The 144179-nt window shown below is 44.8% G+C and overlaps 1 protein-coding gene across 1 annotated transcript; it reads left to right on the top strand.

Moving 5' to 3' along the window:
- Positions 1-45430: 45430 nt before the first annotated feature.
- Positions 45431-112098, top strand: TMEM64 (transmembrane protein 64). Its single transcript, XM_029591632.1, has 3 exons — positions 45431-46795; positions 103164-103319; positions 107305-112098. The coding sequence occupies exons 1-3, from the start codon at positions 46154-46156 to the stop codon at positions 107494-107496; spliced, it is 990 nt and encodes a 329-aa protein (XP_029447492.1). The 5' UTR covers positions 45431-46153; the 3' UTR covers positions 107497-112098.
- Positions 112099-144179: the final 32081 nt, after the last annotated feature.

The raw sequence follows: 144179 nt of genomic DNA, 5'->3' as shown, positions 1-144179 counted from the left end.
TACTGTTACGTTTAGGCAGTGGTCCGGTGTTGTGAACACCACCTTCAGGAGTGACTCCAGGTGGAGAGAGACAGGGATAGCTGGAAGGTCTCTGATGAATGACTGGGAAGGAATATGATGCAGGCAGGAGTGAAATGTAACTGGGCGATGGCTGTGACATGTGGAGCAGAGTACTGGCTGGGAACAAGTCAAAGTCCAGGCAGGGTCAAGGCAGGCAGCAGGCAAGCCAAGGTCAAAATCCAGGCAGAGTCAGGGCAGGCAACAAAGTCAAAGTCCAGGCAAGGTCAAGGTAGGCAAACTCAGGAGTCCACAACCAGGCAGCCACACAAGAACCTTATTGCAAGGCAGAAAACCCGAAGGCCACACACACACACAGCAAGGCAGAAAGCCCGAAGGCCACACACACACAGCAAGGCAGAGGGCCCGAAGGCCGCACACACACAGCAAGGCAGAAAGCCCGAAGGCCACACACACACAGCAAGGCAGAGGGCCCGAAGGCCACACACACACAGCAAGGCAGAAAGCCCGAAGGCCGCACACACACAGCAAGGCAGAGGGCCCGAAGGCCACACACACACAGCAAGGCAGAAAGCCCAAAGGCCACACACACACACACACACAGCAAGGCAGAGGGCCCGAAGGCCACACACACACACACACAGCAAGGCAGAGGGCCCGAAGGCCACACACACACACAGCAAGGCAGAGGGCCCGAAGGCCACACACACACACAGCAAGGCAGAGGGCCCGAAGGCCACACACACACACACAGCAAGGCAGAAAGCCCGAAGGCCACACACACACACAGCAAGGCAGAAAGCCCGAAGGCCACACACACACAGCAAGGCAGAGGGCCCGAAGGCCACACACACACAGCAAGTCAGAAAGCCCGAAGGCCACACACACACACACAGCAAGGCAGAGGGCCCGAAGGCCACACACGCACAGCAAGGCAGAGGGCCCGAAGGCCACACACACACACAGCAAGGCAGAAAGCCCGAAGGCCACACACACACACACAGCAAGGCAGAGGGCCCGAAGGCCACACACACACAGCAAGGCAGAGGGCCCGAAGGCCACACACACACAGCAAGGCAGAGGGCCCGAAGGCCACACACGCACAGCAAGGCAGAAAGCCCGAAGGCCACACACACACACAGCAAGGCAGAAAGCCCGAAGGCCACACACACACACAGAGCAAGGCAGAGGGCCCGAAGGCCACACACACACAGCAAGGCAGAGGGCCCGAAGGCCACACACACACAGCAAGGCAGAAAGCCCGAAGGCCACACACACACAGCAAGGCAGAGGGCCCGAAGGCCACACACACACAGCAAGGCAGAAAGCCCGAAGGCCACACACACACAGCAAGGCAGAGGGCCCGAAGGCCACACACACACAGCAAGGCAGAGGGCCCGAAGGCCACACACACACAGCAAGGCAGAAAGCCCGAAGGCCACACACACACAGCAAGGCAGAAAGCCCGAAGGCCGCACACACACAGCAAGGCAGAAAGCCCGAAGGCCGCACACACACAGCAAGGCAGAAAGCCCGAAGGCCACACACACACAGCAAGGCAGAAAGCCCGAAGGCCACACACACACAGCAAGGCAGAAAGCCCGAAGGCCGCACACACCCAGCAAGGCAGAGGGCCCGAAGGCCACACACACACAACAGCAAGGCAGAGGGCCCAAAGGCCACACACACACGACAGCAAGCCAGAAAGCCCAAAGGCCACACACACACACAACAGCAAGGCAGAAAGCCCGAAGGCCACACACACACAACAGCAAGGCAGAGGGCCCGAAGGCCACACACACACAACAGCAAGGCAGAAAGCCCGAAGGCCACACACGCACAGCAAGGCAAAAGGCCCGAAGGCCACACACACACGCACAGCAAGGCAGAGGGCCCGAAGGCCACACACGCACAGCAAGGCAGAAAGCCCGAAGGCCACACACGCACAGGAAGGCAAAAGGCCCGAAGGCCACACACACACGCACAGCAAGGCAAAGGGCCCGAAGGCCACACACACACACACAGCAAGGCAGAAGGCCCGAAGGCCACACACACACACACAGCAAGGCAAAAGGCCCGAAGGCCACACACACACACACACACAGCAAGGCAGAAGGCCCGAAGGCCACACACACACACACAGCAAGGCAGAAGGCCCGAAGGCCACACACACACACACAGCAAGGCAAAAGGCCCGAAGGCCACACACACACACACAGCAAGGCAGAAGGCCCGAAGGCCACACACGCACAGCAAGGCAAAAGGCCCGAAGGCCACACACACACACACACAGCAAGGCAGAAAGCCCGAAGGCCACACACGCACAGCAAGGCAGAAGCCCGAAGGCCACACACGCACAGCAAGGCAGAAAGCCCGAAGGCCACACACACACACACAGCAAGGCAGAGGGTCCGAAGGCCACACATACACACACAGCAAGGCAGAGGGCCCGAAGGCCACACATACACACACAGCAAGGCAGAAGCCCAAAGGCCAGATAGCAAGGCAGACGCCCGAAGGCAAGGAGGCTAGAGCAGGGAGCCCAACGAGCTCGATGCCGAAGCACTGGAGTCTAGGGTAGGCAGGGCTATAAAGGAATATCCAGGACATAGAGCAGATGGATTGGGCCAGCCAGGAGAGCCTGCTCTTGAAGGACCCCTGGTGGTGAGGTGGTTGCACAGCAGCCATAGCCGTAACACTTCTCCTCTACCATCAACTTCCACCTGTGCTTTCCACCTGGCTTGAATAGACTTCCTGAGTTGGTGTGTCATGCTTCCTCTTTTGCCTTATTCAAATCCAGTCTAAAAACCCACCTTTGAGGCTGTTTTTAAATCTTAACCCTTGATTATCCCGCTTACAGCCTTATTGATGTTAACTATTTTCTTAATAATTGAAATTAACAAACTCTCTTTTGCCCTCTATGTTTGTTTTGATTACATTTTAAGATCTAGTGCACAGGGACAGTCTTCTATACATTTTGTAAAGCCTTGTATATGTTAAAGTAGCATTAAAGAAGAACTAAGAAGTAGTAGTAGTAGTAGAATACGCATGAGCTAAATTTGCATCTACTGCCTCCATTATATGCAAAGCTCTCATGCATATTCATTTTGGATATCCTGAAACCTGACTTGCTAGCTGTGGGTCCTAAGACCCAATTTCAAAGTACCTGGTTTGGAGGATTGGTTTTTAAGTTTTCACTGAGTTTGTTAGAAATGTTGGCTTTAGAAATATATTTATGAATTGTTTTGGTAATTTCTTCTGAATTTATAAAATCTGATTTAGATAAGAGTAATGTTTGCAACTGACCATGATTTTTTTCATAGCTGGACTTGTTTATCTTAACCTTGCAGTGTAAGCTTATATGAATACATACCATACACTACCAGTTCTAGGCAAGACCTTTCGATTGGAATAACTTAATATATTTGTGACGGGCTTTCCAGCGCTCATCAAGTTACTGAAAGACTAGCCAAGGGATGATGAAGGAATGCACAGGTAAACTGCAGATCAGCTTACATCAGCATTTGTTTTCAAAGCTATTAAAGATGTTAAGTAAAAGAATAAAGTGTGAGAGAAAGAGGAATGTAATGAACCCGAGACTCCTTTCAGCAAATATTTTAGTCTATTTGTTTAGAAATTTTAAAGACTTTAAGGAGGGGTAGGAAAGATGAGGAAGATAAAGAAATCCTAACAAGAAGACATTGTTCAGTATGAAAAAAAATAACCTTTTAAATTCAAGTTAATATATTATATGACAACAAACATTAAAAAGTACAGTGTAGTGTATAATTAATTAATGTGATTAACTACCATTTATGAAAGACAATACATATTCTCTTTTTTGTACCCAGTAGTTCCTCCTTTCTCCTCTTTCTTCCAATTCAATTGGAATCAGTGCTGGTTTTCTGGCACCTTGAGCCTTCATTCACAACTGCCCAGGGATTTTCTTCCTATTTTAATAGACCCCCTCACTGTACCTTTTCTGGTCATTGCGGCAACAGTCCTGAAGCTGGAGGGGTGGGGGCGGTCATACGCCAGGATTAAAAACCCCAATAAGGGATATAGAAGGATACTAAGAGAGCGGAGAATTTAGGACATTGCGGTTGAGAGGTTGTAATAATTGCTAAAGTGGACCAGAGCAGAAAGATTCCAAATTACTCCTGTCAGCTGATAGGCAGGTTGTTAATACAAACAAAAAACATACTCTGAAATGTCTGTATACAAATGCTAGAAGTCTAAAAATAAAATGGGTGTACAGCACTGGATGAGGAAGATATAATTGGCATCTCAGAGACCAGCCTGAAGCAGGATTACCACTGGGACACTGATACCAGAGAAAACATATCAAAATGATAGAAATTATCAAATTGGTGGAAGGGGGGCATTATATATTAAAGAGGGCATCGAGTAAAACAGGATAAAAGTTCTGCAGGAAAACAAAATGCAATGTTGAATCTTTATGAATATAAATTCCAGGTAAAAAAGGAAATAAAAAGTAATTGGGGTTTATTAACGTCCACCTGGCCAGAATGAACAGACAATGAAATGCTAAAATAAATTAGGGAAGCTAACAAAATCAGCAGCACAGTAATAATGGGCAATTTCAATTACCCCAGAATTGACTGGATAAATGTCACATTTGGTCATGCTACACTTAATAACTGGACACTAAAGAAATCTATTTGCAACAGAATTTAACTTTCAGAAGTGTGACTATGATAAAATGAGGAAAATGGTTAGGAAAAACATCTTATATGAGCAGCTGCAAAAGTTAGAGTTTACATCAGGCATGGACATTGTATTTTTAAATAATCTTGGAAGCCCAGACCAGATGTATTTCTCGCATTAGAAAAGTAGAAGGAAGGCTAAATGACTGCTGGCATGGTTAATGTGAGGTGAGAGAAGCTATAATAGCTAAAAGGGCATCTTTCAAGAGATGGAAAAGGGATTCAAATTAAGAAAATAGGAAACAGCATAAGCACTGGCAAGTTAGATGCAAAGCATTGATAAGGGAGGCAAAGAGAATTTGAACAGAAGCTTGCCATGGAAGTAAAAACTCTTTAAAACTTTTTCAGGTACATTTGAAGTAAAAACCCTGAGAAGGAGTCAATTGGACCATTAGATGATCAAGGGGTAAAAGGCTCACTTAGGGATGACAAAGCTATAGCAGAGAGACTAAGGGGTAAATTTTAAAACCAGCCCAACGTGCCTGGTGACATTAAGGAGCTTCATTGGAAGCATACACTGTCAATGCAGCTGAAATGCAACCATGCTGTTCTGCCCCGGGCCTCCCTAGGCATGCGTGTGTACAGCGTGCCGACACTTAAGGGCCCGGGGGAAAGACTACCAGTGCTCACTGATGATGTCACATGGCTGGGTATTGAAACCCAGCCACGCTACCAGCAGATTGCCTCAGCAACAGGTTCTCCTGTTTAGCACTGAGTGTTGCTTCTCGTTGTTCTGTGCTTTGCCATCTTGTTTCCTTGCTGTGCCTTACTGTTTCCTTGTCTGCTTCTTCATTGCCCTGCCTTGACTGGCCCTGCCTTGGTTGGCTGATTTATGTCTTGTCCCAGGACCTTATCGTGCCCTGCCTGTTTGTCTCTGCCTGACTCCTGGCATTGTTCTTTGCCTCAGACCTGACTACTCTTTTGCCTACCGCCTTGAACTGACCTGTGCTACGGACATCAACTACTCCTTTGGACTTCTGCCTGCCCCAAAGTTAGCCTGGAGTGGCACCATGCCTACTCGCTGCCAGCCCTAACCTTTGCCCTATGCTGATTCCATCTGACTGCTCCTTACAGACACTCACCTAAGCCCTGCTGGCCCCTAGAATCTAAGAGTTCAACATGCAGGGAACGGGGTTAGTCTAGGTGAAGTCCCAGCTCCAATCCCAGTGAGGTCGTGTCCACCAGCTGTTGCTGTAGGTCTAGAGAGTTCACCTGCTAGGCTGTGTCAACTATTCCAGAGCCCAAGAACTCACCTCTGTAACAATCCAAGTAAGTTTTAGCTGGATAATGACCTTCCTGGCTAAAACTTATCTGGTCAGTGGGGTGAGGGAGGAGGTATATATTTAAGTCCCAAACTTAGTTGGTCAAACCCTTTTGAGTACTGACCTCCAAGTGTGCCTACTGATTGCTTTAGATAATTTTTGATACGTAAAGTGACTCACTGGGATTCATTACCAGTAGTTTCCTTAGTTTAACTCCTTTAGCTAGGGACAGAGAAGTGGAGATTGTGGGGAGACACCATTTGTTACAGTCCCTCCGCCTTTGAGGGTGTTGGGATGGCCATCCCTTTGTTAGGTTATAAAAACTGATCTCTACTGAGACACTGGAGGCAGTGTTTGAGTTACTTTTTTTTTTTTTTTTATAAATGTATAGCCCATTTATCTTAAATACTAAGTGGGTTGTGGAGTTAGGTAGAAGTGCAAGAATGCTTTCCTGATTTGGATTTTTGGCTTACTCTGAGGACTCAAGAAATACTTGTTTGGTGTCCCTGAGCAAAGTTGGGAAGCTGCCCTTCCAGTCTACTCACTGGCTGGTTGGCCTTGTTTCCAGGGTTGACTTGGTTTTTTGCATTTTTCTTAGTAAGAAGCCCATGAGACCCCTGGATGCTGGCCAGAGAGAAGCCACTGGGAAAATTTTCCCTAGGAGGCCAAGGATAGGGAAGACCTGACCTTTTACAACCTCCTTGGGACAGAGGAATTGTGGTGACCCACTGCAGAGACCTTTTGGTGTTTATATCAGTTTTGGGAAAGGATTTTTTTTTATTTAGAAGAGCCGGAAGGAAGATTTCTTCTGCCCCTTCCTTCCATGAAGAAAGGAACTTCAAGAGCTGGGTGTTCCAGTGTGAATCCCTTCCATCATGAGATTCATAGAGAGTGAGAAAGATCGAGAGAGACATTGGAGAACTGTGAGTAAGACCAATTTGCGACCTATTGAGGACACCCAACTGGAGTCTTTGGAACGCTCTCTACAGAGAGTATCATCCAATTTTTGCAGCTTTGGAGGGGTTTTCCTGCACAAACAGGATTACCCTGCCCACTTGGGAACCTCCTTTCTTCCATGCCCTGGACTGGAGGGTGAGTGTTTCCCCTGCCCTGGTAGTAAGAGATCCTTGCGCAGATAGAGGAAGGACTGTAAACAGGAAGAGACCTGTAAGGACTGTTTTGAACTGTGCCATTACTTCGTTTCATTCACCTTCAGTAAAGTATTGCTTTTGGACACGCATTGGCTCCGTGTGTTATTGGCACTGATATCAGTCACAGCAGTAGAAGAAATTACACCTTTCCCAGGGAAAAGAGTTAGCAAGGAATCCCACTCATCCAGGACCTTGAATTCCTTCCCCCCATCAACAAAGGACTCAAGCCCTGGGGAAAGACTTCGTGAGAGCTAGTGCGGAGAGATCCAACCCCAAGAAGTACAAGTTCTTATGGCCCCTGTGGAATATAGGAGCCACCCCAAGCAAGGGATACACACAAGAGTTAGCAAGCAGATACTCTAAAGCAGTGGTTTCTCAGCCAGTGTGTCACGCTTTCTCATCTCCCGCTAGCCCAGGTGCTCTTCCCTCCCCCAGAAGGTGTGAGAACTCTTCCTCCACCCTGGCTTGAAAACACTAACGCTCCTAGGCAGAACTTGGCAACAGCATTAGTGGAAGCACTTGGGGGGGGGGGGGGGGGTGTCAATAATGACACAGCCTCTCCTTCCTACCTCCGTGGCCTGGAAGAGGAAGTGGTGTGTGGTGGGCCCCACATGGGAAGAAAGAGGCCATACCGCCATCAGAAATACAAATAGCATCAGCCCCGGGTCCAATTAGCAGGAAGAGCACATGAGCCCAAACCAAGAATCAGTCAGAGGTTAGAGCAGCGGGATAGGAATCTTCTTTCTTGGGGATACAGAAGAGAAGGGGGCTGCTGCCGCAGCCACTTGTGCTTCTGGGGGAAGAGAGGGGAAAGTAACTGAGAGTGTGTGCGCGCGCACACGAGTAGGTGAGAGGGAGAGAGTGAGGGGGGATGCTAGGCTGGGGGGGGGGGGGGGGCGGGGAAGGCACCTCAATGTAATCTGGTTTGAAGTGCCTGAAGAAAGGAAAATAAATCAAATAAAGAGAAAATGAACAGGAGACTTTAGAAAAGGAGTCAGATGATAAACGAGAGGAAAACAGAAAAAAAAAAAAAAAGACTGGGACCAGCATAACTAAAAAAAAAATAAGATCTCCAGCCAAAAAAAAAACAAAACCTCCTAAACATTATTTTCCGTTTAGTGATTGGAACATGCCAGCTTTGGTAAGGAACATCTCTGATATCTTTGTACTTTGCCCAGCACAGGAGGAAATGCATTTTTGTTTGTGTTTCTCCAGCACTGTGCTGCATTACAGTTTAGCTTCTGAGAGTTCTCGTTTCATATTTTGTGGTCACTTATTCTGCATTTAGTGAGTTTGTCTGTTCTGTGGATGTGACAGAGAAGAGGGAGTCTGCTAGCCTGTAGTTTCTGTGTAGGGATCTATAGCAGTCCAGCTTGTTCTGTTTTCCTCACAGGAGGCACAGTGGCATTCTAAGCCCAAAGCAATATGTGCGCTGCTGCCTTTTCATAGCTGGGGCTGTTGAAGTGTGAGTCCTGGGACGTCAGTGTCGGTTTGGTATGGCAGGATTACTACATATGTGCCGAGTGATTTTTCCCAGTGTTTTGTATTTCGAAACGTGCCTGGCAATGGAGGGAGCTTGACAGCAGAATTTTAATCTATATTTTTGATGGTGAATTGTGAGGGGAAATGTCCTAGCTCTGCTCTGTATAGACTCTAGTCTTCATGCCCATACAGAAGAACTGGTTAAATGATGCTATCAAATAATGTTAATGGTAGTTTTACCGAGTGGTTGAAGCTGACCAGAGGTTTCTTTGCACAAAAGACCCTTGGGATTTTTCTTGCACTGTCATTTAAATCCAATTTAGTAAGTGAAGATTAATACTTTGTGGAAAATAAAAAGACTAATTTCAATAGTAGCTTGTAAAGAAAATGCTGTTAAGAATACTTTCTTTCCCTTGTGTCATTTTAACAATAATAATAATAATAATAATAATATTTTTGGCTCTTTTTGGTTTTTTAAATTTATTTATTTATTTATTTATTTATTTATTTATTTAGGGTTTTTCTATACCGGCATTTGCGATTGGAATCGCATCATGCCGGTTTACAATTAACTAGGGGTGCAAAAGGAGATATAAATAAGAACATTAACAGGTGCTGAGAGAAATAGTTGCATTTACACACATAACTCCTTTGAAAATGACCTCCTTTCTTATAAGTCGCTTTCTTAGTGTTAATGGCTGTCTCCACTCATTTTCATTTTGAAAGCCTAGATTTTAAGCCTGCAGTTTTCCCTCCATCCTTTCAGTGAAACAGGTGGACATGGTCTAGGACATTTATTAAATTATCCTCAGTCTCTGTGATACAGGCATTTAAGTCTGAGATTTTTACTTTTCACAACAATGATTCACCTTGGGTTTGTTCTAGTTGCAAACCAACACCAAAAAGAAACACCTTAAAACACTCTCCTTATGTTCCTCTCAAGTTTAATTTTGAATTTATCCATAACCTCCAGTGCAGCTCAGATGCAATTCATAACAATTTTTATTGTCAAAAACATCTAGTGAACACCAGATCAATTCCCGATATATTTTCCCTATCACTTTTCAAAACACATAAATGCTTTCAGTGTTTGACTTGGAAAGTACAGCAAAGTAACTGCTATTTGAATAGTTACAGGTCTCTTTCCTTAATACATTTTCTCTATCACTTTTCAGTTACTCATCAAATAGGACCTTTGTCTTTTAACTAAGAGGAAGAGTACACTACTTAAAAAAAACAAACAAACATAGAAAAAGAGTTGGCTACTCCAGCTTTCCCTTTCAATTAAGACAGTAGTTACTCTCTTTAAAAAAAAAAATAAATAAATCTTGACTTGGGTAGGCAACTCTGTTTTAACATAATAGCTGTCCAAGTTACAATCACATAGAACTCTAACCGTCACACTTGCAGCAGTGCCTTAAAAAAATAAGAAAACACATAAAATGCAGCCCCCCACAATTTCCTCTCTTCCTGTATACAGATGTCTCACAGGGACCTATGCCTACTGAAACCCTTCCCTGGCCTATGCTTCATTTTCTAAGTTCCCCAGTAACTAATAGGCTCCAATCCCTAACTGCTATTCAAAAGGAAGAGGGCTTAACTTTAGCAATGAAGCTGCTACCCTGTTTCCCCGAAAATAAGACATCCCCAGAAAATAAGACCTAGTAGAGGTTTTGCTGAATTGCTAATATAAGACTTCCCCCGAAAGTAAGACCTAGCAAAGTTTTTATTTGGGAGCATGCCAGTCGCACAGAACACCAGAGCATGCAGCTGTGATTTTTTTACCCTGCAGGATTCACAGTTGTCATCACAAACCAGCATAACCAGACAACTATTCAGAATATAATAAATGTTCATTTTTTTGTTCAACAATATATGTGAATTCTTCTTAATGGAAAAATAAGACATCCCCTGAAAATAAGGCCTAGTGCATCTTTGGTAGCAAAAATTAATATACGACACTGTCTTATTTTCGGGGAAACAGGGTATATAGCTAGTTCTGATTCCTCTCTCTCAGAGGCTTCTTCCATTATTAATCTGGAGAGATTCTCAGATGTGCTAGTACTTCTGTTCTTCCAGCTCCCACACCCTCCTCTTTGCTATCTGAACCATTCCTCTTAATGAGCTGAGAGCCAATTACTATAATTCTGATGAGTCACCATGGCTCAGCTGTTCCTTGTTCTGCCTCTTTCAACCCTAACTGCAAGGGAGTATGAGCAATGTAGTTCCCATAGCAGCCATCTTAGGCCTGGATTTATCAAAATGCACTAAATATCGCCTGCGATAGAAAAAGGGGCATGTTTTATGGTAATAGGCACTTTATCACAATAATACCTATGAGATAACTTTTTCACACTTTCAGATAAGTGCCAGAATGTGGTATTTCCTACATACAACGAGAGAGAGAGAGGGAGAGAGAGCGCATATCCATAATGCCCTCACACTAGATAGGTATTTATATCTCTAGTAACCTAGCAACCTAGCTTGATGGACTCTCTACCTGATAAAATCAAGCTAGGTTGAGAGAACATTGTACAAATCTCAGCTTTGGGTGAGTGTCCTCACTCCGAGGGTCATCAAATCTGTTCGTATGTCTCCCTTTGAATGTCAAAGTGACCCCTAACCCCTACACTAATACCTAAACCTCACCTCGAGTTACTAGGTGGGCCTTCCATAGGGATATAAATATCTAATGTGAGGGCATTATGGCTAGTCTCTCTCTCTCTCTCTCTCTCTCTCTCTCTCTCTCTCTCTCTCTTTCTTTCTTTAGATCTCTGGGAGCTTGAAAGCTATCCATGTGTTAAATGCCATCACTTTGGCTTCCTAGGCCCAAGGAGCGGTTCTCCCTCCTTTCCTGACTACTCTTACGCTTCGTCCTTGGTTTTGGTATTGGCTTCCGACCCGGCTTCGTGTTCCGACTACAGTTTCCATTCCTGGCTTGATATTGTCTTCTGACTCCCGACCCAGCTCTGTCCCACGACTCCGTCTTCTGCTTTCATCCCTGGCTTTGGTTTGGATCTCCGGCTTCGCTCTTGGACTCCGACTTCGGCTTCTTCATCACCTCAGGTATCCGGTACTTGCTGGCCCAGAGGATTCTCCTAAGTCCAGGCGGCACGGGCTCCTCCCTGGGGAGCCGTGGGCTTCCGAGGGTGAAGACTCTCCAGCTACCTGGGCCCAGCCGTCCTTCGTCTATCTCTTCAGCCGCCGTCCGGATCCTTGGTCGCATAGGATCCCACCTAAGTCCAAGAGGTCTGAGTCCCTATGGGGCTCCTCCTAGGGGGACATCGGACTTCCAGTGGTGAAGCCTCTTCTGTGCCGCCTTCCGGCTGTGACACTTGCTGTGGTCCTCCACAGCATACCATCCACCGTCCCAGCTGGCCCAAGGGTCCATGATCGCAACAGTTTGCAAGGCCATGGACCCGGCGGATCTTGCCGGCTTGAAAGCCATCCTTGGGATCACACAGAGACTGCAACAGCAGCAAACTTGCCTCGAGTCCCTGATGACCACCGTGCAGGGACTAGCCGATCACGTTGGGGGAGCCACTGCTTCCAATCCTCCGGTACCTGGAGCGGAGACCAATATCGGGCCCGCGGCGCCCATACAGATGCCTGCACCCTCAAGGTATTCAGGAGACGCAAAGCTTTGCCGAGGGTTCTTGAACCAGTGCTATATTCGCTTTAATCTGCTTCCAGCTCAATTCCTGATGGACCGGGTCAAGACGAGCTATATTATTTCTCTCTTGGACAGGAGACCCTTGGTGTGGGCCTCCAACCTGGGGGAGCGTCAGGATCCCCACCTTGCCAATCTGGTACAGTTCGTTACCGCCTTTCGGCGGGTATTCGATGAGTCCTCCCGTAAACCTACGGCTGCATCGGAACTGCTCCAGTTTTGTCAGGGAAATCGGTCTTTGGCTGAACAAGCGTGGATTTTGAGACTCTTGCTGCCGAACTGAACTGGGGAAGCGACAGCCTGCACAGCATCTTTCTGGAAAGTCTCTCTCCAAGGCTTCAAGACGAACTGGCGGCCAGAGATCTCCCGAATGACTTGAACGATCTCATTGATCTTTCGGGCCACGTGGACTGCCATATCCAATGCCGGTTCCAAGAGAGGAGGCCTGCTCATAGACCCAGGAGCACCGGAAACGCACCTTCCCGAAGCGGGTACTCTCCTTCTGCCTCTCCAGGGCCTTCAGATCCCGAACCCATGCAGGTGGGCCGGGGGCCTATCTCTCAGGAAGAAAGGAGAAGATGTTGGTCCCTGGGCCTGTGCCTGTATTGCGCAGGCAAGGGCCATTTCCTTGCCCACTGTAGCGAGCGTCCGGGAAACGCTCGGACCTAGGGACAGTCGGGGAGCTAACCCTAGGTCACACCACTTCTGCCTCCCCGTGCACCATCCTGGTGACCTTACTCCTTCCCGAAGGAGAGTTTGAGACGCTAGCCCTGATTGACTCTGGAGCCGGGGGAAACTTCATTCTCAAGGACTTGGCCCAGTAACTCCGGATTGCGGTTCAGCCCCAACGACCCCATCTCCATGTGTCCCCTATTCAGGGGAGACTTTCCCCAGGGATCATCGATACTTGTTACAGGCCTCTCATGCTACGCACTGGTATTTTGCATGTAGAAGAGATTTCATTCCTCATCTTGGAGAGGTCTATGCACCCGGTCATCCTGGGACTACCCTGGCTGCGGAAGCACTCGCCTGTAATTGCTTGGGATTCCCTCCAGGTGGCATCCTGGGGTCCCTCGTGCTTCGACTCCTGTTTGGCCGCTGTCCCACAGCCACCAGAACCTCTGATGACGACTTCCTTGGCACTGCCTCCTCACTACCAGGACTACCGCAATGACTTTTGTAAAGAAAAAGCTGAGATCCTCCCGGAGCATCACCCCTTTGACTGTGCGATCAACTTGCTCCCCGGTACCACACCGCCACGAGGGCGGGTATACCCACTGTCCCTTCCCGAGACTCAGGCCATGTCCACATACATCCGAGAGAACCTGGACAGAGGGTTCATTCGACCATCCAACTCTCCGGCTGGAGCAGGGTTCTTCTTCGTAGTGAAGAAGGACGGGTCCCTCCAACCTTGCATAGACTACCATGGCCTGAACAGCATTACCCGGCAGGACCAGTACCCATTGCCCTTGATCCTGGAGCTTCTGGACAGACTACAGGGGACCAAGGTGTTCACCAAGTTGGATCTGCGTGGGGCATATAATCTTGTGAGGATTCGGCCAGAAGATGAATGGAAGACTGCTTTCAACACAAGGGATAGCCACTACGAATACCAGGTCATGCCCTTTGGTCTCTGCAATGCCCCGGCAGTGTTTCAGAACCTCATGAACGAGGTTCTACGAGAGATGTTACATACCTCGGTAATCGTGTACCTAGATGACGTGCTTATATACTCCCAGGATCTGCAGACACACCGCCAGGATGTCCGTCGAGTATTACAGAAGCTACGAGATAACCAGCTTTACGCCAAGTTCGAGAAATGCTTATTTGAACAGGAATCCCTGCCCTTCCTTGGGTACATCGTATCCTCCACGGGATTCCATATGAACCCAGAGAAGGTCGCTGCCATTAAGAATTGGCCTCAGCCTGTGGGGATCAAGGCGCTCCAGTGGTTCCTCGGGTTTGCCAATTTCTACCGGCAGTTTATTCCACACTATTCCCAGATGGTGGCACCGCTGACGGCCCTCACCAGGAAGGGGGCAGATGCCAAGAACTGGCCGGCGACAGCCATATGAGCATTTCAGGAACTGAAGGAGGCATTTCTCCAGGTCACATGCCTCCGGCACCTGGATCCTCAACGACAGTTCGTCATGGAAGCGGCCAGGCAGCAGGGAACGCCGTCACTTCGGCCACCTAGGCCCGAGGAGCGGCCCTCCACGGCGTTCTCCCTGCGAGGGAGACACCAACGTAATTCCATGGCTGGCCCCACCCCCTAGGTGCGCCCGCGCGCCAGGGCTGCAGATTTAAAGGGGCCAGCGCGGGAAACGTGGACAGCTCCTCTGCTGACGTCAGACGCTGCCGGGCTATTTTAACCCGGCAGCTGCAGCAATACCTTGCCTTGCAACGGGATTCCTCAGTTTATCTGAGTCTCCAGTTGCTGCTCCAGATTCTGGATCGTCTCTTGTGTCCCGTGTCTTCTGGCTTCGACCCTGCTGCATTTCCTGACTACTCTTCGGCCTCCGTCCTTGGTTTTGGTATTGACGTCTGACTTCTGGCTTCCGAACCAGCTTCGTGTTCCGACTACGACTCCAACTTCCGTTCCTGGCTTGGTATTGTCTTCTGACCTCTGGCTCCTGATCCAGCTCCGTCCCACGACTCCATCTTCTGCTTTCATCCCTGGCTTTGGTTTGGATCTCTGACTTCTGGCTTCCCGGCTTCACTCTTGGACTCAGACTTCGACTTCTTCATCACCTCAGGTACCCAGTACTTGCTGGCCCAGAGGATTCTCCTAAGTCCCAGTGGCTCGGGCTCTCACAGGCTCCTCCTGGGGGAGCTGCAGGCTTCCGAGGGTGAAGACTCTCCAGCTACCTGGGCCCAGCCATCCTTCGTCCATCTCTTCAGCCGCCGTCCGTATCCTTGTTCGCATAGGATCCCACCTAAGTCCAAGAGGTCTGGGTCCCTACGGGCTCCTCCTGGGGGGACCTCGGACTTCCAGTGGTGAAGCCTCTTCTGTGCTGCCTCCCGGCTGTGACACTTGCTGTGGTCCTCCACAGCATACCATCCACCGTCCCAGCCGGCCCAAGGGCCCACGACCGTAAAACACAGGTGCTAACATAAATTGTACTACATCATCACAATGATATTAGCTGGAACCATTTTGAAAAATGGGTGCAGTGAATGCAGAGGGAGTGAGTAGGGGATTGTACTTGCTCCATTGGACCCCAGGGATACCACAGTAAGCCTTGCTGTAGGGTTTGAGGGATGAGAGTACTTGATCCAGGGATTTTTTTGTACCAATTGGTGGAAGGGGGAACGCAACAAAAGACCTTGGAATCTGGATTGACAGCGACCTCAACCTAAAAAAGAACAGCGCCATGAAAACGAAAGAAGGCTTTCTGAAACTCCACCTCCTGAAACACTTGAAACCACTTATCTACCAGCAAGATTTCCGCACAGTTCTGCAATCTCTAATCTTCAACAGCCTTGACTATTGCAACTCCCTGATGATCGGCCTCCCAAAATCCACCATAAAGCCACTCCAAATGCTGCAAAACGCCGCCGCAAGAATTCTCACTGGCAAGAAAAAATCAGATCATATCACTCCCGCCCTGAAAAGCCTACACTGGCTTCCCATAGCACAAAGGATTGAATTTAAAACACTAACAACTGTCCACAACTCAATCTACATTGCAGCCAACCCCGCCCTAATTGCATGATTCACCTTCACAAAGCACAACGGGCCACCAGAACAGAAGGCAAAATGACCCTAGACATACCTTCCCCCAGCATAGCCAAACTAACAGCCACGAGGAACAGAGCATTTTCCGTCGCAGGACCCAAATTATGGAACACCCTTCCCCATTACTTAAGATCACTCAATGACAGTAAATCTTTCAAAAAAGAACTCAAAACCTGGTATTTCAACCTTACCTTCCGCGACGGAGTCGGCTAAGCCTTCCACATCCCTCTTCCCACTCTTCCCCCCTCCCTTTCTTCTACCACCCCCCTCCCTAACTAATACCCGCACACCTCCACCTACTTCCCCCGTCCTACCCTCCCCCAACCCCTCCCTGACCTCCCACCCCTCCCGTCTCCCTACCACCCCTATGGCATCCCATCCTCCTTCACCCCCCCCTCCCGCCCTCTCCTCCTTGTCACTTGTTCTTCAATTTTTGCTACACAGCCCTCTATCCAGCCCGCCTCAGCTGATTCCCCCTGGCCCCCCCCCCCCACCCTAACTCAGCTCCCTGCTAGAGTGCCCCAGTGACTGTTTTAGTCACCAATCTGTTTACCAAGTTATTTAAGTTGTATAAGATGTTATATTTGTATTTGTATAAGTTACCAATTGGTCACCACTATGTATAAGTTGTTTATCCTGTAAACCGGAGTGAAGGCATCCCGCTATACTTCGGTATAAAAAAGCCTCGAAATAAAATAAATAAATAGATTACAGGGATATTTTGTACTGGCTTGATGAGGGGGTTGGGGAGGAACAGTAGACATGGGACGTTTTTCTGTGATGTGAGGTGGAAAGACTTTGGTCAGGACATGAGTTCTTTAAAAAATGGGTATAAAATGTACCTATTTGCTAATAGGACACACTACTAGCAAATAGGTGAACTGTTTACCAAAAACGAATGCCACAAATAAAAACTGGAAATGACCAGGAATCCCCAAAGTAAACAAATCAGGCTCCCTCCCAAAAACAAATGAAATAAAAAATTTTGATTAAGCACATCCCTATTAGACACTTTGGAAGGCACAAGTTACATGGGGTGTTATACAATATCCCTCCCTCCTTTTGCAATGTCTGTCCTTACTCCAATTAACACTAATATTTATATGAGCTAATATTCTTTCCCTCATTCTACCAATGAAACCTCTTTTTATGCACCAAAGCATACTATTAGCTTTCCCAACTAGTTTGTCATACCAGTTACTTTGAGATCACAGAGATGATGACTCCTAGGTCTTTTTCTGGTTTGGAAACTTTATTTTATTTATGTATTTATTTATTTATTTGATTTATATTCTGCTTTTTCAGTAGGGATGTGCAGCCAAAAATTTTTCATTGAATTTGTGATACGTATTCGTCGGGGGTCATTTCCGTTGCATTTGGACGTATGGCGCTCCGATAAGTTGATATGTGAATTCGTTTTCCGGTTCCCATTAAAGTCAATGGGGGAAGGATTTACAGCCTATTTTTGGCTGCAGAATTGGGGTTTTATTATCAATTTTGATGAAACTTCTGGGGAGCAATCATCACAACAATAAAAGAGCTCCAAGGTACTTAGACTGTGGCAAAGTGGCACCAAAGTGGCATGAATAGCCTAAGGCACTGCAAAGGGGTACCAGAAGTGGCAAGAGTGCAGCGAGAGTGTCAAAAATACACCACAGCTTCAATAGAGAGCACCGATAATAACAGATGCATGAACCCTCGAAGGCAGCATGACAGGCAAAGCGGCAAAACAAGTGGCATTGACATCCTACAGCACAATGAAGGGGGAACATAGCAAGCAGAAAGACTAGCACCAACACACTGAGGAACCATGATAGTGGCAATAACACCATAAGGATTTCAGTGAGTCATCTGGTGATTGGCAGCAAGGCAGAGTGGCAGAAAGTTGATAGGGGCAAGACAGGCTGGCCGAGCCGAGGTAGTCAGTTCCCTGTGGTTTGATAAGGGAAAGACAAGGAGGCAAGACAAGACGAGGCTCAGCATGTGGTGGGACTGTCAACTGTGCATACTGTGCACCCGACCCGTCTTGAAACAGGGACCAGGGAGTCTAACATGAGTGCTAGGACCTGAAACATGATGAACTATGCCTGGGTAGAATGGAGCATCTGTGGGTGCCGATTTTGATGGTAGTAGCAAATATTCAAACAAGAGCCCCGGGGAGAGTTCCCTTTCCTATGAGCAGGAAAGGGCTCCCTAGAATGGGTTCACCCCTAGAGTGCAGTGTTTCCATTGGCATCCAGTGAGCTCTCGCTGGTCTTTTAAAATCCGGTGGATGTAGCTGATATACAAATGAGAGTTTTCAAGGCCGAGACAGAGGAGGGTGAATGTGAACAGCGGTTCAACATGGGTCAGAGGGTAGAAACAGGCAGGCTACACCCGGGGAGAGTTCCCTTTCCTTTGCGCAGGAAAGGGCTCCCTAGAATGGGTTCGCCCCTAAAGTGGGGGGTTTCCATTGGGGTCCAGTGGGCTCTCACTGGTCTTTTAAAATCAGTCTGGCTGCACCCGGGATTTCCAGGGACTGTAGTGTGAGAATATCCTTGACAAAAGACAGGTAGGCCGGAAAGCAGTCAGAGTACTGCTTGACATAGAAAGAGGCTGATTTCAAAATGGAACAGTGGTTCAACATGGGTCAGAGGGTAGAAACAGGCAGGCTACACCCGGGGAGAGTTCCCTTTCCTATGAGCAGGAAAGGGCTCCCTAGAATGGGTTCGCCCATAAACAGCGGTTCAACATGGGACAGAGGGCAGATACAGGCAGGCTACACACGGGACCCTGAGGGACTTTAGTGTGAGAATATCTTTGACAAAAGACAGGTAGGCCAGAAAGCAGAGAGTACTGCTTGGCATACAAAGAGGCTGATTTAAAAATGGAACATGGCTCAGAGGGTAGATACAGGCAGGCTACACCCATGGAGAGTTCCCTTTCCTTTGCGCAGGAAAGAGCTCCCTAGAATGGATTCACCCCTAAAGTGGGGGGTTTCCATTAGGGTCCAGTGGGCTCTCGCTGGTCTTTTAAAATCAGGCTGGCTGCACCCAGAATTCCCAGGGACTGTAGTGTGAGAATATCCTTGACAAAAGACAGGGAGGCTAGAAAGCAGTAAGAGTATTGCTTGGCATAGAAAGAGGCTGATTTCAAAATGGAAGAAATGACCGGAGGTAAAACACTAATAAAAAGGACATCATCAAGTGAAGTAAAATCCCAAATGCCAGCTGTTGTGTTAGTAGAAACAGAGGCTTTGAAGAACTTTACTATTCCGAAGCTAAGAAGAAGTACTAATAAAGTGTGCTTGGCACCTAGCAACACAGATAGAAAAGAGTACATACAGATGAATTTTACTTTAGAAGAATCAAGATTTGATATTAGCTATCATCTGCACTCTTCCTGGCATTTTGGTGATATGAAACTTGAATAAACATACTACAATTGTCAAGGCCGAGGCGGAGGAGGTTACCATGTGAACAAACAGCGGTTCAACATGGGTCAGAGGGTAGACAGATATAGGCTGGCTACACCCAGGGAGAGTTCCCTTTCCTATGAGCAGGAAAGGGCTTCCTTGGAATGGGTTGGCCCCTAGAGTGGAGCACGAGCCTTCAAAGCGTGGCGACATGGAGCAGGGTGCCATGTGAACAGCGGTTAAACATGGGTCAATAGGTCCTAAGAGATAGGCTGCAACACCGAGGAGAGTTCCCTTTCCTAAGAGCAGGAAAGGGCTTCCTTGGAATGGGTTGGCCCCTAGAGTGGAGCACGAGCCTTCAAAGCATGGCGACATGGAGCAGGGTGCCATGTGAACAACGGTTAAACATGGGTCAACAGGTCCTAAGGGATAGGCTGCAACATCAGGGAGAGTTCCCTTTCCTAAGAGCAGGAAAGGGCTTCCTTGGAATGGGTTGGCCCCTAGAGTGGAGCACGAGCCTTCAAAGCGTGGCGACATGGAGCAGGGTGCCATGTGAACAGCGGTTAAACGTGGGTCAACAGGTCTTAAGAGATAGGCTGCAACATCGGGGAGAGTTCCCTTTCCTAAGAGCAGGAAAGGGCTCCTTGGAATAACTAGGCAACTAGACTGTATAATGGTACAAATTGTTAGGATTTAATCATTTGCAAACAGATCATGACTTCATAAGCAAGACGGAAGACGTTGTCTTCTCTGCCCTGAAACTAAAGAAAACTCTTTGTTTTATTTAAGGATAGATGCTGTGAAGGAGTACTAGTTTTAATTGCCAGAGACTGAGGTTTCCCTTTGCAACGAGGGTTCAGCCGTTAGGACTGAACATAAGGCCTGGACAAACAAGCATAGCATTCCAGGACAAAGGTGAAACACTTGTAGGAACATAAGGCCTTGACGTATAGGAACAGCAATCGAGGTCAAACACTTGTAGGAATTACAGGAAGACCTTGTGAGACTGGAAAAATGTGCATCAAAATGCAGATGAAATTTAATGTGGATAAGTGCAAGGTGATGCATATAGGGAAAAATAACCCATGCTATAGTTACACAATGTTAGGTTCCATATTAGGTGCTACAACCCAAGAAAGAGATCTAGGCATCATAGTGGATAACACAATGAAATCGTCGGTTCAGTGTGCTGCGTCAGTCAAATAAGCAAACAGGATGTTGGGAATTATTAGAAAGGGAATGGTGAATAAAACGGAAAATCTCATAATGCCTCTGTATCGCTTCATGGTGAGAACGTACCTTGAATACTGTGTACAAGTCTGGTCGCCACATCTCAAAAAAGATATAATTGCAATGCAGAAGGTACAGAAAAGGGCTACCTAAATGATAATGGAACAGCTTCCCTTTGAGGAAAGACTAAAGAGGTTAGGACTTTTCAGCTTGGAGTGGAGATGGCTGAGGGGGGATATGATAGAGGTGTTTAAAATCATGAGATGTCTAGAACGGGTAGATGTGACTCAGTTATTTACTCTTTCGGATATTAGAAAGACTAGGGGGCACTGCACGAAGCTAGCATGTGACACATTTAAAACTAATCGGAGAAAGTTTTTTTACTCAACGCACAATTAAACTCTGGAATTTGTTGCCAGAGGGTGCAGTTAGTATAGCTATGTTTAAAAAAGGATTGGATAAGTTCTTGGAGGAGAAGTCCATTATCTGCTATTAATTAAGTTGACTTAGAAAATAGCCACTGCTATTACTAGCTACGGTAACAGGGAATAGACTTAGGTTCTTATGGCCTGGATTGGCCACTGTTGGAAACAGGATGCTGGGCTTGATGGATCCTTGGTCTGACCCAGTATGGCATGTTCTTATATTCTTAGGAACATAGGGCCTGGACGGACAGGCAAAGCAGTCGAGGACAGAGGTCAATCCCAGCTAGGGATATAAGGCCTGGACAGTTGACGGTCAGGCACAGCGTTTGAGGTCAGGTACATGTGCTGCAGTGCTTATATTATCTGCAGCATAGGAGGCAGTTGGAGCTGCTGCAAGGCTTTGAATTGCTTTTATTCATCTTGCCATTCAGAGGGAAAATTTGGAAACCCAAGCAAAGGCAAGTTTACTTTCAAAAACACTAGCATTTCCATCATCTCTGGTGCCAGCCTTGAGCGGTGAGGGCTCATGATATCCCCTGTCATTGAAATGACACGTTCACTGGGCACACTGGTTGGTGGACATGACAGATATCACTGAGCCACTTTGGCTAGGTGTGGCCAGACAGTGGACTTGTGTGCCCAATATGCCAGCGGATCTGTCTGCATGTTCTCTATCATCTCTGAGAGATACCGTGTCACTGACTCCTGTGCTGGTGTCTCCTTTGCTTGGGCGGGCTGAGAGTCACTCATGCCAGCTGCTTTCTCTCTCACCAGTTGCACAAAAGGTGCATCTGTATGGGCAACATGCCTTGGGCGTTCTGACGTGGAGGAGGAGGTACTATCTGTCACTGACACAATGTTACTCCTGCTTGGGCTAGCAGCACAACTCTCTGAAGTGCCCGCTGTTTCCACCTCTGCTTCAAGCCTAATCTGTCTCTGCCTATGGTGCTCCTGTTCACGGACTTTTGCTAACAACAGGTCCTTCACCAATATGAGACAATTGGACTGTAGGGCCAGTTTCCATTTCACACGGGGACCACAGACTGTGGCGAGCATGTATGTGTTCTGTTCTGTTAAAGGCCTTAATCTCTCTTCCATCTGCTGCTGCAAAACGTCCAGACAATGCAGCACCTCAACTGTCATTCCCTTTTCCTGTTTAAAGGCCTCCAAATGTTCATCCAGGAGATGAACTATAGGGATGATGTCAGCCAAGGTGGCACTTCTGGAACTCAGCTCCTCCGTGACATCCTTGAAGGGCTGCAGGATTTTAACCAGTTGACTCATGACTAACCAATCATGATGCCCTAGGGGATTCTGCACACCTATGTCCATTGTACCAGAAAGTTCATGAAGGGGTGTCTGCAGCTCCACTAACCTCTCCAGCATCATAAAGGTGGAATTCCATCGGGTGGCAATGTCTTGAATGAGACGCTTGTGAGGCATCTGCAAATCAGTCTGCTTTTTCGCAGAACCTGCCCCGCCTTCACACTTCTGTGGAAGTGCGCTGCTATGTTCCTGCACTTCTGTATTAACCTATGCAGGTATTCATTCTCTTTGTCATTGGAATCCAACCCCAGAGCTGATTTCACTACCAGGTGCAGAGTGTGTGCAAATCATCGGATGTTCTTAAAGCGCCCGTCGTTTATTGCCTTAACCATGTTTGCACCATTGTCTGTGACAAAGAACCCTGCCTGAGTTTCCTGTCTCGCTGGTGTAGTTGCCAGCCCTCCAGCATCTCTCTGATGCATGCTAGAATATTGGCTGCGGTATGGGCCTGGTCCGTCAGGTGGGTGTGCAGTAAAGCCCACCTCCACCCTGATTCTTCTTCAGTAATAGAGCTGCTGACTGCCCCTGCCTCAGCCATATCCCACCAGTGTGCTGTCAGAGACAGGTAAGAGTCTGCAGCATTCATGGCGGTCCAGATATCGCAGGTGAAATGCACTCTTCTCTCTGCCTTACCTAGCAGCGCTTGCATGCGACTGCGACACTGCTTGTACAGGCTGGGGATGACCTTTCTACTAAATGTGGTTCTAGAGGGGACTTTGTAATTTGGAACTACGACCTTCAGAAAACACTTGAAACCCACATTCTCTACTAACTGCAAGGGCTGGTCATCAAGGGCAATCATTTCCCCAATGTTCCTGGTTACAACTTTTGAGGCTGCCTGCCTTCTACCCCGGGATAGCATTACTGCACTCCACCCCATTTCCTCCATGGTGGATTGTCTCTTCTGCCACATGTCAGGGGGTTGCTGGCCTGCCACCTGACTGCTAGAAGGGGATGAGGGCATGGGCTGACTCTGCTGCTTTTCTACCACTGCATGCTGCTTGGAAGGGGTCCCCCGACTGGTACTGCCACCATCCCCAGATGGCAGTAATCTTGTTGGGTGTTGCCTCTTCATATGATGGTTCATGCCAGAATTAGATAGATGTCCCATTTGCTTGCCTCTGCTAATAGCCCTGGCACAGTAATTACACAGAGCATAACGCGGGTCTTCCGTCACTTTAAAGTGTCTCCAGATCGCAGATGTCTTTCGTGATCCTCCCCTCTCTAAAGCCTTGGGGGTGGAAGCTACCACTGCAGCTGAGGTAGTGGGTGCACCGTGAGAAGCAATGCCAGGGGGGGGGGGGGGGGGGGGCCTCAGTCACCCTCTGTGACTCCTCTTCCTCCTGCTCCTTATCACTTTTATCTCTCCCCTGCTGCTAAGACAGGACTAACTGATCCTACTGAAGATTCTTCACCTATTACTTCTTCCATTTCTGATGAGAATCCCACACAAGAAGATTCTTCATCTGAATCAGAAGCAAACAGTGACTGCACTACCTTGTCAACGCTAAGTGTTAGTCGAGACTTCTGTCCCCCTGCTGCTTTTGGGTGTCTACATTTTGTCTGGCATGACTCTGCCTCCCCTTCCCTCACCTCCAAAACTACAGGGCCAGAAACATGTGGTGGCAATGGCGATGCATCATGGTCAGATTTCATTTTTTTCGACATGGAACTGCCAGCCCCTACAAAGAGTTTAGATTGCGACAGGTGCCTTTTTAGCTGTACTGGTGGTGTTGAACTAGTGTCTTTGAGGTGCCTCCTCTGCCAGTCCCAGTCACTCGACTACGTCTCTCTTTCCCTGACATTATAGATTTAATGTCACTGAGTAGTACCACTGCCCACTATCACGGTGCCTGGCTGTGCACTAATGTGTGTGGTGTGCACACAGACGTTGCTTGCTTCTAAGCACAAAAGAGGCACACTCCCTGGGCACTTGACTGCACAGACCCACTCAATAATAAGGTTCAGTCTGTTAAAAATACCCACTGCCCACTGTCATGGTGCCTGGCTGACACTAATGTGTGTGGCGTGCACACAGAAGCTGCTTGCTTGTAAGCACAAAAGAGGCAGACTCTCTGGGCACTTGACTGCACAGACCCACCCAATAGTTGGGTTCAGTCTGTTAAAAATACCCACTGCCCACTGTCATGGTGCCTGGCTGTGCACTAATGTGTGTGACGTGCACACAGAAGCTGCTTGCTTGTAAGCACAAAAGAGGCAGACTCCCTGGGCACTTGACTGCACAGACCCACCCAATAGTTAGGTTCAGTCTGTTAAAAATACCCACTGCCCACTGTCACGGTGCCTGGCTGTGCACTAATGTGTGTGGCGTGCACACAGAAGCTGCTTGCTTGTAAGCACAAAAGAGGCAGACTCCCTGGGCACTTGACTGCACAGATCCACCCAACAGTTGGGTTCAGTCTGTTAAACTAACCACTGAAGCCCAGTGCACAGAGAGACTAAGGGGGTCATTTTCCAAGGAGTTACCGCAGGAGGTAAGTGTGCAAATCGCGCTAACAGCCGTTAACGCGATTTTTAAATTTTGTATTCAGGGGGCGGAGTATATGTAAAGTTATCGTGTGCTGCGAAACGCGATACGTTGTGCTTGTTTGAGAGAACATTGCCCAAATCTCATCTTGGAGTCAGTTTCCTCACTCCGAAGGCCATCAAATCTTCACAAGAGACCACTGTTCTGTTCGTACGTCTCATGTTGAATGTGAAAGTGGCCCCAACCCCCTACACTCATACCTAATCCCCACCTCGAGTTACTAGGGAGTAGACATTATAGCAAGTCTCTCTCTCTCTCTCTCTCTCTCTCTCCCTCTCTCCCTCTCTCTCTCTCTCATAAAAAAAAGCTGGAATTTTTTTATTAAAATAATATATCTCTCCCAGCCAGCCACAACACCCTAATGGTGGTGAGTGGCTGGCTGCGTCTCTCCTCAGTGAGATCACCTAAATAAACAGCTTGAAAGAAACAGGACTAGCTGGCCCTGGCACTGCAGCAAACTAAAGAATAATTAGCTTTTTCTTTCCTTAACTAGCCTATCTCTCAGTGCAGTCTCCTCTTACACCCAGCCCACCTCCCCAGAGCATCGCTGGAAATAAAATGAGTGGCTCCTCGTGCTGATGTTTATATAGTGCTGGCTCATCAGTAAAATCGACAGAGAGCACTGAATGACAGCGCGATTGGCTGCATTCAGTGCATGTCACAAAATTTCAGCGCGGATACGCTGCATTTCGGTATCCATGCCGACCTGTCCGACCCTTTCCTGTGAGTCATTGTGACTCACAGGAAAGGGTCAGACAGGTTGGTATGGATACCGGAATGTAGGGCATGGGCGCTGCCATTTTGTGAAAATCATAGGTAGCTAATAGCTAATGGGGCGAAGAAAAGCGCGTGCCGTGGGGCGCACCAAATTAAATGGATAATAAGTTAAATATGTGGGGAGTCGCGATGCGTTTCACCTCTCCACGTATTTAACGGATATGACAAGATACATTGCGGATCGCCAATATGGCGAAAACGAATGCACACCCCTATTTTTCAGGCACTTCAAAGCAGACTACATTCAGATACTGTATGTATTTCCCTGTTTAAGGGGCTCATTCACTAAGCTGAATTAGGCCATTTACTGTATGAAAAATGCTGTTTGTTTGCACAATAAATGGCCTAACCTGGGGATAATGTGAGATATTTCAAATATCTCACATTATTTAAGCCCTAGAACAGCACATATTTAAATGAACTCATTAATACCCCAAACTAAGTGCATGAACAATGTGACTTGCCAAAACTTTTGCAAACAGCGTTATTTGATTTGAAGTTAGCTACAGCTGAAGAGTTGTAGTTGACTTCCCCCGGGAGCCATGGGATTTTAAAGCATGCCTCAAGCTTCCTGGGGCTCTGTTTTAAAGGGGCCGACTGCCCCTCCCTGAAGGTCATCAAACAACCCAGGAGTCTACATAGAACCCCTGTCCCACCGCTGTCCTTGGATCCATTAGCAAGAATCTCCTAGAAGTCCCAACAGTACGAGTCGCCAGATTAAACATCACAAGAGAAAGGGCGTTTTCCATAGCAGGGCCCATATTATGGAATCCCCTCCCAAACATCCTAAGGCAAATCTCGGACGTAAAAGAATTTAAAAAATCTCTAAAAATCCATTTGTTCAAAGAAGCATTCGCAGGTATGAGCCAATAACTTAATTTACAGTTCAACATCAGAAATTACTTATACATTAGATATTTCTTTTTTAGGTTTTTCATATTCTTTGATTTTTCTGGCTGGTTCTTGATTTTTAAGTAAGGGAATATAGATTGTAGTATTATACAAGTATAGGGGTAGATTTTCAGAGCCCTGCTCGCCTAAATCCGCCCAAAACCGGGCGGATTTAGGCGAGCAGGGCCCTGCGCGCCGGGAAGCCTATTTTACATAGGCCTCCCGGCGCGCGCAGAGCCCCGGGACTCGCGTATGTCCCGGGGTTCTCGGAGGGGGGCGTGTCGGGGGCGTGTCGGGGGGCGGGCCCGGTCGTCGCGGCGTTCCGGGGGCGTGTCGGCAGCGTTTTGGGGGCGGGTACGGGGCGTGGCTACGGCCCGGGGGCGTGGCCGCGCCCTCCGTACCCGCCCCCAGGTCGCGGCCCGGCGCGCAGGAGTCCCGCTCGCGCGCGGGGATTTACGCCTCCCTCCGGGAGGCGTAAATCCCCCGACAAAGGTAGGATGGGGGTTTAGACAGGGCCGGGCGGGTGGGTTAGGTAGGGGAAGGGAGGGGAAGGTGAGGGGAGGGCAAAGGAAAGTTCCCTTCTAGGCCGCTCCGATTTCAGAGCGGCCTAGAAGGGAACGAGGGTAGGCTGCGCGGCTCGGCGCGCGCAGGCTATACAAAATCGATAGCCTTGCGCGCGCCGATCCAGGATTTTAGCCGATACGCGCGACTACGCGCGTATCTACTAAAATCCAGCGTACTTTTGTTTGCGCCTGGAGCGCAAACAAAAGTAGGCTATTCGCGCTCGTCTGAAAATCTACCCCATAGGGAATAAATATACAAATTGTATTTCCCTCCCACTGATTTTATTTTATTTGTGTTTTATTTATATTTTATTTTATATGTTATTTTATATTCTATGTTATTTTATTCCAGTTCTACTATAGTATATTTAATATTATTTTCTGATTGATTTTATTTTTGAAATTATTGTAAACCATTTTGGTCAATCCTGTATTGTTAAAGACGGTACAGAAATGGCTTAAATAAATATAATAAATAAATACAAATAAACTTTTTATGATCAGTGCAAGCCTTGCCACCTAAATCTTCCCCTTAACTAAAAACATCTGATACCCAGAAGCCAGAATGCTGAGACTCCACCACCACTCTAGTCCATGCCTCAAATCCTCCCACATGCAGAAAATGATCCTAGGTGGTCCAGTGGAACCTCCTCCACATATCTGGGCCCCTTCCTTACCAACAAAAGTCACCCTGGTGGTCTATTGGAATTCCTACCCCCCCCCCCCCCCCATATTCCATCCTTGCTTTTCAAAATCTCCCTGGTGGCTCAGGGGGGCTTGGAGTGCCCCCTAGGCTCCAAGCTTAGTGGCTGCCATTTTCCAAAATGGCATCATCAGGCCTTTGCCCCATCACATGGTGGGACAAAGGCGGGCCGTGCAATTTTGGAAAATGGTAGTTGCCAGGCCCAGAGCCTGGGAGGAAGGGGTCTACTAGACCATCAGGGATCATTTTGTGTGTGTAGGGGTTAGGTCCAAGAGGTAGAGGTCCCAGCCTCCTGGCCTTGGGGGCTGATTTCTTTTAGTGAAAGAAAATAGTTGGGGGTTTTGGGATGGGGCTTGCACCAGTCTTAAAAAGTAGATTGTTTTTTTAATGTACCTACAGAGGTCACCTATAACGGTGGCCATTGGAGCTAAATAAAACCCCTGGGGAGTTGCACTACTCTCAAAGGGGGTGTCTACTCTGGGCCGTTGGCCCTTTAAGTGATGGTGCCCTATAGTCCCTGGGCCACCATTGCACATTGTTTGGGGGGTTTTAGTTCCTGTAGTATTTTTCCCCATGGGAAAGTATCATGGGCCGCAGTATTTTCCCACCAGAAAAATACTGTGGGGTCACAAAGCGGCAGTCACAAACCATAGGAGTTACCAAACTGCAGTTTGGTAACTCCTATGGTATTTTTCCTTGTGGCTTAGTGAATGAGCCCCCAAATTTGCTCTTCTAGTTGTTTATTTATGTATGTAAAAGATTTTGTATACCGTTGTTCGAAAATACATCACAATGGTTTACATAGGATAACATAAAAACATGGGGTATACATCAACGTTTATAAAATCTTACACTAGGTAGGAAGGGATACAGGTATCTAAAAGAGATACAAACATAAGACAACTTTTGGTCTTGATATTATTGACCTTTCTCTAGATTGTCTAAATAAGCTTGTTCCAAAATTTAAATTTTTTAAACTCAGTTTCGAGTCTTAGTTCAGCAGATATAGTATTCCAAAAACTGGGTCCTGCAATAGAGATGATTCTCTCATGCACTAACGTGAGATGGGATTTGAGGGGATTTGAAGTAATCCTTTGTTTGCCGATCTCAGTGTTCTGTGTGGGGTGTGTAATCGGATTGAGAAGTTCAACCAGTCGTTTTTTTGCCCATAGATTGCTTTATGAAGGATGCAGCAAGTTTTGTAATATATTCTGTGTGTGATCAGGAGCCAATGTAAGTTTATCAAAATGGGTGTAATATGATCACGTTTCTTGCAGTTTGTTAGAACTCTGGTCGCAGAATTCTGGAGTACTTGCAGCGGATGTAGGATGGTTTGTGGAAGACCCAAAAGTAGGGAATTACAGTAGTCTAATGAGGAGAAAATTAAAGCTTGTAGCACTGAGTGAAAATCATTTGCATTAAGCAAAGGTTTTAGTCGTCTAAGAACCAACAGTTTGTAATAGCCTTCTCTTAGTTTAGTAGAGATATGTTTTTTAAAGTTTAATTGACAGTCAATAATTATCCCTAAATCTCTGACTGAGTCTGCAAGAGTTAACTTGACGTTGTTTGGCAAGTTAAGAGTATTATTAGTAATATTTTTTTGTTTTCTATCCAGTAAAATGATCTCTGTTTTTTCCATATTTAGAGCAAGTTTCATATGGGAAAGAAGTTGTTTAATAGCAGTCAAGTAGATGGTGATTAGTTTGAAAGTCTGCTCTAAAGTATCTGAAATGGGGACGAGTATCTAAATGTCGTCAGCATATATGTAAAAGTTCAGACTGAGGCCGGCTAGAAGATGAGACTGGGAGAAAGTAAATATTAAATAAGGTTACCGATAACGGAGAGCCTTGGGGTACACCGGTCTTGAGCTCAACCTTATCAGAGAGCAGATTGCCTATCTTGACTTGAAAAGACCTCAGTTGAAGGAAGGAGGTAAACAAACTGATTGTATTGTTTGTTAATCCAATTTTTTTCAGTCTTGTTAATAGAATATCATTTATTTATTTTGATTTCTTATATACCAACGTTCCTGTATGGAATACAGATCACATGATTCACTGTGTCAAAAGTGGCCGACAGGTCAAGTAGTACAAGTACATATTTTTGATCTGTGTCAAAACCTTTTAGCACGGTGTCAGTCAATGAGATCAACAGAGTTTCAGTATTAAGGTGTTGGCGAAAGCCAAATTGATTTGAGTAAAGTATATTGTTTGATTCGAGATGTTCCACCAGTTGTTTATGGACAACTTTTTCAGTTATTTTTGATAGGAATGAGAGATTTGATATCGGTCTGTAATTACTTAATATGTCCGGGTTTAAATTGGGTTTCTTTAGGATGGGTTTAATGATAGCAGATTTCAAAATATCTGGAAAATGGCATTCAGTTAAAGAGAGATTTATAATCTGTGTTATTATTGGGGCTATCAAGTGTGCAATTGGTTTTAGTACAACCATAGTGATGGAATCTAAGGGGTGGTTGGCTGGATTTAATTTTTTAATTATGGTTTCAATTTCTAAGGAGGAAACCTCCTCAAAGGACGGTGATTCGGGTATCTCTTTCTTTATCATTTTTATTTCTTGTATCTGAGTGTTCGGAATCGAGTTGACAAGGTTGTCTACTTTATTCTTGAAGAATGACGCTACTTCATTACATTTCGATTCTGTCAACTAGTTTGTTTCTGTATTCGGGGATTTTGTTAGATTCTTAAATAAGGTAAAAAGCATTCTGGGATTGTGATTGTAACTGTGGATTTTATGTTTAAAGTAATCCTTTTTTGTTTCGTTGAGGTTTTTATATTTGTTAAGCTGTGATCTATATATACCTAAAGTTTGTGTGTTTTTATTTTTTCTCCAATTTTTCTCAAGTTTCCTAAGTTGTGTTTTTGCTTTTTTCATATTGCTGTTATACCATGGTTGGGATATTCTACTATTTTTTAAAATTTTGGTTTTTAATGGATTAATTTGTTCAGCGATAGTTTCGGACATCTTGTGCCATGAAGTGGTTGCAGCCTGGCAGTCAATTAGATCTATATTCTTTTCAAGTTCATATGTTAAGCTTTTGGTGTTATGTGTGGGACAGTATATAATGATTTGTTCTGGTTGCTTCTTGGCACCGTTCTTTAATTTACCTTGGAATTTGCAAGTTATTAGGTAATAGTCTGACCAGGGCACTAGTATTTGAGAGGTTTCACAGGATTCTAAATTCTTTACGTTTGTTAGCACTAAATCTAAAGTGTGGCCTGCTCTATGTATAGGTCCTTGAATTATCTGACTATGTCCTAAACTCAATAGAGATTCAGTGAAAGTAAAATAGGTAGTACTTAAAGGCTCATCATCTATATGTATGTTAAAGTCTCCTAAAATGATGGAAAGCTTGTCAGGTTTTTAATGATATTGTCAATAGTTCGATTAAAGGAAAAATATTGTGATCAAGTAGTCCAGGCGGGCAATAAACTAAACATATTTGAAGAGATGTAGTTTCGAATAGGATAACTTTGTATGGTTCATCAATAACCGTTGGGACCAATTTCAAATTCAATTCGTTCTTCACTATTAACATAAGACTGCCACCTTTTTGTTTCGTTCTGGAGACAGAGAAGGTGGTATAAATATCATTGGAGAGCTGATTAACTATTACTGAGTCGTGGGGTTTAAGCCAGGTCTCAGCAATGGCTATTAAGTCCAGTTTTTTGTCAGACAGGTGGTCAGAAATGATGTTTTCTTGGTTAATGCTTGAATGTTAATTAGAAAAAAGGTGAGGAGAAACAGATTATTGCATTTCGAGTTATCCATGGCAGTAATGGGAGTTAAGAAACGTTCATTTCTAGCTCTGAAGTTCTTTTATATATTCTTATTTATTGTTCCCTTTCAATATGGGGCGGATTTTAAAAGGGCCGCGTGCACAGGGCCCTCGCGTGCCGGCGCGCCTATTTTGCATAGGCCGCCAGCGCGCGTAAAGCCCCAGGACGCGCGTAAGTCCCGGGGCTTTCGAAAAGGGGCGGGAGGGGTGTGTCCGGGGGCGTGCCGCGGCGTTTCGGGGGCGTGTCCGGGGGCGTGGCGCCGGCCCGGGGATGTGGTCGAGGCCTCCGGACCAGCCCCCGGGACCGGAGGACGGAGCGGGGCTGCCGGCGACGCGCGCAAAGTTACGCCGAAAGCAGGCGCAACTTTGCCGACAAAGGTAAGGGGTGGGTTTAGATAGGGCCGGGGGGGGGGGGGGTGGGTTAGGTAGGGGAAGGGAGGGGAAGGTGGGGGGAGGGCGAAGAAAAGTTCCCTCCGAGGCCGCTCCGAAATCGGAGCAGCCTCGGAGGGAACAGGCAGGCCGCGCTGGGCTCGGCGCGCGCAGGTTGCACAAATGTGCACCCCGTTGCGCGCGCCGACCCCAGATTTTATAAGATACGCGCGTATCTTATAAAATCCAGCGTACTTTTGTTTGCGCCTGCTGCGCGAACAAAAGTACGCGCTCGCGTATTTTTTAAAAATCTGCCCCTATGTATTTAACCCTAGAACTTTTGTAATTCAAATACACAAATTGGCATTTTTTTTAAATATAATTGCCAAACCCTTGACCATTCTTCCAAATGGACTATTTTTGTGTCTTTATTTATTTTATTTTATTTAGTGCTTTTTTATACCGGCATTCATGATACAATCATATCATGTCGGTTTACAAGGAACCGGGGTACAATAACCTTAAACATTAACATAGCGAAGAGAGGCAAACGTTACAATGAAACAGGGGTAATGGAACTGGGGGAAGAAGAAGATAAAGCAGAAAGTAACTCAATGACAATAACAATTATTTACAGTGTGCTGAATGTTCAGTAATGATAGCTATGTGCAGTCCCTCAGTTTTTTTCATATTGTCTATGTGACTTTCTCTCTCTCTCTCTCTCTTTTGTGTTTCTTACAAAATTTCTCTCAATCAAGCCTCTTTTTTTAACTTCCTACTTATTTTCATTCTCTCCGTAGTCTCTGTTTTCCCCAAGATACAGTCCCTTCATTAGCCTCTCTTCTTCCCTGGCCCAAACCTTTTTCCTCTCTCAAGACCTTCTTTTAATCCATTTCCCTCTCTTACCCAAGTCTATCTGTGTCTTATCTCACCCCTAGCCTGAAGGTTGCAGCTTGTGTACATGTGATGATGAAACACAGTAAGCAAATATAATCTCATCCCAAGAACAATGTAGATCTAGTCTCTGATAGCTGAGCAGATAACTGCAGACTAAATTGCATCTATTTTTAGCTTACAATTAATATAGAATAATGCTGCTGGGAAAAGAGAAGGTTGGCTGCTTGAGCTCCATTGATTCCCAGTATCTTACTGGGTTCAGTTCAAGGCTTTTACTTGGGTCCATAGAGCTCTTCATAATGTAGCACCTTCTCTTCTAAAAGAGCTGATTATTCTGTATGCCACTAAGATGTATTTTAGGTTCTCCCAAAAGATACTCCTTGCACTGTCTTCATTGAAAGCTGACTTGAAGGAATAAGGAGGAAAGCATTTTTTAAAATCTGGACCAATACTTTAGGACCATTTGCCTAAACAGTTTAGGATTCTGGAAAATTATTTAGTGTTGAGAAAAATTATAAAAACTTTATTTTATAAAATGGCCTTTCAGTAAACTTTTCCTGGACTATATTTTCTTGGGATGAAGCTGTATGCAGCCTAAATTTATCTGTTGGTTGGATTATGTCTATATTGATCTAAATTTAATAGGTCATGATTTAACTGAGTTGTAGGTTGATTCACAACATTTGCTATTTTTGTTTAGGTATTTTTTTTTGTTTTGTATGTGGGTTGATTCTTTCTATGTATTATAATTTTATGTTAAATTTTTGTAACATAGTCTGAGCAATATTTGTTGTGAAAAACTGAGATAAAAAAATGAAATAAACACAATTAGAGTGAAGCCAGATTATTTACTAACTTGAGTGATGAGATCAGCCTGTGAACAATGGCACATACCCTTATCTAGCAGCAGGCAACATACCTCTGAGATGTCGCAATGAAGAATGATTGACATGTGAAATCAAAAGAGGATCTGAGTACCTTGCCCAGGATCTGTGGGGGTGGGGAAAAGGGAAGCCAGCAGATGGGAGAATATATGGAGCAAGTATCATATAGAAGTCCATATTCAAAAGCATTTAGCCAGACAACTGAGATGTTATCCAGCTAAATGAAAATTTGGGCACTTATCTGGCTAAATTCTAGCTGGATAATAAGTTAGCCGATTAGAATTTAGTTGGATAAGTTAGGGCCATTTCGGGGTGTAACTAGGAGGAGTTGAGTTAGCCGGATAAGTTATGATAACTTATCTAGCTAACTCTGGCTGGTCTGTAGGCTGTCCTAAATTTAGCTAGATAAACTTATCCAGCTAACTTTGATAATTTGGCATATTCAGTGGCGCAGCTGCGTCACTGAATATACAACACTAGTTGGCTGGATATGTTTATCTGGCTAACTAGCCGAGCCGCACAGTAACTGAATATAGACCTCGGAATTATTACGCAAACTTTGCTTTCCTTTAGCATGCTCAGAAGGAAAACGGCCGAGGGATTCAGTCTGGCCTGGTATAAATTTTATACTTTGTCGCTGTATGTTGGTATCTAGATATAAGGTGGTTGTGCCTAAGAATATATATACTACAGAGGGTTTTATAGAAAAGTAACTGGATTTGGTAATGGTCCTTCTCTGTGTGCCTCACCAACACTAGGGAAAGAACCTTTGCTGGATCAGTCCCAACATTAAAGAACTCTTTTCTGCCATACATCAGACTTGCCTCCGATCTCCTATTCCTTAGGAGACTAGTGAAAACCTGGCTTTCTGAGGCCATGTTTGCTAATAACAAGTAATTTGAACTATAAAAATCGACATATACAACCTTTCTACTCTTTTGCACTATTCTGACTTATCCAAAATATCCATTGCTATACACAAGGATCCCTAACTGGCTAAAACACTCTTTACGCCAGCTATGGTACTTCATAAGTAATATAATGCATTATATATACTGCTTTTAACTAAGAACTAATTCTTACCAATACCATATTGAATGCTGGAAAATGTTCTGTATTTTGTACTACCCACACTGTAACACTAATCTCTACCTTATTTTATTCCTGCCATTGTTTAAGTAATCAGACTGTTGTTATGTAATTCACTTTGAACTCTCCAGCTGGAAAAGCATGTCATAAATAATGTTGATAATGATGTTAATATTTGGTAACAGTGTCTCTCTCCACTCTCTCACAAACTTAAACTTGCCCCTTAGTTTTTCTTCCCCTGCCCAAGCTAGCATCTCTCTTCCCCAACTAACTCTCCCCAGAGCTGACTGCCTCTAGCCAATACCCACAAGACCAGTGTTGGGCTCAGTATAGTTACACAGCAGAGACAGCGGACCTGTTTTGACAGCTCCAAAATTGCAAACTTCAAGTAATAAAGCAGCCGCCTCCCTACCTCTGATCCACTTTCTTCCAAGCCAGCTATTATGCCTCCATCCACATTCCCTTCTCCCTATTGACTTCATCCAGCATACTGCAGTTTGACTTTTTAATCCCTCTTTACCCCTCCTCTTTCACATCACCCATATTTGTAAAAGGTACAGATTAAGAGTATTACTGACAAAGGCTTTTCTTCCATTTTGTGTCTATGGGGAAAACGTTTGGTGAATCAGGCCCTAAGTGTCAAACATTCGCTGAGCCAATTAATTAGCACAGAAAACAAAACAGCAGGCCTGCCTCTTGAAACTTAAAAAAATGTTCAAATCTTTGTTTGTGGTTTGCCTTATCCTCTGTCTTGTTTTTCCTTCTATCTTTGGTCTTCTCTGAGTTCTATCTTATTTATTGGGCGGGTAAGAAATTACTGTGAGCCTGGGGTTCTCATCCAAAGTGAGGACAACAGTTCTCAGCTGGGTCGAGGGCCAAGGGCAGATATTCTGCAGGGCCAAACTGGGTGCAGGACACACACACACAGGCACTTCCGAAAGGCCACTGTCCACATCAAAGAATGTGCTCCAAATGAAAATATAGTTTATTAGAAGTAATTTCAGTTAAAGTAGATAAAGTATAACTTGCAACTTCACAGCAAATCCAGTCAGTCTTTGCTCTCTTCTGCCGTCATTTCTATGTTTCTATGTTTCTATGTCTTCCAGAAAGCCACAAACAAATTATGTTACACTCTATATACACCACTCTTTAGCCTATACAAGACCACACTGTCCCTACTCTCTTGATAAACACAGTAGATCTCAATATACTCATTTTAACTCTTTGATGGCTTCAATCTACACACTTCTCCTTGTTGTAGGAGAAAACAGGAGACTTTCCACCCTGTTTCCAGGTGCCAACCAGGCACAGGTATTTTCTTTTCTGGTCTCAAATGGTCTCTTCAGAGTTTCTTTTCTTTAATGTACTTTTTACTCTTAGATCCAACATCCAGTTGCTTCGTTGCGACACTATTGAAATATCTCTGCTAACTCTCTCCTCTATTACCTGGTACCCCGGGAGAGGGTCCCAGATATTGTCTCCTCTTGGCTTGGTGACTCTAGGGGAGCCCCTCCCTTGCTCTAAACAGGGTATTATACCCTTTCCCAAAAACCAGCCCTTAGGGGCTGAACCAGTCTGTCAGTCAAAGTGTTACCATACACTCCCTCTGATTGTTAGATGACTTCATACTTTCTGGAACCTTTCCCCTTTCATCATACCTCTATCAATATCCCTTAGGAGGAAACAAATTCCTGCCATTATACGCTCTGCCATCTTCTCTGTGGCACACAGAGGCCACACTGGACAGGGTACAAAAGACCCTCATAAAAGAAAAATAACAGACAGGTCCATTGTAGTACCTTTCTAAAAAAAAAAACTGCAATTACATAGATGCATTCTTTTTCATCAACTCAGTGCCCAGACACTTAAACAAACATTAGCAATTTTAACATCTTCCTAAAAGAGCTCAAAAAGGTTTGAACCCTCAGCTCATCTGGTAAAGAATTACAGCTGTTAGACCTGCAAACACCAGTGTGCTGTTTTTAAGGAAGGGATAGATTTTTTTCCTCCGAGATCTTACATTTTTATAAGGAGTCTTAACATTAAGTGATTTACAGGGCTTAATTTGTGGGGAACGCTGTTCCACTGCTTCTTTTCAGACATAAGAGGCAGAGCAGCAGGTGTGTTCTGCTCGGGAGCTCCCCCTTCAGGCTGTCTGTAGGGAAGAGGATAGAGGGTGAACTGGAATAGACAGTGCAGAAAACAGCCAATCTAATCCCCAATCCAGGTCTTTCCCTCCTGTTCCCCCTTCCCTCCTCTTCTACAGGAAAGAGTAAGAGAAGAGGTGATACAGAAGCAGATGCTGCAGAGCAGAAAACAGACACAAAAAGAGGTTGAATTAGCACAAGTCTGGAACTTATGTGCAATAGTGCCAGTCAACAAGGCTTCAACATTGGGCTTGATAAGCTCTTGATAAGCATTTCCACTCAGGGCCATCGGTGCCATCTTTATGAGTGGCAGCCGATGGCCCGAGGACGGGAGATCGCTCCCGGGACCACCACTGGACCACCAGGTAATTTTAAAATGTTTTTGGGGGATCGGGAGGGGGGGGGGGGGGGGAAGCTAAGGGGTCATTTTTAAAGGGTCGGGTGGGTTGTTTTTTTTTATCGGGCCATCGGCGCCATTTTTGAGTGGCAGCCAAAATGGCGCCGATGGCCCAAGAGCGGGAGATTGGTCCCCGCGCCCCCACTGGACCACCAGATACTCGTAAAAAGTTTTGGGGGGGTTCGGGAGGGTGGGGGAAGGTAAGGGGTCAATTTTAAAGGGTCAGGCCTCACTAAAAAAAAATTAACAATGTGAATCGGAACCGATTCCGATTCACATCTCCACCGATCAGATTTTTTCCTCCCTCCAGCCGAACCCGATCATTAAGACAATCGGGCACACGATTCACATCCCTAGTAGGCACAGAGGGATCCCGGCAAGGAGTCTTTGCATGTCTGCATACCATGGTAGTCTTGGCCAATCCGGGGCCACTAGTAGAACTAGTCCCCTGTGATGTTCTATCTTGCGAATGACCCTGCCCAGTAGTGGCCATGGGGGAAGTCGTACAGTAAGTCTTCCTCTGGCAAGTCTGGACGAGAGCAACTCCTTGGGATTGCGGCTCTCGTCTGCGGCTGAAGAATCTGGAGACTTGGGCACTGAGACGGGTGGCCAGTAGGTCCATGGCTGGGAGACCCCAGCGATTTACAATCAGTTGGAAGGCTGTGGTCAACATCGTCCTTTTCCCCGGGTCCAGGCTCTATCCTGAGGAAGTATGCTGAGACGTTGTCTTTTCCTGCGATGTGGGAGGCCAGGATCCCTTGTAGGTTTATGCCATGAGAGGGTCTATCTCCAGAGACACATACTGGCTCTTGGCTCCTCTCTGGCGGTTGATGTAAGCAACCGTTGTCGCGTTGTCCGACATTACTCGAATTGCTTTGCCTCGGAGTCTGTGGCTGAATTGCAGGCATGCTAATCTGACTGCCCGAGCTTCCAGGCGGTTTATGTTCCATTCCGCCTCTTCCTTGTTCCATTGTCCCTGGGCTGCCAGTTGCTGAGATTGGGCTCCCCACCCACGCAGGCTCACATCCGAGGTGGACAAGATCCAGTTCGGTGGGGATAGGCTTACTCCTCTGCTTAGGTGGTCTTCCTGTAGCCACCTCTGGAGCTGAGAACGTCCCTCTGCTGGTAGTTGGAGGCGAATTGAGTAGTCCTGGGACAGTAGGTTCCATCATGACAGTAAGGAGCGCTGGAGTGGTCGCATATGGGCCCTTGCCCAAGGGATGACTTCCAGGGTTGGTGCCATGAGGCCGAGGACTTGAAGATAGTCCCATACCTTGGGGCGTGCATTGGCCATCAGTCGTCGTAATTGTTCCATCAGTTTCCTTCTCTTCGGGGGAGGGAGGAAGACTTTGTTCTGTTTGGTGTTGAAACGGGCCCCCAGGTATTCTAGCGACTGAGCGCGCTGAAGACTGCTCACGACCCAACCGAGTTTCTGCAGTAGGCTCTTGACTCTGCTGGTCACCTGCCGGTTCTCTTCCAAAGACTTTGCCCTGATTAGCCAATCGTCCAAGTAAAGGTGTACCAAGATCCTTCCTTCCTCAGTGTTGTCGCCACGACCACCATGATTTTGGTGAAGGTTCTGGGGGCAGTTGCTAGGCTGAAAGGTAATGCTCGGAACTAGTAATGGTGACCCAGTATCGCAAAGCACAGGAAGCGCTGGTAATTCTGATGGACTGGGATGTGAAGGTAGGCTTCGGAAAGGTTCAGGGAGGTTAGAAACTCTCCCGGTTGTACTGCCATTCTTACAGAGCGAAGAGTTTACATGCGGAAGTGTAGAACCCACAGATGATGGTTGACGTTCTTGAGATCCAATATGGGCCAGAAAGATCCTTCTTTCTTGGGGACGATAAAATAGATGGAATAGCGCCCCATATTTTGTTGGGGGCGTGGGAACCGGTGTTATTGCCTTTAGACTGAGTAGTCTTGTTAGAGAGGTTTCTACTGCCAGTCTCTTGGAATGGGAGTGGCAGGGTGACATCATAAATTTGTCTTGAAGGATGCTGCGAAACTCCAGAGAGTAACCTTCTCGAATGATGTTTAGAACCCATTTGTCCAACGTTCTCTTAACCCATCTTTGGTAGAAGAGGGCAAGTCGATCCTCTATATCCTCATCCTGTGGATGGGCCGACCCATTCTCATTGTGGAGCACGGCTGGAGCCTGCTCCCGGGCCTGCTCCCCTCTTGGTCTGTCTGTTCTGAAAGGGCTGGGATCTTCCGGAGGGACGAGGTGCCTGGAACTGCGAGATCCTGTAGGGTCTAAAGTGCTGCGATCCTCTGCCCCTGGTTCTTTTGGGGGAGGGACGCTGAGATCTTTTACTCTTATCTTCCGGTAGCCAAGGCACTAGGGATTCGTCCCATTTGCTGGCTAACTTCGCCAGTTCGCTTCTGAACAAGAGAGATCCTTTAAAAGGCATTCTTGTGAGATTTGCTTTAGATGTCGCATCTGCAGACCAATTCCGTAGCCATAGTTGTCGTCTGGCTGCCACTACCAAGGCGACGCCCGTGGCTGAGGTGTGCACCAGGTCTGAGCTTGCGTCCGTGAGGAAAGCTGCTGCAGGCTCCATCGTCTCACCGGTATACGTTCTGGAGTTATTTGCCTCGAGAGAGAGGAGGAGGAACGTGCCACCAGTGCGCAGCAGGAAGCAATCTGCAGTGACTCTGCTGTTGCATCGAAGGCCTGCTTAAGGATGGATTCCAATCGTCTGTCCTGAGTGTCCTTCAATGCAGCCCCTCCCTCAATGGGAATCGTTGTTCACTTTTAGACGGCACAAACCATAGCATCCACTTTCAGGAAACGCAGGCGTTCCTTGGTCACTGATTCTAGAGGGTATAGGGCTTCAAGGCCCGACCCCTTTAAAACTGGCCTCTGGGGCATCCCATTCCAGGTCAATCAGTTCCTGGATGGCTTCCATCATTGGAAAGTAGCATGAGGCCTTACGAAAGGACACCAAGATGGGGTTCTTCTTTGGTTCCGCCATAGGGTCCATGCCAGGAATACCCAGCGTCTTCAGAGTCTGGGAAACAAGGGCTGGTAATTCGTCCTTGTGGAAGAAACGAAGCATGGTTCGGTATGGTTCCATTCCTGGAGGTATTTCTCCTTCTTCCAGGGAGTCCCTGTTAGGGAAGTTCTTGGTTATGCGAGGCATGTCTCGAGGCATCTGAGCCGGGCTGGGAGGATCTTGTGCTTCTGGCAGGGGTTGAGCCTGCGGCACAGCTGGAGCTGATTGTGTCTGACTGAAGGCTTTCAGCCCTTGGAAATATTCCAACCAGGAGAAGGTCACTGGGTCCATGTTAACCCCAGGGGCAGTCGGAGTAGGGGCCCCTGAGGTGCCCTCCTGTGGGGAAGCCATCTCGGAGATGCATAGGTCCGGGGAGCTATTGTCAGTAGTTCCGGAACCATCTCCCAACAGTAAGAGGCCAGCCTTTGGTTCCCCCTGGGCTTCTTCGCAATGTTGACACAGGCAGGACTCCAATTCAGGCTGTGCGGCTCTTATGTGGCCTTCTGGCTTTCTTGTGTGCCGGTGCCATTGTCTCTTTGTGTTTGCACGTGTGCAGTTGTAAACGCGGCTGTGCGGGAAGATATGCGCCCGGCCGCTGAGTTGTGTGCGCGGGGTGCGCTCAATTGTGCACGTCTTAGTTGTGCGCACCGCTGAGCACGTAGCTATGCACGCAGTTATGTGCGTGTCTGTACTCGATGCACGCAAGTTAGGTGCATCGGCTGTCCAGCCTGTCCCGCGCGTACCGCCGGTCGAGAAGGGAAGATGGCACCTCCCGAGGGTCTCCACATGTGTAGACCCTTGCACCGGATCGGGGCCTAGCCCAACCAAGGCTGCTCAACCCGATCGATTTTCCCTTCTAACCTTGCCGGGGATGGTTTCGGAATGGCAATCCGAGCCTCGGAGACCGGAGACCTGAATTTAAAGATTTTTTCTTATCTGGTCACCCAGGAGAGCGGGGTTCGATCTTTCTTAAGGTAAATTTTGTTTCTTCTTCTGTAATTCTTAACACTATTCTAGTGTGTGGAATAGTGTCCACATCTGCTAAGAGACGGAGAGATACTGAAGAGCTGAGGTTACTGCTGGGGTATATCTAGAGTGACGTCACATTTGAAATCTGACCCCGTTTCCCATCTGCTAGCAGAAGAGCACAATACCCATTGGTCCTGAGTCCATCTGGCTACATGCTAGGAAAGGTGTTATTTCATTTCATTGTCCTATGTGCCAATCTCATGCTGTAGACTTTTATACTTAATATCGGTTAATTATTTTTACTCAGTTTACTAATATTGTTTAGAGCAGTGGTTCTCAACCTTTTTTTGGCCGGGACACACCTGACAGATGGTTCTCACATGTGTGACACACTGAACATGTGACTATCACGGGGCTAAATGTAAACATGCACTCTGCATCCACAGGAATCCCCTCAACCCCCAGCAATGAGTGCAGAGCAGATCTAGGCCTAGGGCATTACCTGGTACAACTCCCCATACAAAAAAGATATTCTGGTTCTGATGACATCCCAGTAAAAGCAAAACAAACTTCTTTTACTACCAGGCACAATAGCCTTCCTTTTGCAAAGACAGTAATTTACCACTAATGCATATCCTATTGAGAAAACACAACAAATAAGATTGATACAAATGCCTACATGCTAGTAAAATACCTCATCTCAGTCACACATCCTTTACCAAGTATAGAAAACCCACAAATTATAAATATGGAGACAGAAACTGGAATAGAAAACCAAAAAAGCCACTCTGCATGCAGTGCGAACCTGAAGAAATAGAAAGAGAAATATAGTACCTAACAGACTCTCAGGATTTGCAATAATGCACACAAACTAACCCGCACAAAGTTACACCTGTATTATGGAACACACTCAAACAGTAACAACCCTATCTAAGAAATACAACTATTAAACCAGGCCCTAAACACTAATACATTTCCTATTGGAAAAACAGAATAAGCCAAGCTGCTATAGAGCCCCACACAGAAATAATTGTAAAGCTATACTAAAAATGTTACAAAACAGCTGCTGAACAGAATAATATCCAACAATTAAAAACTCGTAAAAATTATTAAAACATGTCCAAATATCAATAAAATATTTCAAAACAGCAGACATCGCATAATACCCAATAATTAAAATGGCAATCAAGAAAAATAAATTTAAAAAGCCACCTTACTTATCTTCTCCAGCAACTCTCTTACTTCTTTCCCTTCCAGGCCAATAGCACTCACCAGAAGCAGCAAGGGCTGCTGAAGCTCTGTCCTCACAGTCCTCTTCCTTAGCGCCCACAACTAGTCAATTACACCACACACACACATACAGTTAGACCCCACGACCAGTCTCAGTCTCTCTCACTCCACATCACCTCCCTGACCAGTCTCTCTCTCAATCACACTCATGATCTCAATCACACACAAATGCTCTCGCACCCATTCACACCAGCTCTCATCCTGGCTTCCATTCACACCCATAAGCTCTCACCAAAGCACCCATTCACAGCAGCTCTCACCCTGGCACCCATTCACACCCACCCACACAAGCTCTCACCCAGGCACCCACACACACAAGCTGTCACCCATGTATCCATTCACACCCACAGACACAAGAGCTCACTTAGGCACCCATTCACACCCACAAACACAAGCTCTCACCCAGGCGCCCATTCACACCCTCAGACACAAGCTCTCACCTAGGTTTCCATTCACACCCACAAGCTCTCACCCAAGTACTCATTCACACCAGCTCTCACCCATGCATCTATTCACACCCACACACACAAGCACTCACCCAAGCACCCATTTACAAACAAAGGACTATTAAAGATCCCTCCCTCACGATCCAAACAACTCACCTTAACGCAAAAAAGAGCAATTTCACTTGGAAGCCCCAAACTCTGGAACACCCTCCCAATAGATCTCAGAATACAAGACAACTTAAAAACTTTCAAAAAAGAACTGAAAACTTGGTTGTTTACCAAAGCCTACCAACTCACCCACTGACTCAAAACTCTGTTCTCTTCCTTTAACACCAGGAAAACAGATGGAATCAAGAATCTTATGATTAGTACTCATTTCTGTAATATGTTTTGATTAATCTTCAAACCTAGTTCATAAAATGATATCTACTTTGTTAACAACCATAACAACCATAGGTACATTGCTAAACATCGTAACTTTGTAAACTGTTGTGATGGCGAAACCGAACAACGGTATATAAAACTTGATAAATAAAATAAATAAATAATTTTACATCAGCTCTCACCCAGGCTTCCATTGACACCCACACACACACACAAGCTCTCATCCAGGTACCCATTCACACCCTCAGACACAAGCTCTCACCCAGGCTTCCATTCACACCCACACACAAGCCTGGATGGCTTCCATCACACCCATTCACACCAGCTTTCACCCAGGCACTCATTCACACCCACAGACACAAGCTCTCACCCAAGCACCCATTCACACTCTCAGACACAAGCTTTCACCCAAGCACCCATTCACACCAGCTCTCACCCAGGCTTCCATTCACACCCACACACATACAAGCTCTCATCCAAGCACCCATTCACACCCCCAGACACCAGCCCTCACCCAGGCACTCATTCACACAGACACACCAGCTCTCACCCAGGCACTCATTCACACACAGACACACCAGCTCTCACCAAAAACTTCTTCCTTCACTGCAGGGATGGCCTCCAGCAGCGGCGGACTCACGATGTCGGACCGGCCCGGGTATTTGCCACCCAGGCCGGCCCAGGACACGTCACGTGGTCTGCCGAGCGCGGCTCTGACACGGCCGTGCACGGCAGACCACGTGACTGGAGTGATGGCCCACCGAGGGATGCCTGATCCCCCGATAGGCCAATCCGCCCCTGGGCTCTAGTTCCGCCACGGCTTTACTCCGATGGGCCTTCTTTTTTCGCCACCACGGGTATGGGCTCCTGTGGTGACCTCAGTCGGGTTTCCTCTTCGCCGTCACTTGGATGGGCTCCCTTGGTGGTCTCGGTCTGGGTTGGGTTTCCTCTTCGCCGCCATGGGAATAGGCTCCCGTGGCAGCCTTGCTTCGTCAGAGTTCGAAACTGCAATTCTTCCCATCTGACCCCCGGGCTAGGTGATGCCTGCCTCACTGGCCAATCAAAGGCTTCCTCCCTTCTTCCTACTCCCACTGGCAGGTAGAAGGCTTCCCATTGAGCAGTGGGGGAAGGAAGAAAGGAGGCTTCCAATTGGCCCGCGGTGGCTGGAAAAAGGGAGAAGGAAAGTACAATGGGGCAGTGGGACACGGGGAGATGCGACACACCTGCCAGTGTTTGGCAACACACTGGAGGTCTGATAGTGCTATTGTCAGTTTGCTAGCTTTTATGTTAGATTGTAGACTTTTCTAAACAGCCATGTTTACAGTTCTCATTTGAAACTCTTTCTATGTTATCAATCATATTGACTCTGGGAGAGAGTTCCATAATGCATAATTCTCCTCAGTGCCTCCTTTTTACCGTGGCAGCTTATTTAAATGTTAAATCGGGAGCCCGGGAGAAGTGGATCGGCACACATTAAGAGGGCGAGTGCTCAATCATGAACACCTGTTTAATGCGCGCTGATATTGCATCGGCCTCTTTGTGAAGGGTAAAAGAAAATAAAATGCCCAGGTCCACTTCTATATCTGCCAGACCTCACTTAAAAAATTCTGAAACCCGGTTACATTGCTGTTAACATAGCTTACAACAAAGTCCCCACATCTGGTCTTGGAAGGCACAGCCACAGACAAAACTGATTTTCAGGATTTCCTCAATGTATGTACATGAGGTACATTTGCATGCACCGGAGACAGGGTATGCAAATAGACCTCATGCCGTTGGGACCGCTGGATTAGTGCACAAGTTTCTTAAAGACTAAGGATGAGGGTTTCAACTCGAACTACTAACAGCTCTTTCCGTTTTCGCTTGTCGTCCCAGTTTCGGCTGAAGGGCGGCAGCCGAGCACCTCGCCGTTTCGGGGAACACGGTGCCCTCCCATTCTTCCTTCCCCGCCCCCCCGAGCACGAGCGGCGCCGGAAGGCGCATGCGCGGTGCAGGTCACCGGGTGGCTGTGAGTGTGTGTGAGCGCCTGCGCGGCAGTCACCGCTAGCCGGGAGTCTTTTCCTGGCTCGCAGCAGCGGGTTTTCTTCTTCGGTAACGCTTCCTACGGAATTAGTTGTTTGGTCTGCGGGTCTCGGCTCGGAAGCCAAATCACCTCTTGCTGGCGGTCCTCCGTCCGCTTAAGCCGCCTTCTTACTACCGGTCCTCTGCTTCCCTCGCCGAGCCAGCTGTTGAAAAAGCCACTCCGAAGAGGAGCCGCGGTCCCCCTCGCAACACCGGGTCCGGAGGAGGAGGAGGTGGCAACTAACACCCCCCCCCCCCACCACCACCGGACGTGCCACGGACAGAACGCGCCCAGAGCGGGCACCACCATCCCTTTTGGACCGCTCTCCCCTCTTCAGTACGACCGGCCGAGACGCGACGATGAGCGGCCGCTACTCGGAGCCGTGCCCGATTCCCGCCCCGCAGCGCTGAGCTGGCCGGTGTGTGTCGGGGGCCGATGCTGCTGCGCTGGCCGCCGGCAGCGGGTGGCGTGGCCCGCTAAGACTCTGCGGCGGCGGCTTCTTCCCCCCGGGGGCGATGGTGGCCGCGCTGTGGCAGCTCCTCAGCAAGGTCCTGCCCCCCTGGGCCTGGCAAGGGTGGTCGGCGCTGAGCCGCCGGTCGCAGAGAACCGAGAGTTGCGACGCTGCTGCTGCAGGAGGAGGAGGGGGGCTCGAGCTCGGCGGCGGCGGCGGCTACGAGCTGGAACTGGAGCTGCCGGAGGGGCCGCGGCGCTGCTGCTGGTGCCGGAGCTTCGTGCTGCTCTGCCTCCTCACCGCGCTCTGCTTCGCCTCGCTGGCCCTGGTGCGCCAGTACCTGAAGGACCTGCTGCTCTGGGTGGAGAGCCTGGACAGCCTGGCGGGCCTCCTGCTCTTCATCGTGGGCTTCATCCTGGTCTCCTTCCCCTGCGGCTGGGGCTACATCGTGCTCAACGTGGCCGCCGGCTACCTGTACGGCTTCGTGCTGGGCATCGGGCTGGTGGTGGTGGGCGTGCTGATCGGCACCTTTCTCGCCCACCTCGCCTGCCGGCGGCTGCTCACCCGCTGGGTGCTGGCCCAAATCGAGAGCAGCCAGAAGCTGGGCGCCATTATCAGGGTGGTAGAGGGGGCGAGCGGGCTGAAAGTGGTGGCGCTGGCCCGGCTCACCCCCATCCCTTTTGGTCTTCAAAACGCTGTGTTTTCGGTGAGTTGTTCTAAGTTTATCTTGATTAGGTGTAAGCTCTACCGAGTAGGCACTGCAACTTGCGTGTGTTTGTACAGTGCTGTGTATCTCTAGTAGAGGGTTAGAAATAAGCAGTAGTAGCAGGATAACCCCTGGGAAGAGGCTTCTGTTCTTGAGTGAGTGTGCAACTCAAACAGAATTTATGCAATATAGCGTGCCAATCAAGACCTTGGGTAGAGAAGATACATTTATCAGGTTAACAGGTATTGATATCGCAAGCTGACAGAGCTAAGGTCTTTTCCTTGTGCAATCGGAAATTGCTTGTAGATCTTGTTTTACCCAGCAGTATATTGGAACAAACGCATTTGAGTTTTTATGGCTTTGCTTTGACAAAACTTTGCCACCACGCAGATAGCCTTCAGACTTTGGAAACGAGTATGGTTCGTAAGCATTTTGTACTGTTACACGTTTTATGAATCGTTCACAGGTTTTTTCATCCATTCCCATACAGGTCGTGCATTTTACTTTTGCCTTTTCGTATATTGTAAATCCATTTACCTATGTGCATACATTTCTTTGACGTGCAGTCTGTATCTCTTATTTAACAACTCATTTTTTTTTTTTTGCTCTTCCTATTGCATCAGAATTCTGGATCTTGATACATATTGAGTTGTTTCCTATGATCAGCGTATTGGGAAAGGTTGGAGATCCCATGGTCATTGTGAATTTTTTGTAGCCTATTATTGACATGTAAAACAATCTTACACATTCTTTCATGGCTTAAGCTATATTTTACCTGTTTTAGTTAAATTCTATACAAAGACTAAAGGATTTAATATTTAAATACTGTATGCAACATGTGAAGGTTTGTTTTACTTCTGTATGTCTAAAAGCAGTACTTCAACTATTATGAAAGTTTCAATTAATGCACACGTGAGCTCATAACATTCATACCTTTGTGATATGTTCCTCTCATGCTTTATCTTGACCTAAAGCGGGGAAATTGTAAACAGATGACCTGCTTCTTGATCTCTTGTTTACAACTAAATGTAAGATCTGAGTCATGGGCTGGTTTCACCTTTCAACCTTTTGACTGGGGGGAGGCTTGGAAGGTGGTTACCACCCCAGCATCACAAAATGACCATGGCTAAAGCAGGAGGATTAAACTACCTATTGAAAAAAAAATTTCATACCTTCATCACAAGTATAAGGATTTTTTCTAGAGAGGGTAGAAGTTGCATTGGTTCCTTTTTCTTAGTTGACTCAGTTCTGTTAGGGTGGTTTGATGTATAGCGCCTTTGAACTATTTACTGAAAAGCTAATTAATCAAAACTTGTAGATCTGTAGTAAATCTTGCTGATCATTATATCATTGGGGGTTTAACATAAGGTTGCACTGGAAGGCAATAATGACTTGGGGGCTGATGTAATAAGCCCTGCAGTAAGACCCTGTCCTGACACTTCACACAGTTTCTAAATGCTGGTGCTAAAAGAATTTATCTCCTGAAACAGCAAATAGTATGCTAATATATTGGGAGTTAAAATGTGCTCACAAGTTCAAGTTTTAAATGTGCACTCAGCACAGGCTGATCACACACTTAATTTGGGAGTCTCTGGGTTATTTATTTAGTTCTTAAATTCCTTTTTTAGCTACTTCAAAGTAGATTACATTCAGATACTGTAGGACAGTGGTTCTCAACCTTTTTTCTATCATGACACACCTGACATGATGCTCACTTGCATGATACATTGCACACTACATTTAACAGCTATACAAAAAAAAAAAAATCCTAGATATCTTATTGTTGAAAATGATGCAGGAGAAAGATAACACATTCTTTAATTTCAATAACTGCTTATAAAATATTTTTTTCACTAAAAAATGTAATCTGTTTACTGCATCAATGAGAAATCCGGGACTGATATGCATATGCAACACACAGTTTTTTGATACAGACAAACTCTCATGCATTTTACTGTCAACTTCAGAAAGTTCTGACCTCTTATGGAGTTTATACAGAGCAGAGGTAGGAAATATCCCCTTTCAACACACCATGCAAAAAATATTTTCAAATTCTGATGTCCCCTCAGTAATAGTACTTCAAAATCCCTTCCCTGCCAGCCACTTTGTGAAATAACATGAAAACCTGCTAAAAAGCTATTTAGAAATTATATAGCATACCAGCCATATCATGAGTACTAGCACCCTGGACTTAAACAGCAACAACCTTACCTATGAGAAAGCAAGAATGCAAATAAACGGGCCGATACAGTACAGTTAGCCCAGGTTTGGCAGCACGTTTTTGACGCGCTAGCTTTACCCCTTATACAGTAAGGGGTAATAGCGGGTCGAAAACGCGCAGCCAACCCCCCAAAACTAATAGCGCCCGCAACATGCAAATGCATGTGGATGGCCCTATTAGTTATTCCCGCGTGATCCAGAAAGTAAAATGTGCAGTGAAGCTGCACATTTTTACTTTCAAAAATTAACGCCTGCCGGCGCCGGGGAAATGTACAGATAAGCAGAATAAACTGCTTTTCTGTACACCCTCCGACTTATCTAGCGATATTAAGTCGAGGCCTCAATTTAAAAAAATTAAAAAATTTAAAATCTGCCCACGGGTCGGAAGACGGACGCTCAGTTATACTGGCGTCCGTTTTCCGAACCCGTGGCTGTCAGCAGGTTTGAGAACTGTGGGCAAAATTGAGCGTCGGCTGTCAAACTCGCTGACAGCCGCCGCTCCTGTCAAAAAAGAGATGCTAGGGACGCACTAGTGTCCCTAGTACCTCTTTTTACCGTGGGTCCTCATTTGCTTACTAAATCGCACGCACAGGAGAGTGGGCGCTCGCCTCGGAGCGCCCACTCTCCCACGGGTTTTACTGTATCGGCCTGATAAAACACAGTACACTTACTATTGGAAAAGAAAAAGCCAGACTGATCTAGATTTCTAAACAGAATCTGCATTCTAGTTAACAGAATCCTTCACCTTTGTCAAACATGCAGAATGATCTATGATTTTACATCGGATGTAAGAATGTCTGTATATAAAAATTAAAAATAAATAAAATAAATCTAGTACAGAATAAGACATTCATTTTTTCTCTGTAATGTAACTCCAAGAAGCGGGGGGAGGTGCGGAGGATGCCGGGGCAGGATACAGCAGGCTTGCAACATTTCTGGCTTGGATTGGTGGTGGCAGTGATTGCCAGGGTTGAGGGAAAAGCAGCATCAGGGAGCGGTGATGAGGAATTTTAAGTACCAGGTTCCTACTCTGCACTCTCCTGAAGCAACAAGCACATGTGGCTGTTATAGAAAGCATAGGCTTGCTTTGTTAAATTTTTGGTGATGCACCTTCTGGCCCTTGCTGACACAGCAGTGTGTCCCGACACACTGGTTGAGAACCGCTGCTGTTGGACATGATTTATGTGTGTGCATAAGACTTATTTACACATTTTTTTGTGCTCATAAAATGCCATAGTGCATTTTGCATTGACATGCTAGTTTGCTCAGTGGGAGGTTAAAAACCAGTGCTGGATCCTCTCTTCTGGCAGCTCAGCTGCTCTGGCGAGTGCTGAGATTTGCCCCCCCCCCCCCCCCCCCCCCCCCCCCTTTCTGGCACACAGATAAACACCTGGGAGCAAGATCTTCTCAGGCTTGTCCTTGCTGCTTGCCTTCTGCTACTTTGCCTATAACTGTCAAGATTTACAGGTTTTCTCTCTCTTAAACCTCTGAACAGTGAGTGCACCCATTGGCAATGTTGACAGCCTGGTCCTACTGGTTTGACTGCCCCCCCCCCCTCAAATCTGCTTCTCATGTCCCTCCCCCCTCAAAAAATGTTTTAGATAGCTAGTTTGGATGAATATATTTAGTCTGGGGGTGGCCACGGCAGGATCTCTTAAAAGGACAGCTCTGTTATTGCCGCTACCAGTCCTACACCTGCCCATGTGATAGTGGAGCTCAGGAAGAGCTAACGATCTACTCCTGGGGGAATTCTGTGTAAAAAAAAAATTAAAATTCTGTGCCCAAAACATTTTAAATTCTGCATATTGGTCAAAATAACACAGTATACATGACAGTCTTTAAGTAATTAATACAGAAAAAAAGACTACTTAAAGAGAATTTTTTAAATATTTTGAGCAAAATTTCCCTCGATGTTCACAGTAAGAGTGTCCCTTCCACACTTTCTCCCCCCACCTCTAGGCTCAACCCCTTCCGTTCTATCTCCACTCCCAGAGGTTGACCTCTCTCTCAGTACTGCCCCTGATACAGGCTCCCGTTGTTGGTTCTCTCTCTTGCGCACATACACACACCCTCATACAGGCTTTCTCTCTCTCACGCACATATCCCCTCATATGGGATCCCTCTCTTGCATATACACCTACACAGGCTCCCTTTCACACATACACCCTGATATAGGCTACCTATAACTCACATGCCTTCACATACACATCAGCTCCCAGTCGCTGACACCCACACTCCTTCACAATCTCCTCACATAGGCTCACTCTCTGGCATCCTCACACACGCTCTCTCTCACACGCACCCGCATCCCTCACTCACTTTCGCCGAGGTCTTCATCCTTGCCATTTTCTGTGCAGAATTTGGCAGTTTTACATAGAGGGAATTCTGCACTGTGCTGTAACGCAGAATTCCCCCAGGACTAATGATCTCCCCAGGCTTTGTCCTGCAGCTCTTAGCCCAAACGTGCAGGTGCCGGGATTCCTAATCACTCTCCAGAGTCCCAGAGAACATTGCTTCTCCTCTGACAAGCATAAAGCTCTGAATTACCCATATTCTTGATACTCTGTTCACAGTAGTAGTTATCGCCTGCAATGGTGAGAACTGTGCTGGAATAAGTTATATTTTCTTGGCATAGGGAATGTTTCTCCTGGTCTGAGGTGGAGTAAAATTTCCAGCGTCAGTTGTAATCTGTTGGGCAGAAAAAAAGTTTGGTGCAGGGACCTCTAGTCAGTATTTTATGTGCAGAAAAAGCATATTTTTCATACATGAAACCATACAAAACAAAATCTTCCTTCAATAGCATGGAATTTCCTGCAAGGGCGTTAAATGCACAATTGTGCATACATTTATTTGTAAGCAAAACATCTTGCTGTATTGGCAGTACAGTTTGCAGAAACAAATGTGCGCACAAGCGAGGGTGAAAATGTGTTCTGCTGGGCACACTTTATTGCATCGGCCTCTGTTTGCAATAGGACATTTATGAAGACAAGTTTTTCAAAGGGATTTAGCTGAGTAGATTGTGCCGATTTAAAAATTGTTCCCTTCTCCTTCCCCCAATCCTCAAATATACACGCTAAAAGGACATGCGAACTCTGAGTTCACATACTTCTATCCAGAATAAAAACACATTCCCAGAGGATGAGACAGGAAAGCAATGCATGTATAATGCCTTATAAAAATATTTACACTCTTGAATGTTTTTACCATTCTGCTGTCTAAAGCAGTGTTTCTCAACCTTTTTCTCCATTATGTCACACCTGACAGACCACGCTCACATGTGACACACTGCTCATTACAATTCACGGCAGAAATAAAATAAATAAATAAAGGCCCAGTATTTTTATTGTTAAGAATGACACAAGGGAAAGATACATATACTGTCTGAACAGAAATTGCATAAATAGTAAACATCCCACACCAAAACAGCACCAATTTCCAGTACTCAAACAGTAAACACCTTACTTAAGAAAAGGCAACACTGAAAATAGTACACCAGGCCTTAAGACATCAATAGACCACCTATTAGGAAAATGGAGCAAGTCAGGCTGCTATAGAGCCCTACACAGAAACTACAGGCCAGCAGAAAACCTCATGTGCCTCCATGAAGTTAGCATGGGGCACATTTAAAACTAATCGGAGAAAGTTCTTTTTTACTCAACGCACAATTAAACTGGAATTTGTTGCCAGAGAATGTGGTTCGTGCAGTTAGTATAGCTGTGTTTAAAAAAGGATTGGATAAGTTCTTGGAGGAGAAGTCCATTACCTGCTATTAAGTTCACTTAGAGAATAGCCACTGCCATTAGCAATGGTTAAATGGAATAGACTTAGTTTTTGGGTACTTGCCAGGTTCTTGTGGCCTGGATTGGCCACTGTTGGAAACAGGATGCTGGGCTTGATGGACCCTTGGTCTGACCCAGTATGGCATTTTCTTATGTTCTTATGTTCTCACCTGAATCACATGTGCTGACCCTCACCTAACAAAGAATAAAGAGACCAAAACGCATAACTAGAAGCATGCAGACAAAACTGAACTGGAAACCTCAACAAGCTAGAGTCTCTGTATGCAGTGTAACAAAGGAAAAAGAGAAACATCACCAGTCCTTATAAAACAAATCAAGAAATATAAAATCAATAGCAGCAAAACCATACTAACAAAAAGAGCAGATTATTTCAAAACAGCTGATGAATGGAATATCCAATAAAATATTTCAAAATAGTCACAAAGGTCCAATAATGAAAAATAAGGATACAAAAAATGCTTTGCTCTGCATACCTGGGAATGTTTGATATCCAGGTAACCTGAGATTGTTTTGAATTAGCAGGAGGAGGGATGGTTTGCTTGCAACTTTCTTCTCTTTCTCTCACATATACACATGCTTTTTCTCTCTCACTTATAGGCTCTTAATTACACATTTACACACATGCTATCTCTTTTCACACTTACACATACAGGCTTTCAATCGCACACATACATGCTGTCTTTTTCTCTCACTTGCGCTCTCTCTCATTAACACACAGGCTCTCAATCACATACCCCATGCTCCCTCACCTAAACCAGCTCTGTCACACACACACACATATGGTCTATCTTTTACTTATACACACAGGCTCTAAATCATACATACACATGATCTCTCTCACACACAAAGGATCTCAATCACACATGCATACTCTTTCACACAAACAGGTTCACAGTCATACACTTCCATCCATGCTCTCTCTCACACCTACTCTTTCACATATACAGGCCTCAATCATTCACACATATGCTGTCTCACATATACACACAGCACCTCAAACACACATGCTTGCTCATTCACTCTCTTCCCCCCTCCCCCTAACTAGTAACAGTAGCCTCTTCCCCTTCAACCCTAAAAGCAGCAGCAACCTCCTTCACTTTCAGCCCTCGCAGAGACCCATCTGCCACGGGGGTTGTTCGTTTTTCTCCGAGCCGCGCTGCTCATTCCTCAGGCCGCACTCTCTTCTCTTCTTCGGGCCGACGCTGCCTGCACTAGCATGGTCTCTTCTACCCGCGCACGCACCCACTGCTCACCACTTACTCTTCCGGGCCACGGGGAGGGGGGTGGGGGGTCGGGAAGAAGAGAGCGTGCTGCTGACTCAGCTGTCCTGCCACGTTCCGCCCAGGCTTTCAGCGTTTTAAGTCCGGATGGAGGACCTATCTTGTTCTGGTAGGGTCAGCAGGGGACCGGGAAGTGTGGCGACACACTGGTTGAAAACCACTGGTTTAAAGAATACAAAGCAAAATGCATTAAAATAGTTTTTCACTGATTAACACACATTGCATAAGTTTTTATATCCTTCCTCAGATTAGCTGCGGTTCAAAAAATGGCCTTAGCAAGGCCAATAAGTTCCGTAGAGCAAATCTATGTCCAGTCACTAGTTGAGCTGATTCGGTTACTCTTAGATGAAAAATTAAGCTGTTTCTGTTTTTTGAAGTGAATCTGAAGCAAAGGTCAAAGCATGCTGACCAAGGAACTGCCAAGAAAAAGCTTTAGAATGTTGTTCAAAAGTATAGATTGGGGAAAAGCTATCAGAAAATTTCAGTGTTTTGAATATCCCTGAGCACCGTCCAGTCCATTATTGTAGAGTGGAAATAGTTTGGCACCACTAACACACACTGCTTTAATCTGACTGTTCCTCCAAAGTCACTAGCCATGGATTAAGGAAACTACTGCAGAAGGTCACTGTGAGGTGTAAGGTTATTTTGAAAGAAATACGGAGGACTCTGAGACTGGAGAAAGTCAGTTGTCCAACAATTTCAAGATTACGCCACAAACCTGGCCTGTAAGTGTTGTGGGGGTTGCTAGGAAGGAAGGCACTGCTGAAGAAAATCCATTTGATGGTCTGGGCTGGTGGAAGCACTAAATACCGTAGGTACCGTAGTTGCCTACAAGTTTGGGGGTGGCTGCCTAATACTTCCACCGACCCCACTCAGATGTAGTCTTTAAGTAACAGATCATCATTCCATGGCAATTGCATCACCACCTTTCAGCCCAATCAGGCCCATGTGGCACAGTGGTGGTAGAGCTTTGAAATATTTGCAGTGTTGCCTTTCCATAGGTAGGGTGGCTACTGTTTGAGTGCTGGAAGTTAGTGCTGTTTTAGTGTGGCAAGCTTATTATATTGTAAACATAATTCAGTTTACTAATGGCTTTCTGAGGATCAAGCCCATACCCAGCATGCTTTACATTAGGCCTAATACCATATGAGTTCCAAGGGTTTTCTTTTCTTTTCTTTTTTTTTTCCCAGGATGTTCTGGTTGGCATTGTGGCTGTTCATGTAAATAAGATTTATTTAAAATCTTTTCTATACCATCACAACGGTTTACATGTAGGCACATAAATTAAAGTAGGTGAATGTGTACTATAGTATATCTAACAATATATAATAATACAATCGATTGTTTAGTGAAGTAGGTCATGACCAGGTGTACCTGTAAGGTACTATTCACAGGTAAAATTCATATTCTCTGTGTTTTACAATTACATTTGTTGTGAAATAGTTGTTAGACTATTTTAATGCACATTCTGAGAGTGTGCATTAAAATGCCTATTCCTGTATTTTCTATTCTCTGGTCTCTTTATCAAATGCTTCTTTAAAAAGCGATGTCTTTAAACTTTTCTTAAAGGTTTTGAGATCTCTTTGTAATCTGATCTCTAGAGGCATTGTGTTCCAAAGTGTGGGGCCTGCTAAGGATAAGGCCCTTTCTCTCACTTTGGTTAGTTTTGCTGTCTTTACTGAAGGAATGGTTAAGAGTGCTTTGTTTGCTGAACGAAGGTTCCTGTGTGGGACTTGTACTCATAGAGCTGTGTTTAGCCAGTCCGCTTTTTCATCATGTATTGTATTTTATTCTGTGTTCAATAGGTAGCCAATGCAATTCAGCTAGTTTGTTATATGGTCCCTCCTTCTTTTTCCGGTTAGTATTCTAGCTGCCTTGTTTTGAAGTATTTGAAGTGGCCTTAATGTTGTATTCTGGAGTCCTGGTAAAAGTGCATTACAGTAGTCACATTGTAAGTGACATTTTTATCTTGGAAGACTGCAATTTGAATGCCCATTTTCATATAACCTGAATTATAAATGCATAATCTTTACATATTTGGGGAAAGCTGGGGCAGGAGTTTGTAAGGTTTGTCTAGAGTGCTTAAGTCCTCGCACCATCCCTAGTGTTGTGCCACTTTAGCAATTGTAAAACAGCACTTGGGGGATGCTGCACGCATGTGGGAGAAGGTTTTTGTGGTCTGACGAGACTAAAGTGGAACTTCTTGGTCTCAATGTAAGCAATATATGTGGCATCAAAGAAACTCTGCATAACACACTAACGCTACCCCTGCACTAAAGCATGGTGGTGGCGGCAGCATTGTGCTTAGGAGCAGTGAGGCCCAGAGGATTTTGAAAATCAAGGGAAAGATGGATGGTGCAACGTTCAGGCAGATCATGGAGGAATGCAGTGTGCCACAGAATGGGATTGGTGAGAAGATTAGCCTTTTGGCAGAATCATCATAAGCACAAAGCAAAAGCACCAGTGGAGTGGCTCGTCAAGAAAAAAGTCCTCAAGTGGCCCAGCCTGGCACCTTGGCTATTTTAATGACATGTTGCAAATCACCAGAAACAGTTCTGCAGTTTTATGTTTTGATTTTCTTCAAAACTCTGATGTGGATACCATTTAGTTTCAGTGATTTTTGTTATTCTTTAGTTTATATATCTGATTTTACAACTTCCAGCATCAGTGATTTTGTTTAGTCAGTCATCACCTTAAAAAAAAAAAAAAAAAATTCTAGTTGTGGGTCTGACCCAGGCATCCTCCTTAGTAAAGATAGAGGCAAAGAATTCATTTTAATTTTTCTGCTATTTTAGTTGTTCACTCTGAATACCTTTTACCTCTCTGTCATCTAGCGGCCCAATCAGAATATACTGATTTATGTGAATCATGTGCAGAAAAATTAATTGCATACATTTTTATGCTGTCTATTAAATGGAACATATTTGAATATTCTTAGAAAAATAGCATTTTTACATCATGACCTCCCTCTTTATCTCAAGCCTGGTGCCACCACTTTCTCTCACCCCTCTTCCCTCCACTCATTTCCAAAGTGATTTTGCCACTTTCTCTTGCCTCTCCCAAACTTGATTGCCACCACACTCTGGTGCCCCAAGCCTCTACCCATCCCAACTCTGCTGTTGCATCTGAGCTGTCCCTGCTTTCTCCTTGCTTGCTGCTGCTACTGCCATCCAATACAGCTCACACAGGCTTTGCCATCTCCCTATTTGCCCTCCAGGGAATTATGCAAATTAGCATGATTGCAAGCAAACTTATGCAGTTCTATAACTGGTAATTCCCTGGGATGTAAGAGTTGACAACACAGATTTGGGCACCTGAGGTGGACATTCTTATTTAAACTCCACTTTTTGCAGATCATCTGTTTAATCTAGATGAAATTCTGTGGTCCCAGAATCCCATTCTCAATGTCCAGGCTGAACTGAGTATTTTATACTTTCGAGGGTTTGAAGTACATGAATGCCAGAAGTCTGAATAGTAAGACAGGACAGAATATATGGTGGTATGAGGAGATAGACGTTATAGACAGTTGTATGGTAGAAGGAAGATTACCAACGAAATAGTGATATATTCTGTCACATCGAGATAATGTATCAACTTGAGAGTCAAACAGGATTAAAAAAAAATTCTGCAGGCAGCAAAATATATTTTAGAATCCTTAGAGATAAAAAGTTTCATGTGTAAAGGGTCAAGAATATAGCAGTGGGTGTATAATACTATCCAACTGGTCTGCATGCTCAAAAAGATTTTGAACGTGCCGGCAGAGCCAACAACCTTGCTACCTCATTCACTACTGGACTTGGTGATTGCTAGAACATGGGAGTCCCCCATATTTGGGATTGGCAGTCTCCCGGAAGTTGGATTTGAAGTTCTTGATGATGAAATCTTTCCACTAAGGAATAGTTCAGCTTCTGCACACCTCAGTAGTGGTGGATTGGTGATGACGTCTAAGAAACCAATTCTATCACTTTAACCTGGGCAAGGATAATAGAATCTAGGGCGACTTTGGGGACACAGTTTTTCAGAGTTCCACGCTTAACTCGAAGATCAACACATTTTTATATTTCAATATTCTTACAAGTGCAATCAAAGCCTGAAGTCTTTTGTAAGATAGGACACGTGAGCAGATAACACATCAACTTCTGGTCTATTTTAGAAGAGGGGCTCAGATTCCTGCTAAAGATAGTCTGCAAAGCTTTCAACACATTGGCATTTCTTCCTCAGCATCCATTGCTGCTGGGTGCCACCACGCAGGATGGCATGGTTGCGGCCTGTTCAGTTACAGAAGATGTACATGAAAAGCTAGTGAACTTGCCATGCAAGGGTGACAGTCTCTTAGGTGACAAACTGAGAGGAAACTGTTTCTCATATAAAGGAGCAGAATGTAGCTGTTATATTACTCACTTTGCCCGGGAAGCAGCAGGGTACCACTAGGAAATATCACTTGCAGTACAAAAGGCATTCTACCAGAGCAGGCCCTATAGAGAATACCAACTGTGCAGAGCTACATCCTACCAATTGCTAAGATCACAGGGCCAGTAATCTCAGCAGAGAAATCAGCAGAGGAGGGGTCAGAGGATAAAAACAGCAACAGGCACTATCCCAAAAGCCACAGCAATTTTTTGAGCCTTGTCAGGCCACAGCTACCATCGCATGTCGGGGGCAGATTGACATTTTTTCCAAGCCTGGTCAACTGTCACATCAAATCAGTGGGTTTTGAATGTAATCTCTCAGGGATATAAAATAGATTTAAAACAACTTCCATTAACACTGCATCTAGTAGCACCAGCATGGGATACCTCTCAGATTCCTTTGTTGCAGCAGGACGTGCACGCTTTAATTCAACAGCGGGCGATTTGCGCACTGCCACAGTCTCATCTCAACAGGGGCTACTACTACCAATACTTCTTCATCCTGAAAAAGACTGAGTGATTTTCAACCAATCTTGGACATTCATTCTCTCAAGAAGTCCCTCAAGTAAAAATTCAAAATGATCTCCCTAAAGTTAATTCTTCTGTCCATACAGCCCAACGATTGGATGTGTTCCCTGGATCTAAAAGATGCTTATATTCACATACCTATCCACAAGTCGTATTGGTGCTTCCAAGTGGGCCCTTGTCATTACAAATCAAGGTTCTCTCATATGCCTTGAGAGTTTTCACAAAATGTCTAGTGGTAGCTGTGGCTCAGTTACAGAAGAAGGGAATCCCAATTTTTCCATATCTGCACGACTGGCTTATTGTCTCCCTGAACTTGGAAAGTTTGCAGTAGCATGTAGTTGGGACAGTTTGATGCCTCGAACCTGGGGTTTTTCCTAAATTACAAAAAGTCCAATCTCGTCCCTTCTCAGACTCTTTAGTTCATAGACACAAGGATCCATACACTCTTTTGCAAAGCGTTCCTCTGCGGCGACATACCTCGGGTGCTACACACACTTTGCTGGCAACTTCAATGACAAACTCATACAACAATATAAGTCCTTTTTTGTTTTACTGGGTCACATGGCAGCAATACATGTGATCCCTTACATCTGACTTCAAATGCGGTGATTCATAAAAAAAAATATATATATATCTTCACAGTTCAAGTAATATACAAACCAATAAAACAAAAACATAAAACAATCTTAACTTGATTTCTGAAGATCATGTTGCTTATAAATTGTAGGTCTGCACAAACAAGGCTTTCAGCATCTATCTGAATGTTGTCAGTACTGTTTCATGGGGGTTAAGTTCCAATGGAACCAGTGCAAACAACCCATGTTGAGGAAAGTACGTATTACAATCTTCATGAAAAGAGACATAGCTTTATGGCTGCCTCAGTCAATAAGAGGGGTGTAGAGGTTAAACTGACATGCAGATTATGTCAAAGTGTCTTCCTGATTCTCAGTCGAGTGTTACTGTGTGCTGTGCTGGAAACAGCGCTCTAAAGTCCTAAAAGATAACAGTACAGCTCATTGCACCTGTGCCAAATTATGGAAGAAATATAATATAGAAAAAGGGCAAGCACATAATTGAATTTTTAAGATTGTGATGTGCCTTGAACGGTTTGCTAGTAAGGTGGATAAGTCCTGGTAAATAGACTCATAATTTCTATATTTCAAATTAATTCTGGAGCACTAGTTCGTTTTTTTGTTTTTTTTTTTACATGACTATCTGGACAACGGAGAAATATCTCTTTAAAGCATATCTTTCTCATTGCCAGCTTCTAATTAGCTGAAAGTTGTAGGATCTCTGTGCCCTGGCTCATTCATTACTGTATGCTCATTTCTTTATATTCTGTAGTTAAGTTTTAGCCTCCCTATTTGTTTAGGCTATGAGTAGGGAGAAGAAAGTGAAACTGACAGACGTATCAGGCAAGACATTTATCCATATTTTTGTTTCTTTGGGCAGATTTCAATCCTTGTGGGTGGGTACTTATCTTCTTCATTGAGGAAATTTTTCCACTGGGAAGCTAGTCAAGCATAGTTATTAATGCATAAATTCTCTGGTTTTATTGTGATCAATGGTATAGAACCCAAGCTTTTCAGAGCTTGGGTTCTATAAACTTTTTCTTAATGTCTGAAGGAAAGGGGACTACGTATTTCCAAAAGTTCATGTTCTATAACATCTTTTGACTATCTAAGAATAATCCAATGAAAACTAGTTCAGTCTACCAAGGATCTGGTACAACCGTGAGAATGTTACTCTTGTATTCCCGGGATATACATTGACTGACGAGTTGTGAATCTATTCTGTAACTGAGTCCCAAATTGATTGGGGAGATGCAGGGACATGGACACTTATTTCTTGTTTCTCTGTCCCTTTACCTCCTTGTAACCATTGTCTGGTATTAATGAGATATGCTTTGCACTTCTGAACTTAATAGTTAACTGTACTGTTCTGTTTATGGTCCTGTGCTGTACCTGACACAAATTTGCGCTCCAGCCTGCTGGAGTTGGTGGTTATGCGTATTTAATGTTAAAGTATAGAGCTCATTTTACAGTTTAGAGAAGGATCTTTGGTACTGTAGACAGGACAGTTTAACCAGTATAATTTGTGCCATCTCTCAAGTACCTTTAAACTAAGGCAAGCCCTCTGAGGATAAGGAAATACCTACAGTACCTGCATGTAATCTGCTTTGAGTGCTGAAAAGCAGAATATAAAATATTAAATGTCATGAATATACATATTTAGCCCTGTTGTATAATGTGATATCAATCATATGCGAGTCCAGTCAGTTACATGGGAACTAAAGCTCAACAAAAAAATTAGAGAACTTTTTATTGGACGTTAAGTAACTTAATATGAACACTAAGATTATGAAAAAGAAGAACTTAGCATATGAACAAGGTGGATCCTGAACCAGTAGATTATGCACATCTACCGACAGATGGAGCAAAGCTGACATCACGGTATATTATATACTACTGCAATGTCATCAGCCTGCCAGTATTCTCAGTCTCCAGCAGATGGTGGACATGCATCTTCCTACTTGGGGATTGCTTAAAAATTTTAAAGGAGAAAAGGAAGAAAACTATTCGCCCCGCTCTCCTGTGGTGATACTTTTATGGTCCCTCCCTCCAGTTAAAAATTCCTGAGGTGATTTCTTTGGATCATTCCCTCAGATGAGTGCCTTGGTCCGGTAGCTGGTTTTTCAGCCAGCATGGACTTAGCTGAAAAAGGGGGGGGGGGGGGGAAGCAGCTGAAAGGCAAGTGGGATTGGGGGGCCAAGCGTGGTGATGAAGGTGCTTGCCCTCTCTTTCTCCCCCCCCCCCCCCACAGCCAGAGAGACTGTGTGCTCAGGTAAAGGGTAATCATGAAGAAAAAAAAAAGGGAGAAGGAGAATTAAGGAGGGATTCCTCTCCTCCCCCAGTCTCCACACTTAGCTTGCCGATCTGGGGGAGCTTAGGGGATGTGGGTAGCTTGGCGAGTTGAGCAGCCCTTTTGTGGGCCCCACTCTCAGGCTTGTCTTGTTTGCTGCATGGTAGCCGTGGTGGCATTTTCGTGCATTTTTCTGAACAAAAGATTGCCGCCTTCAGTTCCATCGATTTGTGCTTTGCCATCCGATTGGCCGCATAGGGGCACCTACCGGGGCACTCAATTGTGCGTGCACCCCCGTGCACACACTTATTTGTGCACACTGTCTGATCGTCTTGGTGGAAGCTCAGTTTATGCACTTATCAAGGCACAGTATTGAGTGTCTAAATTTTGGGCACCTAGCTTTTTGCAGCATGAACACAGCTGGGTGCACTATTATTAGACGCCTATTAGGGCACATTGTCAGACTGGTGCCCATAGCAAAGAAGCCCCTAAGCACCTTGCCCTATGGGTTGCCTGTTATGTTTGGTTTTTCCCAGCCTGGTGCGGGAATGGAAAAAGAGCTGCCAGAGGTGTTGCCTGATTTTGGGACTCCCCTCACTTGTTCGCCAGCAGGGGAAGGTAGTTCAGTGAGTGTAGATCTGATGCACCCTGATCTTGGCATGAATCCCTCTGCCTTTCTGTTAGAGTAGAATTTTTTTCAAGGATTGTCTTTTCTTCAGGCACAGTCTTTGGCCCTGGCCAATCTTGACAGATTAGGATCACAGGCTGCGGATTCCCACACACCTGGTGCGGCAGATAAGCATCAGAGTAAGCAGAGATCTGCTGCAGGTTTCACTGATAGGAACTCAGATGGAATGGATGATTAAGCTGATCCTGCTTCCCTGGAGGATGGGGAAAATCCTCCAGGATTGGAGCCATAAAGAACTATGTTGCGTTTCTTTCATAGAGATAAATTACCGGCACTGATTTCCCAGACATTGAAGATGCTGGGAGTTCTGGGGGCCGAATCCATGTCTGAGCCAAAGAAAGATCCCATTTTGATTTCTTTATGTAAAGCCTCTTGTTTCTTCCCTATTATGGAAGCCATTCAAAAAGTGATCTTGAATGGGATGCCCTGGAAGCTAATTTTAAAGGGAGAGGAATCTTGTAAGGACTGTACCCCTCTGGATTCATCTGTGAGGGAGCAAGGAGAATTGAGGCTATCAATGGCAATGGATTGTTACCTGGTGGCTCATTCTTGTTTACTACTTCTCTCAGGCAGTGATGGAGCCAGCAGCTACCTTTTTGGCAGATGCGGTCTGCAATTTAGTCCAAACCTTGGCCAGAGGGGTGGCTTTGGTAATAACTGCTAGGCATCAGCTATTGGTCGGCTGATACAACCTAGAAGTCTAACCTTATGAAATTGCCCTTTAAAGGCTCGCTCTTTTTGGGGAGCAAGCTGGAGAAAATGGCCAGTAAGTGGGGTGAGTCCCAAGTTCCTCGATTACCAGAGGATAAGAAACGGGCTCCACACTCCTTCAGCTCGTTAAGTCATAATAGGGGGTTCAGATGTTTTCAACCCTACAGAGGAGTGGCCTTTCAGAGGACTCAATCTTTGGATAAGTCTTAGTTCCTTCATCCCAGACGGAGCTTGGCATGGCTGGTGGAGCACCCTTGAGCCTCCCAATGAAGATGTGCCAATCCACCCCCAGGATCAGGAGATAGGTCGCCTCTTTTTTTTTTTTTTTTTTTAATCGGAGGTGGGTCAAGATTGTCAGACGAATGGGTTCTGGAAGTGAAAAGGGATGGCTATGCACTGGAGTTTCGTAGTGTTTCTTGGGACATTTTCATGGTGTCTCCCTGCAACTCTCTAGAAGAGACAGGCAGTGGAGAGTACGTTCTCAAGACTCCTGTGGTTCCAGTGCCCACTTCGCAAGAAAATACAGGCAGATATTCCATTTATTTTGTTGTACCTAAGAAGGAGAGCTCTTTTCGCCCCATCCTAGATTTCAAAGGAGTTAGCCACCATTTGCAGGTGACTTATTTTTGCATGGAAACCTTGTGCTCAGTGATAATGGCAGTATAGTCGTACCTTCATATTCCTATCCAGCTAGAGCAGTGACTATTTCTGCGGTTTGCAATTTGTGGGCTTCAATATCAGTTTCGAGCGCTACATTTTGGTTTGGCGACCACGCCTAGAACATTTTTCAAGGTTATGCTTGTAGTGGCAGCATAGTTGAGAAAACATGGGACTCTGGTACACCTGTACTTAGACAATTGGATGATTCAGGCCAAGAGCCTGGAAGAGAGCCTTTGGGTCTCACGCAACATGATTTCCTTGTTGTAGGGTGGTGAACCTGGCCAAGAGCAATCTTCAGCCTTCGTAGTCACTAGAATATCGTGGTAGAAGCTGATGGTGCAGGTACGTCTATTGACGAACATGATACATCCAACAGTGTGGTCTTACGTACAGGTTCTCAAATTGCATTCTGCTGACTGATTGGAACCCACAGTCTCAGGACTATTCAGTTCGGCTCTACCTACCAATAGAGATCTGCATACATCTGCAGTAGTGATTACAAGTGGATAAGCTAAGAAAGGGGGTTTCCCTAAGATCGCCGGATTGGCTAATACTCACGACAGATGCGAGACTCCAGGGTTGGGGAGCTCACTGTCAGGAGCTGACAGTGCCAGGGCGTTGGCAAAAGAAGAGTCTCTCTGGAGCATCAGTCTGCTAGAAGCTTGTGCTGTCTGGTTGGCATGCTTGCGATTCAGCGACCAATTGCAGGGTCGAGCAGTCACGATAATGTCAGACAATGCGACAACAGTGGCTTATATCAATCAGCAGGGAGGAATCAAGAGCCAACAAATGTCACAGGAAATAGTTCAACTTATGGAATGGGAAGAAGTACATCTTCAGGAGATCTCAGCCTCGCACATTGCGGGAAAAGACAATGTAAGAGCTGACTTTCTCAGCAGACAGTCTAGATCCAGGAGAATGGGAGTTGACAAACGAGGCGTTCCAGCTTTTAGTGGATTGCTGGGGCCTTCTGTTTCTGGACCTGCTGGTGACTTCTCACAATGAGAAGGTTCCTCTCTTCTTCAGTCGCAGGAGAGATCAAAAGTCCTTGGGCATCGATGCCCTCGTGCAGGAGTAGCCGGAGGGCAATGTACTGTATGCCTTTGCCCCATGGCCCATGTTAGGCAGAATGATTCTGAAGTTCGAGTCACATGGGGTTGATGCTTCCGATGGCACCAGATTGGTCCAGAAGACACTGGTATGCAGATCTGCGAAGGCTTCTGGTGGACACTCCTCTCCAATTTCTGGCTCACAAGAATCTGCTTCGGTAGGGGCCGACTCTTCATGAAGATCCGGCTCTATTTTGTTTTACAGTATGGCTGAGGGCTTGGTTGCCAGCTCATCCAGATGTAGACAGATTTTCTTAAACTGAGTGAAGCATGGAATAGACTTAGTTTTTGGGTACTTGCCAGGTTCTTATGGCCTGGATTGGCCACTGTTGGAAACAGGATGCTGGGCTTGATGGACCCTTGGTCTGACCCAGTATGGCATGTTCTTATCTTTGTACCCCCTTGTGGTTGTCAGTGCTTTTGTGGCATTTTTTTGGCGGGCCCTACTTTTCAACTGATGCATAGCCTTTCCTTGAGATTACTGACCTCAAACAGTGTTTCTTGTGGCAATTTGTTCGGCACATAGGGTTTTCCAACTGCAGGCCTCATCTTGCTGGGAGCCCTTTCTATGGGTGATTCCGGGGTGATACAGCTGCATACCGTTCCTTCATTTTTGCAATAAGTGGTCTCAGATTTTCACTTGAATCAGTCAAGTTCCCTGCCATCTCTGGACAGGGAAGGAGATGCAATGGAATATCGCCTGTTATGGCCTTTGAATGTCAAGAGGCATATCTTGAGGTATGTGGAGGTTTCTAAACCTCTCAGGAAGATGGATTGCCTAGTTGTTCTCCATGGCGTGAGTAAACAGGGCGAGTCGACATCGCGGGCTGTGATAGCCCATTGGATTAAGGAGGTAAATCACAGCTGCGTATGTGGATGCTGAGCAGTCATTGTTCAGTCAGATTAGGGCTCATTCCACTAGGATTCAGGCAGTGTCATGGGCGGAGGCTAGATTGTCTCCTGCCGAGCTGCAACATGGTCCTCCCTGCACGCTTTTTCCAGGCATTACCGCCTAGATGTGCAGGCCTGGGAGGACACAACCTTTGCGTGTGTGGTGGTGCTTGGACAGTGGGCAGCCTCTTGCCCTATTTGGGAGTAGCCTTGGTACATCCCACTGGTTTTGGATCCACCTGTCCGTATGCTAAGAGAGGAGAAATTACTACTTAACTGATAATTTCCTTTTCTTTAATAAGAACAGGTGGATCCACTTTACTGCCCTTGGCTGCTGGATGGTTGTGCTATTGTCCTGCGTGGCTGCATGTTCCAGAGGTTACTGGTAAGTTACTTCAGTCCATAGACTAGTGTTATCACTTTTTTTTTTTTCCTGAGATCAGTTTTCCTGTTGGCTGAGTGCTGGGATGGTTAACTGTTAGTGATCAAGTTTTGTTAATTTGTCCACAATTGTTTTTTGCAGAGAATTCTGGCAGGCTGATGTCACTGCAGGGGTATATATATACTGTGATGTCAGCTTTGTTCAGTCTCCATCTGCTGGTAGAGGTGCATAATCCACTGGTTCTGGATCCACATGTCCTTATTAAGGAAAAGGAAATTATCAGGTAGGTAATAACTTTCTCCATTCACCAAACCTGGCATACAGGAAGAAAATGTGAATATCTTGGACCAGAAATAACAGTTCTCTAAGGACAAGCTTCCTCACCCATGGGTGACATCCATTAGATGGAGCTCAGCCCAGATCTTTGATTTCAAATATTCTAGAACTTTCAAACATGTCCTACTGAACATGTTCAGCTGTAGTTATTACCCTGCCCCTAGGCAGTGTCCCTTAGTCTTTTTTTTTTTTTTTTCTCTCTCTGCAGAGCCATGTGGTCAAGGTATCCAGCTTTGCTTTCTCCTCACAGATTTTGTTATGACTTTTTTTTTTTTTTTCTGGAGTAGTTTTTCTTTCTCTTCCCCTTAATGCTCTACCACCCGCATGGCGGGCCTCAGTCACTGGCAGAGTCTAATTCTACCCTGAGTAAATAAATACTGCACCTACAGTTTAGTTTCTTTATCCTCTCCTTTTCTCTGTCTGTTCTTGTGCCTTTATCTGGTGCTGGAAGGACTGACAGAATGCAGTGTGTGTGATCTGTGTAGGTCATTGAGCCTGGGGACTTGCCTGAGTTCTGCTTGGGCAGGAGTTCCATGTCATTTCACCGATCGATCTGCATCATTGGAGGCTCGGACAGTTAAGGGATCAAGAATCACACCATTCCTTTTGGGAGGCGGGGCAGAGCTCATCCTCCTCACATACAGGTCAATCCAGTAACGAGTGGTAGGAAGAGCTGCATTAGTGCCCGGCGCACCCGCGGTTGCCACACGCACTGGGTCAGCCCAAGGGTCCATCAAGCCCAGCATCCTGTTTCCAACAATGGCCAATTCAGGCTAAAAGTACTTAGCAAGTAGCAAAACACTAAGTAGATACCATGCAATTGATGCCAGTAATAGCAGTGGCTTTTCTCTAAGGCAAGTTGATTTAATAGCAGATCATGGACTTCTCCAAGAATATTTCCAAACCCTTTATAAACCCAGCTAACTGCACTAACCACATCCTCTGGCAACAAATTCAACAGCTTAACTGCGCGTTGAGTGAGAGAATTTTCTCAGATTAGTTTTAAATGTGCTACTTGCTAACTTCATGGAGTGCCCCCTAGTCCTTCTATTATTGAAAGAGTAAATAACTGATTCACATTTTCCCATTCTAGACATGATTTTAAAGATCTCTATCATATCCCCCCTCATCCACCTCTTCTCCAAGCTGAACAGCTCTAACCTCTTTAGCCTTTCCTCAGAGGGGAGCTATTCCATCCCCTTTATCATTTTTGGTTCCCTTTCCCTGTACCTTCTCCATCACAACTATATCCTGATATGTGGCAACCAAAATTACACCCAGTATTCAAGGTGCGGTCTCACCATGGAGTGATAGAGGCATTATGACATTTTCCGTTTTTATTTACCATTTACTTCCTAGTAATTCCCAACATTGTTTGCTTTTTTGACTGCTACAGCACACTGAGTCTGCACTGCTGAGTGACTGACTTTCCCCCTTGTTCTAGTTTAAAAGCTGCTCTATCTCCTTTTTGAAAGTTAGCGCCAACAGCCTAGTTCCATTTTGGTTAAGGTGGAGCCCGTCCTTTTGGAAGTCTCTGCCTTCCACAAAAGTTGTCCAGTTCCTTACAAAACTGAATTCCTCTTCCGTTCACCATCGTCTCATTCACGCATTGAGACTCCGGAGCTCTGCCTGCCTCCGGGGAACATTTCAGAGAATGCCACTCTGGAGGTTCTGGATTTCAGCTTTCTACCTAAAATCCTAAATTTGGCCTCCAGAACCTCCCTCCCACATTTTCCTATGTTGTTGGTGCCCACATGTACCACGACAGTCGGCTTCTCCCTAGCACTAAAATCCTATCTATGTGACGCATGAGGTCCGCCACCTTCGCACTAGGCAAGCAAGTTACTAAGCAATCCTCACATTCACATTCACTATGGTGACTGACCTATCCCTTCTCTCCTGGGCACTAGCCCTTGGAGTCTCAATCTCGGTGTGAGAGGATAATGCATTATCTGGTGTACAGGTCTTTCTTACAGGATTGCTTCCTGCTACACCAGGATGATGCTCTCTCCAATCAGGTGACCTTGCTTCTCCAAGGTAGCACAAGGGCTTCCAGACTGGAGTGCTGACTTGGCTTCTGTGTCCCTCCTGTGCCGAATTTTAATATTTTATGCAGATAATGGAGTGAGTTCCAGCAGACTGCAAGCAGAGCCCTTCTGCTTGTGACCAAAGATAGGAGGAGCCTGGCAGGTCGCAAGTGGAGCCCATCCCTCTTGCGGCCGAGGATCAAAGAGGCTCAGCAGGCTGCAAGCAGAGCCCATCCTGCTCGTGGCTGATTTACTGTAGAAGGCTGATGGGCCACAAATGGAGCCCATCGCTCTTGCACCTGTAGATTAAGCTCATAGAGATAAGAGGCCTGAGATAGCTACAGGCAGAGCCCATTCTGCCTACAGCAGAATATGTGAGCCGGAGGAAGAGCTAAAGGCTACCCTTGGGGAAAAAGTAACCTACCATGTTGCTGTCTGAAGAGAGCATCATGTTGGAAATCAGAGATGTAGAAAGAAATGGCAATTATAGACCACAGCAGGTTGGGGTTTGAGGATCCAACATGCCTGTGAGATAAGGATGGGGGTGTCCTTGCCTTCAGGGACTGAAGAATATCCTTGGCACAGTGTCTATGAGCTTATGTGAGAGGCAAAGTGTGTTGTGTGTGAGATTGGGAGCCTGTGAGAGGAATTTTGTATATGTGAATGGTGTGTGTGTGTGTGTGTGTGTATGTCTGCACGTGAGAGAGGGAGCCGGTGTGAAGGGGGTGTGTGTGTGCACGTGAGAAAGGGGCTTCTAGGGGAATTCTGATCAAAATATTTAAAACTCTGCATCTTTGAGTAATAACTTTTCTGTATTATATTTTAAATGAATTAATCAGGCTGTGATGTATATTTTGTTGTTTTGACTAATATAAATTATGCAGAATTTTAACTTTGCAGAATTCCTCCAGGAGTAGATCCTGTCTGCCTCAGCTACTTCAGATATCTGATTTATTATCTGAGAGCTAGGAGCTCTTTGCACCTGACACAGACATACAATCTTTCACCAACTAATAGATAATCATTCATGTGCCACTCTGTGCAAAAGACAGGCAGGTCTGCATCTTCATATTGAATTCTTAGTTAATTTCGATTACTACGGGAGTAGAGATGCTTAAATTAAACTCTAAGCTTACGTGGTGCATTTGACGTTAATTTTAAAATGACTTACAAAGGGGACAATTAATCTATTAAGGGCTGGGTGAATCCCTTGTTTTAGATCAGGGTGGCCAAACTTTTTTTTTTTTTTTGTACTAGGGCACATCACAAGTTATAAAGGGCCGGAGGGCAGGGCATGGTACAGTGGGGCACGGCGGGTCCTCAACACAGCAATCAAATCTCCACTACTTGCTGCAGGCATTAAGCACCATCATTTTTAACACCCAAGGAGCCCTTTCAATCAAGTACCCCAGCCTCCTACAAAAATCAGAAAGCCTTCAACCCAACAGGTGCAAGGCATTATTCCAACTAGCAGAAAACCTCCTCTCAGTCACAGATGCAGGCCATAAAAGTATAAATAGTAAGGTGCAGACACAAAACTGGACTGGAATCCATTAAATGCCATACTCGTATGCAGTGCAATAAATAAAAAAACAAATACCGCCATTCCTCATAAAACAGTCAAGAAATCTGTTATAGTGAGGAAACCATACTCTAATACAAATCATATTTCAAAATAGATGACAAATAGAACACCACATAATTAGGTAGAATAAGGATTTAAAAAAAAACAAAAAACCCCTAAACTTTAAACATTTCCTCAGCCAATCAAATATTTCAAAACACAAATCGAACAGCCAATAATTAAAACTAATAAAGATTAAAAAAAAAATAAAAAATTCCCCCCTTCCATACGTGGAAACTTTTTTCCTTTCTAGTCACCCTGAGATTCTAGACTTGAATTGGGGGGGGGAAGAGAGGAGGGTGTACACAAACCTCATCCTTTCTCATATACACACATTCATTCACATACACACACTTATGAACTCTTCTACCATTTCTTCTTCTCACTCACCTCTTCTACTTCCTTCCTCCCTTAAGAGCCAGATTTGGCCCACAGGACGTAGTTTGGCCACCACAGTTTTAAATAACAGTAAACATTTACAGAACTTCCCAAAATAGCCACAGAATCTCAACCACTTACAAAATATCAGCCCTAACAAACCTTAACACTAAACCTCTCTGCAAAAGAGGACTTGGTGAAAACGTTTTAATTCTCCCTCATATCTCCAATTAACTGTTGTGATGACGGTTACCCAGCAGTTCAGTCACAGTTGTCCTTTACTCAAGGTCCTGCATTACTCTGAAGACTAGGCCTAGATTAGCATCTCTTCTCATGGACTTTCAGACCAACTATTCCAAGAGCAATCATTTATAGTATCTAGAAATCTTACCTCCCTTGGGTGACCTGAGGAGGCGATCCAGTTAATGGTGGGGTAATTAAATTTCTCCTTTACTTTGTGTCCCCCTACTTTGCAGGACTGTGTTAATCTCAGTATGCATTTCTCCATCTTTTTCTAAGACATTGACTTTCATCCTTTTGAAGTTTAACCTTACATGACTGTATGCCACTCCTGACATAGTATCCCACTCTGGGTCAATTTTTCTCCCTCCCCATCCCTTCACCACTACCATCACTTGGGTAATTGCCAGGTTCTTGTGGCCTGATTTGGCCTCTGTTGGAAACAGGATGTTGGGCTTGATGGACCCTTGGTCTGACTCAGCAATTTCTTATGTTCTTATGTTACAATAATGTAAAATAAGAGTTGTAGTCATACAAACTTGGGAAATAGAAACATTTATAGAAGAAATATTTTTGCCAGATTTGAGGAATAAAAATAATTGCATGTAATATGTTTAAAAAAAAAAACCTCTCTTGAGGCCCTGTATATTAAGGACAAAAGTGAACAAACTCCTTTTATGTGGGTTTTAAACTGGCCTCCACTCTCAGTGCTGTAATACATTATCCCCTTTGAACATGCAGATGCCTTTCTGATGTCCTCAACATTTGGACTTGAATGAAATCAGTGCTAAGAACATACGAATATAAGAATTGCCATGCTGGGTCAGTCCAAGGTCCATTGAACCCAATATCTTGTCTGCAACATTGAGGTCACAAGTACCTGACTCTGAGTGTTCTCCGGCTGTGATGAAGCAGAAACAAAGGCCATGAAGCCAAAACACTCTCATGTTTCACTTCCCATACTGTTTTGTGGGTTTGTTCCTTCTTTTTTCAATAAAAGCAAAATATTTTACAAATCATGATTAAATTTGTAGGAAAATAGGATACACAATATAAATACAATTAAATCCAAGATAAAATCAAATAGAGATGTAAATTTCACAGAGGACAAGCAGGATGGTAGTATTCACACGTGGGTGACATCAGATGGAGCTGCAACATAGAAAACTTATGCCAAGGTTTCTAGAACTTTGGCTTGGCACACTGAGCATGCCCAGCGTGTCCTGTACCAGTGGTTCTCAACCTTTTTCAGGATACACATGAGAGATGCTCACATGCATGACACAAAGAGAACACATGACCATCATGAGACTAAATATAAGCATATGCTCTGCATTCACAGGTGTCCCCTGCTTCCTAACAATGGGTGCAGAGCAGAACTAAGATATTTCCCTGTACAACTCACCATATAAAAAAGATATTCTGATTCTGGTGTCATCTTAACAGCATCATGAACTCCCTCTATTACCAGATGCATTGTAAAATACAAACAAACCACCACTCTGTACATGTCTATCAAACCTGCCATACCTCTGCAGTGCTAACTCCAAGAAATGAAACAACAATAGCCCTACCCATGAAAAGGCAGCAGTTCACCACCAGTGCAATATTATGATGAGAAAATACAACAGATAAGGATGATACAAACCTCTAGTAAAGTACCTCATCTGTCACACACACAGATAGACCTGCCTTCACCAAATGTAGAATAAAAGTCCACAAATTACAAATGTGGAAACAAAACCTGGAATGGAACCCCCAAGACCACTTTCTGCATGCAGTGCAAAACTGAAGACTAGAAACAAACTTCCTCCAACACTAGGCAAAGTTCAAAGAAGAAATGCATGTTCTCGAAACTGACATAGTATCGCCCTTGTACCCAGTCACTTCGCTCCATGCCCCATTACCTCTCACTTCTCCCAACTACTCAATCATCCCTTTAAATGCTCATATCCCTGTCCAACATTCCCGCCGCCCCATCCCACATCCTCTTCCCCATGCTCCCTTTCTGCCCTCTCCCCTTCCCTACCCAGAATACCTCTAACCACCTCTTTCCTACCCCTTCCTGCTCAGCATTTCCTACTCACCTCTCTCCCAACCAAGCAGCCCCACACCTCCAGCTCTCTCTTCCCTGCCCAGCAGCCCAAACTCCTCTCTCCTCCACCTCTTCCTACCCAGCAACCCCCACCCCTTCCTATCCAGCAGAATCCTGACTCCCTATCTCCCCATGCTTTCCTGTCCAGTACATTTGCCCCTCCTCCTGGCTCCCAATCAGCAGAAAAGACTTCGGTCAAGTCCCCTTCTCTCTTTATCAGCAGCAGGTGAGAGCAAGAAGCATTGAGGCACGGAAGATGAATCAGCAGCAATGGATCTATAGAGCTTGCCTTATGCTCCTGCTTTCACATTCAGGCCCCATGGGGTGAAGAGAGCATCAGCAGCCTCACTGCCAGGCCAAGCAGAAGAAGATAAAGTTGGCGTCCTGCCGGGCCCATATGAACAGGAGTTGGTGATATCGCACTCTGATATGGGTGAAGGAGGAGGGTACAGTCTCCTACTGACCAGGAAGAGAAGGAATTAAGAGCAACTCTGTCATACTCAATAAAAGAAGTCGGCCAACTCCTGCCCTGACTGAGGAAAGATCAGTATTCTGCTGGCTCTGCAATACACCTCCCGGGACTTCAAGACACACTTGTTGAGAACCACTGCCTTATACCATCTGTCCACGCGGGGTCCCTCTCCAGTCTCTCCGCGGAGCTGTAAGCATCACAGTGTAAGTGAGCTCATTTTGGCTTTTGAGGTCTTTTGGAAAACATTTTTTTTTCTCATTTCTCGCTCTCCGTGGGTTTTTTCTTCACCAGGTCCTTCTCGGTGCTTCCCTATAGTGTTCCTAGTAAGTGTGGGTTGTGTGTTTTTTTTTTTTTTTTTTGTTAGATTTGGTTTTTTTTTTTGGATGCTTCTGGAACGTTCCTTTCGCGGTCAATTTTTCCCTAGTGGTGGCGGTACTTTGGTGCCTGCTGGCCATCGATGCCTGCCACCATTGATTTTGATTTTTCATCCCGTCACGGCCACGTCAGTTTTTCGGTGATGCCCCCGGTGCCAGAGGACCATGTCGGACCCCCATGAGATGTCCTCTGATTGGGGGTTGCGCACAAATGACCCCGAAGGTATGTAGTCTTTGGTTTGATAATATGGAGCAGCTGTTCGGGCTGAAGGCCGAGCCATCAGCATTGACAGCATTGGCATTGATGGACCATGGAGCTGCACCAATGGACATCACACCAACATCAGCGTAACTGTCTGTTGGTGACAGGGCTCTGAAGAAAACCACAGTCATTCTCCAGGCCGAGGACTAGAGTTCCTCTTAATCTGCCTCTGCACTGGGGAAGGACCGGGCCGAGCATTATTATTGTTTCCGTCCTGGGCTTTCTCCTTTAGTTCTTCCAGCCTCTGTCTTATCCCCAGGCTGAGTGAGATGGGGAGAGCATGCAGTGAGCTTTGGATGTGACTCACACCAAGTGTTGGGAGTAGCAGCAGGGGGAAGTAACATGGATTTTAGATAGTGCTGGGGAGCAGCCGGCTGTCGTGGGACATGTGGGCACCAATGACATAGGAAAATGTGAGAGGGAGGTTCTGGAAGTGAAATTTAGGCTCTTAGGTAGAAAGCTTAAATCCAGAACCTCCAGGGTAGCATTCTCTGAAATGCTCCCTGTTCCACGTGCAGGTCCCCAGAGACAGGCAGAGCTCTGGAGTCTCAATGATGAGACGATGGTGCAAGGAAGAGGGATTCGGTTTTGTTAGGAACTGGGGAACCTTTTGGGGGAAGGGGGAGTCTCTTCCAAAGGGATGGGCGCCATCTTAACCAGGGTGGAACAAGACTGCTGACGTTAACCTTTAAAAAGGAGATTGTTCTAGTTTAAAAGCTGCTCTAAGGGGCAAGCAGACAGTCGCTCAGCAGCGCATGGTTCGGAGGGAGATATCTTCAAAGGATACTAATGATGCATTAGAATTAGGGCATCCCGACAGTGAGATTCCAATAATAAGAAAAGTAGACTGTAACTAAAAACTCACCTTAAAAAAACTTAAAAAGCAGAATGAAAATACAAACTAAAACCAAACTTTGAAATGTTTGTATGCTAATACCAGAAGTCTAATAAGTAAGATGGGAGAATTAGAATGTTTAGCAGTGAATGATGACAGACTTAATTGGCATCTCAGAGACATGGTGGAAGGAGGATAACCAATGGGACAGTGCTATACCAGGGCACAAATTAAATCACAATGACAGAGATGAGCACCCAGGAGGCAGTGTGGCACTTTGTCCGGAATGACATACAGTCCAACAAGATAAACATCCTGCATGAGACTAAATGCACAATCAAATCTTTGTGTAGAAATCCCTTGTATGTTGGGGAAGACTATAGTGATAGGAGTATACCACCGTCCACCTGGTCAAGATGGTGAGACGGACAATGAAATGTTAGGAGAAATTAGGGAAGCTAACCAAATTGGTAGTGTGGTAATAATGGGAGATTTCAATTGCCCCGATATTGACTGGGTAAATGTATCATTGGGACATGCTAGAGAGTTCCTGGATGGAATAAATGACAGCTTTATGGAGCAATTGGTTCAGGAACCGACAAGAGAGGGAGCCATTTTAGATCTAATTCTCAGTGGAGCACAGGATTTGGTGAGAGGGGTAATGGTGGTGGGGCCGCTTGGCAATAGTGATCATACCACGATCAAATTTAAACTAATAATTGGAAGGGGGACAATAAGTAAATCTACAGTTCTAACACTAAACTTTCAAAAGTGAAACTTTGATAAAATTAGAAAAAAACTGAAAGGAGCAGGTACAAGGGTAAAAAGTGTGCAAGAGGCGTGGTCATTGTTAAAAAAAAAAAAAATACCATCCTAGAAGCACAGTCCACATGTATTTCACACATTAAGAAAGGTGGAAAGAAGGCAAAATGATCACCAGGGTTCTGAAGGAACTAAAAAAGGAAATTTCAGACCTATTAGTAAAATTTGTAACCTATCATTTAAATCATCCATTGTACCTGAAGACTGGAGGGTGGCTAATGTAACTCCAATATTTAAAAAGGGCTCCAGGGGTGATCTGGGAAACTACAGACCAGTTAGCCTGATTTCAGTGCCAGGAAAAATAGTGGAAAGTGTTCTAAATATCAAAATCACATGGTTTAATGGAACAAAGTCAGCATGGCTTTACCCAAGGCAGGTCTTACCTCACAAATCTTCACTTTTTTGAAGGAGTTAATAAACATGTAGATAAAGATGAAACGGTAGATGTAGTATACTTGGATTTTCAGAAGGCGTTTGACAAAGTTCCTCATGAGAGGCTTCTAGGAAAAGTAAAAAGTCATGGGATAGGTGGCGATGTCTTTTCGTGGATTGCAAACTGGCTAAAAGACAGGAAACAGAGAGTAGGATTAAATGGACAATTTTCTCAGTGGAAGGGAGTGGGCAGTGGAGTGCCTCAGGGATCTGTATTGGGACCCGTACTTTTCAATATATTTATAAATGATCTGGAAAGAAGTACGACGTGAGGTAATCAAATTTGCAGATACAAAATTGTTCAGAGAAGTTAAATCACAAGCTGATTGTGATAAATTGCAGGAAGACCTTGTGAGACTGGAAAATTAGGCATCCAAATGGCAGATGAAATTTAATGGGGTAGATTTTCAAAGGGGTACGCGCGTAGGATTCTATTACACTATCCTCTTATTAGCTTGATTAACCCTTTCCTGATAGAGAGGTATTCTCCTTAATATAAGAATAGGCACTTTTGTTTTCAGTTTTTATTTTGCTTGGGAATTTCAATGTAACAAAACAAATCTGTGGAAAAATGACTTTTACACCCAGGAGAAAAATCAGTGGAAAAGCCATTTTTCCATGGTTTTCTTTTTTTTTTATCACTGAAATTCCAAGGCAAAATTAAAAAACAAAACAAAACCTGAGAATGAGGGTCCCTATATAAAAAGTTCCCTGCTGGATCAGAGCAGGTCCATCAAACCCAATCTGGGTTACAAGTACCTGGAAGATCCCCCAATAGTTGATCGGTCTCTTATATCTCACTTCCAGGGATAAGTGCTGGCTTTCTCAAGTCTACCTGACTAATAACTTATTTACTTTTCCTTTAGTAACTTGCCCAGTCCTCTCTTGGAACCCCATAATATTAGTTGTCTTAACCAAATCCACTAGCAACAGATTCCATAGTTTTATTGTGCACTGAGTGAAAAAATACTTTCTAAGATTTACTTTAAATATGTTGGTTGCTAGTTTCATGGAATGTCAGCTAGTTCAGGGGTTCTCAACTCAGTCCTCAGGACACACCTAGCCAGTCAGGTGTCAGGATATCCACAATGAATATGCATAAGATTTTCATACATTGGAGGCAGTGCATACAAATATTTCATGCATATTCATTGTAGATATCCTGAAAACCTGACTGGCTAAGTGTGTCCTGAGGACTGGGTTGAGAACCCCTGCACTGGTTCTAGTTGTTTGAATGGATAAATAATCAGTAACCTATTCCACACCTCTCTCTTGATTTGAGAAATCTCCTCCATTATATCTCTATCATCGTTTTTCCAAGTTAAAGAGCCTTAATCTGTTTAGCATTTCTCCATAAGGCAACTTTTTCCATTCCCTTTATCATTTTTATCACCCTTCTCTGTACTTTTTCTATGTCTGTCTTTTTTGAGATGGGGCAACCAGAGCTGCACACGAACTCAAGGTGCATTTGCATAATTTTTCTGTACAATGGCATTATGATATTGTCAGTCTTGTTCTCTATTCCTTTCCAAATAATGCCTTACATTCTATTTGCTTTTTTGATTACCATTGTACACGGAGCCAAAGATTTCAAGGTCATCGTTGTGGGTTGTGACCTTAACACGGAACCCAGTGTCATGTATCTATAGTTGGGATTATTTTTCCTTATGTGCATTTCTTTGCACGTCCATATTAAATTGCATCTGCCATTTAGATGCCCAGTCTCCTAGTCTCAGAAAGTTTTCTGCAGTGCTTCACTATCCACTGATGTTTTAACAACTAAACGCAATTTTGTCAGTTGCAGATTTGGTCCTCTCACTCATTCTTTTCTCCAGGTCATTTATGAATATGCTAAATAATTTAAATAAATACAATTCCACAGATGTCATCCAAAGGAGGAGGAAAGACCTCAGAGCCTCTATATCTGTTCTCAATGGAACAATATGGTATTCAAGAGGTTGTGCCAATCATAGGTCTTAAAAAATCTCCAACCACCTTAACTTTTTATTATCTTCAACATTTCTTTTTTATATTTATTTCTATCTTAAATTTTTTAGAAATTCAACACATTTGGTGAAAAATTCAATATTGCAAAAATTGTAGTAGAAAAAATTCTCTCATATGTAATGTCCAACAACAGATCTAAAAAAAAATGTTTCACTTATCTGAATCTTGACATTCTGTGGTCACAGAACAATGCAGTAGCGATTTTTCGCAGAAATTCAACCTATGGATGCAAAGATTCCCGTTTTGAAGTTTGAGCCTTGATACAGCCTGTCTGGCGAAATGTTCAGCTGACGTCTGCTTCTGTTCCTAAATTTAGCTTTATGGCTTTCTTGAATCAAGTCTGTGATCTTTTCAGGTCGGCCAAACCTCTGTTTAGCCACCTTGTGGATTGTTTACTAAAATCAGCATGGACCAGAGTTATATTTAATTAGAAATTTAACATACCCAACGTCAAGATTCAGATAAGTGAAACCCATTTTTTAGATCTGTTGTTGGACATTACATATGAGAGTTTTTTTCTACTACAATTTTTGCAATATTGAATTTTTCACCAAATATGAGGTCTCTTTTTTTCCTCCTTTGGATGACATCCTGTGGAATTGTCTTTATTTAAATTGTTGAAGATTTTGATGTGAAGTCCTTTCAATTTTGAATGGTTCATTGTATCTTCACATTTGCCTGTACCTTTTTTGGAATTATTTCTGAATATGCTAAATACCAAAGGTCCCAATACAAATACATGGGGCACTCCATTAATGACTTTGTTCTATTTGGAAACTGACTATTTAATCCTATCCTCTGTTTCCTGTCTTTTACTCAGTTGCCATTCCACTATAGGATGTTGACTCTGATCGCATGATCTCCCAGTTTCCTGAGGAGTATTTCATGAGGGACTTGTCAAGTGCCTTCTGAAAATCCAAATACATTATATCAACTGGCTCACCTTTATCTGCATGTTTTCCACCTTAAAAAAAAATCTAGCAAATTTGGTAAGGTCAGACTACCCATTGCAAAAAGCATATTGGCTCTTCCCCCATTAAGTCATATCTATCTACGTAACCAGTAATTTTGTTCTTTAAGAATAGCTTCTACTAATCTACCAACACAGATGTCAGGCCCACTGGTTTGTAGTTTCCTGGATCATTCCGGAGCCCTCTTTTTATTTATTTATTTTTTTAAACTGGTGTGTCATTGCCAGTGTTCTGGTACTGCAGCTGTTTTATGAGAGGTTGCATTTTCATTTTTTAGTTCCTTAAGAATTCTGGGGTGAATACCATTCTGTCCCAGTGATTTGTTATTCTTTCATCTATGTCTGGTTTATTACATCCTCCAGTTTCACAGTCCTCTTGTTTAGCTGTGCAGTCATCACCATCAAAAACCTGTTTCTGGTATGGGACTGACCCATCATTCTCCGCAGTAAAGAAGGCAAATAATTAATTTAGTTTTTCTGCTATTTCCTTGTCTTCTCTGACTACCCCTTTTACTCCCTCAGTCATCTAGCCAACATTTCTAATTAGGTTAGACAAATGCTTGGAGCATAATTTGACTGTGATCTGGTCCAACAAAAACAAACAGATAATGGTTGCTTTCTCAGTGCTGGACGAGGGCTGGTGTGCTACACTTCTCTTCTAAGTTGTACCATAATCATCACTTTTCACTAATTTTTGTATTATGGACCATTACATACTTAAATTGCAGTGCTGATAATATTCCACCTCTTTATTTAGGCATTTTATATACCGTCATTCCAAATGAAGATCACAACAGTTTACAATATCAGCTTTCATATTCTTGGTCAACAGTCACATGCTGTGTGTTCATTCACATTCTAGGTTAACACCACAATAACTAAATGTTCTAGTTCATATAGTATATATTCTGGGTCATCACAATAGTCAGGATCTAAGTTCAATCCAACAGCAAAAAAAACAAAACATTTTAGTTTAACTAACAAAATACTTTACATCATTCATTGCTTATTGCTCTCTTCACTAACATTATGTGTAGTACTGACATTATCAGCATATTGTTGTTTTACGTTAAATAGTATGCTTTTCGAAAGAGTCACATTTTCAGTTCTTGCTTGAAACTTTTTTCTGTTATCTGTATTGACTTTTTAAATTTATTAATCGAGTTTTATATACCGTCTGGTTTCGCCGTGACAACGGTTTACAAAGTTTCGATGTTTTAACAGTGTTCAAAAATTCATACGCTTGTTAACATAGTTATCTCAGTCGTTTTAAACATAACGACATACATTTGGTTGTAAATTGTGTTTTGGATTGTTATATATACCTCTTCATCCAGTGCTATATACTAACTCTCCCATGTTTATGGATGGAACCACAAGATCAAGAAAACCGTGAGAGAAGCACACAGCTAGCCTTCCTGAAGTCATGAGACCCCATGATCTTTTACAGCTAATGGAAACTTTGGGCCTTTCGCTGGAAACAGAGGCTATAGTGGTGGAGCACATTGTGTAAGACTTTAGAAGGGAGTTCCACAACTTGGGGCCTGCTATGGAGAACATTTGTTTCCTTATTTGTGTTAGGTGTGTTCTGAGTAGAAGGAACCATTAGGAGTCCTTTGTTTTGTGATATTAGGGTTCTCTGTGGTGCATAAGGTTGAATGAAGTATGACTTCTAATAAACCCAGGTTAATGATGATATTGAAAATTACTTTATAATAAATTCTGGATTATATAGGAAACCAGTGCAGTTCTGTCAGTGAGGGGTTGATGTGTTTATATTTCCTTGTCTTAAGAGTCTAGCGAAGGCATTTTGAAGTAACTGTAGTAGTTTTAGTATGTTTGATAGGCCTAGTAATAGGGAGTTGCAGTAGTCCAAGTTAAAAAATATTAATATTTGTAAGACAGTGTGGAAGTCCTGTATTGTTAGTGGTTTCAGCTGATGTAATATTCTCAGTTTGGTGTATTGGTTTTTGATTAATTTGTTTTTTCATAGTGAAGTTCTTATCGATCTGAATTCCTAGGTCTCATACTTGATCTGAGGGCGTAATAATAATTCCTAGGTCTAGAGTTGGCGGTTTGATTATCGTGTTTTATCTCCTTAACCAAACAATTTGTTTTTTAGGGTTGGGAGAGAGTTTTTGTTGTATGTCCTTCATGTATGTTGTCAGACAGTTTTTTCAAGCATTTTGTCAAAAGGGATATAGAACTGTATGTCTGCATATTGGAAGAATTTGATTTTAAGGCTTGCTAGTAATGTGCATACAGGCAGCAGATGTTGAATAGAGTGGCTGAGAGTGCTGAATCTTGGGGACTTCTGTATCGATTGGGAAGGTGTCAAAAATTTGATTACCCAATTTGACTTGGAATGTCCTGTCTTGTCTTTTAGGAAGGAAGAGAACAATTTGACACTTCTGTCTATTCCAATTACTCTTAGCTGGTGGCATAGCAGGGAATGGTCAACTATCAAATGCTGCAGTTAGATCTATTAGTACCAGGATATGATTCGTTGTGGTCAAACCCTTGTAGTATAGGATCAACTAGGGTTTGAGTGATTTTTTTTTCTGAATCCGAATTGATTTGGGTATAGTATATTGTCTTCTAGGTAGTTCCTTAATTGTGATAACCTTGTTTTTTCGATGACTTTTGTGATGAAAGTTAGGTTGGGTATTGGTCGGTAATTGTCCCAATCATCGATTCTGCCATTTTTAATTTTTTTAGATTGGTTTGATCACTGCTTGTTTGGCTTTATGAGGGACATATCCCTCAGCTAATGAGTGGCTTGTTATGGTTTTAAATATTGGAGTGAGTTATTGTTTTCAGGGTAATTGCAGGGATGGGGTCTAATGGGTGGGAAGCAGGTCTCATTTTTGTGATTTGGTTTATTTCGATACTGGGTCAAACAAGGTCTATTTCACTTGACCACATTTATCTTCAGGCTCTTTTGTTGGTAAGCAGTGGAGAATTGTGATTATAGTTTATTTTGTTTAATAGCAAGGTAGCATATTATTTGCATGAGTTTTGTTTTGTTTTGTTTTTGAAAAGTAACTATTTGAGATGATGAAGGAAGGGTCCTTGATTAGGTTTTTAACTGTTTTGAGATCGATTTAGAATTAAAAATTACATCATGAATCTGTTTTGCCTAGTATACGTTTTTTGCTTTATTAATTTGTTCATGGTATTTTGTTAATAGGGATTTGTATTTTTCTAGAGAGATCGTAGATTGGCATTTCTGCCATTGTTTTTCAGATTTTCTCAGGGTATGTTTAGTGTGTTTTAGCTCCTCGCTGTACCAGGGATTCTTTAGTTGTGTTGCTGTCCTTTTGGAATGTGTCTTTATAAATTAGGCATAGGGTATCCACTGTTTCGTTGGTGATTTTTATCCCAGGAGTTGAAGGATGAGGAGGCATTATCGTGTTCAAATTCAGTTATTTTATTTTTCATTGTTCGATTATTTCCAGTTCTATCTTTTTTCTGTATGTGAAGGATTGATTATTATGTGGGTTTGTGTGGTGAGGAGGGTTATTTCTGCTTTAATTAGTTGATGATCTGATCAGTGTATGATGTTATGCGTAGTATGGATTAGACAGTTATTGTGATTGGCAAAAATTAGGTTGAGGATGCCCTGCTTTGTGAGTAGGGCTGGTTACCTATTGTGACCATCCCATTGCTTCCATGATGTCTAAAATATTTCACATGGGGTGGTTTTCGGTATGCTGTCCACATGTAGGTTAAAATCCCTTTCTATTATAGTTAATCTGGAGGTTGGAAACATTTTAGTGAAAATTTCGATTAGTGGTGAGCAGTCTTCTTGGAGTGTTCCTGGTGGGCAATAGACTAAACCACTGTTTTTGTGGTGATTTTAGTATTGTCACTTCATATGGAGGGTTGATCTCAGTTTTGTAGGGTTTAAATACCTTTCTTTTTTTTTTTTAACAGATTATTCCCCCCACCCCCACCTTTGCATTTTTATGTAGGGAAGTGGAAGATATAATTGGGGTGATCAATTTGATTTCATAGGACATTATCATTTTCTTTCAGCCATGCTTCTGTATTGCAGAGGATAGTGGGATTTAGTTCCTCTAGTAGATCATTTATCATTGGGATCTTCTTTGATAGTGACTGAATTTTTAATAAAATGAGGAGCGTTAGGCAGGAGGAATTTACTGGAGAGTAGTTACTTATCCGGGTGTAGATCAGGTTTATGTTCTTTCTTTGCTTTAGTTTTGAAGTTCTTGGAAGATTTTAATTTCCTTCATGTCCTGTGATGATTTCAGTATGGTGGGCTGGCTCCATTATGAGATCTGTTTGGTAGGGCCAGTGTTAGATTTACTGCGTTCCTGAGTTGATGCCTGAAGGGGTGCACAAAAGGGGCAAGCTCCTTTGTCGTGCTACTTTGTGCGCACCACAAGGGCATTGCTGCCACTCCGAGGATGTTGGGCAGGCCTTTTGCAGTAGGCAGGCAGGGGGGAGGGCTTGACTTCCTGGCGCTAGCTTCTTCACTCGCTGCCCAGGGGGTGTGCCTCCAGCACTCCCCCCTCTGGCTCCCTCAATATCAGCGGACTCGGCCCAGTTGGCCGCAATCTCATCGTCCGGTGTTGCCGCCGCTCCAAGAATGTCAGGCTGGCGGTGGGCGGGCAGGGGGAAGGGCTCGACTTCCCGGCGCCAGCTTCACTCACCGGGGGGGTGCGCGCCTCCCGCACTCCCGCTCTGGATCCCTCTGTCTGCGGAAATGGCCCGGTTGGCCACACTCTCCTCATCTGGCATTGCCACCGCTCCAACAAGTTCACCGGACAAAAATGCAAAGCAGATTACATCATAAATGCACAACATAAAGAAAATCAATCATATATCCAACACCATATCAGACTTGCTGTACTGCAACTGAAACAATTGCTACTGCTATTCAAATCATCAGCTGTCTCCTATAACTGGAAATATACTATCTCACAGAATAGTCAAATAGACCCCTGAAACTAAAATATTATTTTTCTAGACAAATATCTATTGGAATTGAGTTCCAAAGTACTGGAATTCAAATATACGAACATAGTTTTCTCCTAGGACAAGCAGGGATGGTAATCCTCACATGTGGGTGACATCATCAGATGGAGCTCGGCATGGAAAAATATCTCTCATAGTTTCTAGAACTTTGATTAAGCACATCGAGCATGCCCAGCATACCATTTTCCACGTGGGCTCCCTCTTCAGTCTCTCTTTTTCGTGGAGCATTTGTTTTGCGGATGTGGAGCTCATGGTTTTTTTCATTGGAAAACTTCCAATCGATTTGCCTCCTGGTTATCTTTCTTACCAGGTCCCTCTCTCAGTCTCCAGACTTTAGTTAAAATGCGTTATGGTAAGTCCCTGTTCTTTGCGGTCAATCACATACTGTGCCATCTCCCAGTGGCTGCCGGCCATCAACCACTCATCGGTCTCTCTCTTTTTTTTTTTTTTTTTCCCCCCAATGGCATCTGGGTTCCGCCGCTGCCCCAAGTGCCTCTGGATTGTGTCCATCACAGAGCCCAATGAGGTCTGTATTTTGTACCTGGGGTCGTCACACGATGTGCATGGCTGTTTTTTTGCACCCAGATGACCCCCCTCCCCCCAGGGTTGCCATGCACATCTTGATAAGATGGAGAAGTTATTTGGGCCCAAGAGGTCTGAGCCCTCGACCTCCGCATCGGGGGGATCATCAAACTCCTAGGCGCAAGGAGTACCCTGTAAATACCGGTCCTGCCATCTCCTCTGCTGGTTCCTCAGATCGAGTTAGACACTGGGGATTGTCCCATGTCTATTTCATCCCATTCTATTAATTGCATCAGTAGCATGGGATCTTCTTAGTGTTTGGGTAATTGCCAGGTTCTTGTGGCCTGGTTTGGCCTCTGTTGCAAACAGGATGCTCGGCTTGATGGGCCCTTGGTCTGACCCAGCATGGCAATTTCTTATGTTTTTAGTTCTTCATGGGAAACTGAGAAAGCACCATCTGTCATCTTCCTCCCATAACTCCAAGCTCAGGAAGGTGCTGGCTTCGTATGAGACGCCCCCTAAGTGGCCCCATACCGTCGAGGCATCAACATCAGTCAAGGCCGAGGGCCCGAGGTGATCCCCACTAGTTCCAGTGCTGGGCTCCAGTCTCCTACAGGGCTCAGAGGGAGACCAGGTTTCGCTCGCAGAGTGTGGTTGGTGTTCAGACAAGCCCTACAAGCCAGAAAGCCGCCTGCCACCTCAGGATCTTGCACCATCAGTGTTGGCAGCATTGTTGGAGCAGTAGGATTTACTGCTCGGTGCACTACCGATGCATCCCATGCCTATTCCCAAGGAGTCCTCGATGCCATGGGGGGACACCAGTGCGGCCACGATCAGAAACCATCCCCATCGCTGATACTTTGGATGAGGGGAGGGCTGGTGGTTCTTTCTCTCAGCCCCCCTCCACACCCGCTGTACACTTACCTGCCGGGTCCATCGATGCTGGCAAAGCCTCCGGTGCTCTCTCTGCCTTCTGTGCCCTTTGGGCTGTCGATGCCCCAGGCCAAAGCCACTCTTTGGGCTCCTCTACTGGTGTCTCCGGGAGATCTGAGTTGAGGACGATGCACCCTATGACCCGTGGGAACATGAGCTTTCTGAGTTTTCCTCAGCGGAATCTGAGGTCTCCCTTCTGAGCCATCCCCGCCAGAGGAGAGGTGCCACTCGCTTCCAGAGGATCTGACATTTGCAGGTTTTGTCCATGCCTGATGGAGGAAGACTACAGGCACAAGATGCTGAGGTCTTTCAATTCATGGATGCTTCTAAGGAACTGATATCAGTTCTTGTCCGCAATATAGTCAAACTGTTTGTCTGACTCTGGGAGCACCCTATTTCAGTTCCTCCAGTTAACAAGAAAACCGATGCTGTATACCTTGTTCAGCCCACTACTGGTTTTGAGCGACATCAGCTTCCTCTCCAGTCTGTGGTGGAGACGCCCTAAAAAAAAAAAAAAAGGCTGAGGTCCCGTAACCATGCCGCTGCTCTTCCAGGACGTGAACACAGGGCCCTAAATGCCCTGGGGTACAAGGTCTTCCAGGGCTCCAATGTTGGCGGCTCATATTGCCTGCTACCAGCTGTATGAGTCAATATTCCTGAAACCTCTGGAAGCAAGTTCAGGAGCTGGTGGATTGCCTTCCTCAACAACTGCTTGAAGATTTCCTGAAGGTTGTGCTGCAGAGTTTTGAATGCGACAAACATGGTGAGGTCCACATATGTCTTTGAGATGGCGGCCAGAATGGCTGCAGCAGGCATTGGTGTCCATTGTATGGCCTGGCTATGAGCTTCTAATCTCCAGCCAGAGGTGCAAGACCATATTGCGGACTTGCCTTGCTTCGGGGAGCATCTCTTCAGAAATAAAATTGAGGCGGTAGCACAGCTGAAAGATCATCATAAGACCCTGCAATATCTTTCAGCTAGCACTTCCGACCCACATTCCTCTGGCAAAAAGTCTTCCAGGCAGAGTCCTTGGTGCCCTTTTTACCGGCCAAGGAGATACACTCCAGCCATTACAGCATGGTCTCAACGGGCTGGGCCAAGGTCTAGCCCTAGACAGGAGCGCACCCCTAGGCCTCAGCCAGCGCCTCAGTCAACTCCTGCAACAGGGTTTTGACTGGCTGCGAGGAAGCATAAGCCAAGCATCCATGCCCACGACGGTGGGCCTCCGGTTGGGGGATAGCTTCGGTCTTTCGCGGACCAGTGGACGACTGTCACCACGGACCAATGGTTCCTTTTCATCATTCGGTGAGGGTACCGGTTGCACTTCCAGGAATTTCCTCCGGTCTCTCCCCCATGCCCCTCTTGGGGTCCTCAGTTGATAGGAAATACTACTCAAGGAGCTTTCCGCCCTCATAATGGCCAGGGCGGTCGAGTCCGTTCCACCCAGTCAACAGGAAAGCGGCTTCTACTCCCGGTATTTCCTCATCCCAAAAAGAACAAGGGGCCGATCCTGGAGAGGGCTTTAAACAGACTCCTCAGGTGGGAAAAGTTCAAGATGGTCTCACTGGGTGCCCTTATTCTTCTCCTGAAAGGGGAGACTGGCTTTGCTTCTTCAATTTAATAGACACATACCCCACAAGAAATTTCCCACATCCACAGAAAATATCTCAGGTTTGTGGTGGCTTGGAATCCTTTTCAATACCGGGTACTGCCCTTCAGGTTGGCGTCTGCTCCCCATGCCTTCACAAAGTGCCTGGCAGTGGTGGGGGCCTTTTTTTTTTTTTTTTTTTTTTTTTAAGGCGGCTGCGTGTACAGGTCTTTTCCTACCTGGATGACTGGCTCATCAAGAGCTCCTCCAGGCACGGAACACTGCAGTCCTTAGAGGCCACTATTCGTGTCTTGGACACCTTGGATTTTCTGATCAACTACCCAAAGTCCCACCTTGTCCCGTCACCACAGCTGGACTTAATTAGGGCCAGGTTCGACACATCTCAGGCTTGGGCGTTCTTGCCCCGGGATTGAGCATTCAATTTGACTTCGCTTGCAGGTGCAGTCTCTTGAAGTCCCCAGATCATGGTGCACAGTATGCTATGCCTCTTGGGGCACATGGCTGCAACGGTCCATGTCATCCCCTTTGCTCACCTCCACATATGCAGAGCACAGTGGACCCTGTGATTACAATGGCGGCAGGCCACTTGAGTCTTCGGGTGTGCATACGAGTCACTTCGCAGCCTCGGGACTCCCTCTCGTGGTGGATGACTCCATCCAATTTGGAAGTGGGAGTTCTGTTTCAGGCTTCCTCCATTCACGTTGTAAACATGGATGCTTCTCACCAGGGCTGGGGAGCCCATGTTGGGGATCTTCCCACCCAGGGTCTTTGGTCACCGCAGGAAGCATGGTGTCAGATCAGCTTCCTGGAACTACAGGCAATCCAGTATGCCATTTGGGCATTTCGGGATCAACTGGCCACCAAGGTGGTCTTCATCCACACTGACAATCAAGTAGCGATGTGGTATCTCAACAAACAGGGAGGTTTGGGATCCTTTCTCCTATGTCAGGAGGCGGTCCAGATATGGTCATGGCCTCTGTCCCAGGGCATCTTTCTCTGAGCCATGTAGCTGCCAGGACAGGAAAATGTGCTGGCAGACACGAGTCGGTATTTCCGCCCACGCAAGTGTTCTTTTAATGCAAGAGGTGGCGTACTGGATCTTCCATCTTTGAGGAACCCCAGACATGGACCTCCTTGCTTCTCCCGACAACAAGAAAGTAGATCATTTCTGCCATTCTCCCAAGTGAGGGAGGAGACCAGCATCAGACGCTTTTTGCCCACCACTGGGGCAGCAGCCTCCTGTATGCCTATCCTCTGCTTCCCTTGGTGATGAAGACCCTTCTGAAACTCCAACAGGACCAGGGAACGATGATTCTCATCATGCCCTATTGACCTCGACAGATCTGGTTTCCTCTCCTGCAAGATCTCGCCATGTGGGAGCCGATCTGTCTGGAAATGTCCCTGGACCTAATAACTCAGGATTGGGGTAGGCTGCGTCATCTCAACCTCAGGTATTATCCCTCACGGCATGGATGTTGAGAGGGTAACCCTATAACCCCTAGATCTCTGAGGGCGAGTCTCAGATCTTGCTGGAGACTAGAAAACCTTCCACTAGGAAGTCTTGTGGTCTGAAGTGGAAGAGGTTTTCTGCTTGGTGTGGGAGCAGTGGGCTAAACCCATTTTCATGCTCCAAGTTGTTAGATTACCTCCTATACCTCTCGGAGGCTGGCCTGAAGACCACCTCTGTCAGGGTACACCTTAGAGCCATTGGGGCCTACCACCAGGGGTGAATGGTGCGCCCATTTCGGTACAGCCTTTAGTAGGCTTTTTCATGCGGGGTCTACTCCAGCTGAAACTCCCCTGAGATCCCCTGCTGTTTCCTGGGACCTCAGCGTAGTCTTGTCCTCTAATAAAGGCTTTGCTCAAACCTTTGCACTCTTGTGATCTGAAGAACCTCACTTGGAAGGTCCTCTTCCTGGTGGCGGTTACTTCGGCACATGGTAATGGCGAACTTCAAGCTGTGGTGTCGTATCTGACCCTACATGAAGTTCTTCCATGATCTGGTGGTCCTACATACTCACCCTAAATTTCTACCGAAGGTGGTGTCAGACTTCCACCTTAGTCTATCATCCTGCCTGCCTTCTTCCCTAAACCTCTTTCACATCAGGATGAACGGGCTCAACAGCTTTGATTGTAAAAGGGCCTTACCCTTCTACCTGGAATGAACAGCAGACCACAGGTATTCCATGCAACTCTTCATCTCTTTCGATTTAAAAACAGCTTGGGGGTTGCTGTGACCAAGCAGACTTTTGTCCATTTGGCATCTCCTTCTGTTACATGCAGGCGGGACTGCAGCTCGAGGCCCATGTCAAAGCTCATTCCATTCAGGCCATGGCAGCCTCTGTGGCCCACTTGCGAGCAATCCCCATGGATGAGATTTGCTACAACACAGCGTTTTCTCCACACTTTCACTTCACATTACTGCTTGGACAGGGAAAGCTGACGTGACAGTCTTTTCTGTCAGCTGGACTTACAGAACCTTTTCAGTAATTAAACACAACTCTTCCTACCTCATTCCCTTTGTTCCAAAGGCACTTATTGTGCCTGTTGGCACCTAGTGAGTGCTGTTTGTACGATATTTGTGTGGGAGCAGCAGGTAGCTAGGTATTCACCCACATGAGAGGACTACCGTCCTGCTTGTCCTAGGAGAAAGTAGTTGCTTACCTGTAACAAGTGTTCTCCTAGGATAGCAGGATGTTGGTCCTTACGAAACCCACCCTGTAGAATTGGGTTTCTCCTGGGTTGGTTAATTTTTCGTAATTCTATATTAAGAGACTTAAGAGGGACCCCGCGTGGATAGTGGCATTCTGGGCATGCGCAGTACGCTTAGTCAAAGTTCTAGAAATGGACAGAAGCTTTCTGTGCCAGGGTCCATCTGATGTCACCCACATGAGAGGACTAACATCCTGCTGTCCTAGGAGAACAGCTGTTACAGATAAGCAACTCAGATTTCCTACACTGCACTTTAATCAGTGAAGACACAGGGATCTTCAGTAGATCTTGTTGCGAGGACTACAATGCCTGTGAAGAAGCATAAGGAATTTTAAAAATCCTCGAGGTACCATGGCCCCATCTTGGTGAAACACTTCTAAAAGAGGGATTCCCAAACTTTTCATGGGAGGGGCTACAAGACATTTCAAATCACTGAGGGAGGAAGAGGGGTCCTCAAAGTTTATCAGCGTGAGAAGGGGAAGGATGACATTAGGCGCTTTGATTGATTTGAAATGCTGGGAAAAGAAAGCATGGGGCAGGATTCCCAAGAGTGTCAGTAATAAGAAATAATTATATTATTGGGACAAAAACAGATTTTGCATCATTTCCCTCTGTTTAATTTTGAGGATTTTACCATCTCATCTGTGTCTCCTGTTGGAAATCTTGGTGTAATCAATTCTAAACTTTCTATGCGCCCACATATTAAATCTGTGATTGGGACCACTTTTTACAGGTTTCAGTTGCTCCACAGATTAAAACCTTGTGTTATTACAGACTTTTGCACAGTGCTTAGGGCTCTTATTTTTAATGGTCTTGACTATTGCAATTTGGCTTTTCATACTCTTCAGATTGTGCAGAATTCTGCTACACGTATCTTGACAGATACGTGTAGCAGAATTCTGACAGGTACAGGCATATTACTTCTGTATTATTTATTTAACACTTTTCTTTTCTTTATGAGCACTAATACATATTCCTCGGTTAGCACCATGGTGTGAAGGGCTACCAAAATGATAAGGGGAATGGAACAGCTCCCCTATGAGGAAAGACTAAAGAGGTTAGGACTTTTCAGCTTGGAGAAGAGACGGCTGAGGGGGGATATGATAGAGGTGTTTAAAATCATGAGAGGTCTAGAACAGGTAGATGTGAATCGGTTATTTACTCTTTCAGATAATAGACTAGGGGGCACTCCATGAAGTTAGCATTTAGCACATTTAAACCTAATCGGAGAAAGTTCTTTTTTACTCAATGCACAATTAAACTCTGGAATTTGTTGCCAGAGGATGTGGATAGTGCAGTTAGTATAACTGTTTAAAAAAGGATTGGATAAGTTCTTGGAGGAGGAGTCCATTACCTGCTATTAATTAAGTTGACTTAGAAAATAGCCACTGCTATTACTAGCAATGGTAACATGGAATAGACTTAGTTTTTGGGTACTTGCCAGGTTCTTATGGCCTGGATTGGCCACTGTTGGAAACAGGATGCTGGGCTTGATGGACCCTTGGTCTGACCCAGTATGGCATGTTCTTATGTTCTGTGTATTTATAAATCTATGTGTTTACTTTAAATCTACACAGCGTGGCCTCTTAGATGTGCCGCCTTCTTGCTTTGCCCGTCTAACAGAAACACACACGGGGTTTTTTTGGTTGTTGGGTTAGTTTTTGGGTACTTGCCAGGTTCTTATGGCCTGGATTGGCCACTGTTGGAAACAGGCTGCTGGGCTTGATGGACCCTTGGTCTGACCCAGTATGGCATTTTCTTATGTTCTTATGGCCTTCTGTTTTGGAACAGTCACCCAAATCATTTATAGCTACTAGATTAATAGCCAATTCTTCAAAAAAGCAGGCCTTTATTTAGAGTGTCAACTAGATAACTGGGTGTGCTTATTGAGCCCAGTGTTTATGGCTCCACTTTTTGGAGGATTATATGTAATTTCTTAATAGGTAAGGTCGTCTACTGCCTACTCAGTCACTTATTGTCATCAAATTTATCAGGTTACACTTGGGGCTTCATTGTCGTATGTTCCTGAATTAGGGATGTTTCTATTTTATACAGGTCTTTTAGCCTTTGCATATATGACTTTATTTTTTAATTTTGTGTGTTTTATTATTCCCCTCCTTGAATTTTGGAATTGTTCTGGATACAAATTTTCTTAAAATAAGTTGACAAATGTGCCACACCCTTGATAACAGTCCCTTGAGATGTGGGGGGTTGTTTGTGTGTGCGCTTATGTTTATATAGCAAACTCCCTCCCTCCTCTCACACTCTTCCTTTCCTTCCTTCCTTCACTCAGTTGTTCCCTCTCCCATTCACTCCCTCTTTCTTCTCACTCCTTTCCTTCTCCGTCTTACTCTTCTCCCCAGCACCTTGTTTATTCTTGATCTGTTGCCAGGGCCTAGCTTGCCCAACAGTGACTTAAATTGCTGGCGGGGCCTGGGAAACTCCACCAGCCTTTTTACTGCTGCTGTGACACCTGAAGGTAGGAATGGAAAAAAAAACTTTTGGGGGCCAGATTCAGCCATCGGAAAAGTATAGTGGGCTGGAAAACCAAGCTCAGTGGGCCAGATATGCCTTCACTGGCCACTGTTTAGGAACCACTGCTTATAAACCATGAACAGAACTTTAAATGTAATCCTCCAAATGATTGATAGCCAATATAGTCCTTCCAAAATAGGCATGTTATAGTCTGTTCCCTTAGCTCCAGTCAGCAGTCTTACTCCAGTATTCTGGAGGAGCTGCAAGCATTTTGTCCATTTCATAGGCAGCATATGGAGTAAAGATTTAAAGTCCAGTCATGTTTATTGCATAAACGCTAACTACTTCCTTGGCAAATAAAACTACAAATGATGTTTTTTTACAAACACATAGAAGCAGATCTTATCGCTCTCCTAATATGAGGTTCCATAGTTAAATTAGCATCCAGTAGAACTCCCAAACTATGAACCATTTCTGTTTAATTCTGTGCCCTCAAATACTGGTCGGGCCTTCAACTGCCTACCTCACAGACTAACCTGTAAAATGCAGCCAAAACAGAGCACTAACTTCACTGTGGGACAACTAAGCCAGAATGCCACTTCTGTTAAACTATCGTGCCAACCCAGTTGTTAGAACTTCACCCATATGGACATATAGTTGTCATCTGCATAAACATGACATTGAACCTGATGACTCTGTATAAACCCCACCAAGGGAACTGTAAAAACATTAAACAAGGACAATACTAGGCACCCCCATGACAATATCAGGTGGCCCAGAAGTAATACTCCCCAGTTTAAACAGGCAGGAGGAGAGGTTGGGGCTGCCCTGGGACACTGAGCATGTGCTAGTAATACTCTGAGCTGCCTTGCAGACCTCTTCTCACTATCAGTTGAGGGTGGGGATGGAGTGGAAGGAAAGAGGGAGAGTGGGTCTATGAGTTGAGCTTTCTTGCTGTTCTCAATAGGTGTCACAAACTTTTTTTTTCTTCATTTTGTTTTTATTCCTAGTTTCGTTTTCATTGTCTTGTTTTATTTTAAATAAAGCAAACAATATAAGAAATGAAAAATGTTTTGGGCTTGGCTTTCTCCTCCACCCCATCCCTCCCACATGAAAGGAAAAACCTGTCAGGCCCTCTTCCCTGCTCCCTATCTCCCGAGCCCCTTATCTTATTTGTGTGATCATCATGAGGAAGAAGCAATTCCTCAGTCCATTTTGTGCAGCAGAAATTTAAAGTGGTTTTAGGTTGGCCAGTACCATTTATTGATTGCATCTGAAAGCCAGGAGTGACTGCAGATTGCTTCTGCCCCTAAAGTGTCGTCACAGGACCCCTGAATGTGGGAGAGGGTCTGTTCCTCTCCTCACCCCCCCCCCCCCCCCCAAGGAGAATTGTAGTAGAAATGGGGTAAAACATTTTGAGAGGAAATGAGAAGGAATTAAATTGTATTAATTTTTTGTTTTATAAACAAAATAAAAAGAAATAGGAAATTTTGTTTCAAATGAAAACTAATTCCTAACTCAAGGATTGTGTTTTAAAGGTCTTAATTTGCACAGTTCAAATAAAGTGAAGGAAAGGAAAACTCTACTGTTTGTGGACCTTTCTGAAAAGCACAGTCTGTAAGTGCTGAACTTTCGATGGCTCACAAAAACATGTAATGGTTGACTTTCAAAGAAGCATAGGCCATTTGGTCGTCTTCTGCCATCAAGTTTGTCTAGTTTGCCTGTTCAAACAGACCAGTACTGGGAGTTTCTTCAACATCTGACAGTCTCTTAATCCCGCAAAGTTGCTTTCTAATCCTGAAATCTGTTTTGGGGAGAAAGCAATTAGAATTCTGTGCAAACAGTTCAGAATGTCATAAAACTCAACACAGTGCAAAGGTTTTAGAATTAGGAAGAAAGCATGAACTTTGTGCCTATTAAACATAAGAATCCTTTATTGTATTAACATCAGTGTGTGAGATCCTTTGGTGCCACAAATAATAGAATTATACTAATGAGAATCTCTAAGTATGTGAAGAGCTTCTGGTTCTTTGACCTACCTTTTTGGCCCTTAAAATTTGAAGAGTAGGTAAAAGTCATAACTTTTGAAAGGAAGATGCACTACCTCTGCTCTCCATATGTATCATGCAGCAAGATTCCTCAGATTCCATCTGCTTTTGAAGCAGTACTTCCATTTATTTTGATAACATAAGAAACAACAAATCCCTTTGCATACTTTTCTTTGAACTCTCTCTTTACAAACATGACCGCTCTTTACTACTGTGAAGCTTCAGTCCCTACACTCTCTCTCGGAGAATCTCTGCAGTCCACAGCATTCCCCACTCTGTCACTCATCCATGTATTGATAGCTCTTTATGGGACAATACTGAGTAGTCTAACTGGGAAACACATGGCCACCCAGAACCAAACATGAATATGAAAATGTAGGTTATGCTTCAGCCAATTAAGGTAAACTTTATCTCCACTGCCTATAATTCTTATATTGACAGCTGTTCCTTATAGTTAGTAAGATCTGTTTGAACTGGTGTGCTTTTTCAAGGCCACTGCCATTAGCTCATTTGTGCTGCCCTTGGAATCAGATAACTTTATTGCATACTTATCAAAATGACTATACATTTTTCCTTTATTACAATACTTTACAGTTCATATACTGCATGTGATAGCCATCAACACTAGTTGAGTCACTTTTATTTTATTTAGACATTTTATATACCATCATGCCATGTAAAGATCCCAACGGTTTATACAAGTTGCTGTCAAAATTGTACTAAGTTGTTTGTATATGTTGATGACAAAATGTACGAAGTTGTATCTGTAAACCGGAGTGAAGGCAGCTTGCTATACTTCGGTATAAAAAAACTTTTATTAATTTATATTTTATTTATTTAAAAGTAAACTTCATCGCTATAGATCAACAAATAGACTGGTTATAGAGGTAGTATTTATATAAACAGGCATTAATATCTATCACATGAAATGAGATTTGATTGTTGTCAAGTACTTGCTAGCCCTGCCTTACAGCATCCCACCCCATCCTTCAGCCCTTCTTGTGCTCGATAACTTGTAATGTGCCCACCCCTGCTCTAATCGCATGGCACTTGGATTACTGTACAGCTCTCCGAAAATAGCGTACCAGGCTGTTGCTTAGAGCAGAATACTGCGGCACAGCTGGTTTCGGGGCCTAGACCTTGCCATCGTATTTCACCTATTTTATAGGCTTAATACACTGGCTCCCAGTTTGTTTAAAGAATCCCATTTAAAATAACTTTTTTATAGGCTGTGCACCATATTATCGTCAGTCTAGCATGTGGTGGTATATTCCGGGAAACTAGTTCATCTCAACTCACTCTTCTTAAGGTTTCGGACAGATTTGAATTGGTGACCATAAAGCTTTTTCCTGTGCAGATCCATCATTTTGGAATTCTATTCCATAGGAGAATTATTAAAAGATCCCATTACTTTCAGGAAAATATGTAAAGCATGGCTGTTTATAACACCATTTGGGTAAGCCATTTTAGTATCTGGTGGATTTCTCCTGATCTTAATTTATTTTATATTTAATTGTGATTGCTTTGCAACCATCAGTATTGCTCTTTTTTGTTGTTTTTAAGTCTGTTGTAATACTGTGTTTCATTGCTTTTTGTGCATGGCTGTGTGCCACTTTGTAGTGTTTGGGGTTTTTTGTAGGAGTGGTTGAGAGAAAACATTTCCTGTGCCCTACATTGTCAAGCATTGCAGATCTTGGTGCTTTCTGTCAAAATGTATGCTTTCCTTTCCCTTTCACCTTCTCTGCGGTCCTGCTTACGAAAAAGATGGGTTTGGGATGAATCCTTTTATACCCCACTAATCAGTTCTCACCAGGCACTTTCTAACTTAATTTCAAAGTCCAAGATTATTTGTCTCCTTATTGTCAAAGATCTTATACAGTTATTCAGAGACTTTACAAGAGGTGTCCTCTTATAGTTTCTGAGAACAGCAACAATGCAAAACAGTAAAATAGATTTCCCGTCGATAGCAGGGCTGAATTAGCCATGCTGTATGGGAACTGTCCATCAGGGCCCAGGAAGGCGGAGCTTTGTAGCAGAGTGTAGATCTTTGATCCTCTGCGGCTGCGCGTGGGTTCCCGCGCAGTATCAACGGTTCTCCTCAGTCTGTTTTTTTCCGCGCGCGGGAGCGCATGCGGAGCCTTTTTCTCCTCAGGAAAAAAAAAAAAAAAAGAGTGTCAACGCAGAAGTCGGGGTTCAAGCCGTGTCCGTGCGGGAAGATCATGTCCGTCACTGACGGACATGATCGCTGCTACCGCTGCCTGGGACGCGATCATGACCAGTCCGACTGCGAACATTGTGCGAAAATGTCCCCGAGGGCCCGTCGACACAGGAGCTACCGTTGCCTGGCGCTCTCTGCGGAGGACAAGGTGTCCACAACTCACTCCTCTCCGGCCCCAAAAATCAAAACATCAAAACCGGGTAAGAGAGCAACTTCGTGGGACCCACAGTCGCCAAAAATCCGAGAAGCAAAGCGGAAGCCCAAGGAGAAAGGAGACCAGGGACCTGGTCTTAATTCCGAGCCACTGCACGTGGGGAAACAGAGGCCTTTCAGGTTGACTGAGCCTAGTACCCTAGCGCCTAGCAAAGACAACCCGGTCCGAGCCTTATTGTTATCGCAACGGGAGGACCCACATAGAGGCACAGAACCTCTGAAAAAGGTTCAAAAGAGGGCCGAAAGGGCGCCGGAGAAGTCACAGGCGGCGCCGAAGCGTTCAATGAAGCCCCAGTCGGAGCCCAAATCTCACTCGGCGCCGAAGATCCACTCGGCGCCGAAGATCCACTCGGCGCCGAAACAACAATCGGCGCCGAAACCGCACCCGGCTCCGAAATCTCAGTCGGCGCCGAAATCTCGATCGGCGCCGGAGTCCCAGTCGGCGCGGGAACCTCCGTCGCCGAAAATTCAATCGGGGCCGCAGCCTCAACCATCGCACTCCAGATCAGCAGCAGCACCAAGGCCTACATCTCGCCAAACCGCTGCAGCGGACACCGGGTCATCACTTGCACCCAAACAACGGGAGCCCTGGTCAGAATCCCTAACAGAGGACAAAAATTCCCAGGGGGATCGACTTTTTAAAGATCCAGGGCGGAACTCACGGAGTACCACGGGCACTCACCATGAGCCCTCGGATCACACTTCAAAGCAGTTGATAGGACGGGCGGTATCCCCTCCTCCACGGAGTGCTGACTCGCATAGGGACAAAAGACAAGATTGTCACCAGCGTGTAGAAACGCATGCAGACAGGAAATCCCGAGACAGTACACGGTCTTCCACTCAAAAAAGGCATCGGCATCATTCGGGCTCTTCCAGATCCACCACTAGAGAGCCGGGTCCGGCAAAACGACATCATGCCTCTCATCATAAAGAAGGGAGATCCTCTTCTTCCTCGTCTTCACGCCATAAGAGTAAATCTGAGAGATCGGGCTCGATTTCTCAGGGAATTATTCCAATTTCTTCATCATCTTCAAGCAGATCGAGGAGTATACAGTCCACTCATCAAGGAGGAAGGGAGTGGAGTGAAGGAGTGGAGTGAAGATTCGGACGGGGAAGGTACTTATGGTCCTCCACCAGGAGACGTACCATATCAATCCACGCAGATGGAAAAACCCCCATCGATGCCGCCCCATACATCGAAAGCTTTTTGGGACTTGACACACTCCCTAGCCGGTTTTTTTGAAACATTACAGTCGACATACACTCTACCACCAGAGTCTACGAGCCCGGCAGGCAACACTAGCCCGGCTCCACAGTATGCGCAGGGGGATCTACCATCTTCCCGATCCCCATCTCCACAGGGATCGGTTATCCACTCACCGTCTCCGACAAGGGCTTCAGAATCTATGCATTCCTCGCCCCTCTCTTCAACGGGATACCCGTCTGATCCTCCAGAGCAACCAGCGGAACCTTATTCCCCTCCGGAGGATCTCACCTATCCCAAGTTCATTGCAAAGATGGGAAATATCCTAAAGTTAGAGGTTCAAAAACTACCGGAACCAAGGGCAGAAACATTGGGATTGCTAAAGATTTTTGATGCGCCTGGAGAGCCGGCTGCTCTCCCACCTCATGCAATACTCCATGGTGTCCTGCAAAAATCATGGGAGACACCATTTAATCTACAATCTGTATCCAGAAAGACTGATTTAAAATTTAAGCTCCAAAAGCCTTCAATGTATGCGACTCCACAACTACCACATGACTCCATAGTGGTGGAATCCGCCTTACAAAAATCTAAGAAAGCGAAGACGCATGCATCCGCCCCACCGGGGAAGGACAATAAGTCCTTGGATGACTTTGCCAAGCGCGTCTACCAAAACGCTATGCTGACAGCGAGAATTCAACACCATAATTTTTATATGGTACAATATATGTATGAGTGCCTGCAAGCCACTAAGGGTCTGTTCACGTCCTTAGGGGAGTCACCACCGGCAGTGATTTCGGATATGGAGGAGTGCACTCGACATATGCTGAGGGCAGTATACGAGGGATTCGAAAACTCATCCAGGGCTTCAGCCATGGCGATAGCAGCTAGACGTCTGGCCTGGCTCAAAGCTAGTGCTATTAGAGAGGACCTTCATGAGAAGCTCGCAAATTTGCCATGCACGGGGGAGAACCTTTTTGGAGACCGCCTCCAGGACACTGTGAGTAAGCTAAAAGATCAAGCGCTGGCGGTCCAGTCACTCGCTGCCCCAGTGCCAGCGAAACGATTTTTCTCCTCAACGCGCCGACAACAGTTTCCCAGAAAACAGTACAGGAGCTATCAAAATTTTAGACAGCAAAACTATCTACCGTACAACCGGCAGCCAACCAGCAACCCTCCACAGCAACAACAGCAGAGGAGGGGACGGCCTCGCGCTCAACGCCAACAACAGCCGCAACAGTCAGCAGTTCCGGCAAAGACCACACAGTCTTTTTGAACTCCCGGCCACCACCAACACCCAGTTTACCGGAACATCCCCTGGGCAGGTTAACGGCTTGCCTGACCGAATGGCAGGCCATCACGACGGATCAGTGGGTACTCGACATCGTAAAGGAGGGATATTGGTTACATTTCCTATCCCAACCCGTCACACCTCATTGCCCCCTAAATCAGAGACACCTAACACATCCACAACTGGCCCAGGAGTTAACCAATCTTCTCCATCAGAACGCCATCCGTATAATCCCGCGGGCGCTGAAGGGCCAGGGTTTCTATTCTCCATACTTCCTCATTCCAAAGAAAACGGGGGGCGATCGACCCATCCTCGATCTCAGAGAGCTCAACAAGTGCTTGGTACGCGAGAAGTTCAAGATGGTATCTCTGAAATCCATCCTACCTTTAATTCAACCCAAGGATTGGATGTGCTCTTTAGACCTCAAGGATGCGTACACGCACATTCCTATCCACAAATCCTGTTGGCAGTACCTATGTTTCCAGTATCGCAACAAACATTACCAATACAAGGTCCTGCCGTTTGGACTCTCAGCAGCCCCCAGGGTATTTACCAAGTGTATGGTGGTGGTGGTGGCCCACCTTCGTCTACAGGGTCTGACCATATTTCCTTACCTCGACGACTGGTTAATAATAGCATCGGACCCGAACGTCCTGAAGTCGCATCTCGGCATAACGATAACATGCTTACAACGCCTAGGATTAATGATCAATTATCCAAAATCCCACTTACAACCCTCGCAGATCCTACAATTCATAGGAGCTCGACTGGACACAATTCGAGTCAGGGCTTTTCTGCCAGAGGACAGGAGATTCCAGATGTGCTCATTACTCAGGGCTCTACAACACATAAGATGTACCACAGCCCGGTCCATCTTGAAAATTCTGGGGCATATGGCAGCAGCGATATTTACGGTCCCCAATACCAGACTCCACATGCGACTCCTGCAGTGGGGTCTCAAGAGACAATGGACACAACACTCTCAACCACTACACAAACGGGTTCAAGTAACCAACCCGATGCGACAAGATATCGACTGGTGGCTCAGGAAACCCACTCTCGAAAAAGGGGCACCGCTAAACCCCCCACCTCACAATGCAGTCCTCACGACGGATGCTTCGCGGAAGGGATGGGGGGCGCATTTAGACCACCTGGAGACGCAAGGCCTCTGGTCCCCTTCAGAACAGGAGCTGCAGATAAACCTCCTAGAACTCCGGGCAATCCGGAATGCCCTACTCACGTTTCAAGATTATCTGCGGGGGCGAAGAGTGATGGTTTACACAGACAACCAGGTGGCGATGTTCTACATAAACAAACAAGGCGGGTCGGGATCATGGCCCCTTTGCAGGGAGACTCTTCAGATCTTTTCTCATGCTCACAGACATTCCATGCATCTTCAGGCGACCTATCTTCCGGGTATAGCAAACACCAGAGCGGACAGATTGAGCCGCGTCTTCTACCCACACGAATGGCAATTGAATCCCGAAGTACTACAAGGGATCTTCAACAGTTGGGGAACACCAACCATAGACCTCTTTGCCACGGAAGAAAATGCCCAACTACCGCAATTTTGCTCAGTCCGACCCAGCCCGTCCCGCTTAACGCAGGACGCCTTCCTAATTCCTTGGTCGTCAAGTCTCCTATACGCCTTTCCGCCAATCCCATTAATAACGAGAACCATACAAAAATGTATAGCGGATCACAGTCAGCTCATACTCATCGCGCCAGCGTGGCCTCGACAACCGTGGTACAGCTATCTGTTACTGCTCTCAGTGACGACCCCAATCCGCTTTCCGGACAGGCCAGACCTTCTCCTACAAGAAAACGGAGTGCTCATTCACCCACTTCTATCCTCCCTCCATCTAACTGCATGGAGATTGAGCGGGCATCTTTAACGGAGCAGGGGGTATCTCAGACGGTACAAACCATTCTTCTCGAATCTCGGAAACCGTCCACAAGAAGGTGTTACTCGTGCAAATGGAAGCGCTACTACAACTGGTGCAGCGAAAGGAGTATCTCACCTACGGACTGTTCCCCAGCATCGTTACTGGATTACCTACAGTCTCTCTATGACTCGGGGTTGGCAACCTCGTCGATCAGAGTGCATCTCAGTGCAATAGCGGCATATCATAAACCAATGAATAGCCACTCGGTGGCGGAACACCCGTTGCTATCCAGATTCTTTAAAGGTCTTCTACGTTTACGCCCACCGGTTGTAAAACCACCGATACCGTGGAATCTTAATGTAGTCCTAGAACAACTAACCCTACCACCATTCGAACCCTTGGAATCGGCACACCTGAAGTTTCTCACCTGGAAGGTAGTGTTTTTGGTAGCCATAACGTCAGCACGACGGGTCAGTGAACTACAAGCACTGGTACACTATGAACCGTATTTACAATTTCATCACGACAAAGTTGTCCTGCGAACTCACCCTTCGTTCCTACCAAAAGTTATTTCCACATTCCATCTCAATCAAACTATAGATTTGCCGATATTTTTTCCCAAACCACACGCTAACGACAGGGAACGCTTGTTACACACCTTAGATTGTAAAAGAGCATTGGCATACTATAAAAGGAGAACACACTCCCCGAACAGGACATCACAACTGTTTGTGTCATTTAATCCAAATGCTCCAGGCTTAGCAGTAGCTAAACGTACCATAGCCAGCTGGATAGTACAATGCATCAAGTTTTGCTATTCCAAAAAAGGAGCTCCGCTACTTGCACAACCCAAGGCTCACCAATTGAGAGCCGTGGCGACATCGGTAGCACATCTCCGCAACGTTCAGCCAGTAGATATATGCAAAGCAGCCACTTGGTCTTCACTGCACACCTTCACATCTCACTACTGCATAGATAAACAATCGGCGGGAGATGCAATTCTGGGTCACACAATTTTACACACAGTCGCTAAGTGATCTACGACTGCCACAACAACTCACGCTACCGGAAGATAACAGCGTGTAGGGAGGCTTGGGACTCCCATACAGCATGGCTAATTCAGCCCTGCTATCGACGGGAAAAAGCAAGTTTGCTTACCGTAAACGGTGTTTCCGTAGATAGCAGGATGAATTAGCCATGCTGACCCACCCGCCTCCCTGGCAGTCGACATGTCCGCGATACGCTCTAGCTTAAATACAGACTGAGGAGAACCGTTGATACTGCGCGGGAACCCACGCGCAGCCGCAGAGGATCAAAGATCTACACTCTGCTACAAAGCTCCGCCTTCCTGGGCCCTGATGGACAGTTCCCATACAGCATGGCTAATTCATCCTGCTATCTACGGAAACACCGTTTACGGTAAGCAAACTTGCTTTTCTTTCATGTCCTAAAACTAGAAAAGGCTAAAATATGCTAGATCATTTTAAAATATGGTAATCAAATGTTTTAAGTAGCTTACATTTTCAAATAACATAGTTTAAAACTTTCAATCTTTTTAAAATAATTTTGACCAAACATTGATCACCTGAATTTAAAAAAAATTGTAAAATTGTTATAGTTGCCAAGGATAATTTAAGACTTGAAATATTACTTTCTGTCCTAATAGAACTTTAGACAATGCTGTTGTTTTGGATAATTACAATGGCAACCTCAGCATTTTTGACTGTTTGGACGAGTAATCTCTACAAAATGTCTTGAGCTTTTGATTCACTGAGACAAATGAGATGTATTATCTAAACTTGAATAGCATATTACCTATTGTAACTGTGCACCTGTTTTTAGATTACAGATCTATCATTACCCAACTATCTTGTTGCTTCTTCTGTTGGACTGCTACCCACCCAGCTCCTAAATTCCTACTTGGGTACTACTTTGCGTACTATGGAAGATGTCATCGAAGAACAAAGTTTTAGCGGCTATTTTATTTTTATCTTGCAGGTAAGAGTTTAAAGGACCATACTTCCTTATAAAATGTAACTTTGAAAATGGCATTAGGTTTTAAAACTGTGGTTTTTCAAAACATTCTCTGTGAAAGCACAGTTTTCACTTTCTGAGAAATACACATTATAGCACTATGTTAATGCCTTGTTTTAACAAGTATCTTATTGCTTGTGGGTCACTGCAAAACTGCTTAGGCCAGAGCTTCCCAAACCTGTCCTGGGGACCTCACAGCATGTTGGGTTTTCAGAATATCCACAGTGAATATGCAGGAGTTAAATTTACACCCATTCTGGGTCAGACCAAGGTTCATCAAGCCCAGCATCCTGTGAGTCACCAGTCTGGGTTAAATATACGGTTTTCTTTAAGGACTTAGGTTGCTGTGAGCCAAAATGTTTGGTTATTTAACCCTGTGAGCTCTTAGGGCCACAGCAAGATGGGGTCTGCCACAGCCTCACCAGGCCCCCTCTCTTTAGGCAGTGGCACCCTGTGCGAAATTTTTTTTTTTTTTTAAACCATTCATCCTTCCTTATAAAATTTATTATGTTTCTGAACATACAGGACACAGTAAATGAATAACTACTGCCTTCCTCTTTACTCTCTTCTAAAGTGCTTAGCTGCTTTTCTTTCTGCCATAACAGCACACAATCAAGCTATGGCATCTGTTGCTGGAGGATATGGTCAAGGCAGCCGAAGATTGGACAAGTTTATCAGAGAAAAGTCCATAAACAGTTATTAGCCAGGTAGACTTGGGAAAGCCAGTGCTTATCCCTGGGAGTGAGATGCAAGAAATAGATCAACTATTGAGGATCTGCTGGGTACTTGTGACCTGGACTAGCCAGTGTTAGAGACAGAAAGCTGGGCTTGATGGACCGGTCTGACCCCCGCATGTCACTACTTATGTTAAGTTTATATTTTGTGTGAAGAATATGGTATCTTGTTTTCAAACTAGACAAAAAGATTGACCGTTTTCTAATTGTGAGGAATGTTTTCAGAGTATGGGTACTGGCTGTTTAGATACAGACTCCACATTTCTCATTTTGGGAGTGCCCTCCATGTAAACTCTTGAGTTACAGCCTTAAGTTATATAGTACGTGGTTCAACTTCCCTCTGCAGTGCAAACCAAGCTCGTGTGCTTGTTGCCATTTTAGTGTTGTGATTTATTACCTATGTATGTGAAAGAGAATTCGCCCAGTTAGCCAGAACTGCAGGGAAGGCCATGCAATCAGGGCCTTATAGTTGGACTATAAGGGAAAAAATCCTCATATAAAAGTATTGCTATATGCTTATAGGTAATACATTGTATAAATACATAGAATAACTAACTGGTGTACATATAGTTATGTTTCCCAAACTCTATGGGAGAAGAATAAGGTTGAGTAGATTGCTGTGCAATAAATCAAAAACAGAAATATCACAATTCCTCATAATAGTCAAGAAATATAGAGTGTAAGACATGAGATAAGACACTTAAACATTGCAGCCAAGGGAAGACCCCAAGTCCAGCCAGTCAGAAGCATCGCCCATTATAGTCCTGGTTTCACCTGTTTCCTGCATGGGAGATAGTCCTGAGTTAGGTGAAGCTGTTCTGGGAGGGTGCTCCTGAGAAGGCCTTCTGATAAGTATCAAACCTTTTGGTTTCCTTAAGTGATGGCACAATTAAGGAGTCTCCGTAGGAAGATCTTAAAGGCCTAGCAGTACATAGGAGTCCTGTCCTTCAGATAATGTGCTCTGTTTTCTTAGAGCTTTGAGGATTAGAGTTGGGGATTTAAATTTGATCATACAGAGAACCAGAAATCAGTGTAATATTACTATTATTCAAGGGTTGAAAACTATTTAGAAAACTTGGGTGCCAGCTAACATTTTTAGAAGCCAAGGCAAAAAATGATCTTTTTCCTTGTCACATTTGTTAGAATTTAATCTATTTTTTGTATACTTTTTAATTTTAATTCTTTCCAATATACCATTTATTGGAATTAGATAAAACGGCTTAATATCCATTTGTCTATCTAAGCACAATTATTCTCCATAAAAAAAAGATGGAAATTCACCAACTAAGGTATGCAGAAAAAATATGAATATATATTGGATGAGTTTTAAAAAAAAAAAAATCAATATTTTCATCACTGAGCATCCGCCTCAAAAAAAAAAAAATTTTTCTCATGGTCTGTGGGAAACGTTTAGAAGCTGTTTGAATTGTTAAAATGCTGAGCAGTGATCCATTCCAAATGCCTCTCTACTTCATCCTACCGGCATTTTACTATAGATCAACACAGGCAGAGAGAAATGGGGGAAAATAGGTGAAGCACCGCCCTTCTGACACCCAGCATACCTGCGCACACATCCCGCTCCCCCCCCTCCCCGAACTCTCACAGCAAAAATAAACGAGACTGCGTCTCAATTTCACTCCATACACACTTACCCCCACCTATACACACACAAGCTATGCTCCTCACAAAAACCACACCCCACATTACACACACAACCTTGCCACATGCTATCCTGACAGACAGCCTTCTCCCAACCCACAACCTAACACCTATATACACTTATACCTTCCAATATATGCGTATGCACACAACCCCTCCACACGCATCAGACTTACAAACCACACCAAACTCTCACATCTGCCACACACAACTCCATATCGGTCCAGATCAACAGACCTTGCACATTGTACTGAACACAGCCTTATACCGTTCACATACACACTCCTATCACACGCTTTTTCACATGCACACTGACATCCTATCCACCCCCCATTTAAGGCCCCCACCTCATGCACATCCACACACACACTTTCTATAGATCTATGGTGGAAAATGTTCCTCTATCCATGCTCCTGCGTGCTTCTTTACTTGTTTGCTCATGCATTTTTTTCTTCGTTTTGTGTGTGTGTGTTGTTTGGGGGTTTTTTTTGTGGGGTGTTTTTATTTGTTTAATATTTGATTAACAATGTTTTTTTGCCTGTTCTCTTCTGTGGGTTCAGGGAATAGTTCTAGTTGGCAGAGATGGCTTGTTACCTCAGCCAGGGCTCCCTGAAGGGGGGGTGGCAGTGGTAACTTCTGTCAGGCACCAGCCTCCTGAAGCAGTGGCTCCTCCCCTTGGGCCAAGCTAGTGGCAAGCATCAGCCATCAATGTTTAGATGCCTGGGAGTGCTATTTCTTAAGCACTTTCATCAAATTCCAGGTTATGAAATTTCCAATCTGAAAATGAGTGGAGGGGGGAAGTAGGATGAAATTAAGTGCTGAGTCATATATGATGTGCAGTAGAGTTTTGCAGTGCTTTCAGAGGATACCTTCAATACCTGAATGTAGACTGCTTTGAAGTGCCTGACAGAATATAAATCAAATAAGAGCAATACAACTCCACTGTTAATGGCTCTTAACTTGCTAAGCCCTAGTATTTATTTTATTATTATTTATTAATTATTATTTATATCCCAGTGGGATCTAGAAGCATATTGGAAGACCGTTAGTACCGAGAGTTGTACATTGTATTATTATGAATGTCCCACTTATATAATTGCCCTTAGGAATATATCAGAAGTATGAGACCTTAATGTCTTCTCTGTGGGGAAACAAGTGTCTTTTGGCAAAGGAGCCAAGATTGTTTTCTACTGTTTGTAAAATTATCTTAAATACTAGTAATACCAAGTTTTACTAAGGGGAATATCATTTTTACTTTTATATTTGCAATTGTCATTTCTACTACCCTGAGTTATAAACCAGTGTTGTACTATATTGCACACAATATCACAAACTTAATGTTTACCTGACTACTGCTTTACTTGAAACTGAGAATCCCAAAGGCCTTGTGAATCTGCACTTCCTACATGGAAGCATTTATATACAACTATTGCCCAAAAAGTCTGTTCTTTAAGGAATATTGGAAGTTGCTAACCTTGTATAGTAGTCTTTTTCTTTTCTGCTTTGCTGTGACATTCAAAAATGTTAACTGTGTGTTCCTTTTTCTTCTTTTGCAGATTATGATAAGTATAGGCCTCATGTTTTATGTTGTGCATCGAGCTCAAGTTGAACTTAATGCCGCTATCATTGCTTGTGAAATGGAACTGAAGACATCACTTGTTAGAGACACTGAAGCAGTGGTCAATGGCTCAGCTTTCTGTAGCAAGAGGGCATTAGCATTTTCTGGGGGTGGAATTAATATTGTATGATTCTAATTTAAAAACTATAAGGTTGTTATAAACCTGTTATCTAAAAATTTATTTTTTTTTATGGTGGACAAGATTGGGCCCAGTGGGGAAACTGTGGTGAAAAAAGCCAAGAATCTACTTCAGTTCTCAGGAAGGCTGAAAAATCATAAGACTAAGCATTGCAGCAGCACGTTAGCCCAGGACTTGTCATCATGGGTAAACTCTTGCAGCCCATCATCATGAGAAATCTTACACCTCACTTCAGCATTACTACCAGTGTTTTGGTCATAGTTCTGGAAATGCCTTTCTTTTTCTGGAAGATGGAGATGGATGGAAGAAATAAAACTTTTCTATGTGTTCTTGCTGCTGCTTAAATCTAGGTTTAAGAGAATCTCAGGCTGTATCAAAAATGGTGGGAAGAAACCCTCCCTATACTCCTCCTCATTGAGCCTGTTAGTCTGTTCCTATCTTACCTTTCCAAACTGTGAGTTATACAGGACACTGGCCCAAACCCCTTGGCAGTCCTTAAAGTTACAGAGCAAATATGTTAAGTAATGTCCCAGTAGAGAGAATTAGGAATTTAAAATGTAAATTGGAATTCGGCCAGACTTGTGTATCTCTTCATGTGCTTGTCTGACCTTGTAATGTGCACTTTTCTTTTGCTTAGACCTACTATGGAAAATAGCTTGACAGTTCATTATATTTCATTTTATCAGCTTTAAGACTGTTCAATTATTTACATCTTTACTGTTGAAGAGTAGCAAGTGGATTGTGTCCTTTTCTTGATTTTTGCTTTTAACTGTCAAGAGACACTTAGGGCCTTATTCCATAAAGATTTTTCCATTAACACTAAATGGGGAAAACCCTTCAGTACATCTGCACCTTAGTGTTTTATGTTGCTAATGATTTGCCTTTTTTGGGAAAGACTGCAAATTGAATTGAGGGTATTTTTATAACTGAATGAAGGTCAAGTATTCTAGAACCATTCTTATGTAATCGCACATAAATTTAGATTTCCTACATTATGTGACCGAAGTGCTCTTAATGCAATTTACTTTGATTTACACTGTAATGTATGGAACAAAATGTAAGCTATAGAAGATAGGCACAATGGGTTGGCGTGAACAACATAGAAATGGAAATGAGCAGATCCGAAATAGTTCACCCTTCAGTGCTTTTCCCTTGCAATCTTGCATTTTATGATTTTTCCCCTATTTAAAAATGTTGCAGATTGCAAGGGGGGGGGGGGGGTAGGTGTATGTATGTAAACGAAGTCTTCAGAGGATCGAGATGATCATCCCTTCCTCAGTGCTGGAGTAATAGCATTATGAGTCCAACATCAAGGTGGCCTTTTGTCTTTTATGGCGCTTTTTCCGTTAATGTAAGCTTTAAAATTAAACATTTCTATTTTTCTGAATATTCTTAAAGTTTAGTAAATCCTGTGTAATCCATTAATTTTAAAGCCAAGGAAATACTGAAAGTATACATATATTTCTATGTTAAAGAGATTTTATTTTGTGAGACTCAGGAAACACAAAATGTGAAATTTGAATAGAGTCCCTATTGTGCTATAAGAGTTGGTATGAGATTATGCTTCTTGTTGGACATGGCTTATTAGCATGTGGGAAAACATTTCAAATTCAGTGGTAACATTTGCCTGTGTTGTATGTGTTTCTGTAAATATATACACACTGATATAATTCTTTCAAATATATGTATTTTTCATACATTTTTTTGACCCAGGTTAAAATATAAAATTTATGGGATTATAAATTTTGTTCTAGTATCTGAATAGTTTCATATTAAACTGCACCCTTAATATCTTGCTGTTCTTGAGAACCAAGGATTTTTTTTTTCTTCTCCAATGGTACTTGTTGAACTGGAGTTCAGAACTGAAGATTAGAAGCCTTTTAACAAACTTCTGTTAATCATCTACTTTTGGGTCAGCTGCTGAGGTTTCTGTAAAAACGATTATGTAATAGCTGAAGATTTTTTTTTTTGTAAACTAATTTATTTTATACAGACTATTGTTTATGCTCTCAAAGAAAGCCCTTGTTCTAGAATTATTCCAAGTTAATTACCTGACTTGCTACAAGACTTTTGGCTTCATGAGAGAAGAAACTTTTTTCACAAAACCCAAAAATACTAGAGTTATGGATAAACTGTTTTAAACATGACTAGACTTTTTTTTTTGTTGAACTACATCTATTGACCTATTTTGTAATGTAATTTAATTGTATTTTTGTAATACAGAATTGGTAATGTTGAATTTATTTACTTTGTGTATGTACAGTTGGAAGGGACATTTTTGCATTTCCTTGAGAGAAAGTGTATTCTGCCACTTTTATACAATAAAGTCATACAGATTCTCTAAAAGAAATATATATAAGGCTAACATTTTGTAATGATACTTTTTTACTTGTTGGAGGTGTTGCACATATCAAATGGAATTTTTACCAAAGTGTATTGCAAATTGCAGGAAGGAACATGTTCAAATATAGGCAGTCTAATGGATTAAAAATAAGTTTTAAATTAAACAAATTACCTAGTGTGAGACAGATGGACTCAGGACCAGTGGGTTTATGCTGCCCTTCCAGCAGATGGAGATGGAACAAGCTTTTGACCCCAGCCTGCCAGTATTCTCCGTATCCAGCAGATGTTGGGCGTGCATCTTCCTAAGGGGGGATTGCTTTGAACTTTTTGAAAGGAGAAATTTGAAATTCTAAATTCAGGAAAAGAAAGCCCTGCTCTCCTGCAGTGATACCTAAAGGTCCTTCCCCTGGTTGAGAATTCCAGAGGCGATTTCTGTGGTCCCTCAAAAGTGTGCCTTTGTCCGGTAGCTGGGTTTCCCCGTGTGGACTTAACTGCTAGTTCAGCTTGAAGGCAGCAGGTGCAGGAGGCAGAGTGCGGTAGTGACGGCAGATGCCTCTTCCCCCGCAGCCGGAGATCATCTCTGTACTCAGCCGGTAAATGCTGAGCTCAAGTAAGGTTTAAAAAAAATGTTTTTACCTGAATTGGAGACAGAAGGGTTTCGGGACTTCCTCCGGTCTCTATTCAGATATTAGTTTTAATGGTCTAATCTCGGGTCATCAAATTCTGGTTAAGTGACTTGTGGATCCTTTGCATCATCAGAGGGTTACAAATTGCAATTTCTCAAAATTCCTCCAGTTTGCCCACTGTTATCTTTGAAACCAAGATGAGTCTATTGAGGAGAGAAACCTTGTCCTTGCTTGAAGCAAAAACTATTGAGAATGCCCTAATAGAAAAAATAGTATTTAGAATAAAATGCTCCTTGTAATTCTGGAGGAAAAATGGGAGGCCTTCACCCCCATCTTGGACCTTAAGGCTCTCGACAGCTCAAAAATTAAAAATAACACTACTTAAGATACTATTGCTGTTGACAAGGAAGACTGACTCTGCTGTAAAGATTTAAAAGATTCCTATGCTTGCATAATGATATAGCTAGAGTACAGGTGATGATTTTGTAGTGGGAACTATTCAGTTTAAACACAGATTACTCTCATTTGGTCTGTCATTGTGATATGGTTAGTACTAGTTGCAGCACCCTTAGATACAAAATTCACCTTTCTCTATATTTGGACTTACCTTGTTGAGCAAATTGCAATTCTAGTCAGTAGTCTCTGAAAATGTTAATGTGTCTCCTGGAACATCTGGCTTTGTTAATAAACTACCTCTTATCCAATCTGAATCCATCACTGCAACTGGATGAGAAAAGCCCTGTTCAGTTCTCAAAAGCTAAGATTTTCTTCCCGTAGGCTGAATAATTGATCTTACCTTCATGCGGGGGGATTTTAATATACCTGCGCGCGGAAATCCTGGGAGATACGCGCATGGCTGTGCTGCGCGTATTTTCAAAACAGCCCGGCCATGCATGTATCTCCTGGTACGTGCAGAAGGGCTGGGGGTTTTAAAAGGGTCAGACCGGGGAAGGAGCAGGGTCTGGTCGGGTGCTGGCTGAGAGGCTGTTTGGCTGTGGAATCTACTCCTCCCGTCGAGCAAGTAAGTTCTAAAACAAAAACAAAAAAAAATAGGATAGGGTGGGTTTAGGAGTCAAGGTAGAGAGAGGGGAAAAGGGAGGAAGGTTAGGGGGATAGGGGTGTTCCCTCCCTGTCCGCTCCTTTGTTGGAACGGACTAGGAGGGAAATGTGCAAAGGCCTGATCACATTGCTGCATTTTATTTTATTTTATTTTTTTTTTTACAACCCCCCCCCCCCCCCCCGCTCAAGTTGGAACCCACGCACACATGCACATATATTGTATTCATTGATGAATGGATAGCCAGAAGTTTTAATATAGGAGTAATGTGTTCATGGTATTTAGCTTCACTAAGAAACCGAGCAGCTGCATTCTGGACTTGTTAGCAGACTTATGGTATAGTGAGGTAAGCAAATTACAGTAGTGCAGAGCAGCGTAAATCAGTGCTTGCAAAGCTGTCCTGAAATTGGGAGGATTTGAGGTATTTTATCTGTTGTAGCAGTCTTAAAAAATGCATATTATCCATTTTAGAATAAGGCTGTAACATAATGTGGAAAAATTGAAGCGGTCTGAATATTTTCTGAATGCACTGTATGTCATCTGCAAATAAAGCAAGTTTTATGTTCAGTTCCTTTTCTACTGGTTATCTCTTTAATGTTACCATCTGCTGAAATTTTGGCAGCTAGTGGCTCAAGTGTAAGGACAAAATGTAGTGGAGAGAGAGGATTTTCCTGCCTTGTCACTCAATCCTAAGGTTCCCGTTCACCCTGACTTGTACAGTAGGCTCATAATACAAACTTTTAACCCATTGTAAAAAAAAAAAAACCCAAAAAAAACCCCCTCTCTAAACCAAATTGTTCCAGTTTATGAAATAGGTAGCTTCATTCCATTTGATCAAATACTTTTTCAGCATCTAAGGCCATTAAGATCTTGACTGAGGTGTCAGTTTTGGCCATATGTATTAGATATATAGTTCTTACATTATCAGTACCTTGCCTCTCCATTACAAATCTGTCTAGTCTTAATGAATCAATTGGGGTCCTATATCTTTGAGTCTAGTAGCTAAAATGTTGCTTATATTTTAACCTTGCCACTTAGTAATTTAATAGGTCTATAAGAGAAACAGCGCCTAGAGCCTTTACCAGCCTTGGGGATAACTATGATGTTCGTCATCAGCATAGTACTGTATTAGGGAACTGAGCTCCTAGTAGCACATTAAACACTTCTGCCAACTTAGGGGAGAGAATACGAGTTTCTTTAGAAGGCTAATCTAAAACTATCATCACTTGGCTTTTCTCCATATACAACAATTTAATTGTCTATTCCATTTCTTGACTGGTTATTTTTATATCCAAGGTACTCACATCTGAGTTAACACTACCAGAGACACAAAAATCCTCCATTACTTTCCGCTCATGTTCAATGTATACAGATTTGTATAATAGGAGGCAAAACATTTACATATATCACTGTTATAATAGTTGAGCCACTTTCTGTCAGGCTTTTTGTTTTAACTAGTTTCTTAGCCAATTAGTTGTTTTTTTTAATTTAATATGCTTTATTGCCTTATGACTAGTGTATCTGCTTAGCTCTTTTTAAACTAATTTCAGCCCTCTTGAAAAGAATGTGGTGAAGTTCACTTACATGCACAAGTCTCACCCTAACGGGCTTGGAAGAATATCTGTCATATGTTTAGATTCATTAAATTGCTATATAGCAAAACTAGCACCTGCAATACAAAAAGGGGGTGTGGTTATGCAAATTAACAGCTTGCCTCATCGCATTAGTAAATACCGCTTGCGGCGTTGCGTCGGCATATGCTGCATCATTTTACGTGGTTGGAGTAATTTAGGGCGGGGTGTGTTTTTGCCAGTTTATATATACAGATTTCTTGCAGCTGCTGCTTTGTGTGTTGAGGCATGGGTTAGAGGAGGTGAGTGGTGGTTAGTGGATTAGGCGTTAGTTGTTGAGATTTCTGAGTGCATTCTGTTCTTTAGTGTTTTTCCTTCTGTGTACATTGACCTTTGTCTATCTGTGTTTGTGAGTTTTTTTTTAACTTTTGTCAGTCATTTTCTGTGGAGGGAGGAGTAAGGAGGTGAGTGGTGGAGTGGAAGTTAGGGAGAGGATGGAGTGTGGGAGGATGAGGGAAGGAGGGGTAGGAATAGGGGGAAGAGAATAGGCAGGAGGATGGCAGGCTAGGGATAGAGGGCAGAGGGGAAGGGAGTTTGCAAGGCAGGGAAGAGGGGAGTGGGAGGGAGGCCATCTCTCTGGAAGCAGATGGGGCACTCCCTTCTGGCAGCCAGGCAGCAGGATGCCCTCATCTCAGGGCTCTCAAGTTCAGCATGCAGGAGAGCAAGATGGTCATTGCAGGGGTCCTGCACCATTATGCCATGCTCTTCAGCAACCGGATGGCCAAGACAAAGGCAGCCAAGGACCAGATCTGGCGTGACATAACCCAGGCTATCACCATGCGCAGCAAAGTCCTACAAAGTGGGGAGCAGGTGGCGCACAGGTACCGGGACATCCAGGTGTAGCTGAAAGCCAAGGTGGAGGTAAGAAATAAATATCAAAGGCAAACCAGAGGAAGAGTCCCAGCGTCCTAACCCCCAAGGAAGAGTGCCTCATGGAAAGGCTGGGTCTGGATGTCTTTGAGGGCAGGGCTGAGCATCTGGACAGCACGAAAGCTGCAGCCAGTAAGTTCACCTCACCTGTAAATGGGCAGGCAGCAACGGGTGTGCACATCATTTGGCATAAGATTCTCACAATGCTAAGAAGCAAAGTACACCTCTGATTCCAAATGAATAAAGGATACTGGCTGTCATTGGTATTTGTTTTGTTTCCACAGCTCTCGCCCACGAAGCTGACGGTCTCAGCCAGGAAGCCCCAGGGAACAGCAGCGCACCACCACCTTTGCACAGGCCCTTTCTAATGGATGCTCAGACCCAGGTCAGTGAGGAGGAGGAGCAGCAGCAGGCATAGGCACAGGAGCCATTGGCAATGCAGCAACCCGTGGGTTCATCCAGCCCCACTCATTGTGTCTCTCAACCTGTCTGGCTTTATGGAGGAACAGAGCCTTGACTGGAGGGCTACAGAATCTGCACTACCTTAACCCAGCATATCACAGTGCCAGCCCAAAGCACCACGCCCTCAGCAGGAGCAGTCCATAAGTCTGTCATGCCCCATTGGTGGCCCAAATTTCAGGACCTCACCATCGCAGCACCAACACCCCCACCATCATTGGCACCAGCCCCGGCGTAAGAGTAGCCCATGCATGACCAGCTGGAAGAGGCATGGGGTACACCTCCAACACATATGGGGCAGAGCTAGTGTGCCTTAGGCGGGCTGTCAGGCAGAACCAGATCCTGCGAGAGCAAACAGCTGCGAACACGTAGAACGTGACAATGCTGGCTGCAGCTTTCAATAGAATGACAAATGTGCTCTCAAGAACCTGCAACGAATGCCCAAGCCAAGTCATCCTCGGCATCACTGGCGTCCACACCCTGCAGCAGTCCCCATGATGACAGATGCCTGAGGCATAGGGCCCCAGAAATCATGCCCCCCCCCCCCCCCCAAAAGTGGAAAGCCAAGATGTGGCAAGGGGGCCATAAACTAGAAAAGGTGGTGCCATCGAATGACAAAAAAAGAACAGTTGTACCACAGAGTAGCTGTGCATCTTGATGGAAGAATGCTGCTGGGCCTGTCCACTCCAGAGTTGCTGTACCAGCATGCAGAAGGGATGGTCTACTGTCAGCCATTGTGGTCCAGCAGCCTACATTGATAGCCCCCCTCAATGCTCTGCCCATTTTCCATCCTCCTTGAAGCAGTTCCAGTCACCGTCCAGCTGCTGCCTCTTCTCATGTCTCATCTCCTGCTCTGGCTGCTGGTATCTCATCTCAGTTGCTGCTGCTGCCTCCATGATGCTGGTGTCTCTTCTCAGCTTCTGCTGCTGCCACCTCCATGTTACTGGGTCTCCTTCCGGTCCTGCTGCGGTCCTGGTTCTGGTGCCTTCTTGCTGCACTCATAGGTCCTGGTACATTCTTGCTGAAATCTGCTGCCTTGCCCCTTAGGCTGTCCCCTTGAGTGTACTCTTTCAGCATGGACTGTCTGGGGCCTTTTCCTAGCATTCACATAGCAAGAGTGCTCTCAGCTACAACATGAAAGGTGTATGTAGCTATTGGGGGTTGCCACATTCTTAGTAGTAATCATGATTGTTCAAAAAGGATAAGATGCTAAGCCTGTACATTTGATGATGCCATTTCAAACAAAATATGTACAGGTCAACACACAAAGTGATGTTCATTAAATGTGCAATGCTTTGTGCTATTTCATATCTTGTCCTTGCAGATTGTGATTACCTAAGACTTTGACTTGATTTCAAACAGTGGACTACATGTCTTCCCTAATAAAGTGGTTACTGGTTGGAAAAATACACTTCTTGGTTGGCTCCTTTCATTGTATGGTTTTTGTGTTAACGGTTCACTAGGTACAAGGTTGGCCCTCCACATAACCTTGCATGCTAGAATACCCTTGCGCATTCCAATTACTCACTTATCTAGCAGGCTAGACCATACAACGGAACACTCAGTGTATGCTCCTAAGGAAGACACTAAGAGATAAAGAAGTGTTTTTTTTACTGGTGACCTTTGGTATTGCCTCTTGTGGCCTTCTTCACGCTGCATACTCTTAGCTAACTCCTGCTCATATGGGCTTGTATGTAAGATGGAAAGTAGCTAGCTGGCCAACACAGTATATTGTGTACATGTAGAGCTTGTGTAGTGTTAAGGGGAAATTAGTCTTCATCAGAGTCTTCATCACACAAGACTTGATCTTCGGCCCCCTCACTTGTATCATGACTCAAAGGCTATCTATAAACTAATATTTGTAGCTTTCACATAAAAACCAAATATGACGTCTACTTGATGAGTGTTGGAACAGAGTGTCAGCTGCTGTGTGACAACTAGGGAGGAGGAGGAGGAGGAGTGAGGGGAATAGTGTCTTGTGTAGGATGTCCACAAGCGAAGAGCAGAGGGCCTAGAGTGCTGCTGCTGCTTGGCACTAGGCAGACTTCCACAAACTGGCCGGCACCCCTTGAGAATCTGTATAAAATGTTTATGGTAAGGAGGACCTTACAGGTAGCATTCAGATCCCAAAGGTAACCCACTACAGGGAAGGCAGTCAATCAGTGGAATTCCAGTCCCAAGCAGCAGCCCTCTAAGCCCTTAGTTCTTCACCTATGGACATTCTGCTCAAGACACTACTCTCTCCTCCATAATTGTCAGACAGCAGCTGACACTCTGTTCCAACACTCAGCAAGTATACAGTGGTGTGGAAGGGAAAGGTAGCTTAGTGTACAAGTGAAGCCCCTAAAGTGTACACCATATATGGGTGTACAAACTCAATGTCTGCACAGGAAAACTATTGACCTACATATGCCAGAAAGAAGGTAATCCTACTCTGCTAGCATATACAGAGGACAGACAGTGGAAAATGATGTGGGCTGGGGTGGCAGCCTGTATGTCAACTGTGAATGATAGCATCAACTGTCAGGAGTCTAAACAGGCCAGTGACTGCAAAAAGGGACTCTTAAATAGGACTTCTGCCAGGCCTCAGGCATATGCTAAGAAAACCAACCCCTCACACACACACACACACCCCCACCCCCTGCACTGGCTACATCACTGCATGCTGCCACTAAACCATCAGCATGCAAACCATTTATTTGAATCTGCAACATTGATGGCATTGCATGGTCCTTGCTACTCCATGTTCCATCCATCACAGCATCCCCACATTCAGTGGGCAGTTTCTTAATACCCACTACCTCCCTCCCTAAAGTTGCAAGCCCCTGGGACAGCTTAAGCTCTGGGTAGCCTTCAACGCTCCTAATAACTGGACATTTAGGCCGACTCCAAGTACTAGGTGGAAAAGCGTCTGTATGTGGGGAAGGGACAATGTGTATGACAGGCAAATGTCAGCTAACACTTACATGTAAGACTGCATATTTGACATGTCATGCTGGCAACTTTCACACCTCTGCCCCTCTCTCAACACTAGGTATAAACTGTGAGCATGCTTGAGGAAATGTTTGACTACAAGGCATGAGATCATTCGTACTGTAGCCCATATCCTCAACACTCAGAGGTGCCCAATTTCAAGAGTGCAAAATGAATGCATACACACTGCTTGCTCTGAGGGATGTATTACTGTGGCAAGGGAGGAAACTCTGAGTGCAACACCACCCCCAGACACAGAGATTGACAGAGACTTAACACAGCACATCACTCACCAAGTCACACACTCACTTATCTTTTGCATATGCACTACCTGCAGCACTTCCTGCACCTACACATGGCCAATGCATATGTTCCTGGAATGTGTGTCATCAAACAATATTGATGTCTGTTGCTGCTTGTCCCAAACTGCTAATGAGGTAGTCTGAGTCCTTCCTGGGCACAGATTATCTATACCTGGCCACGTTAAACACATCTGTCAGAGGCATGCATGACACCTTTGAGGTACTGACATGGGCCCCTCAAGGGCTTGGGTAGCATTAAATGGGTGTCTGGCAAGAGACAAACACAGAAAAGCCATCAGCCATCATGGCAATCACATGAGACCTCTGGGAGCAGTAGGCCTATACATTCAGCCCTCTGTCCCGTTTACTATGGAGGCTGCTTGTAGGCTCATGAAGTCATCAGCTGACAACAGTTTTTCTAGCCATAATGTTATACACAGAGCAGATCATTGAGAGTGTAGGAGCATTCCTGCTCTGCTCACAACTAACTGTAAAAGAGTTACACCACATGAGGCACAGCATAGAGGACAGTAGCTCTTCCTGATGCCCCGTAAGTTGTAACTGGCATGTCGATGAGCAAGAGCCTGCAAGCATGAAAGCACAGAAATGGAACTATCTGCAAATAGTTTGGTACAGGAGTGATCCAGTGGCGTAGCTAGACAATTTGGCGCCCGGGGCAAGAGACTTCTTCGGCGCCCCCTCCCTCCATCAAGATTCCAGTCTTAGTCATTTAAAAATATACATTTTCTAAAGGCTTAAAAAAAATAGCAAAACCATTTCAGATTGGAACTATTCTAGTCTTCATGCTTAAATTATGCTAAAAAAAAAACAAAACCTGGCATCAGTATCTTAAATTTGTGATTTTGCTGAGATGAACATTTTAAATAGTTTAATTTTTTTTGCTTTAGTATTTGTCTCTACCCACTTTGCTAAATTTTATTTTCTAGAAGAGGGATGCTTAACATTCAGTAATTTAATCTTTCATCCAACTTTTCAAAAGTTGCACTACCAGCACAAATTTTTTTTTTTTAACTGGCAGATTCCTCTCTCACATACATACCGTATATACACATACAGAAGCACCATTCCTTTCTCATACACACACACCGCTCCTTTCTCACATACACACAGAAGCACCCTTCCGATCCAAGGTTGAACAGCTGGTCTCCGGCGGCGGTTAGCAGAACGGTGTTCACTTCTTCGGCCCCCGCCGGCCTCGATTTTAATGTCTTTGGCCCTCTTGGTCTCCGGCGGGGACCGAAGACATTAAAATCGAGGCCAGCAGGGGCCGAAGAAAAGAAGATGGGCGCCGCCCAGTCGGCCCCCGCTTGAGGCTGGCTGGGAGGCGCCCATCTTCTTTGCTTCGGCCTCCGCCGCTGCCGGCCTCGATTTTAATTTATTCGGCCCCCGCCGGCCTTCGGGGGCCGGCTGTCTCCGGCGGAGGCCGAAGAAATTAAAATCAAAGTCGGCGGAGGCCGAAGAAAAGAAGATGGGCGCCTCCCTCCCAGCCCCCGCTTGAGGCTGGCTGGGAGGCGCCCATCTTCTTTTCTTCGGCCGCCGCCAGCCTCTATTTTAATTTCTCCAGCGGGGGCTGGCTGGGAGGTTCCCAACTTCATTTCTTCGGCCCGCGCACCGCTGGCTGATCTTCTTTTCTTCGGCCCCCGCCGGCCTCGATTTGTATTTCTTCGGCCCCTGCCGGCTTGGCGAAGGCGTTGAGGCTGGTAATGCGACTTATGCAACATAATTAAATAAAAAAGCACACTCTTCTGTAGTCCTGTGTCAGTTTTTCATATGGAACAGCAGCAGGAGAAAGGTAGAAAACTCTTTGATTCCAGATTTTGTCGGGCTGCAAAATTACAAGGAAAGCCTGTAAACTTTATTTATTTTACAGGCCGTTTTAAAGCAGGAAATTCATTGATTCTCCCGAATATTTCCGTTGCAGCATCAATGGGAGGATTCTGTGGGATTTTACTCCCAGGGTCTGACCCTAGCTGCTGTTGCCTTCTGACGTTTTATTGCTTGGAGCCATTCACAGTGCAGAGAGAAATGGCTGAATAACACAGCTAAAGCACAACTTCCGATTCTGCTTAATTATTCATTTTGCCGGAGGCAGACAAGAAAGAAACCCTTTCCCTAATACGAGCCCCTTAAAAAAAAAAAGCAACCATAAAACCAAGCAACAATAATCCCCACAAGGATTTCTGACCTGGGGGCTCAGGGTTGCGGGGCTCCTCCTCCCTCAGGTGCGGCTCCCCACCTCCCTGGGGGCGGGCGCAGGGGCTCTGGCTCCACCCCCTGCCTGTCGGCCCGCCAGCGGGAATATAAGGCAGCGGCTGCGTGCTGGCAGCGCCAGAGCAGTGCAGAGCCTCGGCCTCTGCCGGTTTGGCGAAGGCGTTGAGGCTGGGCTGAAGAAGAGCCACGCGGTCGAGACCACGTGACCAGGTAGACCGGCCCACCGGGGGATGCCCGATCCCCCGATAGGTCAATCCGCCCCTGACCATTACTATAAATCTCTCATAACAAAACAAAACAAAAAAAAAAGACGATCTGCCAGTATTCAACAACACTTACATCTGGGCTTAAAATACATTTCTTTTTTTATTTAAATAGCTTTTTGGCGCCCCCTTAGACCCGGCGCCCGGGGCGGCTGCCCACCCCGCCCACCCCTCGCTACGCCACTGGAGTGATCAGCCTGTGTCCTTTCAGGGTGGTCATAGATTGCACTAGCACAGTAAGAGATACTAGCTCTAGCTAAAAGTAAAATACTATGCATTTTTTTTGGGTACATGCAGCTGCACCACATGCTTATCATTGAGTCCTAACAGCCATGGTCCTTGCAGCACACTGACATCTCCATATCTGAGTAAGACTACCTGTGACGGCTGAATTGAAGCCAAGAGGTTCAAACACACCTTCCCATTGATTTCTATGATGCCTTTTTCTCCCCATGCTGCAGAGGCCTGCAAGTCTTGTGCTGGCAAACAATGCTAGTGCACAGCATGGGGAGAAAAAGGCAGGCCCTGGCCCAATGGCCTGCAGATGTTACTGTACAAGCCATTTGTCATGGCAGCGATGCTTCCCCCCCCCGCCAACCCCCATTTCAGTTCCGTTTGCCAGAAACACATAGCTAGAGATGGAATATAGAAAGAAGCGTCTCTATTACCTATGAGCCAACCTTCACCATACAGGCTGTCTTCAAAATTTTCAAAGAAGCCTGATTGCCTAAGTTTAAAGGAATTGTGCACAGCTCCTGGGTACCTGGCCACCACATCTAGGATGTGCATTCGAGCGTCACAGACTACTTGTACGTTGATGGAGTGGAAGAGCTTTCTGTTGCAGTACATCTCCTCCCTGTCACGGGTTGGAATGAGGGCCATGTGAGTGCAGTCGATAGCTCCCAAAACATTGGGAAAGTTTGTGTAGACATAAAAGCCTCTCTTCAAGTCCATCAAGTTCTGCCTGTCCCAAGGAAATGCTATGTAGCGATTAATGCAGTCAGAGACTGCTGTGATGACTTAGTCCAGACAACGAGAAAATGTGGTTTGGGACATTCCACCCATGACCCCTACTGTCATTTGGAAGGAGCCGGTTGCCATGAAATGCAGGGTGGTCAAAGGTTTGGTGAGGCCAGGCACAGCATGAGACCTTGTGGTGACCGGATCCAAATCCCATCAGATTTCTTCATATAATTCCAGGATAGCCCAAGAGCTGAGGTGATACCTACAAACCACATAGTCCTCTGGCATGCTTAGCAAGGATGTTTGTGGAGGAAAGATACACTGCCTGTATCTCCAGCGCCGTGGCCACCTGCATGCCAGGCGCTGCCCTAGGCCCCAACCCTGCAGGGCCTGTGGCTCTGTCTGTGATGCAGGGACTTCCCTAGGAGGGCTTGGAACTGGCCTTGCCTGTTCTTGAGGTTGTTGTTATCTGAGGCGAGCCTCCCGAAGAATCCAGTATCCCCCGATAATTAAACTTGTCACAAACATTATGGCTTTAGGAAGCTAAACCAGGTAAGAACAGGTGTTCTTATTGGGCCTGGTAGGTGTGTACATTATTGGTCTTTTTATGGCACACGATAATCACTGCAATGCAATCCATGATATTGGCCATGATAAATACTTTTTTCACTGTACCGAAAAAAAAAAAAAGGTTGTTATTTATGGTGTTAAATCCCACAATAGTGTGCGCTACTCTATTGCACGTGGTGCTACCAGAACCTTATTTCCATTTACTTTGTCCAAACTCCTCCCACTCAAATAATTTTAAATTTGCATACACATTTTGCAATGCAGTATTTATCGCGTGTGTTACGCCATTATCTCGCGCATTAGGGCTCTAACGCGAAATGATAAATGACCCAGATAGTAATATACATAGTAACATAGTAATGACAGCAGAAAAGGACCAAATGGTCCATCCAGCCTGCCCAGCAAGCTTCTTATGGTGTTATCTACCACACCATGCAGGTTACCCCATGTTTCTCTTAAAGAAGCAATTGCCGCTCCGTGCAGTTATTCGATACGCCTTTTTGAAAATTCAGAAAGTACTTACATGTTTTGCTTATGGACATGGTCTTAGAAAGAGTCCTGTACTTTTTCACTTATGTCTTCATATCGGTACCCCAGACCATAACATTCAGAGTCAGTAGAGAGTGATAATGTAGTTGCTTCAAAAGCATCAAGGCTTATTGGTTAAGGATAGTAAACCCTTGCCTTTTGTTAAGGATAGTAATTGCTGCTCTGTGCAGGTTACCCCCATGCTTATCAGTTTCCCAGACTGTAAAAGTCGGGGCCCTCCCTTTCTCCCTGCTGTTGAAGCGGAGAGCAGTGTTGCATTTGCATCAAAAGTATCAAGGCTTATCGATTAAGGGTAGTAACCGCTGCACCAGCAAGTTACCCCATGCACCTTTTCCTTCATTTCCATCCTCTAGCCTGTAGGGATCCACAATGTTTATGCCATGTTTTCATCTTCACCATTTCCTCTGGAAGGGCATTCCAGGTATCCACCACCCTCTCCGTGAAGCCTCTAAGCTGCATCTTTTGTTTAGCATTGGCCCTAAAAAGTGATTTTCTGACTGAAATCTGGTTTCCCCTAACTAAAGCTTCACCATATCCCAAACCACTCTATTCCTGGGGTCTCATTTCTCTTAAAGAAATCAATTATACCATTTTTAATAGATTCAGCAGTGTCCAGATTCTTAAGGCTGGTTTAGGGACCAACACTTCTGACTATGAAGACTATCCTGAAACTAATACTCAATCAGCACTGGAGTGTGATCAGTGATGCTGTAGTGGACAATAGGGGTGTGCATTCGGATTGACCGCATTAGTAAAACGCAACTCATATTTTTTTTTTACTTAAAAAATTGATTCGACATAAACGATCGGATTTCCCACATATCGAACATAGATATGTTCGATATGTGGGAAATCGCGATTGTTGAGCCAAAATAAAAATATAAACCCCCTCACCCTCCTTAATCCCCCCCCCCCCGACTTACCACAACTCCCTGGTGATCGAGCGAGGAGTGAGGACGCCATTTCTGCAATCCTTGGCGAGAAGCATGTGACGTCGGCGGCACGTCGAGTGACGCCGGCGTCACGTGATTCCCGGCTCGTTCGCGCCGGACGGCTCGTTCGGCCCAAAAAGAACTTTTGGCCAGCTTGGGGGGGCCTCCTGACCCCCCCAAGCTGGCCAAAAGTTCTTTTTGGGCCGAACGAGCCGTCCGGCGCGAACGAGCCGGGAATCACGTGGCGCCGCGTCACTCAGACGCGACGTCACGTGATTCCCGGCAAGTTCGCGCCGGACAGCTCGTTCGGCGCGAACAAGCCGGGAATCACGTGACGCCGACGTCACGTGATTCCCGGCAAGTTCGCGCCGGACGGCTCGTTCGGCCCAAAAAGAACTTTTGGCCAGCTTGGGGGGGTCAGGAGGCCCCCCCAAGCTGGCCAAAAGTTCTTTTTGGGCCGAACGAGCCATCCGGCGCGAACGAGCCGGGAATCACGTGACGCCGCGTCACTCGACGTGCCACCGACGTCACATGCTTCTCGCCAAGGATTGCAGAAATGACGTCCTCACTCCTCGCTCGATCACCAGGGAGTTGTGGTAAGTCTGGGGGGGGGATTAAGGAGGGTGAGGGGGTTTAATTTTTTTTTTTGCACATATGTACATATACCCAACTCATTGGATTTTTTTTATGTCCATATTGGCCGCAAGTGGGACCCCCTTTCGGACATAAAAAATATGAACATAAAATTTTGCTCTGCACATCCCTAGTGGACAATCATCTGGGATCCAGTGATCACCAGATAGTGTGGTTCAGTGTTAGAGAACAGGCAATGAAGGTTCATTCAAAGTTGAGGATCCTGGACTTTAGGAAAACTATGTTTTATGTTAAAATGGAACATTATCTCAAGAAGTCATTACCTGAATGGGAACGTCTAGAGGAAGTAGAAGAGCTGTGGGCAAAATTAAAAGGAGGTATTGTAAGGGTAACTAAACTTTTTGTTAGGAAAGTAAATAAAGGAAAGAGGACAAAGAAACTGCTATGGTTTTCTAAAGAAGTAACTGAAAAGGTAAGGAGAAAAGTTTAAAGTTCATAAACTACAAGAGATTACAGAAAGAGGAAGACAGGTGACAATATCTGAGCAAGCTAAGAGAAGCTGAGAAAGTAGTCAGGAATGCAAAGCTGCAAATAGTAGAAAAAATAGCAAATATGGTAAAAACGGGAGGGACAGACCATTTTTTTAGTTATGTTGATAACATAGTAACATAGGGAATGCTGGCAGATAAAAACCAAAATGTTTCATCCATTCTGCACAGCAATTTTTTAATGTATTTATCTTTTTTTTTTTTTAGTTTAGTTTTAGGGAGGTAGCAACTGCCGCATTGTGCAGGCCACCCCCAAGCTGAAACGTAAACTATAGGTGTAGCCAAAAAGTTACCCCAATTCTTCATTTCCATTCTCAAGCCACCATGGATCCTCTGTGTTTGTCTCACACCCTTTTGAATTCTATTACCGTTCTCATCTTTGCCACCTTTTCCAGAAGGGCATTCCATGCATCCATCACCCTTTCTGTGAAGAAATATTTCCTGACATTGTTCCTGAGTCTTTCCCCTTGGAGTTTCATATCACGGCCTCTAGTTTTACAGCTTCCTTTCCATCAGAAAAGATTTGATGCCTGCGCATCATTAATTCCTTTCAGGTCTGTATCATAATCTCCCTTGTCTCTTCTCTGTTCCAGGGTATACATATTAAGATCCTTCAGCCTCAATCTTATGGCTTTCTGTGCAGACCCAACACCATTGTGGTTACCTGTCTCTGCTTCCATTTTGTCTTTATTCTTTTTGAGATGAGGTCTCCAGAACTGAGCAGGAGCATTAGTACCTCCTTTTTTTCTCCTGGTTATGGTTCTCTCTATGCAATCAAGCATTCCTCTGGCCTCAGCTACAATCTTGTCTCATTGCTTCACCACATTCAAATCATCAGACACTATCACTCTGAGGTTTCTCTCCTAGTCTTTTTCACCCCCCCCCCCCCAACCTCCCAACACATAAGGAGTTTTTGGATGCAATGGCTCAAATGCATGACTCTGCTCTTCTAAGCATAGGTAGTGCATAAGTAGCATTATGAGACTCAGAGGCGAAGGGGAGGTGTGGCAACTTGGATGGTAGTAGCTGTCCTCCTGCTGTCCATTTCCCACACAGAGGGCACTGAAGTTTCATTCTTGGGGTGGCTTGAATATTCTGAAGAACTTTTCTTCTTTCAAGGTAAGGGTATTTCCTGGTTTGAAGTTTTCCCTTTGTTCCTATGAATTTTACTTTCTAATGGGGGCTGGGTCACTAAACAGACATCCATAATTTCAGGGCTCTCAAGTCAAGTCCCTTGCCAAATGACCTCTCTGATCATTGTTAAAGCTTGTGGACAAGACTATGGCCTGGGTTCTAGCCCCAGAAGACGAGTTATCTCACTTTGAGGGACATTGCTGAGGACCTCCCCTCTCTGTGCTTTGCCAGGGAGTTTGTATGGGCTTCCTTTCTGTACCACATTGGACATTATATGTGCCTGGTGAAAGGCGTGTGCCACTTATAGAAGTCTTTTCAGTGTGAGCCCTCTGTGTCAACAGACCAAAATCCACATAGGCCAGGCAAGCTTGTCTAAGAACTGCTGTAGAAGCACCTGTTGGGCTACTTCGAGGCCAGTCTTTGCCTCCAGCTGTACCTACTTCCAGCTGTCATCCTTCAGGCAATGAAACATATTTTGAGGGCTCCCCTGGCTGGTGGAACTGCTGCCGGTATGTTTCTGAGGTATATCCAGCTCTCTCCAGAATAGCAACCTTGACTTCCACATAGGTAGCCCTCCCATCTGCGTTGGTTGCTTGGAATGCCGCTTGACTTCTCCCCATTAGAAAATTAGATATGTATGTAGTCCAGTTGGCTTTGGGACAAGCCGTTTAGGCGGGCGGTCCTCTCAAAAATGTTTCAGGAAAATGTCCGGGTTCTCATCTGCCTTTATTTTAAACAGGATGTGAGGTAATGGATTCACCTGGGTTATCCTGATTCAGCAGTCTGCAGGGCTTATACTAACTATTTTTCTGCCTAAGTTGCTCTCGCAGTGCCTACTCCTGGTCAGTTTGCATTTATATGGCATTCTACAATTGAGCTGCCTTGAACTAGGGACCTGGCTCACTTGCTCTATCTTCTCTGCTTCCTGGGCTGCTTCCAGATGGGGTATCTATCTGGGAAAGGAGAGGGAAAAAAACCCCAAAAACAATATGCTGGCCTGTCTGCCCCTGATTCATTGCTTGATACCTGACTCCACAGGCAGGTCTTAACCCCCTTGGTCTGTTGTAGCTTCAGTTGGGGGAGTGGATCTGGGAGGCCCCAGGGGAAAAAAAACCTCTGCAGGGTTTTTTTCTTTTCTGCTATGGCTGTGGGCTTATACCTGTGCTTCCTGCTTAGGAAAGATACCCACTTCTGACACCATTTGTGGCAACTTGGATGGTAGTGGCTTGGGAAACAGCCAGGAAAACAAAGGAAGCAGACTCTGACTGTTTCCTTATGTGCACTTTTATTTATGGTGAACGCAAAACAGAAAAACAGATGGAGCTCACCTTGCTGCTCTGACAGTATTCAAATATCAATTGCAACAATTCCTCTCATACTAGGGGGCAGTGCATGCAAATTATCTCATATTCATTAAAGATATTCTGAAGGACCAGAATTGGCCACCCATGCTTTAAGGACATGTTTGGTGATGTCTTCTCTAGCCAACAATCTTTTCCTCTTGGATCTATATTGCCTGCAGCATGCACCGATTACAGGCCTTCTGTATTTCAGAATTTAGTCCCAAAATTAGGGTTTAATTCCATATTCATATCCTTTCCCTAGTCTTTTTCTGATCTAAAACATAACTGATTTTCACACAAGATTTCAATAATTTGTAGAAACAAGATATCTGTTTAGTAGAGGCCAGAATTTAAAATATATTTGCTTAATGTTCCACTTACCCAGAAGAGCACTTAGATCTGATTTATAATCTGTTATAGAATCTCTAAGCTGAATTCACCCAAAACATTGCAACCTCAATAAATCAAAATCCCTTTGCAATTCAGGGAATGAGTTCAGCTCTCCTTCACATAGCAATTAAACTAACTGTCCAAATACCTTTCCCATGCCAAGATTTAAAATTAACCACTTCTTTGTTAATTCTGAAAATAACATATTCTAAATGGGCATTTATTTGAGGAAAGCTTTAAAATGTTTGCATGTTTGAATGTATGTGTAAATATGTTTTAGTACACTGCTGCCTGCACCAATTTATGTCATTGAACTAAGAACATAAAACTTGCTAGGATCCTGTTTCCAACAGTGGCCAAGCCAGGTCACAAGTACCTGGCAGAATCCCAAGAGACAGATAGATTCCAAGCTGCTTACCTCAAGAATAAGCTTTGCTTTAGGACATGTTAGACTCCTTATTGGTTATTGTTTAAAAGTTGCTGAGCTTCTGATTGGATCTGTTCCTGTTTGCTCCCCCACTGTCTATGTTCTTTTGCTTCTTCCTTTTGTTCTGTTGCCCCTTGGAATCCCTGGAAGTCCTTACTTACTGCTGAAAGTTCAGTTTGGAAATGGCTCTTGACTCTCTGCAGACTCTTAGAAACATGGCTCTTTTCACCTTGCTTCCTTTCCCTCCTACTGCTGGTTTCTGCTAACTACTGGCAGATACAACTTCCCCTACATCTGCAGTTGTCTGCTTTGACTGAGCTCTCAGAGTTTCCTATCACAGCTGAATCGGTCCTGTATCAGTCCACTGTCAGTGCAGTTATCTTCAATACCATGCCATCCGCAGTGAGTGTCAAACTGTTTATCATTTAATTAATATTTTGGTATTAAGATCTGAGTTCTCTCTGTCTTTGGAAGCTAAAAAAGGAAGAGGTATTCAAGGAAGAGGTTTAACTCTCTGTATAAGCATTTCCAAATGCTCTGTCAGTTCTTCTACCAGGGCACGCAGAGAAGCAGAAGCTGGCACATGCTTTTTTCAGTAAACAAGAGACCACTATAGTTAACTAGAACCAGAATCGAAGAAGAGTGTACATCAGCGGCAGCTACTGCCTCCACTGAAGCTTCCACACACAAGAAAGCCGAGTTAAAGGCAGAGGAACAGAAAGCTGCTACTTTTGCCACAGCAGCAGCTGCACACAGGAAAACCAAGCTAGATGCTGAATTAGAAATGCTGCATCAAGAAAGGAAAGCTGCTGCTGCAAACGTCCTAGCTAAGAGCCTTGAAACTGCGGCAGGATAGGAAAGCAGGGAGATCCAGACTGATCAGGTTTTCACAGAGGATTCTGTTCAGCGTACCAGAGACTAGGGATGTGAATCGTTTTTCAACGATTAAAATTATCGTCCGATAATGTTTATATCGTCTTAAATCGTTATAGAACACGATACAATAGAAATTCTAACGATTTATCGTTAAAAATCGTTAAATCGAGTTAGTGCGCACTAACGGGGAGTTAGTGCGCACTAACTCGATTTAGTGCGCACTAACTGAAAATGATACAAATAAACACTTTCCAGGTCACTGAAGGTCAGTTAGGAATGAATATGTGTTCCTATTGGCTGGCTGCCCTCTTATCTATTGATATTACCAAGGTTACCACTGAGGTGATGGTTGGGGGGATGGGAAATGGAACTGGAAACTAACGAACACCAACAGAAAATGAAACAAAGTGTTCACACTTCCCAGGTCAGTAAAGGTCACTTAGGAATGAATATGTATGTATGTATTCCTATTGGCTGGCTGTGCTCTTATCTATTGATGTTACCAATATGGTTGGGGGGATGTGAAATGGAAACAGTTGGAAGCTTGACAAAAAAAGTAATGTAATGATCAGCACTCACGTGACTAGAACTTGTTTGTTTATTATTTTTGTTAGCAGGCACCTGAAATGCTAGTGCATGTTGAATTTGCCAATCACTGTGCATTTTAGAAAGGTGGTCCTGGCTGGAACTGTACACAGTTCAAATATATGTAATTGATTGTTGGTAAGTGTATTTTTTAAGTAGCCACACTGGCACCAGTATGTTTACTTTTCCTCCTACTTAACTCACTAGCTCAGCTTTGTAAGAAGGGCTTCTCTGCTTGTGTGTTGTTTTTGTTTGGTGTGAGGAGAGCAGAAACATCAGATCTTTATTCAATCTACTACAGTCATCTCTTACAGTGCCCTATCCCTATTAATACCAGGAGTGTTGTGATCTTCCTGCACACAGTGCCCTAACCCTGATATCAGTCTGAGACAGCTCCCTCCCTGCATTACTAGTGAGAGGCTGGCTTCACAGACAGGGGGGAGCTGCCTGACCCTCACTCCTGACTTCCCCCATGTCCCAGCTAGTGAATGGTGTGTGGGTGAGGGGGGGGGGGGGGGAGGATGGTGAAGTCTGAGACAGCTCCCTCCCTGCATTACTAGTGAGAGGCTGGCTTCACAGACAGGGGGGAGCTGCCTGACCCTCACTCCTGACTTCCCCCATGTCCCAGCTAGTGAATGGTGTGTGGGTGAGGGGGGGGGGGGGAGGATGGTGAAGTCTGAGACAGCTCCCTCCCTGCATTACTAGTGAGAGGCTGGCTTCGCAGACAGGGGGGAGCTGCCTGACCCTCACTCCTGACTTCCCCCATGTCCCAGCTAGTGAATGGTGTGTGGGTGAGGGGGGGGGGGGGAGGATGGTGAAGTCTGAGACAGTTCCCTCCCTGCATTACTAGTGAGAGGCTGGCTTCACAGACAGGGGGGAGCTGCCTGACCCTCACTCCTGACTTCCCCCATGTCCCAGCTAGTGAATGGTGTGTGGGTGAGGGGGGGGGGGGGGAGGATGGTGAAGTCTGAGACAGCTCCCTCCCTGCATTACTAGTGAGAGGCTGGCTTCACAGACAGGGGGGAGCTGCCTGACCCTCACTCCTGACTTCCCCCATGTCCCAGCTAGTGAATGGTGTGTGGGTGAGGGGGGGGGGGGGGAGGATGGTGAAGTCTGAGACAGCTCCCTCCCTGCATTACTAGTGAGAGGCTGGCTTCACAGACAGGGGGGGGAGCTGCCTGACCCTCACTCCTGACTTCCCCCATGTCCCAGCTAGTGAATGGTGTGTGGGTGAGGGGGGGGGGGGGGGGAGGATGGTGAAGTCTGAGACAGCTCCCTCCCTGCATTACTAGTGAGTGGCTGGCTTCACAGACAGGGGGGAGCTGCCTGACCCTCACTCCTGACTTCCCCCATGTCCCAGCTAGTGAATGGTGTGTGGGTGAGGGGGGGGGGGGAGGATGGTGAAGTCTGAGACAGCTCCCTCCCTGCATTACTAGTGAGAGGCTGGCTTCACAGACAGGGGGGAGCTGCCTGACCCTCACTCCTGACTTCCCCCATGTCCCAGCTAGTGAATGGTGTGTGGGTGAGGGGGGGGGGGAGGATGGTGAAGTCTGAGACAGCTCCCTCCCTTCATTACTAGTGAGAGGCTGGCTTCGCAGACAGGGGGGAGCTGCCTGACCCTCACTCCTGACTTCCCCCATGTCCCAGCTAGTGAATGGTGTGTGGGTGAGGGAGGGGGGGGGGAGGATGGTGAAGTCTGAGACAGCTCCCTCCCTGCATTACTAGTGAGAGGCTGGCTTCACAGACAGGGGGGAGCTGCCTGACCCTTACTCCTGACTTCCCCCATGTCCCAGCTAGTGAATGGTGTGTGGGTGAGGGGGGGGGGGAGGATGGTGAAGTCTGAGACAGCTCCCTCCCTGCATTACTAGTGAGAGACTGGCTTCACAGACAGGGGGGAGCTGCCTGTCCCTCACTCCTGACTTCCCCCATGTCCCAGCTAGTGAATGGTGTGTGGGTAAGGGGGGGGGGGAGGATGGTGAAGTCTGAGACAGCTCCCTCCCTGCATTACTAGTGAGAGGCTGGCTTCACAGACAGGGGGGAGCTGCCTGACCCTCACTCCTCCGGGGTATTGTGATCTTCCTGCACACAGTGCCCTATCCCTGATACCATGGGTGTTGTGATCTTCCTGCATGCAGTGCCCTATCCCTATTAATACCAGGAGTGTTGTGATCTTCCTGCATGCAGTGCCCTATCCCTGATATCGGGATGTGTGCAAGAAGATCACAACACCCCCGGTATCAGGAATAGGGCACTGTGTGCAGGAAGATCACAACACCCCCAGTATCAGGAATAGGGCACTGTGTGCAGGAAGATCACAACACCCCTGGTATTAGGGATAGGGCACTGTGTGCAGGAAGATCACAACACTCCTGGTATTAATAGGGATAGGGCACTGTGTGCAGGAAGATCACAATACCCCTGGTATCAGGGTTAGGGCACAAGTTCTAGTCACATTGACTGATCACATTACTTGTTTTGTCAAGCTACCAACTGTTTCCATTTCCCATCCCCCATATACTGTCAGTAGGAAACTTGGTAACATGAATAAATACGAGGGCAGCCAATAGGAATACATATTCATTCCTAAACTGACCTTAACTGACCTGAAAAGTGTCAAATTGTATCATTTTCAGTTAGTGCGCACTAACTCGAGTTAGTGCGCACTAATCGGAAAAAACGATTTTTAACGATTTTTTAACTAAAAAATCGTGCCTAAGACGATTTTCTTGCTCTGCCACACGATTTCTATCGTTAAGACGATATGGAAAACGATTCACATCCCTACCAGAGACTATATCCTAGCACTCACCCATGAGCATGGTAACTCATTCTCACACCAACAGCCAAAGGAAATAAATAGATGTCAAGATGACTCAGCCTGTCCAGGAAGTAGACTTTGCACCTAACAGAGACCACTTTACCGTGGATGTTAATCACCACCACAGTGATCCACACATACATTGATGCACTACAACTGCTCACGATCCAAGTTCACATGTGCAAAGAGACATCCTGCTTCAGTCCTACAACCCAGCACCCTATATGGCGTGGGACCAAGGCTTTGCTGAGTGTGTGTCCACATTTTCTACTAACATCATTCTTAAAGGCAAGTTGGGAGCACACTGATTCAATCGTTTTTGAAATGGTCTACAATTAAACAAGCTATGGTACACTTCATCCATATTGTGCTCTCCTTTCATCAGACCCCAAACAGTACCTGAGATGCTTGTTACCATGAACAGTTAAAGAAATCAATTTGGATTTAGGAAACATCACTCGACTGAGACATTACTCCTTTCACTAATGGACTCAGTTTTATGAGGGCTTGATACAGATGAATCTTATTGTCTTGTGATAATTGACTTAATTGCTGCTTTTGACACTGTGGACCATAACCTGTTGTACTATTAGATGAGAAACACTGAGATTCACGGAAGGGTTATCAGATGGTTCTCTTCATTTCTATCTAACAGAACATTCCAAGTCAAAATGGGCAACCATATATCTGTTACTTTCAAGTATGATACACGTTCCCTCAAGGCTCAGCATTCTCAGCAACACTATTCAATATTTATATGCTCCCACTATGTAAATTACTGACGACCTAGGAATAACATTCTTCTTATATGCTGATGACACACAGTTTTACACCCCACTCTCCAGATTTTATGAAAATACAACTTCGATATTCTTGACCTATATGAAAATTATACAACAAGAACCTTTGCAACTTAAACTAACAATAAACCCTAAAAAGACTGAAATCATTTGGCTGAGTAGAAACTCATTCATAGTTAAACCACCTGCCCTTAACCTAGGTCATTTTCAAATCAATCCCTCAAATCAAGTATGGGATTTAGGCATACAGCTAGATGGGAACCTTACAATGAAAATGCACATCAGTAAATTAATCAAGACAGGTTATGCCAAGTTGCATATTCTACACCAGTTGAAACTATTATTAACTTTGGCAGACTTCTGTACTTTATTGCAAACTCTAATCTTCTCAAACCTAGACTACTGTAACTCCTTACTACTAGGTCTTCCAGCATGTCACCTAAAATCACTACAACTATTACAAAATACTGCAGCAAGATTATTAGGATCTAGGAAATATAATCACATAACACCCCTGCTTATATCACTGCATTGGTTACCAGTACAAGCCAGAATCTACTATAAAATATTAACAATAATATTCAACATCATTCATTCCAATAACCGGCTTGTTAGGAGTGTCACCACAAACCTTACGATTCACAGCGAACACTAAGATCTCAAAATAAAGGACTATTGACTATTCCCTCAATAGGGAGCACACATCTGACACAAATAAGAGACCAAATGTTTTCCATAACAGGTCCAAAGCTCTGGAATTCTCTGCCTGAGACATTATGTATTTTACCAGATAGAAAGAGATTTAAATGTGAACTAAAAACATGGTTATTCAAAAACACTTATAAACTAACTTAAAAACATCAGAACACAAGGATCCACAAAGACAAGAAGGATAAAAGATAATAATCGAATCATGAAGAATAAATCAAATGAGAGAATGTAAGATTCTCAAAACAACCCTCAGATTATTTACTTAATTATGTATTTTAACATGTTTTGTATACTGTATATCCAGTTTTGCCATCATAACGGTTTACATTAGGAGAGTGACATTAGAGATTTAGCAAATACAAATTAAAGGTAAAGTTGGGTAGCATTGGGGAGGTAATGGAAGGGTTAGATTATAAGGGGAAAAAAAATCTTTGATGTCTGTTGTAGAGTTCGTGGTTTTATTGTTCCATCATAAGTTGATAGGGTGGTGTCTCTGTTTTCTTTGTAGTTGTTTGGTTGGGAGTTTGTTGATGTTGGTAGTTGAGATCATCTGAGAAAGCTCTGGTAAAAAGCCATGTTTTTAAGTCTTTTTTGAAAGTTTTGGTGTCAAACTGAGTTCTTAGATTTAGGGGTACGGAGTTCCATAGAGATGGGCTGGCGATGGATATAGCTCTCTCTTGGGTTGATATTAGATGCATGATTTTTGCGTGAGGAATTTTGAGGAGGCCTTTATTCATTGAGCGAAGGTTCCTTTTAGGAGCATGCAGTTCAATGTGTTCTGTTAGCCAATGGTTTTGTTGTCCTGTGATTAATTTGTGGAGGTTTGATAAAACTTTGATTAAGATGTGTAAGCTATCATTTCATTTTATTTTCCCATACCCTTTACTTTAAATACTAGATCAATTTTTAATACGTACTAGAAAATTTACTTGATAAATATTAATGCATGTCTATGAATGCCATCTCTGTAACCAATCGTTTGTTTGATGAGTAGTAAGTATTAGGGATGTGAATCGGGCTTTGGACGATTGAAAATATCGGATGATATTTTCAAAATCATCAGAAATCGAGGGCTCCCCCAAAATGATAGGAAACCCCCACGATATTGATCGTGGGGGTTCTCTTATCATTTTGGGGGAGGGCGGGAAAAACGGCACACAAAAATAACCCCTAAATCCACCCTGACCCTTTAAAACTAATCCCTTAGCTTCCCCCACCCTCCCGACCCCCCCCAAAACTTTTTACAGGTACCTGGTGGTCCAGTGGGGGTCCCTAGAGCGATCTCCCCCTCCTGGGCTGTCGGCTGCCACTAATCAAAATGGCGCCAATGGCCCTTTGCCCTTACCATGTGACAGGTTATCCATGCCATTGGCCGGACCCTGTCACATGGTAGGAGCACTGGATGGCTGGCGCCATCTTGTGCTCCTACCATGTGACAGGGGCTGACCAATGGCTCTGGTAGCCCCTGTGACATAGTAAGGGCAAAGGCTATCGGCGCCTTTTTGAATACTGACAGCCGACGGTCCGAGTGCAGGAGGTCACTCCTGGACCCCTGCTGGACTTTTGGCAAGTCTTGTGGGGGTCAGGAGGGTCCCCCAAGACTTGCCAAAAGCCCCTGGGGGTCCGGGAGCGATCTCCTGCACTCGGGCCATCGGCTGCCTGTAATCAAAATGGCTCCGATAGCCTTTGCCCTTACTATGTCACAGAGGCTACCGGTGCCATTGGTCAGCCCCTGTCACATGGTAGGAGCACAAGATGGTGCCGGCCATCCAGTGCTCCTACCATGTGACAGGGTCCAGCCAATGGCACGGATACCCTGTCACATGGTAAGGGCAAAGGGCCATCGGCGTCATTTTGATTAGTGGCAGCCGACGGCCCGGGAGCGGGAGATTGCTCTAGGGACCCCCACTGGACCACTAGGTACCTGTAAACATAAATTATGCAGAGGCTGCTTATTTTACATTGTAACATAGTAACTTAAATGATAAGGTTAGGAAGATAAATATACATAATAACTTTGAAAGGTTAATTTTGCATGGTAATTTAGAGAGAACATTTAACATGTGAATATGAGAAGATAGATAGAGGGAGGGGTGGCATTGAGGAATAAATATTTACAGATATTTTACAAGGGGAACCATTGGGTGGTTGTCAGTGGGCTGGGGAAGATTCATTTCTGAGTGGCTGGGAAGATTATGTTACATATGTTTTAGAACAAAACCTCCTTATTTGTTATTGTTTAAAAGTTGCTGAGCTTCTGATTGGATCTATTCCTGTTTGCTCCCTCCCCTGTCTATGGCCTCTTGCTTCTTCCTATTGGTCTGTTGCCCCTTGGAACCTCTGGGAGACCTTACTTCCTGCTGTCAAGAGCCAGTTCCAAACTGAACTGTCAAGCTTGCTGCTCGCCTATATTCTCTGCAGGCTTTTTTCACCTTGCTTCTTTGCTTCTTTTCCTTCCAACTGCTGCTTTCTGCTATCTACTGACAGTTACAACTTCCTCCATGGCTGTAGATGTCTGCCTTGACTGAGCTCTCAGAGTTTCTTATCACAGCTGAATCGGTCCTGTATCAGTCCGCTGTCTATGCAATTATCTTCAATACCATGCCATCCACAGTGAGTGTCAAACTGTTTATCATTCAATAAATGTTTCGGTATTAAGCTCAGAGTTCTCTCTGACTTTGGAAGCTAAAAAAGGAAATGATCTTCAAGGAAGAGGTTTAACTCTCTGTATAGGCTCCTAAGCTAGGACATTGGGATATGAGGACAGAGTAGACTGAAAGGCTTCTAACGTTGCTTTAAGCACCAAATAATTTTTAAATACCGAAGGCAGACACATGCCCATAAGAAGATGAATAGGAAAGGGATTCACTATTTCCTTTTCAAGCAATAACTATTTAGCGCAGTGGTTTGTGAACCTCGAGGGCAGCGGTTCTCAACCGGTGTTTTCGCCACACTTCCCGGTCCCCCGCTGACCCAGCTGCTCCCCCTGCCCCAGAGAAATAGTAATGCATCCTCTGCCCGGGCTTAAAATGCTGATGGCCTGGGCAGAACGCGGCAGGAGAGTTGGAGTCAGCAGCACAGGCATGGTCTCCTCTTCCCGCTCCTCTCCCCTCCCCCCCTCCCGACAGCCCGGAAGAAGACTTTGTATGCAGCGGCTGCATGCGAGGAAAGAAGAGACCGTGCTACTGAGTGCAGCATTGGCCCAAAGAAGAGAGGCACGGCCCGAAGAAGAGCGGCATGGCGCGAAGCAAAAGAGGAGCAACATCAGCCCCCGCAGCCAATGGGACTCCTTTCTTGAGGCCGTGAGGGCTGGAAGTGGAGGAGGCTGCTGCTGCTGCTAGTTTGTTGGGGGGAGAGAGAGAGAGAGAGTGAGTGAGTGAATGAGCAAGCATATGCGTTTGAGATGCTGTGAGTGTGAGTGAGAGACAGCATGTATGTGAGTGATTGAAAACCTCTTTGTGTGAAATAGAGTATGTGTGTGTGTGATTGAGAGCCTGTGTGTGACTGAGATCCTGTGTGTGAGAGAGATAGCATGAATGTAAGTGTATCATTGAGAGCCTGTATGTGTAAGTGAGAGAGAGAGCTTGTGTGTCTGTGTGTGATTGAGAGACGGTGTAGGTGAGAGAGCATGTGAGTATGTGATTGAAAGCCTGTGGGTAAGTGAGAGAAAGACAGTATGGGGCGGATTTTAAGAGCCCTGCTCGCCTAAATCCGCCCAAATCCGGGCGGATTTAGGCGAGCAGGGCCCTGCGCGCCGGTAAGCCTATTTTACATAGGCCTACCGGCGCGCGCAGAGCCCCGGGACTCGCGTAAGTCCCGGGGTTCTCCGAGGGGGGCGTGTCGGGGGGGCAGTCCCAGTCGTCGCGGCGTTTTCGGGGCGTGTCGGCAGCGTTTTGGGGGCAGGTACGGGGGCGTGGCTACTTTTGTTTGCGCCTGGAGCGCAAACAAAAGTAGGCCTATTCGCGGAGTATGAAAATCCGCCCCTATGTGTATAAGTGAGAGAGAAAAAGCATGTGTATATGTGTGTGATTGACAGCCAGTGTGAGAGAGAGCACTTGTGTGTGACAGAGAGAGGAGAAAGTTGCAAGCAGACCATCCCTCCTCCTGCAAATTCAAAATAATCTCAGGGCACCTGGACATCAAACGTTCCCAGGTATGCAGAACAAAGCATTTTTTTATCCTTATTATTTTTCATTATTAGGTCTTTGTGTCTGCTATTTTGAAATATTTTATTGGTATCTAGAAATTTTTATATGAGTTTTTAATTATTAGATATTCCATTCATCAGCTATTTTTAAAGCTGTTCTTTTTGTTAGTATGGCTTTACTGCTTTGATTTTATATTTCTTGATTTGTTTTGAAGACTAGTGAAGTTTCTCTTTTTCCTTTGTTACACTGCGCTCTCTGGCTTGTTGTGGTTTCCAGTTCAGTTTTTGTCTGCATGTTTCTATTTATGCTTTATGGTCTCTTTATTCTTTGTTAGGTGAGGGTCTGCACATGTGATTCAGGTGAGGTATTCTGCTGGCGTGTAGTTTCTGTGTAGGACTCTATAGCAGCCTGGCTTGTCCATTTTCCTAATAGGAGGAATATTGGAGTTTTAAGGCCTGGTGTAACATTTTCAGTTTTGCCTTGTAAGGTGGTTACTGTTTGAGTGCTGGAAACTGGTGTTGTTTTGGTATGGTATGGTTACTATTTATGCAATTTTGGTTCAGACAGAGTACTTATCTTTCCCTTGTGTCATTCTTAACCATAAAAATAATACTGGACCTTTATTTTATATTTTTACCGTGACTTGTAATGAGCAGTGTGTCACACATGTGAGCGTGGTCTGTCAGGTGTGTCACGATGGGAAAAAGGTTGAGAACCACTGCTCTAGGGGTCTGTGAGAACCATCACACGGGGTCCATGTGAAGTGCAGTTGCTGAGAAAAATTGCAGGCTCTGCACTTAAGCTGCTTCCTGTACCTGACTGCAGCATTGAGCACTCTTCAGTGCAGAAGAGCCCAGACCCTCACTGCTGAAGAGGAAGGAGCAGGGTGAGTTGCTACATGAGTCCAGTTGGCGCAGAGAGAAAAGAGTGCACTCCTGCTAAAACCCCAGTCCCACGGTGAGAAGAGCTAGTATCAGGGCTGCCAGCGAGAGCCAGCGAGAGCCAGCTCCAGCCATGAGGAGAGGCCTGCAAGAGAATGCCACTGCTCTGAAAGCCTGGTCATGCACTGACATGGCCAAGGAGCAGGGCTGTGCTGATTAAAATCTGAAGAAGCTGAGGGCCTGACTGTCTAAGGGACCGATGCAATAAGATCGCCTAGAAAGTGGGCGCTGAACAGTCAGCGCCCGCTCTCTTAATGCGCGCATGGCGCCCCAAAGGGGGGGGGGCACCATTAAAATTAGGGGGTTGCGTTAGCAAGGATGCGACCCTAGCGAATCCTTGCTAACGTGAACCCAAAAGGTTTTCGTGGCTGCCGTACGCTGGCCACGAAAACCGATGCAGATAGACCCGGCGTCGGTTTTCGTGACTGCCGTACGGCAGAAAGGGAAACAGACGCCGATAAACTCCGCCCCCGCCTTGGCATCGTGAGAGCCGGAGCTGGAAAGCAGACGTTACCCTTTTTTTTTTTTCTTACTCGTAGCTCCAGCCGAGAAGCCGCATGCATTAGTCCTTCTCTTCCCCCCACTGACAACATACCAGCACTTTTCATGCAAGGGTCCACATCTGAAAACGGGAAAATAAAGATAATAGTGTAAAGCTGGGTGTTCGCCAGGATGATCTCTGTAAATGTGCAAAAACGGGGGGGAACTGAGGCCACAAATGAAACAGTGCGGAAATAGCATCTTAAAAAACAAGAAACAGCTTAGGCTTTAGGAGGCGAGGAAAATAACTCGGTCTCTCAGCTTTGGCTGCTGGAACCGGGAAACAGAATCAGTCCTTATCTGTTTACCACAGGCTAAATAATTGATATAATGGAAGGGGATGAGCCTTTAAGAAACAAATGCATTCATTGGACCAATGCTGAGTTTATCGGCGTCAGTTTCCCTTACTGCCGTACGGCGGTCACGAAAACCGACGCCGTTAAACTCGGCGTCGGTTTTGGTGATGGGCCCAATAGTCAATTTTTTTTTCTTTTATTTCTTTTCTTTTTCTTCTTTTTCTTGATGTGCACAGCTATTAATGTCTGCTCCTGGCAAGCATTAATAGATGACAGTTAAATGTGCGTTGGAGACGCACATTTTTCTTTTTGCATCGGGAGTGAATGCCTAATAGCCTCATTCACATGCATGTGAAGAGCGCCATTACATTCACTCCGCGTTAGACGCGCGTTGAATAGGCGCTAAACCCCTTATTGCATTGGGGGATTGATTAGCGCCTAGTCTACCCGCGTCCAACTGCGCATTAAAAGAGCGCTCGGCTCAGCGCACCATATTGCATCGGCCCCTAAGGAAGAAAGTGACTATCAGAACTTTTCTACAGCAATATAAGGGGAAGGGGCCCAGCACTAGAAGGGACCATAGGGGGAGGGAAGGAGGTTGAAGATGGGGGAAGGGTCACATGGGGCAAAGGGGGAGAGGAGGGAAGTGCTTAGGAAGGGGCCATGGGGAAGAGAAGGAGAGCGAGTACAGGGATGGGAAGGGTAGGAGGGAAGTTACTGTGAAAAATGGGAAGGGGTAGCACTCATGAAAGGTCTATGGATAAGGGGAAGCAGACAGGAAGGAAGAGGCCATTGGTAAAAGAGGGTAGGAGAGAGGGGGGGGGGGGGGAATACAGGACAGATATCAAGAGGAAAGGCATGAAGGGGCCACGTAGACCATACTAAGGAAGGGGGCAAAGGGTTAGGGGAAATGGGGCAAGAGGAAAGAGGCCATGGGGGAAAAGGCAGGAGAGAGAGGGCCGGGACACAGGCTAAGATCAGGAGGGAAGACTCTCAAGAAGGGGCCAAGGGGGAAGCACTTATCAAGGGGATGGGTTAGGGGAAGGGAGGCAGGAAGGAGAACATTTTGGAAGCAAATCAGGAAATTTATCACTTTTTCACCAAAGGAACCCTCCTCAGGGGTGCAGCCGTTGCCAAAGCAGCTACCAGAGAATCATTTAAAAGTTTCCTATTTAGGTCATCACTTAAATGCTGCCAACAGGATTAAAATTTAGAAACATCCACTACACCATGCCACAGTGTGTAAGAAACTGCACGGAAAGCGTGAGAAGTCAGAGAATTCAAAGTGCAGTCAAAAGGAATCAACCTGCGAACCAAGCAAGGGATCAAGGAAACTGAAAATCAGAAATCTTGACAGAGTAAGCAGAAGGGTCTCAACTAACAACTAACAAGTCCAAGGTATATTCTGCATCATAGATTGGCAAAGTAAGCATTTACCTAAGTCCCAAAACAGACATTATTGCTTTAAAAAAAAAAAGCATTTCTCGGAGAGGGGTCTGTCTGATGAACATGTCAGTGAAAATCACTTAAAAAAAAAACCAAACCATGCTGACCCATCAACAAAGGAACAAAATAATTCAACCATTTCCATGGGATCCTGAATCAAATACCTGCATGAACAATAAACCAAACAAAGCTTCCAACTGGAATCCTGAGGAAGTATTGAGAGCAGAAGGTGATTTTGCTGGTGACTGAAGAGCATTTGTAAGCATTGCTTTGCTGGGAAATTTTGTGACTTAAAACTTGGGGGAAAAGCGAGATTGTGGGTTACATTCATATTTTGTGTGTTTGATTTAAAAGAGTAAGCTAGGTTCAATTTCAATATGTATTTGATTAAACAAAAAAAAGGTTCTTTGCTTTGAAAAGGTGCGAGAGAGCTGTTATATTGATCTGAATAGGTGAGCACAAAAATATTGTTAGAAAGGGACAATAGCTGAGCCTGGCACTCTGGGAAACTAATTGCATTGTTAGAAGCAATTTACCTTTGAAGTACAAATATATAGCAAGACAAGAACTCAGTTACCCTCAATCCTGAGTATTGAGAAATCAAGATTTTGCTTCTGATGGATGAGGATTTGTAAGTATTGCTTTACTTATAAATTTTGGGACTTAAAGTTTAGAGGAAAAGAGAGTTGGAGAGGTAAATTGATATTCTGCATGTCTGATTTAAAAAAAAAAAAAAAAAAAAAAAAAAAAGATAGGTTCAATTATGCTCATTTGCTTTAAAAAAAAGCTAGGTTAAGTTTCAGTGTCTTTCTCTCCCCTCCTTCCACCCTACCAAGTATATTCCTTGATTTATAGACTTTTATCCCAATTAAGAAGTCAAAAGGGACATTTTTCATAACAAGAATTGATCAGGGATTTAGATTTAACAAGGGAATAACCCATCCCTTATCAATAGATTAACCTTTGTCCTCTTGCAGGTCATTGCAAACTAACATAAAATACACCAAATAAATTTAAAATACTTTACATTAACTAGGCATCCCTATTCCCTGAGCAACCTTAACTAACAATTCAATAATATTAAGATGCAGAAAGTAGATCAGGAGCAAGATAGGAATCTTTCAGTCTTTTGCATCAAAGTTCTACATGTATGATATCTACCAGTTGGTAAGAAGTTGTATGTCTGCACTTAATTCAAAGAGCTCCTGCCTCTCAAAGAATGAATCTGATGCCTGAAAGCTAGAATAGCAGGCCTGGATAAGCTGAGATAGAGGTATAGAGGAGACCTTCAGGGATATAATAGTAAAGTCCCAACTCCATAATGGCAGCCACTGTGCTGTCTTAGAGGAGCAAGGTCATCTGGAAGGAAAGCATTATCTTGGTGAAGCAGAAAGTGATCCTGCAGCTAGGATCTGCCTTCCAGGTGTTGCAGTATCCTCTTGCACCAAGGATGGGTTTCCAAAGGCTTGTGCCCAGGAAGGAAAGGCTAGGATAGCCATTATAGTTGGAAATTCAACATTAGAAATGTAGATACCTGGGTGGCTGGTGGACATGAGGATTGCTTGGTAACTTGTCTGCCTGGTGCTATGATGGCAGTCCTCATGCATCACTTAGAGAGGATTTTAGACAGTGCTAGATAGGAGCCAGTTATTATGATACATGTGTGTACCAACAATATAGGAAAGCGTGGGAGGGAGGTTCTGGAAGCAAATTTTAGGATTTTAGTAGAAAGCTGAAATCTAGAACATCCAAAGTAGATTTCTTGGAAATATTCCCCTTTCCACACATAGGACCCTACAGGCATGCAGAGCTCTGGAGGCTCAATGCATGGAATGAGACAATGATGCAGGGAAGAGGACTTTAGATTTGTCAGCAATTGCAACATTTTGGGGAAGGGGAGCCTATTCTGAAAGAATGGGCTCCACCTTAACCAGGGTGAACCAGGCTGCTGGCACTAATATTTAAAAAGGAGATAGAGCAGCTTTTAAACTAGAATATGGGGGAAGCTGATGGTTGCTCAGCAGCACATTGTTTGAAGGGAGGTATCTTCAAATGATACCAACAAAACAGGGAAGTTAGAGCATCCTGCTAGAGAGACTCCAATAAAGGCAAAAGTAGCTCAGGTGCCTATAAGTATAAAGAGACTGCTAGGAAAGTTGTAAATACAAACAAAAAATATTCCTCAAAATGTCTGCATGAAAATGCCAGAAGTCTAAAAATAAGATGAGAAAGTTAGAATGTATAGCACTGCATGATGAGGCAATCATAATTGGGATCTCGGAGATCTGGTGGAAGGAGGATAACTTATGGAACAGTGCAATATTAGGCTGGGGATGTGACATTATACATTGAGTGGCATAGAATCAAACAGGATAAAAATTCTGCAGGAGATTAAATGTACTGTGGAATTTTTAGGGATAGAAATTCCATGTGTGATGGGGAAGAGTATAGCAGTGGGAGTATACTACCATTTGCCTGGCCAGAATGAACAGACGGACAATGAAATGCTAACAGGAATTAGGGAAGCTAATAAATTTGGCAACACTTCTCTGGAATTCTCTTCTTAAGAAGCTCAGGAATGACTCATCATTAGTCCATTTCAGTAAGCAATTAAATGCTTACCTGTTCAACCAGGACTTTAATAACTAGCTTCCCCATTTGAACCTGAGAAGCTCACTTGATCCATTATTAAGCCACCTTGAAGAGTAGCACAGTTGATTAGTTACTACAGCATCTTACAACTTCGTTGATTTTTACTAGCTCATGTCTCAAGGTTTAATCTATTTATTTTTTAGTTTTGTATTATGTCTAGATATGTATATCAGTGTTAATTACCCGATTTATGTTTTATAATATTTTATGCAATTTTTTGTTAACCACAGAGAATTTATGAAATAACAGGTTATATATTTCTAAATAGAGATTTCAATTTCTTGAAAATTGACTGGGTAAATATCACATCAGGACATGCTAGGGAGGTCAAGTTTATTGATGAAATAAATGACTACTTCATGAAGCAGATGATCCAGGAACTGAGGAGATTTTAGACTGAATATTTAATGGAATGCAGGATTTGGTGCAAGAGGGTAAAGATAGTGGGGCTACTTGGCAATAGTGATCATAAGGTGATCAAATTTGACTTAATAACTGCAGGGAGGACATTAAGGAAAACTGCTGCTGTAGGATTTAAATTTCAAATAGAGACTGTGATAACATGAGAAACAGAGATTTACATAAACTAAAGGCTGGATTTTAAAAGGCCTAAGCGCGAGGCCGGGCCGTGCGCGCACTGCGCCTATTTTCAAAG

Source organism: Rhinatrema bivittatum, chromosome 2 (genome assembly GCF_901001135.1).
Source record: "Rhinatrema bivittatum chromosome 2, aRhiBiv1.1, whole genome shotgun sequence".
NCBI lineage: Eukaryota > Metazoa > Chordata > Amphibia > Gymnophiona > Rhinatrematidae > Rhinatrema > Rhinatrema bivittatum.
Note: the sequence above shows the minus strand (reverse complement) of the source record. Positions and strands in the feature narration are given on the sequence as shown.

Excerpts from the sequence above, each read along its gene's own strand:
- TMEM64 (XM_029591632.1), top strand. The coding sequence starts at position 46,154 with ATGGTGGCCGCGCTGTGGCAGCTCCTCAGCAAGGTCCTGCCCCCCTGG. Across the intron at positions 46,796-103,163 it reads TTCAAAACGCTGTGTTTTCG|ATTACAGATCTATCATTACC; the intron begins GTGAGTTGTTCT and ends ACCTGTTTTTAG. Across the intron at positions 103,320-107,304 it reads ATTTTATTTTTATCTTGCAG|ATTATGATAAGTATAGGCCT; the intron begins GTAAGAGTTTAA and ends CTTCTTTTGCAG.